This window comes from Arachis ipaensis, chromosome B3 (genome assembly GCF_059453495.1).
Source record: "Arachis ipaensis isolate K30076 ecotype BB chromosome B3, ASM5945349v1, whole genome shotgun sequence".
NCBI lineage: Eukaryota > Viridiplantae > Streptophyta > Magnoliopsida > Fabales > Fabaceae > Arachis > Arachis ipaensis.
The window spans coordinates 23,201,077-23,345,255 of NC_142438.1; the positions used below are offsets into that span (position 1 = coordinate 23,201,077).

The following is a 144,179-nucleotide window of genomic DNA, read 5'->3' on the forward strand; positions in this document are numbered from 1 at the left end:
AATTTTTTCAATAACCTCCTAAGCCATCCTCCTAGAAGCTATGGCATGGATGATGTTAATTCCCAAGTATTTACCTAAATCATTGCAGAACCGAATGTTAGAGACCCTTATGAGAACCTCTTTCCTCCTCTCCGACACCCTCTTGGAACACTGGGCCTTCGACTTATGAAGATTTACCTTTAGACTTGATTCTCTAGAAAATAAGTCCAGGCAATGCATAACCTCTATTACTTAAGCTTTCGATGCCTTACAGAAAAGTAAGAGGTCATCTACAAATATCACATGAGAGAGTCGAGGGCCGTTTAGAAACCGCTACTGGGTTCCACGAACCTTGGAAAACTCTATGAGAGATAAAGCAGGCAAGCATTTTCATACAGAGTACAAATAGATATGAAGACATGGCATCTCCTTGCCTCAACTCTCTCTTTGGATTGAAATTTTGGAGCCTGTTCCCATTCCACAAAACTGTCAACAAAGAGGAAGTCACACAATTCAATATAGGATTAATGGTAGCCTTTGGAAACCCAAATCGGACCAAAGTAGCTTTTAAAAAATGCCAGTCTACCATGTCATAAGCTTCTTCCAAGTCAATCTTGAACGTCATGGTTCCTTTTCAAGACTTGGTATTCCTCATGAAGTACATAATCTCTTGAGCAATGATAATATTCTTTGTGGTTCCTCTCCCTGAAATGAACCCGCCTTGCGAAGGACCAATGATCTCCGACAGAAAAGGTCTGAACTTATTAACTAGAACCTTAATAACAATTTTGTAAATTACATTACATAATCTAATAGGCCAAAACTCCCGTAAGGAAGAGGAAACTTCCACTTTAGGAATTAGAACAATGAGAGTATCAAAAATAGTCGCATTCATTGGCTTACCCTAAAAGGTTTGCTTGACCAGCCCACACACATCATTGCTAAGAGAGTCCCAAAACTCTTTGTAGAAAATTTCTTGAAATCCATATGGCCCTGGGGCTTTAAACAAACTCATGGTCATCACAACTCTTTTAACCTCTTTAGATGTCATTGGTTCCACTAGCTTTTGACAAGCCTCAGTACTAAGAGACGGGCAGGGAAAAGGACTCTTGGCGTCCAAGTCAATATCCTCCCTTGTAGAAAAGAGTTTTTGAAAGAAGGAATTTACCGCTGTTTATAGAGTCGAAGTCTCTGTGGCCCAAGACCCGTCCTCCAAAAACAGCCCATGAATTTTGTTCCTCTTTTGCCCGATAATCGTTTGCAGATGAAAAAATTTTGTATTTCTGTCTCCACATCTCACCCACTGTTCTTTAGATTTTGGGTACCACAACAGTTCTTATTGAAGAATGATAGAATTCAGTTCCTGATGCAAAACTTGCTCTTTGATCCTAAGCTGTTGATCTTCTCGACTCTCCAGGTAATTTGAACGTCATTCAAAAGCCTCTCCAACTCATTTTTCTTAACAAAAATGTTGCCAAAAATATTTTTATTGAAGCTAGTTGTATCTTTATGAACCTCCAACAAACATTTGACCACATCCGGAGCTCCTTTATTTCAAGCTGTATGAAAAACATTCCTAAAAATATTTATCTTTTTTAGTCAATATAGTTTTTGGTAAAGTTTTTTGTAAGTCAATAATGTCAAATACTGATTTAGAACGTTAACTTGCACAGATGTATAATGACTTGGACAAATTAGCCCTTGTAGCCAATGGACAGATCAATCCCTGCAAGCATTGCAAAAACAACATCATTTTGTTTAGGTCTCACAAAACGCTGCGTTATAAATCTCTCTCCTTTGTAGTTTTGTTCCAAGTTCTTGTGTTAGAGCCTCCCCATGCTTGAAATCTCCACCATGAATTCCATCATGCCTTGCTTTGAGTCGTGGTTGAAAGATTTCAGTGGTAAAGCTTTTACTTTTTAAAAGTAACTTATAAAAGCTAATTTTTAAAATATAGTTTTTTTAAAAAAATATAGCATTTATGTTTAGTAAATCAAATTAAAAATGACTTTTAATCATAGTTATCAAACCCGGCTCGATCCGACTGGTTCGACTAGAAATCCGGTCACCTGGCCGGGCTGAGCCACTCGATGAACTGCCCATGCAGTGAACCCAGTGGAACCCGATTCGACCCGACGAGGTTTAGTAAAAACCGGTGACCCGGCCAGTTGATTTGACCCGGTCCGGGTGGTGAGTTTTTTTAAATGGTTGAAACGGCATCGTTACTCGCCCCCCCATTAGTTGAAAGTGAAACCCTAATGGCTAATCCCCCCTTTCCCCTATTGACCCTAATGGCATCTGAGATTCTGAAAGTCTGAGTTCCAGCGTAACCGCCAAAACCCCCCAGCCAACCTCGTCTCTCCATTGTTCGAGCTCTACAATCGGCAATCCCTCACGGTCTCACCCTCACCCTCACAGCCTCATCTTGTATCTCCCATCACCTCGTCAGTCCGTCGTCACCTCGTCGTCACTCTCAGTCTCCAACTCACCTCGTCGTCACTCTCAGTCTCGGCCTCACCTCGTCAGTGACAGAAAATGTTCATCAAGAAGCATCACTGCCTCTGCTCCCTCGGGTCAGTTGGGTGGTAGTGGTGGTCGTCAAAAATGATAGAAAGCGTTCATCAAGAAGCATCTCTGCCTCTGTTCTCTCGGGTTAGTTGGGTGGTAGTGGTGGTCGTCAAAAAGCTCAGAAAGCATTCATCAAGAAGCATCTCTATCTTAGTGCCTCTACTCCCTCGGGTCAGTTGCTGTTGTATTTGATTTTTAGAGTTATTGAACCTGAGTATATTTTAGTTGGTATTGTTATAGAATCTGATGGATATTACTATTGCATTTGTTTTTATGGAGTAGTTGTTGAATCTGGGCAAATTTTAGTTAGAATTGTTCTTGAATTTGGTGGTTGCTGCTGTTGTATTATTTAGTTTTTTAGGGTTGTTTGTTGCTGGTTGCTGTGTTGGTATAGAGTTGTTGCTGGTTACTGCTATTATATTTACTGTGTTTTTTAGAGCTGTTGTTGTTTGTCGCTAGTTTGTTTAGAGTTGCTATTTGTTGAATCAGTGAACTTTGGTAGAATGGTGGTGGTTGCTGTGTTGCTTAAAAATTTTTGTTGTTGAAAATATTTTTTGTTTTTTTTGCTAGAATTTTAAAAATGTCTTCATCTCAAACACCATCAGAAATGCCACCATCTCAAGAACAAACATCATCAGCAACTCCTACCCCTGATCTTACCACTAAAAGAGTTTATAATAATAGAGGAAAGATTGATCCTGCTTGGGGTCATTGTAAATAAATTATGAAAAAAACAGGAAAAATTACTATGATGTGCATATATTGTGACAAACATGTTAGGGGATGTAGGATTAATCGATTTAAGTATCACTTGGCTGGAAAAGGAGGAGATGTTGAGAAGTCCAAAAAGGTTCCACCTGTTGCTCATCAATTTGGGCAAAATATTGAAGAATTTATGAATAAGAAAAGGAAAGCTCAAGAAAATTATGCAGAAAGTTACAGAGCATGTGATGAGGTTGAAAGAGAATTTGATAGAATGGAAGAGCTTGAAGCACGACAGCAACAACAACAACAACAACAACAACAACATTCAAGGACAAGGTTTCCACCACCTGCAACTAGGAAAGAGAAAAAAAACTACTGGAATAGAGACTTTTTTTCCATCTTCAACAACACCTGGAGCTCAACCAACTATAAAAAGTGTATTGAAAAGTAAATAAATTGTGGAAAAGTGGGACATTGCCATTGCAAAGTAGACAGTTGATGCTTCTGTGCCATTTAATGCAGTTAATTCGGTATATTACCAACCAATGATTGATGCTATTGACAACATGGGTGCAGGATATAAAGATCCAAACTTTCGTAGAGTTCATGGGTATTTGTTGAGTAAGTTGGTGGAGGATGTGAAAAAGATAATTGAACAGTATCGTGAAATTTGGAAGCAAATTGGATGTACTATCATGGCTGATGGATGGACTGATCGTTGTAGGCGCAAAGTCTATTGATGCTTCTCATGCCTCCAAGACTGCTGATTTATTGTTTAAGCTTTTTAAGGATGTTGTCAACTTTGTCGGTCCTGAAAATGTTGTTCATATAATGACGGACAATGCTGCAAATTATGTTGTTGCTGGAAGGTTGTTGGAAGCTGAATTTCCTAAGTTGTATTAGTTTCCTTGTGCTGCGCATTGTATTAATTTGATGTTGCAAGATATTGGAAAGTTGGATGAAGTAAGTGAGACAGTTTCACATGCTTCAAAGATTACTAAAAACATATATAATCATTGTCATCCATTGTATCTGATGAGGAAGTTTACTGGTGGGCGAGAAACACTTCGTCAAGCTCCAACTCGCTTTGCTACAAATTTCATAGCTTTATAGAGTATTCTGGCTAAAAAAAATACATTAAAAGCTATGGTAACTTCTAAAGAATGGACAATCTCAACCTACTCCAAAGAAGCTAAAGCTAAAACAATTGTGGATCAAGTTTTAGACTCTAAGTTTTGGAATCAATGTACGGATATTGCAAGCTTACTGAGCCACTTGTTCGTGTGCTCCGTATTATGGATAGTGAAGATAAAGCTGCAATGGGTTTTCTTTATCAAGCTTTTTATAAGGCTAGAGAAGAGATGGTGAAAAGGTTTCAACGAAGAAAGAAGATTGTGGAGCTGATAAACCCCAACTTTGTGGTTTATCTTATGCTTAATTTAGGAGATTTTATCAACTTATCTCACATTTATTCAATGAAATAGCATGATTTTGTGAATTTCTCCTAATTTGTGCTTAAGAGTGAAAACATGCTTTTTAGGCCTTTAAATTGCTAATTTTAATTCACTTTAATTCATTCGATGCCTTGATATGTTTGTTGAGTGATTTTAGATTCCTAAGGCAAGTATTGGATGGAAGAAGTGAAGAGAAAAGCATGCAAAGTGGAGAATTCATGAAGAAATGAGCACTTGGAGAATTCAAGGCCACGCGCACACATCATCCACACGTACGTGTGAGAAGGACATTCATGGCCATTCGCACGCGTCACCCACGCGTACGCATGAGGAGGAAATTTGCCAGCGACGCGCACACGTGACGTTGATCACGTGACCTCATTAAAGTGAATATGCTGGGGGCGATTTCTGAGCCTTCCAAGCCCAAGTCCAACTCATTTCTGAGACTATTTAATGCAGAATTTAAGATTGGACAAAGGGGGGAGCAATTAGATTAGCTTAGGACCATGCTTTAGGTTAGTTCTAGAGAGAAGCTCCATCCTCTCTCTAGAAATTATGGTAGAATTAGGTTAGATCTCCTTTAGAATTAGGTGTAATTCTTGTTTTCATCTTATTTTCTTTACAATTTCTTGTTCTATTGTCTTGATTTTCCTATTTCCTCTTGTTAATTTCTCATTTTGGTTACTTTTATGCTCATGCACTCTTGTTAATTTTCATTCTCTTTAATGCAATTTTGAGGTATTTTATGTTTAATATGCTTTCCTTAGTTGTTATTGTTAATTTCTTGCATTGGGTAGTTGTAGATTTATTATTCTTGCACTTTTATGATGCTTTAAATTTATGTCTTCCAAGTGTTTGACAAAATTCTTGGTTGTTGGATGTTAGAGTAGTTTTTGAGCATTCTTGGCTTGGAAAGAGAAACTAGGCAATCTTGAGTCATTAATACCCAACTTAGGTTGGTGATCTAGAGTTGCTAGTTAATATCATTTTCATTGACTCTAATCTCTTGCTAATTCAATTAGTGAGTTGATTAGGACTTTTGGATTGAGATTAACTAGTCTTATTTGACTTTCTCTCATGTGAAGATAACATTGTACCTTCTTCCTATGTTAGAGATGACTTAATATGATTAGCTCTTGTTAACTATTCTATGATAATTGATGACTAGGATAGAAAGCTTAGATTCTCAATCCTTGCCATGAATGCCTCTTTTTATTAGTTGTTATATTTAGTTGTTTGATTTTACATTTCTTGCCTTTTTAATTTCTTGTTTTATCAACCCAACCCCCTTGAAACTCATAACCAATAATTGAATACTCGATTGTGATTCCTAGGGAGAACGACCCGGGACTAATACTCTCGGTTATTTTTATTGGGTTGGACTTGTGACAACCAAAATTAAACTTTGATTGAGGACTGTGTGTTGGTTGGGAATTATACTTCGATGAGATTATTTGTGTGAAATTCCTAACCGACGAAAAATCTTCCATCAAGTTTTTTGTGCCATAAGCTTACCTAATTGCATATTTTTTAGCTTTTCAAACTTTGTGGACCATTCTTGCTATGTGATTAATTTTAATTTCTACCTCTTTTCCTAAGTTCCATAGCACCAATATCTCCCACTTCTATGTCAATTAAGTATTGCAAACAAACTTCAATATGTGTCATTGTTTGACGTGTGAGTTCTATATTTGATTTGATTCAATAAGTTTACTTACACACCAATCAATGTCCATCCTTCATCCATGTCACAATTGCTTCATTATTTGCTTGAATACTTTTATGCTTCTTTATTGCTTGTTTGGTTGTCTTAACTTACAAGTTACTTTAAAGTATTTCAAGAACACTAGAATGAGTGAAGTGCATGCTTCTTTTTGTGTAGTTATGACAATGCTTTTCATGATAGTGTATGTGTTCTAAACCACATGCAACTTAGAACTCACACATTATTCTCCTTAATGTCACAAATTGAGTCACTCACTTCATTCTAGTGGTTCTTACCTCATTCCAATAATTTACGCTTCTTTTGTTTTTGCATTTTCTCATCTTAGTGTGCTATTTTCTATTTTTCATGGATGAGTCATCATAAGTAAAAAACGGAAGCGGAAAGAAAGAACACTGATGAGTGGATAATTTATACCCTTTTTGGCATTGTTTTTTACATAATTTTTAGTATGTTTTAATTACTTTTTATTATATTTTTATTTAGTTTTTATTCAAAAATCACATTTCTGGACTTTACTATGAGTTTGTGTATTTTTCTGTGATTTCAGGTATTTTCTGGCTGAAATTGAGGGACCTGAGCAAAAATCTGGTTCAGAGGCTGAAAAAGGACTGCAGATGCTGTTGGATTCTGACCTCCCTGAACTCGAACTGGATTTTTTGGAGCTACAGAAGCCCAATTGGTGCGCTCTCAATTGCTTTAGAAAATAAACATTCTGGGCTTTCCAACAATATATAATAGTCCATACTTTGCCTGAGATTTGATGGCCCAAACCAGCGTCCAAAGTCAGCCTAAAACTGTCTGGCGTAAAACGCCAGAACTGTCACCTTTTTCGGCGTTAAACGCCCATTCTGGCACCTGGGGTGGCGTTTAACGCCAACTTTGGGCATATGAATGTGAGAGCTTGAAAGCTCAGCCCAAGCACACAACAAGTGGGCCCCAGAAGTAGATTTCTGCACTATCTGCACTTAGTTACTCATTTTCTGTAACCTTAGGTTACTAGTCTAGTATAAAAACTACTTTTAGAGATTTATTTTATGTCTCTTTTGTTCGTCTTGGACCATATGATGTAACTTTTACACTTTGAGACCTCCATAGGAGGCTGGCCACACGGCCATACTTACCCTATTTTCACTTATGTATTTTCTACGGTGGAGTTTCTACACCCCATAGATTAAGGTATGGAGCTCTGCTGTTCTTCATGAATTAATGCAATTACTACTATTTTTCTATTCAATTCACGCCTACTTCTTTTCCAAGATATACTCTCGTTCTTAATTCAGTTAAGTTAGAATGAAGGGGTGACCCGTGATAATCACCCAATCTTCGTTACTCGCTTAGCCAAGGTCGCGTGCCTGACAACCGCAAAGCGATCTACATGATGTTCAACGTAGTCATTGGACGACAGCTGGAGTATACTCTCTTAGGTTTCTAATCTAAGATTAGAACCTTCGTGGTATAGGCTAGAATTATTAGCAGCCATTCTTGGGATCCGGAAAGTCTAAACCTTGTCTGTGGTATTCCGAGTAGGATCCGGGATCCGGATAGTCTAAACCTTGTCTGTGGTATTCTGAGTAGGATCTGGGAAGGGATGACTGTGACGAGCTTCAAACCTGCGAATGTGGGGCACAAGTGACAGTGTGCAAAAGGACAATGGTCCTATTCCGACGCTAGCGGGAACCGACAGATGATTAGCCGTGCGGTGACAGCGCATATGGATTTGTTTTCATCCGAGAGGATCATACAGCTTGTCATGGAAGGAGGTAACGCATGGTTGGAAGGAGGCAATAGGAAAGCAGAGGTTCTGAAGTAACAAAGCATCTCCAGACGCTTATCTGAAATTCTCACCAATGAATTACATAAGTATCTCTATCATATTTTATATTTTATTTATATTTTAATTATCAAAACCTCATAACTATTTGAATCTGCCTGACTGAGATTTACAAGGATGACCATAGCTTGCTTCAAGCCGACAATCTCCGTGGGATCGACCCTTACTCACGTAAGGTATTACTTGGATGACCCAGTGCACTTGCTGGTTAGTTGTGAAAAAGAGTTGAGATTACGATCGTGCGTACCAAGTTGTTGGCGCAGTTGAGATCACAATTTCGTGCACCAAGTTTTTGGCGCCGTTGCCGGGGATTGTTCGAGTTTGGACAACTGACGGTTCATCTTGTTGCTCAGATTAGGTAATTTTATTTTAATTTTAAGCTTTTTGTTTTTATTCTTTTTATTTTTGAAAAAAAAATTCAAAAAAAAATTCAAAAAAATGATATATAATTTATATTTGTTCTTCAGAATTTTTAAGAATGAATTCTAGAGTTTCAGATGATGCTTTTATCATCACAGGAGCTAATTGATTCCCATCAATTTGGCTGTTGTATGTAATGTCCTGCTGAAGCTTTAGACTAACATTGCATGATTCCTGGAATTCGTATTAAAAATTTTGAATTTATTTATTTTCTTTTTCAAAATAATTTTCAAAAAATACAAAAAAAATTCATAAAAACAAAAAATTTTGTGTTTCTTGTTTGAGTCTAGTGTCAAATTTTAAGTTTGGTGTCAATTGCATTTTTCTTATTTTCGAAAATTCATGCATGGTGTTCTTCATTGATCTTCAAGTTGTTCTTGATGATTCTCTTTGTTTGATCTTTGATTTTTCGTATTTTGTGTCTTTTCTTATTTTTCATATGCATTTTTGAATTATTAGTGTCTATAGAATAAAAATTTTTAAGTTTGGTGTCTTGCATATTTTTCTTTTCTTAAAAAATTTCAAAAAACATGTTCTTGATGTTCATCATGATCTTCAAAGTGTTCTTGGTGTTCATCTTGACATTCAAAGTGTTCTTGCATGTTTTCCTTGTTTTGATTCATAATTTTTATTTTATGTGTCACTTAGATGTTTTTCTCTTTCCTCATTAAAATTCAAAAATAAAAAACTCTATCTTTCTCAAAACTTTTTCAAAAATCAAATCTTTTTGAATTTTCTTCTCAAAATTTTCGAAAATTTCAAATTTAATTTTCAAAATCTTTCTCTTATTTTTATCTCATGTTTTCGAATTCAATGCCAACATTTAATATTTTGATTTAAAAATTTTTTCAAGTTGTTACTTGCCTATTAAGAAAGGATCAATCTTTAAATTCTAGAATCATATATTTTAGCTTCTTGTTAGTCAAGTAATCAGCTTCAATTTCAAAAATCAAATCTTTTTAATTTCCTTTTTCAAATCTTTTTCAAAATAAATTTCAATCATATCTTTTTCAAAATTTAATTTCGAAATCTTTTTCTAACTTCTTATCTTTTTAAAAATGATTTTCAAATCTTTTTCAATTAACTACTTGACTTTTTGTTTGATTTTAAAAGTTTTCTATTTCAATCATATCTTTTTCAAAACCACCTAACTACTTTTCTCTCTCCAATTTTCGAAAATCACTAACACTTTTTTCAAAAATCTTTTTAATTAATTAATTTAATTAGTTTTCAATTTTTATTTTATTTCTTCTCTTAAATTTTGAATAATAACCAATAATTAAAATAAAAACAAAAATATTTCCTTTTTATTTTAATTTAAAATTCGAATTTTCTCTCTCTCTTATCTCTTTCTATTTAATTATTTATTTACTAACACTTCTCTTCTTCTTAAAAATTCGAACCCTCTCTCCTTCTGTGTTCGAATTCTTCATCTTCTTTCTTCTTCATTCTACTCTTCTATTCTTCTACTCACATAAAGGAATCTCTATACTGTGACATAGAGGATTTCTATTCTTTTTTGTTCTCTTCTTTTTCATATGAGCAGGAGCAAGGATAAGAACATACTTGTTGAAACTGATCCGGAACCTGAAAGGACTCTAAAGAGGAAGCTAAGAGAAGCTAAGGCACAACACTCTGAAGAGGACCTAACAGAATTTTTCGAAAAAGAAGAAGACATGGCCGAACCCAATAACAATGGTGGAGATGCAAGGAAGATGCTTGGTGACTTTATTGCACCCTCTTCTTACTTCTGCGGAAGGAGCATCTCAATTTCTGCAATTGGAGCAAACAACTTTGAGCTTAAGCCTCAATTAGTTTCTCTAATGCAGCAGAATTGCAAGTTTCATGGACTTCCATTGGAAGATCCTTATCAGTTTTTAGCTGAATTCTTGCAAATCTGTGACACTGTTAAAACCAATGGAGTTAATCCTGAGGTCTACAAACTTATGCTTTTCCCTTTGCTGTAAGAGACAGAGCTTGGATATGGTTGGACTCACAACCTAATGATAGCCTGAACTCTTGGGAAAAGTTAGTCAATGCTTTCTTGGCCAAATTTTTTCCACCTCAATTGAGCAAGCTTAGAGTGGAAATCCAAACCTTCAGACAGAAGGAATGTGAATCCCTCTATGAAGCTTGGGAAAGATACAAGCAATTGATCAGAAGGTGTCCTTCTGACATGTTTTCAGAATGGAGCATCATATGTATATTCTATGATGGTCTATCTGAATTGTCCAAGATGTCATTGGACCACTCTGCTAGAGGATCTCTTCATCTGAAGAAGATGCCTGCAGAAGCCCAAGAACTCATTGAAATAGTTGTAAATAACCAATTCATGTATACTTCTGAAAGAAATCCTGTGAATAATGGGACAACTCAGAAGAAAGGAGTTCTTGAGATTGATACTCTGAATGCCATACTGGCTCAGAGCAAAATATTGACTCAGCAAGTCAATATGATTTTTCAGAGTCTATCTGGACTGCAAGCTGCATCCGGCAGTACTAAGGAAGCTTCCTCTGAAGAAGAAGCTTATGACCCTGAGAATCCTGCAATGGAAAAGGTGAATTACACAGGAGAATCCTATGGAAACACCTATAATCCTTCATGGAGGAATCATCCTAATCTCTCATGGAAGGATCAACAGAAGCCTAATCAAGGCTTCAATAATAATAATGGTGGAAGAAATAGGTTTGGCAATAGCAAATCTTTTCCATCATCTTCTCAGCAACAGACAGAGAATTCTAAGCAGAGCCACTCTGACTTAGCAACTGTAGTCTCTGATCTATCTAAGACCACTCTCAGCTTCATGACTGAAGCAAGGTCCTCCATTAGAAATTTGGAGGCACAAGTGGGTCAGCTGAGTAAGAAAGTTACTGAAATCCCTCCTAGTACTCTCCCAAGTAATACAGAAGAGAATCCAAAAAGAGAGTGCAAGGCCATAAATATAACCAACATAGCCGAACCTAGTGAGGAAGAAAAGGTAGTGATTTCCATTGAGGTCTCCACTAGCCTCCAAGGAGTTTCCTAATGAGGAACCAAAGGAATCTGAGACTCATATAGAGACCATAGAGATTCCATTGAACTTAATATTGCCATTCATGAGCTCTGATGAGTATTCTTTCTCTGAAGAGGATGAAGATATTATTGAAGAGTAACTTGCTCAATATCTAGGAGCAATCATGAAGCTGAATGCCAAGCTATTTGGTAATGAGACTTGGGAGAATGAACCCCCATTGCTCATCAATGAACTGAGTGATCTGGTTCAACTGAAATTACCTCAGAAGAAACAGGATCCTGGAAAGTTCTTAATACCTTGTACCATAGGTACCATGACCTTTGAGAAGGCTCTGTGTGACCTGGGATCAAGTATAAACCTCATGCCCTTCTCTGTAATGGAGAAACTAGGGATCTTTGAGGTACAAGCTGCTAAAATCTCACTAGAGATGGCAGACAATTCAAGGAAACAGGCTTATGGACTTGTAGAGGATGTCTTAGTGAAGGTTAAAGGCCTGTACATCCCTGCTGATCTCATAATCCTAGACACTGGGAAGGAAAAGGATGAATCCATCATCCTTGGAAGACCCTTCCTAGCCACAGCAAGAGCTGTGATTGATGTGGACAGAGGAGAGCTAGTCCTTCAATTAAATAAGGACTACCTTGTGTTTAAGGCTCAAGGAGCTTCTTCTGTAACCATGGAGAGGAAGCATGAAAAGCTTCTCTCAATACAGAGTCAAACAGAGCCCCCACACTCAACTTCTAAGTTTGGTGTTGGGAGGCCATCATCAAGCTCTGAGTCTCTGTGAGGCTCTCTAAGAGCTCACTATCAAGCTATTGACATTAAAGAAGCGCTTGTTGGGAGGCAACCCAATGTTAATTAATTATATTTATTTATTTTTCATTGCTATTTTATGTTTTCTTTAGGTTGATGATCATGTGAAGTCACAAAAATAACTGAAAAATCAAAAACAGAATGAAAAACAACATTAAAAATAGCACACCCTGGAGGACAGGCTTACTGGCGTTTAAGGATAGCAGAATGGGCGTTTAATGCCCAGCCTGGCAGCATTCTGGGCGTTAAACGCCAGAATGGATAGCACTCTGGGCGTTTAACGCCAGAAAGGGCTGTCTGGCACTGGCTGGCGTTAAATGCCAGAAATGGGCATCTGGCTGGCGTTTAATGCCAGAAATGGGCATCTGGCTAGCGTTTAATGCCAGAAATGGGTAGCAGAGTGGCGTTTAATGCCAGGAAAGGTAGCAGAGTTGGCGTTAAATGCCAGATTTGGCACACAATGGGCGTTTAAACGCCAGAATGGTGCAGGGACTCAAATTCCTTGACACCTCAAGATCTATAGACCCTACAGGATCCCCACTTACCCCACATCTTCTTCTCTCCTCTTCACACCTTTCCATAACACTCTTCCCCAAACACCATTGACCAATCACCTCAATACCTCTTCTCCAAACATCCCTCACCTATCAAATCCTATCCTCTTCCCCACAACCTCTTCACCACTCACATCCATCTATCATAAAACCCCACCTACCTCACCATTCAAATTCAAATCATTTCCCTCCCAAACCCACCCACACATGGCCGAATACCCTCTCTCCCTTACCCTATAAATACCCCTCTTTACCACATTCATTTTCACACAACATACACAATACTACCCCCCTTGGCCGAACCTTCTCTTCACCTCCATCTCCTCCATTTCTTCTTCTTCTACTCCTTTCTTTCTTCTTTTGCTCGAGGACGAGCAAATCTTCTAAGTTTATTGTGGGAAAAGCTTAAGCTTTTTGTTTTTCCATAACCACTAATGGCACCTAAGGTCGGAGAAACCTCTAGAAAGAGGAAAGGAAAGGCAATTGCTTCCACCTCTGAGTCATGGGAGATGGAGAGATTCATCTCAAAAGTCCATCAAGACCACTTCTATGAAGTAGTGGCCAAGAAAAAGGTGATCCCCGAGGTCCCCTTTAAGCTCAAAAAGAGTGAATATCCAGAGATCCGACATGAAGTTTGAAGAAGAGGTTGGGAAATCCTCACCAACCCCATTCAACAAGTCGGGATCTTAATGGTTCAAGAGTTCTATGCCAATGCATGGATCACTAAGAACCATGACCAAAGTGTGAACCCGAACCCAAAGAATTGGCTCATAATGGTTCGGGGGAATTACTTAGATTTTAGTCCGAAAAATGTGAGGTTAGCATTCAACTTGCCAATGATGCAAGGAGACCCTCACCCTTTCACTAGAAGGGTCAACTTTGATCAAAGGTTGGACCAAGTCCTTATGGACATTTGTGTGGAAGGCGCTCAATGGAAGGGAGACACAAGAGGCAAGCCGGTTCAACTAAGAAGGCTTGACCTCAAACCCGTGGCTAGGGGATGATTGGAGTTTATCCAATGCTCAATCATTCATACTAGCAACCGGTCTAAAGTTACTATAGACCGGGCTATCATGATTCATAGCATCATGAATGGAGAGGAAGTAGAAGTTCATGAGATCATATCCCTAGAACTCTACAAGGTGGCGGACAAACCCTCTACTTTGGCAAGGTTAGCCTTCTCTCATCTCATTTGTCACCTATGCAATTCAACCGGAATTGTCATAGAGGAAGACACCCTCATTGAAGAGGACAAGCCCATCACTAAGAAAAGGATGGAGCAAACAAGAGAGCCCACTCATGGACCTCAACAAGAGCATGAGGAAGTTCCTCATCATGAAATCCCTGAGATACCTCAAGGGATGCATTTTCCTCCACAAAACTATTGGGAGCAAATCAACACCTCCCTAGGACAATTAAGTTCCAACATGGGACAACTAAGGGTGGAGCACCAAGAGCATTCCATCCTCCTCCATGAAATTAGAGAAGACCAAAGAGCCATGAGGGAGGAGCAACAAAGGAAAGGAAGAGACATAGAGGAGCTAAAGCACTCCATAAGATCTTCAAGAGGAAGAACTAGTCGCCATCACTAAGGTGGACCCGTTCTTTAATTTTCTTGTTCTTTATTTTCTTTTTTTTTTTTTTGTTTCCTATGCCTTATGTTTGTCTATGTTTATGTCTTTATTACATGATCATGAGTGTCTAATGTCTATGTCTTAAAGCTATGAATGTCCTATGAATCATTCACTTTTCTTAAATGAAAAATGTTTTAATTGCAAAAGAACAAGAAGTACATGATTTTGAATTCTATCTTGAAATTAGTTTAATTATTTTGATGTGGTGACAATACCTTTTGTTTTCTGAATGAATGCTTGAACAGTGCATATTTTTGAATTTGTTGTTTATGAATGTTAAAATTGTTAGCTCTTGAAAGAATAATGAAAAAGGAGAAATGTTATTGATAATCTGAAAAATCATAAAATTGATTCTTAAAGCAAGAAAAAGCAGTGAATATAAAGCTTGCCGAAAAAAATTAAAGAAAAGAAAGAGAAAGAAAAAGAAAAAGCAAGCAGAAAAAGCCAATAACCCTTTAAACCAAAAGGCAAGGGTAAAATAAAAAGGATCCAAGGCTTTGAGCATTAATGGATAGGAGGGCGCACAGGAATAAAATTCTGGCCTAAGCGGCTAAACCAAGCTGTCCCTAACCATGTGCTTGTGGCGTGAAGGTGTCAAGTGAAAAGCTTGAGACTGAGCAGTTAAAGTCGTGGTCCAAAGCAAAAAAAGAGTGTGCTTAAGAGCTCTGGACACCTCTAATTGGGGACTTTAGCAAAGCTGAGTCACAATCTGAAAAGGTTCACCCAGTTATGTGTCTGTGGCATTTATGTATCCGGTGGTAATACTGGAAAATAAAATGCTTAGGGTCACGGCCAAGACTCATAAAGTAGCTGTGTTCAAGAATCAACATACTAAACTAAGAGAATCAATAACACTATCTGAATTCTGAGTTTCTATGGATGCCAATCATTCTGAACATCAAAGGATAAAGTGAGATGCCAAAACTGTTCAGAAGCAAAAAGGCTACAAGTCCCACTCATCTAATTATAACTAAGTTCATTGATAAGTTTGGAATTCATTGTATATTCTCTTCTTTTTATCCTATTTTTTTTTTCAGTTGCTTGGGAACAAGCAACAATTTAAGTTTGGTGTTGTGATGAGCGGATAATTTATACCCTTTTTTGCATTGTTTTTTACATAATTTTTAGTATGTTTTAATTACTTTTTATTATATTTTTATTAGTTTTTATTCAAAAATCACATTTCTGGACTTTACTATGAGTTTTTGTGTTTTTCTGTGATTTCAGGTATTTTCTGGCTAAAATTGAGGGACCTGAGCAAAAATCTAATTCAGAGGCTGAAAAAGGACTGCAGATGCTGTTGGATTCTGACCTCCCTGCACTCGAACTGAATTTTTTGGAGCTAAAAAAGCCCAATTGGTGCGCTCTCAATTGCGTTGGAAAGTATACATCCTGAGCTTTCCAGCAATATATAATAGTTCATACTTTGCCTGAGATTTGATGGCCCAAACCAGCGTCCAAAGTCAGCCTAAAACTGTCTGGCGTAAAACGCCAGAACTGGCACCGATTTCGGCGTTAAACGCTCATTCTGGCACCTGGGGTGGCGTTTAACACCAACTTTGGGCATATGAACGTGAAAGCTTGAAAGCTCAGTCCAGGCACACACCAAGTGGACCCCGGAAGTGGATTTCTGCACTATCTGCACTTAGTTACTCATTTTCTGTAACCCTAGGTTACTAGTCTAGTATAAAAACTACTTTTAGAGATTTATTTTATGTCTCTTTTGTTCATCTTGGACCATATGATGTAACTTTTACACTTTGAGACCTCCATGGGAGGCTGGCCACACGGCCATGTGTACCTTATTTTCACTTATGTATTTTCTACGGTGGAGTTTCTACACGTCATAGATTAAGGTGTGGAGCTCTGCTGTTCTTCATGAATTAATGCAATTACTACTGTTTTTCTATTCAATTCACGCCTACTTCTTCTCCAAGATATACTCTCATTCTTAATTCAGTTAAGTCAGAATGAAGGGGTGACCCGTGACAATCACCCAATCTTCGTTACTCACTTAGCCAAGGTCACGTTCCTGACAACCACAAAGCAATCTACATGATGTTCAACGTAGTCATTGGACAACAGCTGGAGTATACTCTCTTGGGTTTCTAATCTAAGATTAGAACCTTCGTGGTATAGGCTAGAATTATTGGCAGCCATTCCTGGGATCCGGAAAGTCTAAACCTTGTCAGTGGTATTCCGAGTAGGATCCGGGATCCGTAAAGTCTAAACCTTGTCTGTGGTATTCTGAGTAAGATCTGGGAAGGGATGACTGTGACGAGCTTCAAACCTGCGAATGTGGGGCACAAGTGACAGTGTGCAAAAGGACAATGGTCCTATTCCGACGCTAGCGAGAACCGATAGATGATTAGCCGTGTGGTGACAGTGCATATGGATTTGTTTTCATCCGAGAGGATCATACAGCTTGCCATGGAAGGAGGTAACGAATGGTTGGAAGGAGGCAATAGGAAAGCAGAGGTTCTGAAGTAACAAAGCATCTCCAGACGCTTATCTGAAATTCCCACCAATGAATTACATAAGTATCTCTATCCTATTTTATATTTTATTTATATTATAATTATCAAAATCTCATAACCATTTGAATCTTCCTGACTGAGATTTACAAGGATGACCATAGCTTGCTTCAAGCCGACAATCTCCGTGGGATCGACCCTTACTCACGTAAGGTATTACTTGGATGACCCAGTGCACTTGCTGGTTAGTTGTGCAGAGTTGTGAAAAAGAGTTGAGATTACGATCATGCGTACCAAGTTGTTGGCACAGTTGAGATCATAATTTCGTGCACCAAACATGCAGCAGCCGGTTGATCCACCAGCTGAAGGTGGCAACCCGTGTAGTCGCCGTACCCCCTTGCTCATTTCTGAATGCACCGAGGACGGTGCAAACTTTTAAGTGTGGGGAGGTCGTTCGACCAAACGGCATTTTTTGGGTGGCAAATTTCTAATTCCAACACTTTCGCATTTCATTTTTAGGTCTTTTAGGATTTTTAGTTGCATTTTGTTGGTCTGCATATATATATATATATATATATATATATATATATATATATATATATATATATATATATATATATATATAATAAGCTTAGTCAAAATAATAAAATTTTTCAAAGATTTTATCTATAGGGCACCCAATCGATTTGAGCAAAAAAAAATTTAGAACTTGCTTGAATTATATATTGTGGAACATGTTTTTTGAGCTAAGAACACATAAGCATGTGAGTTTTGAGCCTCATTGTGTGGTTACATCATATAACCACTATTTTTATTCTTGTGTGTATTATTCTCTTTCTCTTATTGTAATCTTTGATTTGTTTGATTCTTTATGTCCATTATTTTGTGTATGAATGCACTTATATGATTGAGGCTATCGTTTCAAATAGCTCACTAACCCAAATAGCCTACCTTTTATCTTCCATTGTTAGCCAATTTTGAGCCTATGCTAAACCCCTTTTGTTCTTAATTTTAGTACATCACTACCCCTAAGTGAAAAACAATAAATGTTCTAAATTTAGATCTTTGATTAGCTTAGGCTAGTGAGAGTGTTTATCATTCAAGTTTAGAAAGTTTGGAAACATTGGATAGAGATAAAAGTGTGTTTTGAGAGTTCATTGAAAATATTGGGAATTGGGTACATACTCATGCATTAAATGTTTAAACCATATGCATTGGTACCTTTGTATATAATTCATCAAAAATAAAAAGAGAAAAATAAAAGAAAAAAATTTGGAAAAAAAAAAGAAAAAAATGAAAGAAATAGAAAAGCAATAAAAAGGGGACAAAAATGCGCCAAAGTAAAGTTCAATAATAATCAATGCATATGGGTTGTGATCAAAAAGAGAATGCATGAGTGTATGAAAAATGTGAAGAATGGGTAGTTAGGTTTGCTTTAAATAGTATAGGTTGTCATAGGTTAGGTGGGAAGCTTAGGTTAATCAAAGATTCAAATTCTAGTCCACTTGACCAAATATAATCTTACTTGACCCTAGCCCCATTACAACCTTGTAGAAAGTCCTCATGATATTTGTATGCGTGCATGAAATAATTGTTGATTGTTAGATGAAAACAAATCTTGGAAAGCATGATTAGAGGAGAATTGAGTGAATCAACCCTATACACTTGAGCGACTAGAGTGGATACACATCCGGTGAGGGTTCGATTGCCCAATTACATGTTTTCACCAATAATCATCTCCTTTCTTGCAAGTTTGTAAATTTCATTTTAATAACTCAATTCAATTGCGGATTTGACTTGGTTGTTAATACCTTTTGCCCTTATGTTCATATATGTATTCTTGAAAATTGATTTATTTTGACCAAGTAATTGCATGCATATAGATCGATTGCATGTAGATAGGTTGCATATAGATAGTTTGCATTGAATAAATGTTGATACCATTTGTCTCTTTCTTGAGTTTAGCATGAGGACATGCTTAGTTTAAGTGTGGGGAGGTTTGATAAACCCTAATTTTGTTGTTTATCTTGTGCTTAATTTAGGGGATTTTATCAACTTATCTCACATTTATTCAATGAAATAGCATGGTTTTTGGATTTCTCCTAATTTGTGCTTAAGAGTGAAAACATGCTTTTTAGACCTTTAAATTGCTAATTTTAATTCACTTTAATTCCATTCGATGCCTTGATATGTTTGTTGAGTGATTTCAGATTCATAAGGCAAGTATTGGATGGAGGAAGTGAAGAGAAAAGCATGCAAAGTGGAGAATTCATGAAGAAATGAGCACTTGGAGAATTCAAGGCCACGCACACACATCATCCACGCGTACGCATGAGGAGGAAATTTGCCATCGACGCGCACGCGTCGACCACGTGCACGCGTGATGTTGATCACGTGACCTCATTAAAGTGAATACGCTAGGGGCGATTTCTGAGCCTTCCAAGCCCAAGTCCAACTCATTTCTGAGACTATTTAATGCAGAATTCAAGATTGGACAAAGGGGGGAGCAATTAGATTAGCTTAGGACCATGCTTTAGGTTAGTTCTAGAGAGAGAAGCTCCATCTTCTCTCTAGAAATTAGGATAGAATTAGGTTAGATCTCCTTTAGATTTAGGTGTAATTCTTGTTTTCATCTTGTTTTCTTTACAATTTCTTATTCTATTGTCTTGATTTTCCTATTTTCTCTTGTTAATTTCTCATTTTGGTTACTTTTATGCTCATGCACTCTTGTTAATTTTCATTCTCTTTAATGCAATTTTGAGGTATTTTATGTTTAATGTGCTTTCCTTAGTTGTTATTGTTAATTTCTTGCATTGGATAGTTGTAGATTTATTATTCTTGCACATTTATGATGCTTTAAATTTATGTCTTCCAAGTGTTTGACAAAATTCTTGGTTGGATGTTAGAGTAGTTTTTGAGCATTCTTGGCTTGGAAAGAGAAATTAGGCAATCTTGAGTCATTAATACCCAACTTAGGTTGGTGATCTAGAGTTGTTAGTTAATATTATTTTCATTGACTCTAATCTCTTGCTAATTCAATTAGTGAGCTGATTAGGACATTTAGATTGAGATTAACTAGTCTTATTTGACTTTCTCTCATGTGAAGATAACATTGTACCTTCTTCCTATGTTGGAGATGACTTAATATGATTAGCTCTTGTTAACTATTGTATGATAATAGATGGCTAGGATAGAAAGCTTAAATTCTCAATCCTTGCCATAAATGCCTCTTTTTATTAGTTGTTATATTTAGTTGTTTGATTTTACATTTCTTGCCTTTTTAATTTCTTGTTTTATCAACCCAACCCTCTTGAAACTCATAACCAATAATTGAGCACTCGATTGTGATTTCTAGTGAGCACGACCCGGGACTAATACTCTTGGTTATTTTTATTGGGTTGGACTTGTGACAACCAAAATTAAACTTTGATTGAGGACTGTGTGTTGGTTGAAAACTATACTTCGACGAGATTATTTGTGTGAAATTCCTAACCAACGAAAAATCTTCCATCAAGTTTTTTGTGCCATAAGCTTCCCTAATTGCATATTTTTTCGCTTTTCAAGCTTTGTGGACCATTCTTGCTATGTGATTAATTTTAATTTCTACCTCTTTTCCTAAGTTCCATATTACCAATGTCTCCCACTTCTATGTCAATTAGGTATTGCAAACAAACTTCAATATGTGTCATTGTTTGACGTGTGAGTTCTATATTTGATTTGATTCACTAAGTTTACTTACACACCAATCAATATCCATCCTTCATCCATTTCACAATTGCTTGAATGCTTTTATGCTTCTTTATTGCTTGTTTGGTTATCTTAACTTACAAATTACTTTGAAGTATTTCAAGCACACTAGAATGACTGAAGTGCATGCTTCTTTTTGTGTAATTGTGACAATAATTTTCATGCTAGTGTATGTGTTCTAAACCACATGCAACTTAGAACTCACACATTATTCTCCTTAAAGTCACAAATTGAGTCACTCACTTCATTCTAGTGGTTCTTACCTCAATTCAACAATTTACACTTCTTTGTTTTTGTATTTTCTCATCTTAGTGTGCTATTTTCTATTTTTCATGGATGAGTTATCATAAGCAAAAAAACAGAAGCAGAAAGAAAGAACACGCAGCAGCCGGTTGATCCACCAGCTGAAGGTGGCAATCCGTGTAGTCGCCGTACCCCCTTGCTCATCTCTGAATGCACCGAGGACGATGCAAACTTTTAAGTGTGGGGAGGTTGTCCGACCAATCGGTATTTTTTGGGTGACAAATTTCTAATTCCAACACTTTCGCATTTCATTTTTAGGTCTTTTAGGATTTTTAGTTGCATTTTGTTGGTCTGCATATATATATATATATATATATATATATATATATATATATATATATATATATATATATATATAATAAACTTAGTCAAAATAATGAAATTTTTCAAGGATTTTATCTATAGGGCACCCAATCGATTTGAGCAAAAAAAAATTTGGAACTTGCTTGAATTATATATTTTGGAACATATGTTTTGAGCTAAGAACACATAAGCATGTGAGTTTTGAGCCTAATTGTGTGGTTACATCATATAACCACTATTTTCATTCTTGTGTGTATTATTCTCTTTCTATAATTGCAATCTTTGATTTGTTTGATTCTTTATGTCCATTATTTTGTGTATGAATGCACTTATATGATTGAGATCATCGTTTCAAATAAATCACTTACCCAAATAGCCTACCTTTTATCTTCCATTATTAGCCAATTTTGAGCCTATGCTAAACTCCTTTTGTTCTTAATTTTAGCACATCACTACCCCTAAGTGAAAAACAATAAATGTCCTTAATTTGAATCTTTGATTAGCTTAGGCTAGTGAGAGTGTTTATCATTCAAGTTTGGAAAGTTTGGGAACATTGGGTAGAGATAAAAGTGTGTTTTGAGAGTTTATTAAAAATATTGGGAATTGGGTACATACTCGTGCATTAAATGTTTAAACCATATGCATTGGTACTTTTGTATATAATTCATCAAAAAGAAAAAGAGAAAAATAAAAGAAAAAAAGTGTGAAAAAAAAAGAAAAAAATGAAAGAAATAGAAAAGCAATAAAAAGGGGACAAAAATGCCTCAAAGTAAAGTTCAATAATAATCAATGCATATGGATTGTGATAAAAAAAAAAAAAAGAGAATGCATGAGTGTGTGAAAAAGTGAAGAATGGGTAGTTAGGTTTGCTTTAAACAGTATAGGTTGTCATAGGTTAGGTGGGAAGCTTAGGTTAATCAAAGATTCAAATTCTAGTCCACTTGACCAAATACAATCTTACCTTGACACTAGCCCCATTACAACCTTGAAGAAAGTCCTCATGATATTTGTATGCATGCATGAAATAATTGTTGATTATTAGATGAAAAATAAATCTTGGAAAGCATGATTGGAGGAGAATTGAGTGAATCAACCCTATACACTTGAGCGACTAGAGTGGATACACATCCGGTGAGGCTTCGATTGCCCAATTACATGTTTTCACCTATGATCATCTCCTTTCTTGCAAGTTTGTAAACTTCATTTTAATAACTCAATTCAATTGCGAATTTGACTTGGTTGTTAATACCTTTAGCTCTTATTTTCATATATGTATTCTTGGAAATTGATTTATTTTGACCAAGTAATTGCATGCATATAGATCGATTGCACATAGATAGGTTGCATATAGATAGTTTGCATTGAATAAATGTTGATACCATTTGTCTCTTTCTTGAGTTTAGCATGAGGACATGCTTAGTTTAAGTGTGGGGAGGTTTGATAAACCCCAATTTTGTGGCTTATCTTGTGCTTAATTTAGGGGATTTTATCAACTTATCTCACATTTATTCAATGAAATAGTATAGTTTTGTGAATTTCTCCTAATTTGTGCTTAAGAGTGAAAACATACTTTTTAGACCTTTAAATTGCTAATTTTAAGTCACTTTAATTCCATTTGATGCCTTGATATGTTTGTTGAGTGATTTCAGATTCATAAGGCAAGTATTTGATGGAAGAAGTGAAGAGAAAAGCATGCAAAGTGGAGAATTCATGAAGAAATGAGCACTTGGAGAATTCAAGGCCACACGCACACATCATCCACGCGTACGCGTGAGAAGGACATTCATGGCCATGCGCACGCGTCACCCACGTGTATGCATGAGGAGAAAATTTACCAGCGACGCGCACGCGTCGACCACGCACACGCGTGACGTTGATCACGTGACCTCATTAAAGTGAATACGCTGGGGGCGATTTTTGAGCCTTCCAAGCCCAAGTCCAACTCATTTCTGAGGCTATTTGATGCAGAATTCAAGATTGGACAAAGGGAGGAGCAATTAGATTAGCTTAGAACCATGCTTTAGGTTAGTTCTAGAGAGAGAAGCTCCCTCTTCTCTTTAGAAATTAGGGTAGAATTAGGTTAGATCTCCTTTAGATTTAGGTGTAATTCTTGTTTTCATCTTGTTTTCTTTACAATTTCTTGTTCTATTGTCTTGATTTTCTTATTTCCTATTGTTAATTTCTCATTTTAGTTACTTTCATGTTCATCCACTCTTGTTAATTTTCATTCTCTTTAATACAATTTTGAGGTATTTTATGTTTATTGTGCTTTTCTTAGTTGTTATTGTTAATTTCTTGCATTAGGTAGTTATAGATTTATTATTCTTGCAAATTTATGATACTTTCCTTTTATGCCTTCCTTTTTTGCCTTTCAAGTATTTGACAAAATGCTTGGTTGGATGTTAGAGTAGTTTTGGAGCATTCTTGACTTGGAAAGAGAAATTAGACAATCTTGAGTCATTAATACCCAACTTAGGTTGGTGATCTAGAGTTGTTAGTTAATATTGTTTCTATTGACTCTAATCTCTTGCTAATTCAATTAGTGAGTTGATTAGGACTTTTGGATTGAGATTAACTAGTCTTATTTGATTTTCTCTCATGTGAAGATAACATTTTACCTTCTTCCTATGTTGGAGATGACTTAATAGGATTAGTTCTTGTTAACTATTGTATGATAATTGATGGCTAGGATAGAAAGCTTAGATTCTCAATCCTTGCCATAAATGCCTCTTTTTATTAGTTGTTATATTTAGTTGTTTGATTTTACATTTCTTGCCTTTTTAATTTCTTGTTTTATCAACCCAACCCCTTAAAACTCATAACCAATAATTGAGCACTCGATTGTGATTTTTAGGGAGAACGACCCGGGACTAATACTCTTGGTTATTTTTATTAGGTTGAACTTGTGACAACCAAAATTAAACTTTGATTGAGGACTGTGTGTTGGTTGAAAACTATATTTCGACGAGATTATTTGTGTGAAATTCCTAACTGACGAAAAATCTTCAATCAGGAGCCTTACTTAAAGATTCTGGATACTCGTTGGGATTCAGAACTTAAAAAAAAAATATTCATGTTGCTGGCTATTGGTTAAATCCTGCTTTTCAATTCAATGTTGATGAATTTGAAAAACATAAGCAAACTACTTCTGGCCTACTAGATGTAATTGAGAAATATGCCTTTGGTGATCCAGAATTGAATTCTAAGTTGACAAGTAAGATGAGAATATATAAGAATGCTGAAGATGATTTTGGAAAACAATCTGCACTGCGTGAACGAAGCACAGTGATGCCAGGTAAATATTTTATTTATTTTTATCTTTCTTTATTAGTTTATTTATTTAAAAAAGCTAATTGTAATACATTACCTCTTTTGATTTTAAGACCAATGGTGGGAATCTTATGGAATTGGAGCACCAAATTTACAAAAGTTAGCCATTCGTGTTTTAAGTCAAATTTGTAGTTCTTCGGGTTTTGAGCAAAATTGGAGTATTTTTTAACACATCCACACAAAGAAGAGGAATCGGTTAGAACATCAAAAGCTTAATGATCTTGTTTTCATTCATTATAACTTGAGGCTCCAACAAAGATATCTTCTATAATTATTTATCTAATTTTAAAAAGTATTGTTCATTAAAATTTAATCTTTAGTTTAGTAATTAATAACTTGATAACAGAGGAATCTAACGAGAAAGCAAAGCTATGATCCAATTTGTTTTGATGCATTTGATGACCATTCAAATTGGATATTGGAAGATTCACCGCTGTTTTTAACTCCTGAAGAAGTTGATGCTCTACGAAATGATTTGGCAAATATGTCCATTCAACCAACTTTAGATGATCTTGGTAAATTGTTCAATTGTTTGAATATTTTAATTGTCAGTTGCTATTACGAATTATTCTTGATATTAATTTGTAAAAAATACACAAATGTAGATCAATTAAATTTGGAAGATAGATCAAGATAATGATGGACCGAATAACAATGTTATGGAAGATATGGATGCAACTCAAAATAAGAAAAATGTTGATCAAGCTCCTAATTTGTCCAATGAATTGTGTTATCTTTCACTTGCTCTTGTTGATTTAAATTGAGAACATATTTTGTATTAGAGACTAGTTTATTATCGATTTTTTTAGATTATTAGTTATATTTAAGACTTGATATTAGATTATTAATGTTTGTAAAGACTTACATTTTAAGTTTTAAGACATTATTTTAATTTTATTTATATAATTTTATATTTTTTTTAATTATGACCAGGTTAACCGGGTGAATCAGTGACTCACCGATTGAACCAGTAACCCAGTAATCCTGTCATATGACCGGATTGATTACGAGTTCGGTTTTGATAACTATGCTTTTAATAACACAATTAACAATAATTACGTTTGGTAAAATAGCTTTTAAAATTTAAAAATACCATAAAAGATATAAATTTAAGCGTTAAATTTAAAAATTAGTTAATATATGAGATTATATTATACTTTTAAAATTTGAAAAGCACAGTCTAACTTTAAAAAGCTCCACCTTAATTACTTTCAAAAGTACAACAATCTTTTAAAATCCGAAAGTACAAACACATGATTTTTTTTTTATTTAACAAATACAAAATAAAAAATTTGTACTTTTTATATACAAGTACATCTCTAAAAAACTTTCCCAAACCTAGCCTTCATGACCACGTCTATTTTGTTCTGAATAGTTCATTTGTATACTCTTCTGAACCTGCCAGAGCCTAGAAGGTATTCTACTGTTGTGTGGCTGAGTTCATCGTAAGAGAATTTGTGGTGCCAGTGCTCCAATTTCCAATCTTCGATCTCTACTGCTTGCTCCTTCATCTTGTTTCGCAACCAAAGGTAACAAATTGAAACGAGATTGCCATGAAAGCAACACAGAAGAGAACGTTTTTGGCAACTACGCCGCTAAAGAGAGAGGAATAGGAGAATGCAAGCTGGTGGAATGGTAAATTAGTTGTGTTTATGTCTCTTGCAAAACCTGAATTGATGAAAACTCCATGTGATTACACTCTCTTCTTCGATCCAATTGGTTTTCGAAGCAAAGAACTCAACTAACATTTCAGAAGACACGTAGTTTGCGATCGCTGAATCTCTTTAGCCGACGACTATATGTAGGTAAACTTCACCCACTCAGAGATAGAGATAGAGAGGGAGGGAGAGAGAGAGAGGCTAGCTACACTGCTACAGGGACTAATCTGTCATTACCATAGGGATTGATATAGCCACTAGCTATAGAGACTAGGTATTGGCAAGAGTTTCTACGAGGACTGCAATGACATCCATTTCCGATCTATCCCTTTTTATTTCCCCTGTGGAGGAGGCGAATAGTTCAATAACCGGAAGTATTCATGAATATCAAGTATTTTAAAAATAGAATAAATTATTAGTATTCAAAAATTCGAATTTACATCCTTGAGTTTTTATTTTAGAGAATAAAATGTGATTTTTTATCTTTAAGTAGTTTCTCTCTCATATTTTTTTTATCTCACTTATAAAATAAATTATAAAAAATCACATTTTACCCTTTAAAATAAAATTTAAAATTTAGAGAATTCAATTCCAAAAGTTCGCATTCTTGACAAAAAATCAAAAATAAATTCTAAAAGACGTTAACAATAAATAAATCCTAAAAGATTTTAAAATACGATAAAAAAATTAAATATTAAATATATATCTAAAAAATGTTTTTCGATATCAAATTTTAATACAAATTCTTGCAATCATTATTAGAAAAATAAGATATTTTCATTCTTAAAATTTGTTAAATTTTTTATCAACTGAATTTTTTTAAAAAAATTATTATGAATGACCACATTTCTAAATATTTAAATATTGCCACAAAAATTTAGAACAGTTAAATATGAAAATTTGTTTTGTTACTTACAAAAATTATTGGTTCTTTTCGTGGTATTTTGAAATCATTCGAGAGTTGTTTTGTCGATAACATATTTTAAAGAGTTTTTTGTCAACGATTGAATCTTTTGAATACCGAATTGATAGTTAACCCTTACAAATATAACACAACTATAATAAAATTTAATACAATTCAATCAAATGTATCAATTCAACTATAGTAAAATCTAATATAATTTAACCAAATGTAACAATTCAAACTAAATTTAATCAATATATACCTTAATCTCCTCCCGGATCCCAATTTATTAGGGGCAGGTCCTTGTCTTTTATTTGGAGTTAAATTTTAAAGTAGTCTATGAACTTGCATTCGAGCCTTAAAGTGATCCCTAAAATTAATAATTATTTAAATTTGTCTCTGAAATTTTCCTCCGAGCCTCGTAGTAGTCTCCAAAATAATTTTCATCCATCCTTACCATTGGAGAGCTGAATTGGACTGAAACAACGTCGTTTTGTATTTATACAAAAAAAAAAGTTGCTATTATTGTGGAGCTGTTGGCGACGAAGGGGTGGAAAAGGTTGCCAGAGCGCTTGAAAACAGTGGGAAAGTGTGAAATTTGGACGGCGTGTTTGGAAAGCACCTCGATCTCGTAGTAGTGAGGGAAAAACTTGCCTCTGCCGTTGTAAGTGAGAGAGTAGTATTGAGTGTGAGAGAGTAAGGATGGGGAGAGAGGACTCAAAATGGTTTTTTTAAGTACAAAACATCGTTTCAATCCTCTCTAATGACAAAGATGGACGGAAATTATTTTAAGAATTACTGAGTTTTGGAAGACTGTTTTAGGGATGAATTTGAGTAATTATTAACTTCAGAAATTACTTTATAAAATTTAACTCTTTTTTGCTATCAAACACTTAATAGCTATATGTACAAGTTAACGTTCAACTTCAGTATTTGACGTTGTCTTATGGAGAAAATTAAAATTAACCCACAACTATATCGACTAACAAAAATAAACATTAGAAATAGAATTGTGTATTAAAATCCTTTGAAAACTAAGTGTGTGTTTTTATTGTGCTTTGTTTGTCAAACTGGAGTTTGAATAAAAGTGATTTTATAAAATTGATTTTGGATAGAAGTAAATTTGTGCCAACATGATTTATGTTTGGTAACTCTGTACTAAAATTAATTTTGATAAAATAAATATTGTTTGGATAATATTAGTTAAAATCACTTTTAGATAGATAATTACTAAAAAAGACATGACATTAAATTATAATGTTATTCTTTTATACATGTTTAATTTTTTTTATACTTTTTTCTTATATGTTTTTATATAGTATATTTTTAATACTCTTAATACTCTTTTAATACGCTATAATTTTTTACTATTATTATTATTTATGGTTAATTTTTTGTTTAATTTATTTTATCCCATGAGATCAATAAATTATATTATAAAAAAATAAAAATAAATATAATGTACAAAAATTACAATTATAAAAATATATAATGTGAAGTAAAAAATTAAGAAATATAAATAACAAATAATAGAAAAAAAGCATATATAAAAAAAATAAAAATTTTATAAAAAATATAATATGTATAAAAGATAAAGTTGGTAAAAATATAAATGAATGTCAATTGTTAAAAGCTCGTTAGTGCAACGCAAAAGTTAAAAATTGTTGCTTCTTGTAAACGTTTTGTGAAACTTCTGTATTTATAAAGAGAAAAATTAGCCAAATAAAAAATTGAAGCTTTAAAAAAGTTGTAACATACTTTTCCCCTTCTAACGTGTTTGCCAAACACACCCTAAAGTATCCACTTTTAAAAGAGATTAATTTGGGTAATTATTATGGGCAATTACTCAAAAAAAAGGAAAACCATAATGCCATAATTAACCCAGTCCCCCCATTAGGCATAATACCCCCCTAAACTGAGTAACCCAAATCGAACACTAGGATGGAAATTGTTTCACACTTTGATAATACGTTTGTCTTCGGAATTAATGGATGGGAAAATTCATATCTGATTATTCTTGATCAAGTAATCGTGTAAGAATATAATTATAAATTGACAAATGAACTGACAAAGCTAACAATACAAACTTAGATCACCTGAACAGTAGTTTCCATCCTTTCATCCAAACAAAGGAATATGACCAAATAATTTCTTCTACATTTTGAGAAAATGTTAAATCCGTACGTCAACTATATAAATGCTGTTCAGAGACTAGATAAATAAAGCAAACAAAAAGGTATCAGTGTGACCCTCATTCTTCCCTATAATCTGGATTCTCCTTCAATATAACAAAACCTTCGAGAATTGGCGACAAGGGAAGATATCTGCAAAAAAAGTGCAAGTGTTAGAAGACAACAAGAGCCTAGTTTTAAACATATAAGGCAGTCATATATTACTTTTCTGTTGCTAATTCTGCCCTATCCCCAGCAGCCAGAAGAACAGGCGTGGAGTGAGTCTGGAAACCGGTGATCGTTTTCGGGCGACCTGCTTGTCCGACCACATCTACTGCTTGACCGACCCTAACAGGGACTGACAGAGGCCTCAAGTCCTCATCCACTGTCAACAACATCCTCGGCTGTTGCAAGAGAAACGAAGCAACTCAGATAGGGCATAAAAAATCAGGAAGATTAGATAACCGGAAAGAGTTCAGATAATGAAACAAACCTGCATTGCCAAAACAAGGAAGTAGAGAACATAGTGATATTTTCCAAGCACAATAGCTTTCATATCAAGGCATGCATGCAACATGGTAATTAGTCCAGCAAGTGCTGTCCTGTAAAAATGGAATAGAACAACTTTGATTAAAAACATAAATCAGGGGAGAAGATAGCCACCGACATCAAAATTAATTGACGATTAAAATCTGATTAGCAAAAAAGGTTTTACTCACGGTGATAATAAGAAACGATCAGAATGATATGGATTAAGTGTCAGTAAGCCCTTTCCCAGATGCACAAGACCTTGTGCAATCCGCACCTGAAGATGTAGTGAATGAAATTTAGTGACCATAACAACATTGAGAATTGAAAAAAATAAGGTAACTTGGATGAAGCATACACAAAATAGAAGGCTGGTATCCTTGTAGTAGTAGCTTGAAAGATTGCGAAGCATGCCAGCAATTCGGGCATTGTTTGTTCCAGCACCAATCAGACCCAAGGAGATAACTGCCGCCTGTAACAGAGTAAATATAATTTTAGCTACAAATAGTGAGTTATATAGAACATACTGAGAACTAGGTTCTAATATCTTTACCATTGCCACTTCTAGATCAGTATCATGGCTAAGTCTGCTCAAGGTATCCATAACATTGACCTGGCACAATCCAGTAAAGGGTCATCTCAAGAAAATCAGATGCGACATCTTGGCCCAATAATTATGATTACAGACATTCAATTCGATAATCTTTTCTGAGAAGAGAATGCATCTATAAAGACTACAAGTCTGCAGCCATGAGAAGCAAGGCCCATTTTTACCTTTGGATTCGATATACACAGTAGACCAAGTGCCAGAGGAACGGCTCGGCGGATATTTTGCTCCCCATACTGTAGAAGATGCTCTAATGATCGAATAGCCATCTCTAGTCCTAATTCTTCAGCCATTGCTACCATAGCTATTCCAAGCACCGCAGGACCCTGATGCGTTTCACCTTTATCAAGATGTTGTGAACAATGACCCAAGAGATTTTGAACCTATATGGTAGGAAGAAGTGTAAGAAAACTGTGCACACACAGCTGCAGCATAGATTTATTTCTAGAAAATCTGTGATTGAATTATCGTGAGCATTGTACCTTGAGAACATTCCCAGTTCCAGCGTAGGCACATGATAGGAGTGTCATGTCACAATACTTTCTAATTTTTTCATTAAAAGTCTTTGACACTTCAGCAGTCGCCTCCACACTTTCCTGTTGTCACAAAACACAATTAGAAGCAAAGAACAACAATCATTGGTGACCATGACCGCATTTCATAATAGAACTTCTCCTAACTATATAATATTAAATAAGTAAAAAAACAGAACAATTGAAGAACCAAAAGGCATATAAACAAAAGATAACTAGACACACAATAACTACCTGCTTTCCAAGATATAGAAGACCAAGGCCAAGAGGTAAAAGTCTTGTAAGAGGCTCTCCTAACTCAGACTCGCTCCGATCCATCAGTGCAAATATAATTGCTTGAGCGACTTCCTCATTGCAAGAACCCACATAGATCAAGCCCAATGAAATAGCAGTGAAAGCAATCACATCAAGTGAAGCTTTAGCATCATTCAATATAGGTGCCAATTTGCAACGTAACTGAAAAATGCAAAGCATAAATCAAAACTTTTTGCATTTGAAAATAAAAACAGGCATACCTCTCTTCAGCTTTACTAAAACAAAATTCCAAGAAAAAATTAGAGTAACAGCTGACCTGCTCATTCTGGGAGCCTGCATAAGCAATTCCTAATCCCATAATTGCACCAATTCTAATTGATGAGTCTTCTTTATCTGTGTAGTCACCTAGAAGTGCCATAGCCTGAAAGTAGTAAAGTAAGAATCAACATGGAAACAAAAATATGCAACATATGGAAGCAAGGAGAAGAATTTGAACCCACAGGATCACAGTCATTCTTGATACCGCAATTGACAATTCCAACTCCCAATAATGCACCAGCAATGACGTGGTTATCATTGCTATGGAAGTACTTGTCAATTTGTGCAAGTCCAGAGTCAACATCCCAGAGTAAAATCATACCCTGTAATAATACAATGTTAGAAATAATGGAAGTGGCATTCCTCATTTATCAATAATAAAAATGAAGGTTCAATTAATAAATTTATACCAAACTAGCTGCGGCACTAGTCTTCCCGTGTTCCTTATTTTTAAAAAGCCAATTTCCAGAAGAACCACTACTTGAAGAGTCAGATGGGACAGTCATTAGCTTATCCTGCAATAATGACAGAAAGAAAGGGAGAAATTAGGAAAATAGAAAACATCAATAATGTAAAAGCACAATAAATACGAAGATACAAAATCCTGAATTACAAGGTACATTGTACCTGACCAAAACCAGCATTTACAAATGCATTTACAAAAGTAGCAGCAAGGTTCTGTCTAGCAGAATCAACACTTGCACCAGCACTAGCCCGGCCATCAAGCAAGTGTGCCTACAAAAGACCAAACAACTTCAAACATTAGATTCCGAGCAAATTAAAAAAATTAAAAAGAAAAAGCTTCTAATATATATAGGCCATGAACACATCAAAACTCAGAAGACAAATTCTTTTAATAAAAGAAACTCTAGAAAGCTCAGCAGAGACTCCTTGCAGCAGTATGCATGTGTATAAAAATTCTCTGTTAATCCAGGCTATTGTGCTGTAAGGCACCAATGCCTGTATCATATCTAAATATCTAATACTAAACCTGCAATAAAATTCAGTTTTATAAAATACTGTCTTATCCCAACATCTAAAGGCACTGGAAGTAACTAGATACAGCATTAGTTAAGAATAAGGTCCCAGCAATTATCAAGTAAGCCACACCTTGTATATATCCTCAGGGGACTTCGGCTCCATGACTTCAATATCACGAGCAAGAGTCAGATATCCCTCACTTAACTTAGTATTGTTTATTATCTCCTGCAATATTTCTTTCTCATCCTCCTCCGGAACTAACTCGTCATCAAGCTCAAAAGTAATTCCCTACAAGTAAACAAACACGACAGATAGTTAACAAAAAAGAAAAACCAGCTAAATGAAAAATCTCAAACAAAATGTGAAATATTTGTCTCTCTCTGCCTCTAGCTTATTTGTCAACATCTAGCAGTATCCACAAACTCTCAAATGAATACTATTTACTGATCCAGGTTAGCTCTTGACATGGGTAAATTACCATCATTTCTGCTAAGCAAAAATTCCAGGACTTACATGACGTGCAAGTATGTAACAAAATTGCTTCCTTCGCTGCGGATCCTTGCAAGAGGTAAACACCTGTCTCACATACTGTCAAAATAGTGTTAGTTATAAACAGCAATAATAATTTAAGGAACACATAAATTATTTCTTCACAAGTATTGGGAATACAAGTACAAAATTTAGCAGATGATCTTGTGAATTCTCTATACAAAAACACACGAGAAAAAAATGTTCATAAATCACAATCAGAAAAGAATTGAGACCCAGAAATCCAGGGTCACACCTGCAGGTTATCCAGGAACAATGCAATTTGGAGTGCATTCGGATATTCCTCAAATTTTTGATAGGTCATATATGCAATGTCCAACACTAGCATGTCATCTGGTCCAGGAAGGTATCTGAAGAAGTAAAATATAATAAGTAAATAATAATATTGTTAATGCATCTATGACAGTGTCCAAAGTCGAATACCCCTAAAGAACAGTTGATCCAAGAAAAATAGCATATAAATATCGATGAAAAATGATAATAATTATGAACACAATAACTATCTCATGATCAACCCTTCAAACTGTTCCCTCACAGTGAAAGTCAAACTCCTAAAACACCAGTACATTGTAAAATACCATTCTTAAAATTTCCAAAATCAAATCAACAAGCTAAATCCATAATTATGACAGTATAACATAACAATTCAATCTATCATCACAAGTAAACAAATAACACCCATACCACACCATTGTCTTCCACAACCCCAACAACAGTACAAGCTAACCACAGTTCAAATCAGAACATCACATCACTTTACTTCACAGAAGTATAAGGATAACTCTTATTGTTAAATAACATAATGGATCAGAAATAAATACTAGAGATACCAAACATGTAGGAAACCAACAAAAAGAGTAACAGATTGCCAGACAAACAATAAATTCATTAAAAACAGGAGATATGAAGTTCATGTACAATTATCTAATGATAAACTTCTGTTTTTCAACCTTTCTTCGTATCTGTCCTGAATTTAATTGAATTCTCTTGGACAATAAATAAAAGAATCCTCATTTTCACTTACTTGGCTGAACTTGTGAGATATAAGCAGGTCCTCTTAAAACTCGTCTTGTCAACATGATCAACCAACATATCCAGGTCTTCCACCTATATATTAAAAAAGTAACAGATGTAACTCGCAATATATGGTAGCTAAGACACATCATAAAATGCGATCTAGCATATTACCTCCATCAAAAGATCAACAGCCTCAGGTTCTGCATTATGCTGCAGCACGATTGAAATTAGTCAAATTGTTGAAAATATACTCTAACATTTTGTAGTGCCCTGATCATTTTTCGAAAGCAAAGACAATGGGAATATATCATACCTTCATGTGAAAAGCAACTATTTGTTGTACGAGTTCCATAAGATCATCTATAGGAGCCTCTTCACTCTGTGGAGAGAGAATTAACGCATGAAAACTTAGATTGTAAAGGAACTTGACAATCTGATATGGGTAAACTACACTACATAGTAAAGCACAACTCAAATCAAATCCTTAGCACAAAGACCTTCTGATATTTAAGAGACAATATTATATTAGACACTTATCACTACAATACATATTAAACTTATGGTTATTAAGATCTATAAGTAGAGGTAACAGGCCTGGTGAATGGGTGGGCACATAGGTATTGCCATATTGAATTCCTAACTAAACACTAACTACACCCTAGCACAAGGACTACGAATGTACCTGAAGCTAAAATAATGGGACACCAAATGATGCACACTGTACGGTGTTGGAAAATAAGTTTAATGCAATTAAGTCCTACTTTTCTTCTGCTGCAATTAAGTCCTACTTTTCTTCTGCTTTTGTTTTTTTTTTTGTTGGTGGGGGGGGGGGGGGGGGGATACTATGTCTGATGCTATAGTATTGATATCAACGAATGTGGCAATACATGCATACTAAAGCACATTTAAGCTAAAGCTATAAAATAGTAATCATCTGAGAAAGCTAGAAACCCAACCTGTCGTTTTGCATACTCTTGGGCGATCTCTCCAGCCAGATTCCTAACAAAGGATACTAGCAATCAGCAGAAGTATGATACTCCATTTCATTCAGACTTCATCGACCAGAATTTTAGTTTCAAATCTTTTAAGTTGTTCGCTTACAAAACAGCAATCCATCTTCCAAAAATGAAAACAGACCTGAACAAGAAAAGAAATTCTCACCTAACATACTCGTGGCCCCAAGAACCAATATCACCTTCTGAACCCAGTAACCTGTACTTGAGGCTTTCCTGATAGAGTTATAAACCACACAGTAGTCAAATAATGGAAAGTTCATTTCACCAAAGTAACCATATGATTTCAATTTATTTTTAAATATCAATTAATACTTACTCTCTCCCCTTCAGCAGACATAGTAAGGGCCAGAACTGATAATATGTCAGCTAAGTACTTCTGCATTGGCAAAAGACAATTCAGTTAATCACCAAAATACTACCATCATTGTCTCATAAAGCCAGCACCAAAACCACAAAAATAACCTTACCTTCAAATCAGACTCTGCCATTGTCTCATAATACGCCTTCAAGGTTCCATAATGTGGACGAAGAAACTTCAACGGCTTGGGAACCGAAGTCATGGAGCTTGTTGAAGTACGAATTTCTTGTCTGTAACACAACCAAACGTTCCAGATTCAATCCGCTTTCAACAAAATGCTAAGCTAATCATTCAAATCATAGAGTTAACTTTCATCACTGAATTCTCAAGTACAAACTAGGTTTACCTCATGCTCTCAAGAGCAACCTTTTGCAAAGCTGGGTCGGAATCCTGAACCCTCTCCACGTACAATTCTAGCTGCTGCTTCAACGCCAAATCCTCATCGGACTGCACAAATTTCCCCAGAAAAATCAAATTTTTCTCTCCATAAGTTAAATAGAAAATCCTGAACCCTAGAATTCGAGTAACAACATAAACTAAAACTAGAGGCCAGGGTTTTAGACTCACCAGATCTTCGTTCTCGACTTTCTTCTTGTTCACGACCTCGTCGTTGGCGGTGCTGGTGCCGCTGCCACTGCCACCTCCTGCGGCGGTGCGATTAGGATCGGGCGCCATTAGAGGAGGAGCTGATAAAATGAAAAAAAAAAACCCCGAACTGGGAGTTACTGAGAAGGGAATAGAAGGATTATGCTGCAACGGAAAAAGTGGGAAGGAAAATTTTGGAAGTGCTGTTGATAGAAAAAGAAAGAACAAAAGAAAGTGCACACGGCACAAGACAAGTCGATCTTCTGAAGCTTTGGAACTTTGGAGTGAAGAGTGAAAGCATATAGCAGAAGCATTATGGTTTTCTTGCTCAGGAGGATTTCTTTAGTGGTCCATAGGCCCGTTATCTTAGAACACCTAGGCCCATTTTCATGGCCCATCAAGAACCTGGACTTCGTCATCAGTAAGACCCAAAAGGAATCAGAAAAGATAAAAGAAATAGAAAGGTATGAGGTAATGACCCAAGAAAATGATAAAATGGTTGAAATGTTTGCCACTATTAACAGTGCAGTTTGGATCAATTTTGTGTAAAAAATTTATACCATTCAAATATTAATTTTACTTACAATATGAGTTGGATTAGATAATTTTTTTTAGACAATACAATCCCATCTAATCTAATTTCAAGCGATTTGGATTGGATTGAATTTGTAGTTTTATAAATTAAAAAATAATATATAATCAATTTTAACACTAAATCTTAAATAATTAATAATGACATAACAAGTCTTAATAGTATTTTAAAAAACCAATGATAACATAATAATTAAAATAAAATTATAAGTTGGTTAATATAAATAAATAAATGTCATTTTTTAATTCATAAAATATTCATTAAATAATAATAATACATGAATAAAATAAAAATGTATAACAAAATAAACATATTATAAATATAATTTCAAATATAATAATATTGTATTACATGTACGGTTTGTTTTGGATTGGATCGATTTTGAAAAACAAATCTGAAATCCAATCTAATCCACATTTATCCACATGTGGTTTGCCAAAAAAAATTCCATCAAATTCAAATTAATGCAGTTTTAATCGGTTTAGATTGAATTGGATGAACAATTTAATTTGGATCCGTTTGAATTCGAATACTCCTAACTAAAGTGTACAAGAGTTCAAATGTTAGTTATGTCCTCGGAAGTAGATACAGACTAAGGTAGCGTTTGGAAGAGAGACCAAGACTCAGAGACAGAAATTGAAAGACAGACTGAAACAAATTTTAGTATTATGTTTAGTGTAAAGTAAGAGACAGATACTGAAATAAGAATGAAACACTAAATTAATTTGCACAAAGAATAAGGTTAGAATTAATTAATTGAAATGGGGTGTATAAAATGTTGTTAAAATTTCAGTCTCCATTCTCAAAAATTTCAGTCTCCTGTGTCCTCATTTTTTGAAAGTACTAAAATTTTCAAAATAATTTAGTACCAGTTTTTAGAATAACATAATACTAAGTCCCAATTTCTAATTTACATCTCAATACCTCAAAACAAACGTTACCTAAAAATATCGAGGATTGATTTTAAAAGGAAAATTAATCCAATCCAAATTATAATTTGTTGTGATTTTGATTGCATCAGTTTGATTTTTTTTTTTAAATCTAATCCAATCCAATCCAAACTATTGCTGTTTGGATTAGTTCTTTTTATTCGATTTTTAAAAAATTAAAATTTTAATATTTATTAAAAATAAAAATAATTTTAAATTGGTAAAATAAATATATAAATAAATATTATTTTATATTTATAAAATTCTTACTAAATAATAATAATACGTAAATAAGATAAAAATATGTAACAAAATTAACATATTATATATTTAATAATAAAATAATAATATTATATCACATTTTACAATTTGGATTTGATTTATTCGATTTTAAGAAGTAGATTCAAAATTTAATCTTATCCATACATTTTGCTGAAAATAGAATCCGATTTAAGTCAAATTATTACGATTTTGATCTGTTTTTATTTAAATTGAATTGGATAAGCAGTTTTGTTTGGATTAATTTAAATTTAAATATTCTTGATATAGACTATATTAGTTTTTTAGAATAGAATAAGAAAGGATACTTAGAATATAATATATAAGTTAGAAATACAGTCACCAAAAAAAAAATAAGTTAGAAATACAAAAATTAATATTTTTGTATTTTATTTGATAATAAATTAAATATAATCTAAAATAAATTATTAAAAATTTAATTTATTATTATTTTCTTTTTCAGATAATTTTTATGTTTAATTTATTATTATTTTCTTTCTCAGATAAAATTTAATAAAAAAATATCATAATAAAAAATATAATTATAAAATTAATAAAATAATAAAAAATTAAAAATTAAATTATATCTCTTACTAATATTTTTATGTTATTTTTATATTTCAATACATAATATTTATATTTATATTTTATCTGTTAAAGATAATTTTATATTTTTTTATCTTTAATGATGTAAGTGTCATATGCATCTAAATAACTAAACATATACAACTAGCTATATGAAACACATGGGTGTGTTTGTGTATGTGTAGGTTAAATTGGGAAAAAAATATTCAATGAAATCCAAGCCCAAAAATTTTAATATACATATATAACCGCCTGTCAGTTTTTTTATGGTTTCTTACAACTTTTTTTCCCAATATATTGCCACATTTGTTTATCTTAAAATATAATTAGGATCAATTAAAATTAATTAGTATATTTTAATATTTATTATTACAATTTTTTTAATATTTATAAACAGGGACGGACATATGGGAGGCGAGTGGAGGCCTCGACTCCCCCCCAACTTTTAAAAAAAAGATTAATAGTAATAAATTATTAAGTATGATTTAAATTTTTGTAATTTATTTAGTATTTAGTCTAATATAAATAAAAGTCCAGCCTAATCTAAATATTAATGATTTATAGTAATAAATTATTAAGTATGATTTAATTTTTTTTAATTTATTTAGTATTTAGTCTAATATAAATAAAAGTCCAGCCTAACCTAAATATTAATGATTTCTAATATCTAAAAAAATAAGTAACAATATTAAAAAAATTGAAAAGATATTATTATTATTATTAATATTTTTTAATTAAATAAAATTTTTTAAATCCCATAAAGTGGATTTTTTTCTTCTTGTGAGCGTCCTTCTTGATTCATTTGGTATTAATTCTCTCTGTTTCAACTATTACAACTGAGAGATCTTTTTCAGCGATGAATATTCTGAAGAATAACTCATAAACAAAATGAAAGGTTAATTTCTTGCTAATTGTCTTTTAATTATATTGAAAAGAAAATTGCTGAAAATTTTAACACAAATTCTATTATCGATAAATTTTATGATACGAAGAATCAACTACTTCGTTAATAAAAAGTACATACATATTTTTTGTACTTTAAAATATATTCTCTATTGATATATTTTTGTAATACATTTTACATCATATAATTTTGTATAATTTTTTAAAATTATATATGTTATTGCCCCTCCAGAATAATATTTCTGAATCCGTCCCTGCCTATAAATACATTTTTATATTGTATCATTCCAGACAACTTGATTACACTCAATAATACACAAATTTTTCCTCCAATTTAGTCTTTTGTTTCTAACATGGTATCAGAGACATGGTATCCTCCTTGAAGAGGATATGTTATTTTTCTTGTGGTGAAATCACCGTAGTTTTTGCATTTTTTTCTATGCCATTTTTCTTTACCTTTTGTCACTCCTTTGATACTTTTTCATCTCACCGACTAGCCTATTCTCTCCGTCTTGTGTCTTTTCGAGTCGAATGATCAAACATCAATGTCATCCCTTGTTTTCCTATTCTCATGAAGAAATCATATAGTTTTTGCTCTCTTTCGACAGTTCCGTCTGCGTTCTCTCGTGGCAGTTCCGTCTGCGTTCTCTCATGGCAGTTCTGTCTGTGTTTTCTCGTGGCAGTTCCATCTGCGTTTCGTCTGTGTTTTCTTGTGGCAGTTCCGTCTGCATTTTTTCTGGCAGTTCCGTCTGCACTTCCTTTAGACAAGCGGCAGTTCCGTCTGCGCTTCCTTCAGACTAGCGGCAGTTCCGTCTGCACCCATTTTAGAGAGTTTATGCATTTTTTTTCTTTTTTCTTTTTTCTCTTTATTTTGTTATTTTTAATAAGTTTCAAACTCAAGTTGTCACTTGAGTTTAAGGGGGGATGTTAGAATATAATTAGGATAAATTAGAATTATTTAGTATATCTGAATATTTATTATAGAATATTACATCTTTATTATTACGATTCTCTTAGTCCCTATAAATACCCTTCTATATTGTATCATTCTAGACAATACGAATAGACAATTTGATTACACTCAATAATACACAAATCATTTCTCCAGTTTAGTCTCTTGTTTCTAACATGGTATCAGAGTCATGGTATCCTCCTTGAGGAGGATACGTTGTTTTTCTTCTAGTGAAATCACCATATTTTTCTTCTGTACCATTTTTTTCCTTCTCTTTTGTCAATGCTTTTTTCCGGCAGTTCGATATCTTTTCAGCAGTTTTTCGGCCACTCTTGCGGTAGTTCTGTTTGCGTTTCCATCTGGCAGTTCCGTCTGCTTTCCCGTCCGGCAGTTCCATCTGCTTTCCCCTCTTGCAGTTCCGTCTGCTTTCCCATTCGGCACTTTCGTTTGCGTTTCCTTCTGACAGTTTCATCTGCGCTTCTTTTCGGCAGTTCCATATACACTTCCTTCAGACGACGTCAGTTCCATATGCACTTCCTTCAGACAGCGACAGTTCCATATGCGCTTCCTTCAGACAGAGGCAGTTCCATCTGCGATTCCTTCAGACAGCGGCAGTTCCATCTGCGTTTCCTTCCGGCAGTTCTATTTGCACCCGCGATAGTTCCATCTGCGCTTCCTTCCGATAGCAGCAGTTCTGTCTACGCTTTCTTCCAACAGTTCCGTCTGCATCCGTTCTATTAGTTTATGCATTTCTTATTTCGTTGTTTTAAATATGTTTCAAACTCAAATTGTCACTTGAGTTTGAGGGAGGATGTTAGAATATAATTAAGATCAATTAAAATTAATTAGTATATCTTAATATTTATTATAAATTATTACGTCTTTATTATTACGATTCTCTTAGCACCTAAAATATCCTTTTATATTGTATCATTTCAGACAACTTGATTACACTCAATAATACACAAATCTTTCCTCCAATTTAGTCTCTTGTTTCTAACAGTTTATATCTTCCATCTTTGTAATATAATTATTGTGGGAGCCTGTAAAACATTTAGATCTACGTAAGAATTACTCAATTGTCCGTCAAAAAAAATTTACTAAATTGTGAAATGATAGTTCTGTTTATGCTTGGCAATTGTAACATTGAGTGTAATTATACTTGATATTTGTAATTGTTGATCATTCATAAATTGTTTTAATGGTTGTGCTTCTACTTGGGCATTAGTAATTTGTACATAAGATTTCTGTTTGTGCATTATGTTTGTGATTTTTAACCAATTTTTTGTTTGTACATCTTATGTCATAGAACTACATTCTCCTTTCCCTATTGATTATGTGGTTGTATTTCCACTTGTCATCATTATATGCAGAGTCTGGCACGAAATTTAAGTTCTAATGTCTAATGAGGTAAATTTTATATCAATATAAAACGTTGGCTTATCTTTTTATAATTTAATTTCAACATATTTCTTGTATCATATTGATATTTATAGATTAGATCTAATATGCATATATGTGATATTTATGATTTTTTTTTATTTACACCAATAACAATAAAATTTTGTCCCACTAATAATGACATTAAACTCTATGTATTATATCTATAGAGAGGCTGTTTATATGTAGATCGCGTTTGACTACCTTATGGATAATCTTTTTAGATCTCCCTCGCTCTATCTTTCACCACTTGTCCATCTTCCATCTCATCTATCTTCCTGACTGGGTGTTCTGTCGGTCTTCTTCTCATATGTCCAAACCACCTGAGACGCGATTTTACCATCTTTTCCACAATAGGTGCTACTTCAATTCTCTTTCTCTTATATCTTCATTCCTTATTCTATCCAATCACATATGACCACTTATCAATCTCAACATCTTCATCTCTACTACACTTAGTTTATGTTCGTACTCCCCTTTGACCGCTCAACACTCTGTACCATAAAAGTATAGCCGGTCTGATAGCTGTGCGATAGAATTTACTTTTAAGTTTTAAAGACACTTTTTTGTCACATATAAAACTAGACGCACTCCGACATTTTGACCAACATGCTTGGATCTTTTGATTTACATCCTGTTCAATCTCTGCATTATCCTATATAATGCACCCAAGATACTTAAAACTCTTAACTTTTCATAGGATATTTTCTCCAATCTTCACCTCTATATTCGGGTTTTTCCTTCGCAAACCGAACTTACATTCCATATTCCGTTTTCTACGGCTTATGCGCAGAGACTATATACTTCTAGAACTTCTCTCTATAAATCCAACTTTTTATTTAAATCTTTCCTTGACTGTCACATATTTTTTTATTTAAATTAAATAAATACAAAATTTACGAAAATACATAAATACAGCTTAATTACATAAATACACAATTAGTTAGATCTCGATTGGTGAAGAGTTTCAAAAATTAAACACATCTCGGGTACTGAAATCCTGTGTCAGAAGAATTAAATGGGTACTGAGTACCCGAGATACATGCAAAAATAAGACCATCTCCAGTAGGGAACTCATTCCAGTTCCTGTTTATGGCCCACCTGTCATAAAAAGTAACTCCACATCAGCTTTTGCATCATAAACAGTAAATAGGAATTCAAAGTATCTCTATCTTCTCCATTATGAGGAACCAACTTTAGTCCCTGTTGTGGTCCACTTAATTAATTAATTAAAATACTTGAAATTAATGTAATTAATTTTTTTTAATAATGTAATTTAAAAATTTAAATTTAAAAATAATTCACTATTAAAAGATATTAATATTAAATAAATTTATATATAACAATAATACACAATATATAATTCGGAACTACACTAATTTGTAAAATTACTTAATACAAAAAAAAAAAACATAATTAAACTCTATAGTTGACGACAAGCATTGTGAAATTGCTATATGTGTTCAATCAAGTCCTCTTTCAATTGTCTATACTACTGCCTATTTCGAAGTTGGGCATTTATTTGGAGAAATTGATGGTATGGTGCAAAATCTTCTTCTCCTTGTGATAAGCCATTTTCAACGGTAACATAGTAACGGCTATTTTTACAACGACTAGTTTTGCAACGGCTAAATTAATATAACAATATAAATATAAATAATATTTAATATTAATTATGATATAAATAATTAATATAAATTATTAATTAAATAAAAATATCAATATTTAATATAATTAGTCATTATAATTATTATTAAATTAATTATTATTTAATTATATAATATAATTATTTAATTAATTAATCAATATTTTATATAATTATTTATTTTTTATTTTACTTCCCATTTGACAATTGTATATTGGTTAATGGGAGTCCCCATTCAGAGAGACTCCCTCATTTTGAATTGCGTAAAGGAACTCAAGTGAGTTCCTCTCCAACGCTCCATCTCTCTTTTTTCTCTGACAACAGAGTAGAAGGGCTCTAAATATTTACCCCTTGGAGATGCTCTAAACACGATATACTAACCTTACGTGTCACTCACTCAGGATTGAAGGCAATTTTTTTAAAATAAAAAAAATTAAAGAAATATATTCTAAATAAGTCAATGAGACATACATCATATCAATCTTTAAAATTTTCAATCCTCTTGAAATTGATGCATCTATGGCACCATTATAGAATAAAAAATGGGATAAATTATTAGTTATATTTGAGTAAGACTAAAATTAAAACAATTTCACTCATAAAAATATACATTAATTTAATATTTATTAAAAATTTTAACTATTTTTTTAATTTTATAATTTTATTAAATTTATAATTAATTATTATAATTTTTTAATTAAATTTTTATATTATTTTAATTTTGTAATTAATTTTTTTTAATATAAAAATATTAGAATTAACAAAATGTCTTTTTACAAGTTAAAAACATCCACAGTTAAAAACCTAATTAGATCTTTAAACACATATTTTTTTTAAAAAAAATATTATATTAATTTTTATATTTTTGACACAAAAAAATTATAAAAAAATAATTAATATTACATAAATTAATAAATCTCTCCTAAATAATATATTTTAATAAATAAAATATTTAATTTACTTATTTAAAAAAGTGTTCCCAGAATTTGTATTATTACAACACACTATTATTTTAATTAAAAAATAAAATTTATTAAAAATTATATTAATATGATAAAATTATTAAAATAATGTGATAAATAATTATTTTTTTATTGAAAAATTCCTGCATATAGACGTGATAGTTCATTTCTTTTTGAGACATATTTAATATTTTAGAATTTGAGATTTTCTTGTTATAATTTAATATTTTTTCGTTTTGGTCTTAGATTAAAAATTTTACAAATTGACATGATGTATGTTTTACTGGTTTATTTAAAATATTTTTCTTTAATTTAATTTTTTATTATTCTTTATTTAAAAAAATTGCCTTTAATCTTCAGTAACTAACACGTAAGATCAGTATATCATATTTGTTTTTACGGTAAACACAATAGAACTTCTCTAATGATTATCGTGTAACATATTATGGATTTTATATCATTTTGTTTTTTAAAAACAAAACGTAGTTACGCCAATTAAAAATATCTTTAATTATAAAAAAGTATGTTTTTTGTATAAAAGAACCTGTTATTTTTTAAAATTTAATTTTTATTATTAAAACTAAGGTAATAATTTTATATGCGAGTAAGTTCACTAATTTTATCATGTGAAAACTGCGTGGTTTACTAACTTAAACCAAATTTTCAGGTAGCCAAACAATATATTTGGTTTATGGCTTAGTATATGGTGAATTCAGAGGTTGGAGTTCACAACATTGTTGAAGCAGGAGTAGCAGGTAAGGGAAATTTTAGGATGGATGCTAATCGGGGGAGATCGTTGGCCAAAGCAGAGAGGAAAAACAGCGGCAGCCATGCAAACAAGCAGCCTTTTTCGGCGCCTCTCTTCCGATAGGATGATCAGGTGGGCTGGGACTTTTGGTTCGGGTAGATTTATTTGGGCCTAGCCCAAGACCCATAAAATGAAGAAAGTGGGTCACGAAAGTTGCAGCCACTAAAGAAAAGAATAAAAACTCTAACCCTACTTCAACACAATCAGATTTAGAATTGTCGACCCCTTCATCTTCATCAAATGTTCAGGTGTGCATGGTAAGCCCTCGGCCATACCCAATCGAATTCAGATGCTGCGTCTTTGTGCATTATCGAGCCGAAACTCATCGTGTCTTGTTGAGATTTATTGTTGGATTGATTCTGAACTCAGGTTGACGGTGGCTGCGAGATATGGCCTCCGACGAACCTAACACATCATTCGTATATGGTAGAAGAAATCGTGACCGTTGATGACGACGCATAACATTCGGGTGTGGAATGTAGAGAGACTATTTGCGCTGGCATACATTCATACTGGAGAAAAAGTAAGTTTAATCACCAAAATTTGTACCGAATGTTATTTTAATTCGGGTTATGAAAATTGTTACTGTTTTTTCGAATTCATGCTTTAATTATGTTTTACCTTCTTTTTTCCATAATATCCATCCATATTTAACTATAGGTATTATCCTCTTGGATCCGTTTGCCTCTTAATCAACCATATCTGAATAACAATTAATGACCAGTAGAAGAACACACAATAAAAATCAAAGGCTCAAGCTCGATTATATATACGATTGTGACGACTTAGATGATGATGATAGGAAACTCAAGTAGCCAAGTAACTTATCAAGGATAGACTTAGGTGATGAAATGGAATAAGAAAATAAGCTTTTGTGTTGGGGAAATTTTTCTATTGAAGAGGTAAGTATGAATGATGAATCAATGTGTTGTTGGTTTTTGTCTTTATGTTTGTCGGGTATTGTCTTATTGGTTGTCTTTTATAATTGGCTGTTGTGTTGTTGATTGTCTTTCCGGTCCATCCACATTGCTGAGGAATGTCTCTGCCGTTGGGGAATCACGCAAGGAGCAAGTTAACAGAGAGGGCCATCTCCAAATTTGTTGAGGTAGCTCCTTCTTCCCTCCTCCCACTCTTCCTTGTGAATCGGTTCGTTTTAATATAATAACTGTATTGTATACAGTTATTGTCAACATTATTAATTTTTCCGTATGAAATTTCATTTAAAAGTTTGTTGACAAAAAACATAATAATCACTCAAAATCTAGTTAAATGTGATTCATTCTTGTTAAAAATAAAACGTGAAAATTAAGTCGAGAGATCACAAAATAATAGTGTATGTTTTTTTTTTGTGCTTTTGCTGTAGTTTGTTAGTAGTTAACTGAGTTCGTGTTGCCAGATACAATAGGTAGCTACAAGTACTTTTATTCAAAAATTTTGGAAAGGAATTTCGAAACTGATATCGGTGGAGGTACCATCCGGGGATGGATTTAACGTAAAATGGAGCAAGAAAGAAGGTGGTAGTGTTTGATTGAATGAAGGTTGGTACAGAGTTGTAACGGTATTGGGGTTAAAACTTGAGTATTTTGTTGTTTTTGAGTATAATGGTGAATCTAAATTTTCATGACCGTCACCACCATGTGGGAAATAAGTTTCCGAGTCATATGGGACTGACCATTATAGAAACTTCTCAAACTTGAATAATCAATCTATGAAGCACTCGATGCAAATCACCATGAATTTAAATTTAGATTCACCATTATACTTAAAAATCACAAAATACTCATGCTTTAATCCCAAGAGCTCCACAACTGTGTACCAAACTGCATTCAACCAAACACTATCATCTTCTTCTTTGCTCCGTCTTACTTTTTTATTCCATCCTTGACTGGAACCTCCGCCGATATTAGCTTTGATAGTCATTTCCAGTATTTGTTTAAAAAATTGGTGGAAAAGATTGAAGTCGACAACAAGCACTAAATTAAATATTAACAAGCGACAGAGAAGAACGATCTCAACAAGTATTAGTTAATAATTTCTCAACATAAGATTTGTCGGGTTAAGGACGAGTAGGAATGAGAAACATTTAAATGGATTTGAGTGATTACATTGTTCTTTTCAAAGAATTATTTAATACAATTTTACACAGAAAGAAAAAGAAAAGTATGTTTATAGTTTGTTAACCCAATTCATGAGGAGGAGGATGAGGAGAAGGGGAAGAAAGCAAGAATCTGCAAAATTGTTAAATGTAAATTTTGTTGTGATAGTTGAAACTATTGGATTGGTTATGGTTGCACTCCCGTAGGGTTTATGCAAGTAACTAAATCGATCATCACTTGTTGCTTCACTTGTCCTTATTGTATCCCTTCCCGACAATCATGGTCTGCACTTCATGTGGTTTTTGTTCGAGTTTTATGGGCTAGTGAAATTGCATTTATTCAGTATTTTCTGTTTGATAGAATGTAACTGATCCTGATCCGATTTTACAGTTGTGGCTATTTCGGTAGACTGTTTAAATTGTTATGTCAAGGTTGCCGGTTTCCTAGTTCCCCTCTTTGCTTCTCGTGTTAGTTAGCAGGTGTGAGTGTTAATTTCTAACATTCTTTCTGATTTCGCCATCTTGTTTATTCACTCAAACTAGTTATGTTTCCTTCTTTTACCACGGGTTCTGGCAGTTGCGAAAAAACAAAACGTGATAATGCACTTATGGGTGTAGACATAGTTTATTTTCTGGCTCCCAAATTCAAAATTCAAAAACGAATACAAAATCGTCAGCCTCAGTTGAATATCACGCTGAAAAGAAATACATGGGCGTTATCGATTCAAGTCTTGTTTCCTATGGTTGATGAGCACTTAGTGGAGCTTAACTTGTTGAACTCAGCCGCAGCAACACGACAGCGTCGATATCCATCTCCCTGCAAGCTAACTAAATTCGTTGTTGGGGACTTCATCTTCATCAATTCTTCACCCTCCATGGATGCAGCCGGGATGCGTTTATCATTTTTTTTGTTCTTCTCTTTCACAAAGGAAAAAAGTTGACTACCTACTTAGGATACCCAATTTTTTGTTATGCCAAAGCCCCACCTCTAGAGCTCCAGCATAGATGAACCCTATTTCATTGGTTAACCATAACTATGTTAAATATGACTCATGTCATGTAAGCCCACTTCTTTTCCCTATTCAACATGCAGATGGACCCAGTTTATAACGCGAGCTCGGGCTCACTCCATATGACATCAATGTGTTGGGCTGGGCTGAATGTTGCTTTTATATTGCAGTTTAACTTAGGGCAGATAAAATCAAACAAAATAAAATAAAATAATTATGGGCATATCATATTGGTACCAAATCTATCTCGACCTGTGAAATAATCAGAGACAATACTTAGATAATTAGGCACGACACTTATGTTGAGGTGCAAGTCACTCAATAACTACAATTAATATTCACTGAGTAGACGCAGCGAAGAAATAAGTCAAACATTCTAGAGAAAGTAATTGTTTATTTAACAATCGAACCAATAATACCTCATAGAAAGGGCAGGGTACACATTAAGAGCAACGCACATTAATTTCTCCATTCATAATGCTTTTGCGAGAGAGACCACCATCTCCATCAGCTGTGGCATGTATCACAAAAGGAAGAAAAATCAGAAAAGAACCACAAAGTTTTACACAACTATCATTTGCGGTGTCAGAAATAGAACAAATAAGGCATACCTTGCTTGTCTTGGCCTCCTCTATTTCAAGTCCGCCGAAAGTGCCCTCCCTTAAAGCATTACCGTCTGAACCGGGAGCAACGTTGTCCAATCTAGACATATTCATTGTCCCTAAGTTGAAATCGTGCACCTCATGAAGATGACTTATAGGACTTGGATGTCCCTTCTCATCGTTTGACCTAGTAACATCAAATTCAGTAATCTGCATTAAATAACAACATTCCTTTTCAGAACAACCCATCGATCTCTAGAAATCTATTAACTACCCTAAACCTTCCACACATACAATAAGCATTGTGTAAGTAGTAACCATAACAAACACAAATCTCATTAATCTTAGTTTAACCTTTGTGGTCAGCCCATCGGTACTTGTGGCACCAATGTGAGCATCGCCAGCATCCATCCCCATGGTTCGGGCCCTTTTTGCCTTATTTCTCATGTTGCGGATAAGACATGTTCATTTGGTATGACCCGGCACCTTACATGCCACACACTTCCTCCATAACGCTTTTTGTCTTGGCACCCTAGGTGCACCCTTAGTTCGCACAACATTAGGATCACGCAGTTTTGTAGCTGTTACATCAACCTTGCCACTTGCCTTTTTGGAAAACATATATTCCAGTTTGGCACGTAGCTCCTGTATCTCCTTCATCGCCTCCGTAAATAGATCGAATTGTTGTGCCCCAAGAAAGAATAACCAATGAGACGCGGAATGCAGTGCCCCGTGGCAAACCAAAAATTCTCGATCACCATCGTCATATTTTTTCTCCACATACTCCCCATCATGTTTTGCATCTTTCGTCCATCGCTTCAACACCAACCACTTCGGGACCTCCATCACATGCTCATGCTTCATGACAAAGAACATATGCTTATATGGGTACCTGCGCATGTCCTAGAAGTAACAGTCACACTGCAACCTTCCCATATTCTTGTCACATAAGATCACAATATGCCGGCCTGGGTGCCCGTATTCTTCTACTGTGTACACTTTGGTGGTAAGTAACCGCCGAACCCCCCCCCCAATAAAGTTAACAGATGCAACGGCTTCGATTTCCTTCTTCACATCGTTGAAAATAGTTTGGGTATATACTCTAGCAGCAAACCCTTCGAGGGAGTCCAACGTTGTCATCGAGACCGGGTCACCATAGATGGACCTGAACTGAGATAGTAGCTCGTTATTTCTAAACTCCCGAAGAAGAAGCTCAAGGTTTTGGACAAGTTCAAGCATTGTGTGTTTAGATTGAAGAAACTTCTTCACAACGCTGTTAATGTCCTCACACCGCAATGTTGTCCGGAACCCAGCACAAAACTTATCACCCAAGTATGTGTTGGCTCACATATCCCTATTCCCATACACCTGGTTCCCCTACAAGGTACCATTCAATCCATACTCAGCCGCTGCTTCGGCCCACACGGTCTCAAAGTCATCGACCACCATGTCTGCATACAGTCACCTGTTGAATAGATGGCGTAAAGCCACATCCTTGACGTTAGATGTAACATTCTTCTCAATGTGCCATGCACAAAATCGATGGTTGCTTTTGTAAAAACTTTTCGAACAGCCTCTCGGATTGAATCATCTCCATTAGTAACAACAACCGATGGCACCTTATTGCACATGACCTCCAAAAAATTTTCCAGCAGCCATGTATATGATGTGATGCTCTCATCTAACACCAACCCAAAGCCAAATATACAAGTTTGCTTGTGATTGTTGCAGCCTGTTATATTTATTCTTCTTATATATTGAGTCGAATGCAAGGACATCGCCAAAGTACTAATAGTCAAGCCTACTTGCACCGTCTGCCCAGAATAAATTAGCAAGCATGTCATCCACAGTAAAATTATAGCGAGCCATAGACATTGGATCGGCATCAACTTTTTCCTCCATGTACACTATAGCCGAGTTCGCATCCCCGTCGACTATTCTAGCATGCCTCTTACTGTCAACGTAGTTATAAGCATTCTTCTTCAGGAAACCAACTAGAGAAAACCCTCCGGCCATGCCAGCCAGGTACTGTATCGTCTTCGACGTTAAAATTTCACACCCTTGCATCCCATTTATTTGGGCTTTTGCTGCTTCTGTCGTGGACCAAAAATATGAAATTAGGTGGACCGTGCCATGATTTGTCAGCGCATGGTTGTGCTTCGTGATAACCTTCTTCACCCTCCAGATGTTATTGCTCCGGTCAAGGTATATGCACATCCTCGCCTCACAGTTTGTCCTTGTCTCCAGCTTCTGAGGCCTCCTCCTATCCACTCGATTGTAATGTTTCCTATGTCTGAGCCCTTCTCTATTGCAAAAAAAATCTTTGCCTAATTAGGTTCCCTCCTCCATCCTTAAACATATCCCCCTTCCGACTTCTAAAACCATGAAATCTACCCAACTTTTGATAAAAATCATATGCATATTCTTTCGTTGGAAATATCTTTCTTAATATGTCGTCATTGGTCAGAGAAGCAACATCTCCGTAATCAACACCGTCGTCACTCCGTGTGTACAACACATCTTTCAAGTTGACTGTTTCTATCTACAAAGTCACCTGCATAACTCGTGACACAACCAATCATAACACACCAAAAGCAAGTCGTATAGATATTCTCTTATGTATATTATTCATAGGTATCGTTAAACTCTTGCATAGCTGAATATGTAACCTAACACACTTCAGTTTCCATCCACTGGGCGTAGCACTATATTCAATGAAACTACATTTCCTAAGTTAAAACCCACACAATTTTAACACTGACCTAATCTATATCTGCACAAGCACATACTAACATACCCACTGCCGGCGAGAACCGGACTAACATTTCTAGATATTTAATATTCATCAAAATCCATAACTCAGAACATACAGACCACAATTCAAAACCCACTTTAAGACGAATAAGGGATTTATAAACATCAGCGAGAAACCACTAAGAATGGAATAATAATCACTAGCCGCTAAATTCTACCCTACAACTTCCTATAGATAGAGGTACCAGAACATACCAATCGTGCTAGACTCCAATCGTATATGAGATGCCCTCTGGTACTGGCCAGCTGAAAAAAACCCCCAGTATCCTATATCCTTCAAGGACGAGGATATCCACATTCAGCTATTGCACCATCCGAGTATCACGACCAGTGTTCCCACGTTTCCTTCCCTTTAAGTCTTTAACTGTGCTTGATGAATATGTTGTCTTTTATTCATTTTCTTAATTTACAACGATAATCTAAATTTAAGATCCTACTGTCTTTGACCCGATTTGCTATTTTCACTTATGTTTACTTCTTCTTCGTTATTGGGTCGGCGTGAATAAAGTTCACTTTGATTACAGTCTCATTTAAAAAAATGTCAATACAAAACAATTCTTCAATAAAAAATAACGCCCAACACTACCGAAAAATCCAACTAGCCCACCAAGTGTGTTCTCCAAAAATTATTTAACCACATCCTTCCATTAACAATTACACATTAACAATTAATCCTCTACAATATTAGTGGCCTACATCTAAAAAGCACTTTTCTTTTCTACTTGTCTCAAGAAAATTCTGTATCCATGTGATACGATGGAGACATACACATAGCATCTATACGTCTAGATGTTTTTTGATGTCCATACCATAGTCTTTACCTAAAACAAAAACATCATCTATCAATGATCCAGAACAATGTTTCCAATTTTCAAATTATTATATAATTTTTTGGTGGAACTATTAAAGAAAGTTTAAGCTTTAGAAGTACTAGCTTAGCTAGCTAGCTACAAGGTTATTATCAGTTAACTTTTTTGAATGATGAACCATTAGGCAATGTAATTATTTGCTAGGTATGGCCAATGTAATTTTCTCCCACATATATATGAAAGAAATGTTAGGTGAATAACTTAATTTATAATTAAGTTCAATTATTTTTTTAATTAATTTTTATTGTGCTAATAAGATATTGAACTAATTTAGTTAAACTTAATTATAACATTATTGTATAGTTAAATTATTTCATTAAATATAAATTAAACTAATCAAACAATATATTACATTAATTTTGATAAATACTCACATAAAAATATTTTTATATAAAAATAATAGTTAATAATCGTCAATTAATTTAATATATTTAATTAAACTGTTTAATTATATATTAATATCTTCGTATTATTATTTTTACATAAAAATATCTTTAGAATAGATACCTTAATATTTAAATCATGCATGGTTTTAAATTATGGTTCACAGTGGCGGAGTTTATTAATTGAGACAATGGGCATGATCCTCCAAATTTTTTTATAAAAAAATTAGTAGTAATTTTTTAAAAAATAAAGAATAGTTTAGTTGACTCAAATACTTTATTATAACTCACTACAAAAAAAACAGAACTATTTTAACATGAGTTTTTTTAACAGCCATAATTAAACGTAAAAATTAATATATATTTTTGACAAATATCACAAATGTCAAATTCTCTATGTTTTCTTGATGAATAATTTGACCGTAGAAAATTACTCCTCAATTTTGACACTCATTTGTTTTCAATTTATTCCACTATTCCTCTTTTTCACTGGGCTCCGTCGATTTTGGCATCACACTGCTCTCAGTCTGAGATCATACTACTCATCCTTTATCTTCAAAATCTCAGTTTATTCTTCAGTTTCAAGATCTCATCTCATTCTTTGTTAAAAATTTTTGTTGAAAATTTTTTATGGTCAATAAGTGTCAAAATAAATAGTATTTTTGACGGTTAATAAGTATCATAGAAAATATATTCTCAAATTTTTCTAACAAATTATTTTTGATAGCCAATATTTATCAAAATAAGATTCAAGCTTTTTTCACAATTACTTATATGTTAAAAATACTATTTTTGACAAAACTTTTATTAACATATTTTCATAGTTACAATAGTGTCAAAATTTATTTTTTTGACGAATTTTAATTCTTTTTTTACACATATAACCTTCAAAAATAATCTATATTGTTGTAGTGACTTAAAGCACCTTCTTTAAAAAAATATGTTATTTTACTTCTCTATTCGCAACTCTCTATTCAAGTCACTAAAGACTCGAAAAATATCATTATAAACTATTTTATATTTTTATCTATAGAATTATTTATTTATTATCTTATTAATAACAAATTTAAAGAATAATTATATTTATAAATTTTATTTTGATATAATATTATTATTAAATTTTTATGTTAAATATGGCCCTCCCAAAATTTTGTTTCAAATTCCACCACTGGTTTGCCCTGTAATAAAAATGCATTCCACAATTTTTTTTCAAAGATATATTTTTTATTGCATAAAAGAACTTTATACCTGTAGTACATTATGTCAAGACAAAAGAATTTTCCAATCGAGATGTTAAATAAAAATTATCTAATGGGTAAAGGAGAGAAAGAAAACAATTAAGAAAGAAAGAAGTTCCAAAGTGCTAATTACTACTGTTCATAGAGAAGGTGGTATGAGAAAATGATGTCGCCGGTATTCCTCCTCCAACAATATCGCCTGAGACAGAATTTTCCCAGTTCCTGGCGTTGGTCCTCGAAGATTAAAGCGTTCCGCGCTAACTAAATCTGCCATAGAAGGTAAGCCACCTGAGCACTTTTGATTCTGAAATTGGGTTTGGATTTCTCAGCTTCCATGAATTGACTCCACCAATCCCAAGCTTTTAGGTTAGGGTCGCGGGGAACAGTGCTAGCTACTGGGAAGCTGTTCAAAATTTGAAGAACTTCTGGGCAGAAGACAATGACATGCATCGGTGTCTCCGGCGCTGCCGATTGACAGCGGGGACAAAGGTTGCTAACATATGGTAATTTCTCATTCAATTTTGTTTTAACTGCAATGCTTTCATGGGCTAATCTCCAAGCAAATAATTTGACCTTTGGTGTTACTCTCATTTTCCATAAGGTCTTCCATATTTCTGAGTCTGCATATCGGGGATGGAGTGAATTCACTGGAGAGTGAAAAAATTGGTATGCTATACTATACCCATATTTTACCGAGTACTCTCCTGAGTTGTTATTGCACCATATAATCGAGTCTTCCTCTTCTGTGATAGGAATTTGTTGAATTTGCTGAGCTATGTCTAGTGGGAAGGCTTCCATAAGGAGTTGTTGATTCCATTCTCCCTCGGCTGTGATTAGCTGTCTAACCCAGGTAAGCGATTCATCTCTGCATTCATTAACTACAATGCAAAATGGTGGTTGGTCCCCAAACCATGGGTCTTATCTGATTCTAACAGGTCCCTGATTTGAAACTTTGCACTTAACTCCTTTCTCCAAAATTTTCCTTCCTTCCAAAAGACTCTGCCAAGCCCAGGATGGTCGATTTCCTGGTTTGGCTTCTGGATAGGATCTGTATCTGAAGTACTTATTCTTGAAGATTTTGTAGAAAAGAGAATGTGGTTTAGTCATCAGCCTCCATCCTTGTTTAGCTAACATGGCTAAATTGAATACCTTTAGGTCCTTAAACTCCATACCCCCGAAATTCTTTTCTCTGGTCATAGTGTTCCAACTGATCCATTGCATCTTCTTTTCATTCTGTTTCTTTCCCCACCAAAATTGCATCATTATTTGGTGCAGTTCATCCAAGAGGGTATCTGGGAGTTTGAAACAGCCCAGAGTATAAATTGGTATAGCTGAAACCACTGCTTTGATCAACACCTCCCTTCCACTAGCAGATATAAATGATTTCTTCCAATGCGGGAGCTTCTTCGCCACCTTCTCTTTTATAAAAGCAAATGTTTCTTTTTTGGATCTGTGTACTATGGAGGGTAGCCCCAAATATTTATCCTGCGTCCTAATATTTGGGACATCCAAAGATGCCGCTAGTTCAGTTCTGATGGGTAAAGGGGTGTTTTTGCTGAAAAACACAGCAGACTTGGAGAAATTAATTTGTTGTCCACTTAGTCTGCCATATAGTTGGAGAATTTGGGATAGATTAGAGCAGTTGTATTGGGTAGCTTTACAAAATAAGAGTGAATCATCGGCAAATAGGAGATGATGAATAGTCAGACATCTACTGTTCAATCGCAGTCCTTGAAAGAGGTTATTCTGTTCTCCTTTGTGGAGCAGATAGGATAGACCCTCTGCGCAGAAAAGAAATAGATATGGTGAGAGGGGGTCTCCTTGTCTGAGATCCCTACTTGGTTTGAAAAAACCAGTTGGTGTACCATCCATAATAACAGAATAGGATATAGTAGAGACACAAGCCTTCATCCATTCAATCCACTTTGAGCAAAAACCCAACTTCTTCATAATAAACCACACAAAACTCCATTCCACCCTATCATATGCCTTACTCATATCAACCTTTATCGCCATGTTGTTTTTCCATGGGTTTTATTCTTTAGAAAATGCATGCATTCATGAGCCACACGAATGTTGTCGCTAATGAGTCTTCCCCGAATAAAAGCACTCTAATTGTCGCTTATTAATATACTCATAAAAGGTTGAAGTCGATGAACTAGAACTTTCGAGATAATTTTGTAGAAGACTGTGCAGAGACTGATTGGTCGAATTTGATTCATAGAAGTAGCTTGAGTCACTTTAGGTATCAAACAAATTTGGGTGTGGTTAAATCCCTTTAGAATACTGCTGCCACTAAAAAAACTTCTCACAGCCTTGCATACATCCCCTCTAATCCTGCCCCAATAGAACTGATAAAATTTTGCGGTGAATCCGTCGTCTCCTGGGGCGGCTTCTGCATTAATGGAAAATGCAGCCCTTTTAATTTCATCATCTGAGTCTGGTTTAGTTAGACTCCTATTCATTTCAGAAGAAACTTTGACTCTAAGTTCGGTGAAAATTTGAGAGGGATCTTCTGGATTATTGCTTTCAAATAGATCAACAAAAAACCTCTGTGCCCTGTCGCCAATTGCCTCGGGTGGGTGCACCAATTCCCCTCTTCATCCTCTAATTTCCATATCTTCTTTCTTCTGTTTCTGGACTGGTTTTTTGCATAAAAAAACTTGGTATTTTGATCTCCCCATTTTAGCCAGCTCACTCTTGATTTTTCTTTCCAGTAGCGTTCCTCACTAATGTGGGCGGCAGCTAGTTCATCTTCTAATAATAGAATCTGTTCTTTGTCTGCTGTTGTTGGGTCTACCTTGGCCATTGATAATAGTGCTTTCAGCTCATCTATCTTCTTTTTAGAGTTACTTGTTCCAGCTGATTGCCATTTAACCAGTTCATGTCTGCACTTCTTTAATTTCTGAAACAGTTGGTACATTGATGAACCTGAAAAAGAAGTCAGTCATGCCTCAGATACAATTTTATCAACCTCTGCCATTTCACACCATCTCTCTTGAAATCTGAAGTGCCTCTTGCCCTTATGTGTTGTCTGGTTAGTGCACATCAAGAGCGGTCTGTGGTCTGATCCTGTGTCTTCTAAGTGAGTAACATTGGCCCAAGGATACTCCTCTCTTAGTTTAGGAGATATGAATCCTCGGTCTAGTCTTTCTCGAATATCACTATCTTGGCAACTTCGGTTCTACCAGGTAAACTTATCACCATTAAAACACATATCTATCAATTATCCTCTGTTGATAAAGTCTTGGAAAGATTGGATTGATTGAGTTGATTTTTCCCTTCCTCCCTATTTTTCTTGATTAGACAAAATTGCATTGAAATCACCAATTATTAAGTGTCGTTCTCCCCTATTCTCCATAAGATTTAGCATCACCTCATATTGGTTATTGCGAATGTGATCAGAGCTATGTAAATGTACTGCAAAGACTTCCCAAATCAGCTGTCTTTCTTGATCCTCTATGGAAAAAAGGATGAAAAACTCCTCAGCTTTTATCACTTCCACCTTTACACTCTCTTTCTATGCAAGCGCTAGTCCACCAGCCGTTCCATTAGGATTCACAGTGAAGATTTCCTGATAACCACAATTTCTCAACTGCCTTTCAACATAAGAGGGTTGTTGTTTAGTTTTACACAAAAACAACACCTCTGGAGAATGAAAATTCTTAATCCCTTTGATGTTGTGAACTGTCAGGGGTTTTTCCAAACCCCGATAATTCCACATGAGCATTTTCATGGCCCTTGGGGTGCCGCTTTTGGGATGGCACCCTGTAGCCCTTCAGAAACCTCAATTGCATAACCAGTTCCTTCATGGTCTGTCTCCTTTTCTCTTTGCTCAGAGCTCCTTTTTACTCCAATGATTGGTTCAATAGAATTTCTCACCTCCGTCCTTCTTGCTAGCTATTTGATTTTCTGTTTCTTCTTGCACCTTTCTGAACTTTCATCACTGGTTCCCAGTTGAAAGCCTCCTATTCCTCCTATATTCAGCTCTCCCCCAATTCTTCCTAGGCTCTGGTTAGCTTCAGTACCAGATAGCAGTGGTAGGTTTTCCATGTTATGATTTTGCTTTGTGGTATTATAGGAATTGTGTATAGGTGGTGGATTTGTGTGTTCTTTTGGGGCTATGTTATTGTGAGAGAAAGGAGTATATTTTGGGTTGGATAGTGATAGTTGAGAAAAACTCTTCAATAGGCTCACTGGTGTAGGCTTACTATCTGGGTGAATTGACCTGACTTCCATTCTTCTATGATTAGGGTAGGCATTCTCCTTAGTTTCATCAATTCTCCAGCCAAGTTGATCTGCCCTTAACTCCTTATTCCATCTTTCTTCCACTTCCTAGTTTATTTCTGAGATCTCCAAATAATTAGCACAGTTTCTAGTTTCATGTCCAATGTGTCCACAGAAGCCACGGTAAATCCCAATTTTCTCGTACTTCAGCATGATTTCAAACATAATTTTGTCAGGGCTTGATACCTTAATTGACTATCGAAGAGTTCTGGTTGCATCTAAGTTGACTCTCACTTTCATAATCCTATCCTCCTTCCCTCTCATCAAGAAGGAATCCACCTCCACTACCTCCCCCAATCTCTGTCCTATCCTCATCGCTGCTGTTCTGGTTTTGCAAAATTCTGGCATTCCCCACATTTGAATCCATACTGGAATTCTTGTATAGTCCTCTTCTTCCACCTTCATATTAGGACTCCACCGTTTTAAATGTATCATAAATTGTCTGAACAACCATGGAGACCCCCTTTCCACCCGGATAACATCAGCTTCTTTATTAAAGAAAAATTGAAAAATATTCTCTCCGTGTGATTTAACTTGAAATCCCTCTGGATAATTCCAAATTACAGTAAAAGCACCCTCCATTGTACCACTACTAAATTCCTTATCCGCCATTAATCTCCCTATCAAATTTTTTGCACAAGTTTCAATCCCTTCCCTCACATCTTCCACTTCAAGGTTCACGATCTCTTCCACTTCTTCTCTTGGAGAATTAGGATTTTGAGTTCCACGTACCTCTCTTGCTGCCATGTAGAATTTGTGTAGAAGAAGATAGAAGAGTCAAAGGAAAGAAGATCCTCACAATGATTTGTACTTATGACTTATTGATTGAAGAAAAATTTAAGAATCACAAAAAACTCTACCAGAATCACAGAACCCTACCAAAGCACAAAAAACCCTAGCAGAACATTTTTAAAGAGTACGTACTCTCACTCCATATCAAATGGGTCTTAATGCATTCCACATTCGCATTGCAAAAATTTCAATACTCACTATTATATGTTTTTGGACAAATTACGTAAATAAATTAAATGAAATCAAATATTATTTATTTTATACTTTTTTATGAAATATTATATTTTGCTCCTATTTTATTTTTATATAATTCGTTAGAAGTTTTAGCGAATTACAAAAATAATACATAAATTGTTAGAGCGTGAAGCAACTTACATACAGAAAAAAAAAGACATAAATTGTGGGACCATGAAACGATTTACATGCAAAAAGAAAAAAAAATGAAAAGATGATGAAGTTTCAATAACCCATGAATGCATTTCCATAATAGGGATTCAAAAATCTTTTATTCATAATAATTAAAACTTTAATTTTTAAAACTTTAATTTTTATTCTTTATTATTATAAAGAATTTAACATGAAAAATATAGATTAACTGTTTTAATATTATATATATTTATTTAAAGTAAATTAGTAAATAAAATATGTAAAATATTCATACTAATATATAATTTCTTTAATATGTTATTATTATGAAAAAATAAATAAATGTTTAAATAATTTAATTTTTATATATTTTTTATTATTTAATTAAAATTTGTTATAAAAATTAAAATATTTTTTATATGATAATAAATTTAAAAATTAAAAAAATTAAAAAGATATAAAATAATAAAAAAAAGAATTCACCAAAATAGATAGTTAATAAAAAAATTAAAATAAAAAATAGAAGGAACAATTAATAAAAATTTATTGATCAAAATGGTTGGCCTAAAAAATATAATATATTTTAATGTTTATAATATAACAATTAAACTTTAAACTCAGGTCATAGAATAAAAAATATTTTAATTTTTTTTTGTGACTTAAAAGAAAATAAACAAAAACTAAGAAAAAAAAAACAAGAAACTGCTTAAGAAAGGCAGTCCCGCTGAATACTACTCTCAAACTCCTTCCAAGGCAATGGAAGCTTCACTTGGGGAGAAATAGTCCTCATTACAGTCTTTGCCATGATGTCAGCTACTGTATTTGCATCTCTCAAGATCAACTGAAGATCAGCACGCCATTTCCAATACATGATATCTCGAATTTTTAACACCAAAGGATCAATAAACCCAGAGCAATCTTGTAAATTATTGATAATAGTAAAAGCCTCCACACAGTCTGTCTCACATATAATGTCTCTTTGTCCCGAGTCCCATGCTAAAAGAAAGCCTCTCCAAATAGCAAACAACTCTCCTTGTAAAATGCTACGACTCTCAATTGTTCCCAGATAGTCTCGTTGCCACCTTCCCTTCCAATCTCTGCTAACACAAGCAAAACTAACTCGAGCACCACTGCCAGGATAGCTAGCATCACAATCAATCTTAAAGGTACCCACTGAGGGGGGAATCCAAGAGCCACTAATGGTTGAGGGGATAGATAGTCGTTGCAACTCAAAAATATTTCGGAGCTCCTTTTCTAAGGACAAAGCCATACCAATCACCTTGTCTGTGGTCCAATGCTCGTGAGGATGAAAGATCTCGTTATTTCTCGAACACCAAATCCACCAGAGACCAGAAAAGAATCTAAAGGGGCACTATTTGCTATTATGTAAGAACCAACTCATCAAATCCACTGGTTGATCGGAGATCCCTAAAGCTTGCCAAAAAAGTTGGGCTTTTGGACAATCCCGAATACAACGTAAAACCGATTCCTGACCTGAGAAACATCGTGGGCAGCTATCCATGTGCGAAATGTCCCTCCTAAAATGAAATGCAGCAGTAGGAAGAGCCTCCCGAAGACATAGCCAGGCCAAAAATTTGTGCTTTTTCAGAACATGTTGACGCCAAAGCCAAAGCCAATTACCCCTATCCTCCCAACTAAACATCTTCTTACTGAGCCATAAATAACCACTATGAGCATCATAAAACTTTGAGGCCGCACCAGTCCAACACCAACCGACCTCTGAACCAGCTTGAACATCTGGGTTGTAAGAGTTAATGTTGCTCTGCAGAGACTGATTCAGAGGAAAATAGATATTCTCAAGGTTCCACTGTCCAGATGACCAAAGGTCCAAGATCCTGAGATCCGAATCAGAAATGTGAACATAATCCATCTCCTGACACAGTCGCCCCTCTCTTCTCCATTTAGAAAACCAAAAGTTCTGTTCTAGATCCCCAATACACCAACTAAAACCTTCCTTCAGGATATCCCAAGCTCGACATATACTCTTCCAAACATAAGATCCCCTTCCTCGAGACTGACTAAAACAATCATCCTTAGAAGAATGGTATTTCTCCGTCAACAGTTGAACCCATAGCTTGTCGGGATGGTGAAAAAGTTGCCAAACTAGTTTTCCAAGAAGAGCAATATTGACACAAAAAGGATCTCTAATTCCCAGACCTCTAAACTTTTTAGGAGTGACCAACACTTTCCAATTAACTAGATTCAGGCCTCTACCATCAGCTTGACCCTTCCATAGAAAGTTTCGCATCATGGATTCTATCTTATTAGTTAGCCCTTTAGGGAAGATAGATACTTGCATGCGATAAGTAGGAATCGCAGTCACTACCGAGTTGAGCAAACAGAGTCTGCCTGTCTTATTAAGCAATCTCCCTTTCCAGCTGGCTAGCCTTCCCCGAATCTTGTCCAAAATATCGTTGAAAGTTGTGCGTGTCACCCGAGAGTGATTAAGGTTCACCCCTAAATACTTGCCCATGTTCTGGACGAATCTGATGGAGGAGACTCTAGTGAAAATCTCTTTTCTTGTCGCTGAAACATTCCTGGAGCATAGCGCTTTAGATTTTTCCATATTAACCTTCATCCCAGAGGCTCTGCAGAAATTTTCCAAAGCTACCATTACAGTTTGAACTTGCTGTTTTTCATCTTTACAGAAAAGAAGCAAATCATCGGCAAACATCAAATGAGAAATTCTTGGACCCCCTCTAGAAACCGCAACCGGCTTCCACAAGCCCTTATCAACTTGCTGATTAATAGAACAGGACAATCTCTCCATACACAACACAAACAGATACGGTGATATAGGATCTCCTTGCCTAAGACCCCTGCTTGGAGTAAAGCTATTTAATCTATCCCCATTCCAGAGGATAGACAGTGAGGAAGCAGTGACACAACGCATAATCAGATTAACTGTCGGAGGAGGAAAGCCAAAACTCACCAGGGTTTGTTTCAGAAATCCCCAATCCACTCTATCGTACGCTTTCTCTAAATCAATCTTAAAGGCCAGGGTACCTTTCTTTGAGTTTGTCTTCTTCATGAAATGGAGAACCTCTTGTGCTACAATGATGATGTCTGGGGTTCCTCTCCCCGGGATAAACCCTCCTTGAAGGGGCCCAATAATCTCTTTGAGATGGGGACGAAGTCTATTGACCAGGACTTTCGTTATAACTTTGTAAACCACATTACAGAGACTAATTGGTCGGAAATCCTTCATGGAAACGGGGTTTTCTACCTTCGGAATAAGAACCACAAGAGTTTCCATCATCCTTGGATCCATATCCAAACCAGAGAACGCATGACGAACCATAGTCCAAACATCAAAACCAACAATCTTCCAGTATTCTTTAAAGAAGAAAGCCTGAAACCCATCAGGGCCCGGTGCCTTAAAAGAATGCATACTGAAAACAGCCGACTTAACTTCTTCCAGAGTAACTGGCGCTGTGAGGCTACAACAGGCTTCATCATTTAGGGAAGGCAGCGGCACATCACCAAGACAACCTAAGTCTACATCCTCCGACTGGCATAATAGGCGTTTATAGAAGGATTCAGCTTCCCTTCTAAGGACATCCGGGTCCGTTCCCACACCCCATCTTAAAGAAAGAGACCATGAATCTTATTATGCTTTCTCCGCACAAGAGTATGGACATGAAAGAACTTGGTATTTCTATCTCCAAATTTTACCCACTGCTCTCTGGATTTTTGAAACCATAGAAGTTCCTCCTGCACAAGCGTGTTATTAAATTTATCAATCAGCTGTTTTTCTTTTTGCCGCATAGACAAATCTTCCATTACTTCAAGTCGCTTCTGAAGGAAATTAATCTGTCTCTCCAATTTGCATTTCCTAACGAAAATGTTGCCGAACACTTTAGAATTAAACTCCAAAGAGTTCTTCTGCACTTCTGAAAGCTTGCCATGCATCTCTCTGTAGCCAGCCTGCCATGACTGGTTCACAATATCTCTGTACCCCGGATAAGTTGCCCAAGCTGCAATAAACCGAAAAGGTCTATTCTTTTTCGGTTGGGGACGACCTGTACAGCGTACTAGGATAGGACAATGATCAGACTGAAGCCTATTTAAAATTTCTGCGTAAGCCTCTGGAAAGAGAGATAGCCAGCCACTATTGATACAAACCCGGTCAAGTTTTTTCGCCACCTCAACACCATTTTTAACCCTTCTGTACCAAGAAAAATGTCTTCCAATAGTCTTCAAGTCAAACAGATTACTATCCCCTAGAGAGGCAGCAAGCCGATCTGCATGACGACTCGAGAAGAGGCAACTCTTAGATTCATGAGAGAATAGTACTTCATTAAAATCACCAAGAACAATCCATAGCCCGCAGAAAGACGAAGACTGAGTAACAAGATAATCCCATAGCAGAACTCTGATATTAAATTGAGGACTACCATAGATACCACTGCACCTCCAAATCACATTATTTACCTGAACCTCAACTGTAACACACTGATCGAAAGCATCAACCCATTTGCAGTGAACACCCTGTATTGCAGAAAGGAACCAGATACCCCCTTATGTCCTGACGCCTCCACTATACTAATAGGGTGATAACCAAGTCTTTCCCAGAACAGTTTCAAGTATTGAAAAGGACAGTGAGTTTCAACCACAATAAAAATTACAGGTTTAAATTTCCTAACCAGCTCTTTACAATTCACCCGGGCTAACTTATTAGAAGCACCCCTAATATTCCAAGCTATTATATTTAAACTATCCATAATATAAAATATAAAAATATAAAACAAGGAAATCAAATTGCTTCACCAACCTCAAACCGAGGCTTGCCCAGCGGAAGTGACTCCCGTGACCTTCAGGTTTGCCGGATCTCCATGGAATATCTCCTTAATCCCGCCTACCGACGCAGTAATAGCCGGCAATGCGCCTTCCTTCTCCAATGGAACCGCCACGGTAACATCCTCCTTCACGGTTGCAGGAAGACATGATGATGCTTCCACCACCGTGCCTCCATTCTTCTCAACTGGCGAGCTCTGTAGGGACTCCGGCCTTGGTCGTTTCCGGAGAGAGGACCCGCAAAGTACTGGGGTGTGTCGGGTTGAGGAGATCGACGTCTCACCAACACGGGAAGCGTTGTGTCCGACCTTGACTCGTGACCTGACCCTAGCGCGATAGGAACTAGATCCATTCGTGTGAGAGAAGTGAATGGTGGGCCTGATTACTCTACCCGAATCGGTTCTGGATTGAATGCCTTTTTGGACCTTGTTAGATTGCTTCTGACCCAGCTTGGTTTTACCATTTCTCACAACTTGCTCCCAGCCTGGTTCATCATGCATGCAAGCCTCCTCAACATTATTTCCTTCCAAATTATTAGCCTCCAAATCCTCTTGCAAATTCGATGCAGGATTCTCGCCAGTAACGCCACCTACCACATTAGGTTCTACTTTATTTGAATTGTAAATTTTGGTCTCAGGATGTGGCACTGCCTTTGTACCGTCCCGTGGCTTTGTGGCATCGGAATCAGCACTCTTTCCTTCCCTAGAGTCTCTACCCAAGCACTGTGCCATATCGTGACCATAACGTGCACAAGAGTTACAAATTAAATTTAAACTTTTATACTCCACTACATGAGTTACGCCTTCCACAATGATATGCTTGATCACTGGCAGTCCTAAATTTATTTGAACACATACTCGGGCATATCGTCCTCTCTCAGCCAACTTAGTGGCTAAGTCCACTTTGATGGGAACTCCTATTGCAGAAGCAATACGCATCATGGCCTGTTCCTGATAGCACCAGATTGGGAGCCCCGAAATTCGAACCCATACAAGCATAGACCCGAAGGATTGCTCACATGGCCAAAAATCTATATCCCACGGTTTTACAGCAACATAGTGCCCATCAATCAACCACGGGCCACCAAGCATGACCTTCTCACGATCTTCACATGCATCGAATTTTACCATGAAGTACCCAAACCCCACATCAAGCATATCAAAGCCACCTTTGATGCGCCAAACCATCCGAAGCTTGTGTGAAAGAGCTGTGTAACTATAATTTTTATCAAGAACCTTGATCACTAAAGCTTCTCGATAAGGCTCTGCCAAACAAAGCTTGACTTCTTCAGTGAAGTTTACACATGGAGGTTGGGAATCGCCCTGCTTGCCCACCACCGTGGCTATACTATCCCCAGATAGAGATCCTGCAAGTGCAAATGCCTTCGATTTCTCTGGACCAATGACTTTATCTCTAAAGGAGATCTTTGTAGGATTTGAAAAATCCTCTCGTGAAAAACCCTCCTTGGCACCGGATGCACCCCACCCACACTCTCCCCCTTATCTCTTCCGACAGCATGACCGCCATCCTCACTGTGTTTCACCCTCAAACACTTGTTCCCACTCTCTCCTTCTCTCATTCTCTCTGAGTACGGAGTACGTAAAAAAAAATATTTTAATTAACTACTAGACTAACAACTCAATTTTAAAATTAAATACATCATCATATAATATATAAAAGTTTTAAAATTTTTTGAGAAGGGACTATGACCCTACCAATCCCCCTCTAAATTCGCCTCTGTCAAATCATAAGAGCATGTCCAATAATGATAAAATGAAAGGCTGGTTCATTATTTTTTTGACAAAAAGTAGAGACCTAACGTTAGAAGAAAACGAAGTCGAGTTCTTTCACATTTTTTTAGACAAATGAAATCCTGCTTGGAAAAACTAAGCTTTTTCAAAAAGAACCGCCTTCTCTCTCTCATGGAGAACGCCTCTCTCATATGGAGTGTTTTCTTGGATTAACAGCTTCATGCTTACCTGTTTGTTATTCACCTCTTTGCGCATACTTCTCACCTCTTTGTGCATATTTTTCTTTTTAGCTTCTTCTTCTTTTGCACAATAGTACATATGGCCTGCCAAGAGGAGCAATCTATCGAAGGCAAAGTTGTTTCCATTAACCCTGTTGAGGATGACAGTTTTGCTGCAGAAAATCTTAACTTGGTAGGAAAGATTCTATCAGACAGAGAAGTTAGTTTCAATACCTGTAGAGCAGCTCTTCTGGGTATCTGCGGCCATCCGGAAAGAGTTGCCATTTCTGATGTTGGTAGAAACAAATTACTTATCAGCTTTAAGGATGTGCGGAAAGGGATCCAAATAAGGAACGGAGGGCCCTGGAGCATCCGTGGACATCTTCTTAATCTGCAGATATGGAACGGACGTGAGTCACTCTATGATGTGGATCACATGTATATGGAATTATGGGTACAAATACATGGACTTCCACTCAACTATATAACAAGGAAAACAGCAGAGATTATTGGTAAGAAATTAGGAACTGTGATGGAAACAGAAAATCCCAGATTAAATGATACACTACAGAGAACGTTTTTGAGGGTGAGGGTAACTATGAACATCACCAGGCCTTTGCCAACGGGTTTTTGGCTAGCAACACAGAATCATCAAACTCTTTGGGTGGATTTCAAGTATGAGAGGATACAGGATAGTTATTGTCTGAATTGTGGAGTCCTAGGTCATACCAAGAAGAAATGTAGTAGCCCAATGGCAGTGGCTAGCTGGGACCATATGCAACCTAGGTATGGGCTGGGTTTGGGAGTTAATCGTGCCAGGGCCATCTCAGCCAAGGGGAAAGAGCAGGATGAGAAGGAGATGAACAGGGAATGGACTGAGGCTAAACAAGTCTGTAAGGGGGAGTGCGCCAAAATGGAGCATATGAAGGAGCATTTGACTGAAGAGAGTTGTACAGGCAGGGGATTACAAACAGAGCCTCTGCGAACTCTTGATGCAAATTCTGTTCATCAGACGACGTTGGGAAAGGAAAGCCACAGATTTAGGATGCATGGTGAAGCAGGGGAAGCTCTGAGAAATGGGAACAAGTTTGCAAACACTAGAACTGACATCAGGAAAGGTTATGACAAGCTCCAAGAGATAGGTGAAGGTAGTTGTGCATTTAGGCCCAATGTCATGTCTTCTATGGGGTGTCAGGAGCATCTTGAGGTTGGGGGGAATGAGGAGCAACAACCTTTTGGTGATAGAACAAGGCTGAATGAGGGTCGTTTGGATGAGCCCAAGCAGATGGAGGATTGTGTCCAGCGCCTACAAGCAGAAGATGATGTCTGCGGGAACTCCAGAAAGCTAACAATTGGGGAAGAATTGGAGAAGCTTTTTGGTAAGAAACAGGCCCAAGCTAAGCATCATGGTAATGCGAATATTAACAAGCATTCTGGGTTGGAGGCACGAATAGTTAGGCATGATGCAAGACAGATGTGGAGCTACAGGGACAAACCAAAAATGAAGAGAATTGTTACTGCTGCTGGTAGAACCATGATACAGCGAATGGATAATGGAGAGGAGTATTATGTCGAACTAGCTGAGGAGCAGCATCTTAAGGAGGAGGAGATTGCTGCTGGGTCAGAGCAGAGAAATGAGGGTCAACGTGTGTTGGATCTGGCGTTTGATCTAAGGCTGAATTTGAAATCTAAAAGGTCTAGGGATACAAGCAGCCTCGCAGTCTTTGTTGACAAGTTCGAGGATGATGAACACCTAAGAATGGAAAACTCAGGTAAGAAGTTCAAATATGTTCCTGGATTAGTCATGGCTGAGGAGGCGGGCCTTATCACGCCCCACCAGCAGCCATGATTGTTGTTAGCTGGAACTGTCGTGGTATGGCGGCCCCATCGACAGTGTCTGAATTAAGAAGTATATGTAAATATCTTAGGCCATCCGTTTTGTTTTTTATGGAGACTAAAGCTAGTAATCTTAGTTGTGCTAGGACTAGGAGAAACTTAGGTTTTGATAATATATTTTGTGTTGAGTCCCGGGGGTTGTCCGGAGGGCTCTGTCTTTTTTGGAAAAGTAATATAAATATTGATGTTTATGCTTGGTGTGATAACTTTATTAAAGCCCAGATAAGCACTGTTAATGTTAATGTCTGGGAAGGAATTTTTGTTTATGGCCATCCTGATTTTAAGAGAAGGAAGGAGTTACGGAATGAGTTAACTTGTGTAGATAATAATTTGCATGTGCCGAGGACTTTTATTGGTGACTTTAATGATGTTATTGCACAGCATGAGAAAGTGGGGTTGCATCCAAAGTCGACTAGTCAGATTGACACTTTCAGGTGCTTTGTTGATAAGAATGCTCTCATGGACTTAGAGTTACAAGGTACTAAATACACATGGTTTAGTAACCCAAGGAATGGTTTTGTTACTAAGGAAAGGATAAATAGAGTACTTGCTAATTGGGAATGGAGAGAAGCTTTCCAACATGCTACCCTTTCAGCTTTACCAGCCATTAGCTCTGACCATATGCCTTTAGTTCTCAATGTTACATCCAGGGGAATAAGGACCAAATGCTTTAAATTTGAGGCTTTTTGGGCTGATCATGCTGACTGTGGTAATATCATCAGGAAAGGATGGAATAGTGTCTGTAATAGTTTGGTTGATCATTGGACCAATTTGTCTCGTAGGATGAATAGTTGTAAGCAAGAATTGGTCAAATGGAGCAAGGCTAACTTTAAGAGGGTTGATATTGAAATACAAAAGTAAATGCATAGCCTTAAGCTAGCAGAGGAAAGAGATTATTCGGACACTCAGCAGCAGGAAATTAGTAATTTGAAAATGGATATTATTAGGTTATGGAAACAGGAGGAAAAGTATTGGGGCCAGAGATCTAGAGTGAAATGGCTGAAGTTTGGCGATAAGAATATTGCTTTTTTCCATGCTTCTACCATCCAACGAAGGGATAGGAATAGGATTGTGAGGTTAAAGGATATTAGTGAAGAATGGGTGTGTGGTGAGGATCAGATACTAAAGTTGGTTGTTCTTCATTTTCAGAATCTGTTTAAAGCTTCCGGCAACCTTGTTATGTCTGAATGCATTAGCAAGATCCCTATTAGAGTTACTGAAGATATGAATCGAGAGCTATTGAAAGAGGTTTCTGATCAGGAAATTAAAGAAGCTACTTTCAGCCTTGGAAGTCTTAAGGCACCTGGTCCAGATGGATTAAATGGCCTTTATTTCCAGAAGCATTGGGCAATTCTTCAGAAGGAGGTTTGTGAAGTTGTTAAGGTCTTTTTTTGGGAAGGAATCCTACCAAGTAGCATCGGAGATACTATTATAGTTTTCGTTCCTAAGACCAATTATCCAGAATCTTTTAATCAGCTTCGACCGATCAGCTGTTGCAACTTTATATATAAAATTATTTCTAAGGTGTTGGTTGTTAGGCTTAGAAGAGTTATTGATGCGATTGTTTCACCTATCCCTAGTGCGTTTGGGGGGGACGCCTCATTTAGGATAACATGGTAATAGTGCAGGAAATGTATCATGCGATAAATAAAAAAGGGCAGTTTGCCTCCAGGAATTTAGCTATTAAGATTGATATGAATAAAGCCTATGACAGGGTTGAATGGTCGTTCCTAGAAGCAACTCTGAAAGCTTTTGGGTTTAATTCGCACTGGGTCAAGTTGATTATGATGTGTGTCTCGCAGGTTTCTTATAAGATTAAGATCAATGGTGTTTTGTCGAGGAGGTTTCTGCCGCAGAGGGGACTAAGGCAGGGAGACCCCCTTTCGCCATACCTGTTTATCATAGCAGCTGAAGTTTTTACTATTCTTATGGACAAGGCTAAAGATGAGGGTAGAATCTCTGGTGTCAAAATTGCGCCCACTGCTCCAGCCATTTCTCATCTCCTCTTTGCGAATGATTGCATTATCTTTTCGAAGGATAATGAGGAGGAAGTTTATTAGCTCATTACTATTTTAAATATATATACAGAAGCCTCGGGGCAGCGAATAAATTTTGACAAGTCTGGAATTACGTTTGGCAATCAGGTTCCGATCAGAAATAGAGTAGAAATAGAAGAGATCTTAGGGTTGCCGGCTTGGGATCAACCAGGCAAGTACCTGGGTCTTCCAGCTCAGTGGGGTAGATCTAAGAATAAAGCTCTGAGGTGGATTGAGGAGCGAGTGTCTGATAAGCTTTGCGGTTGGAAAGAAAAACTTCTTTCTCAGTCTGGGAGGGAGGTTCTCATCAAATCGGTTATTCAAGCGATACCTGCCTATGCTATGAATGTCGTCCTCTTTCCTAAAGGTTTTTGTCATCGCCTTTGTCAAAAAGTGGCTAAATTTTGGTGGGCCTCTACTGGTAAGGATAGGGGTATCCATTGGAGAAGTTGGGATAAAATTTGTGCTAGTAAAAGGAATGGAGGAATTGATTTTAAGGATTTTTATAGTCAAAATTTAGCACACCTGGCAAAACAAGCATGGAGAGTTTTCGAATGCCCTAATGCAGTATGGGTTCAGGTGCTTAAGGCTGTCTATTTCCTAAACGAGGATTTTAAAGTAACTAAGGTGGGAAGGGGAGCATCTTGGATCTGGAAAAGTATTGTGCATGGTAAGGATTTCCTTTTGAGAAATGGGAGATGGTTGGTTGGGAATGGAGAAAGAGTGCGAATTTTAGATGACAATTGGATATTGAACATGACGAACAGTCCTGTTGTTATGAATGATGATGTCACATTTGTAAAGGAGCTGATTAGTGAAGGACAGGAGTGGAATATAAGCGAGTTAAGGAAACACTTTGATGGAGATACTGTTGGGAAGATCATTAGAACTCCGGTGAGTGTTATTGGCAGAGAAGACAAGCTTAGTTGGCCTTTTAAACCAGATGGCAAGTATACTATCAAAATGGGTTACCATGCTGCCAGGAAAGAACAGCATCTCGATAATAGCAATAGCCCATCAATGAGTGATGACTTTAAGGATTTATGGAGAGACATTTGGAAATTAAAAGTGCCTCAAAAGATCAGAACCTTTCTATGGCGGGCCTCGCATAATATTTTTCCGGTATTCCAAAATCTTTATAATAAGAAAATCTCTAACACTCCTATCTATCCTATTTGTTTGCAGGAACCAGAGTCCACTGAGCATGCGCTTCTACTATGCCCTTGGACAAGGGCTGCGTGGTTCGGAGCCCAAATCCAGTGCTGTCCTACGGCCTATACTGTATCATCTTTTGGAAAATGGGTAATGGACCTCTTTAAAAGTATGAAGATCGGCGCAGGAACTGATTATGAGCTATGTAGCAGCAGAGTTGGTTTTTTGGTATGGGAGGTTTGGAAAGCAAGAAATCAGGCAGTGCATCACAAGTCTAAACCTAGTCCTTTACTAGTAATTAAAAATGCTAAACAAATGGAAATTGATTTTGCAGATGTTGCAGAAGAACCACCTATAAGTTCTATTCATGATAGAAGGTCAGATAAAAGGGTTACCTGGAGACCGCCTCCGCCACGATGGATTAAGTGCAATGTCGATGCAGCATTTCGCGAAGTGTACTCTGGAGGAGCAACAGCGGCAGTATTCAGAGACCATGGTGGAAGCCTCGTCACAGCTTCAAATTCTAAAATTGCAGCTTCCTCACCTCTAGCTGCCGAAGCATTTGCGGTTAGGGAAGCATTAATAATGGCTAAAAACTTTCAACTGGATAGAATTATTTTTGAATCTGACAGTTTGATACTCATACAAGCTTTAAAATCAAAAGCCTCAATTGCAGAAATTCAAGTTATTTTTTATGACATTTTGGAATTAGTGCGAAGTATCACAAATTGTGGGTTTACCTGGGTGCCTAGAGAAGGGAATGGCTTAGCACATGAAGTAGCCAGGCTTACTGCTGACGGTTCTCTTCAACAGAATTGCCTCAGTGCCTAGAGAAGGGAATGACTTAGCACATGAAGTAGCCAGGCTTACTGCTGACGGTTCTCTTCAACAGAATTGGCTCAGGTGCAAGCCGCAAATCATCAACAACATTTTGACACAAGAGCACTATATGTCTCTGCAACTGGCAAACAGATCATGAGTATGATCACTTTTTTGGTTTTTTGGCTGCGTATAAATCAAATCAGGCAGGGAATTAATTAGATTGCAGATTGAAAGTTTGGAGGCATTATGGATATGCATTTTGCTACCTTGTTTGTCGGGAGGGGGTGGAATGCCATGTCTGTTGTTTCTCTCCCCCTTGTTGTACTCTTTTTGGTGTTGTACTCTTTTTGTACTCTTTTTGGTAGGTTTGTGTCCTGTTCTTTGCCTCACCAGCTTAGCATGCCTTCTGCTAGTCCGGAGGGTGAGAAAGCCAGAGTTCTGCATTTTGGAGTGCACGGTTCTGCTTAGAATCCATCTGCTCTAAGCTATGCAGAATCTCAGTACTGAGTGACCAGTAGGTGTTTTGAGGAGATGTTGATGCGGCTGCTAAGGAATGTGCCAGGGAGGCTGGATGTGGAAACCACAGTCAGGGAACCAGCTAAGAGGGGAGAGTAGTCATGAACAACCAGATGCATGCATTCATTTTCATCGAACAAGATGATTGGCTTATGCTCCTTGGGGTTATGTTTCAGCTGACTCTTGGATCGGATAGAGTGAGATAGCCTGATCTTGCAAATCGGTCCTACTGCATCTGCTCAGAATCCTTCTGATTTGGTTTCTACATTGTTTGACTAGTGACTGAGGGTTAGGTGACTGGAGTAGTGCTCAGATCTGGTCTGTTGACGATTCTTCCGATTATCTCTTTCCCTCATTCCGGAAGAATTTGTCAATGGAAGCTTGCTGCAATGTCAGATCTCTGGGTAACATGCAGTGCCTGTGGCCATTGATATTGTCACGCATGATATTACAGTGGTAGGTAATGAGTTTGGTACCGATTAGAAGCTTCAGCTGCAGAGTGGGGAAGGTGACCTCTTCCAACGCCGGGTCGGGTATAGGTTTGAGGATCTGGTTTGGGAATCTGGTTTGTTTTGGTTTGGGCCTGTCTATAAGCCTGGACCTTGCCCAAAAAAAAAGAGAAGCCAATCAAAATTAAACACGTGTGACTAACAATTTATAAATAAGTATATTAAATAATTATATTTTTATTTAATAATTTGAATATCTATTTATAACGTAAAAATTGATGTGGAGTTACTTTTTATAACAGATGGATCATAAAATAGGGATTCGGATGAGTTCGCGACAGGAGATTGTCTAACATTTTGATGTGTGTGTTTGCATTTTTCATTTTTAAAAAATATTAAATGAATATTTTTATTTTTGGTTATATTAACACCAACTAATTTATTATGTTTTAATTTACACGGTAAATATATTGATTCTTGGCATTTTTTCCTTTGAAGATTTCCAAAAGCCAGTTTTTTTTTTAAATCTATTTATTATATTAATATCTAAAATATTTATTAATAAATTCAAAATTTAACTGATTTATTTAATTTTGTTAATATTATTTTATTATATCTTAATCATTTTTTAACTAACGCCCTTATGTGGTTTCAAAATTCATCATTATTTTATTTTTATTTTTTTCTTATCCTACTTTATTCGATTTTTTTCTTTCTTCTTGTTTTATATTCACATCTTCCATCACCTTTTTACCTTTCATGTATATATATTATTTCTGTCATTTTTAATCACTTTTCATATATTCATTATCATTCTTGTTCATTCATATTTTTCTCAACATTTCAACCGCTACAATCTCATCACTTATTTTTTATCGTAACGTACAAAAGAAGGAAAATAATAATTTTGACTTATTTCCTATTTTAGTTTCTTTCATTCGAGTATGGCACGCAGTCCCCCAGCCCACACAAAATAAAAGCATGGTGGGAGTGACACTATGGATGATATAATTTTCCCCAAAGGAAATTACCAAAAATAAATATAGAATCATACCATTACATGAAAGAAAACAAAAATGATAAGAATAAATAAGCCAATAGTTGAAATCACATGCATAATTCGTTATCCGCCAGCCAGTGTGAGTTGGAGTGTCTTGTCTCGCGTGTCTTTTTTTTTTTTTTTTTTCTTTCTTTTTTTTTCTTTTTTTTGCGATATAATCATTTGGATTCTGCTAGATTTTGAAGTATAATCAATTATAGCCAATTATATATATATATAAAATAATTTTCTACTATTCTTATTTTCTAAAATTTTAAAATTAAAAATAAAAAATAATTAATTTGGGTTGGCTCATGCTATAATAATTAGTCTTTTAGAGTTTTTTTAATTATTTATATTGTCTCCTTTTATATATCAATTTAAGTTTTTAAGATAAATAGTATTATGATATAATATAAAAGTTTTATATCCAAAAAATCTAGAGTTTAATCTTTGGTGAATCTAAAAAAAAACAAAAAAACATAAGCTAAGGCAAATAAAAAAAGTTATGCCAAAAAATAAGCAAATTTAAAAGAAATTTTTGTTTGAAGAGGAGTATTAGAGATATAATCGTTCATGTTATCTCTTTTTATCAACTTAAATTTTTAGAATGAATAATATCATAACACTTTTGGATATATAAACCATATTGTATTCGAATAAATAATGGCACAATTTATTTTATATTTTTTTATTTTTATTAAAAAAATATTGATTTAATTTCTCATATTTAGACTAAATTTTAATTTTGTTTTTAATATTTAAAATATTTTATTTTAATTTTATCTTAAATATTTTATTTTATCTTATTTCAAATTTTTAATCAAAATTATTTTTTTAAAAACATCTCTTTTTCCTTATTATTGTCTTTTTTTAATTATTATTCTGTCATTTTTATTTTCAAATTACTATAATAGTCACTAAAATTATAACTTTTACAGTTATTTAAAAAAATCATAATAAAAAAATGTTTCAAAAAAATTTAACCAAAAAAAAAAAAATATTTCAAACCTTCAAAACAAAATTAAAACTTATCCCACAAACTAAAACATAAATTTGCTCTTATTAAAATATTCACATGCATGACACGATGATGTGCATAAGAAACATGAGTGATGGTGAATTCTCCCTCCTTCAGGGAAGATTTAGAGACTTCAATATGCAAACGGTAAATTTTACACAAACGTTGTAATTATCCTTTTTTATATTATATTTTTTTATATAAAAATAATTTATACATGATATGTAGCTGATGTTGAATTATATTAATTTTTTAAAAACTTGATCAATAAATAACAAAATCTTAGAATTTTTTTCAATAATATTATTTTTATATAACAGCTATATATTAAAAAGACACAACAATATAAATATTAATAATCCTCTAAAAAATTATAAAATACTAATATTTTTGTAGTGTGTTTAGTTAAGAAATTATTAATATTTGAATGATTAAAATGAGTTTTTTTTTAATTTTAAAAACTTGAAAACAAATTATAAACTATTAATTATTTTAAAAATATTGATACTCATATAAAATAAAGATATAAATTCAAAATAAAATAATAGTCAAAATAAGATATAATAAAAAAAAGGTAAAAAAATTTTTTAACAATATAAGTTTAAAAAAAATTAATATTTTTTATAAGAAAAAACATCTAAAATATATAACATGATGAACAAAATAAAAAATTATTAAGTCAATATTATTTTTCTATATAATAATATAAATATTAAATACGTTAATATTTTAATATTATTAAAATATCAAACAAATTTTTAAAATATGAATATAGAGAAATAGATATATAAAAACTAATTTAAAAAAAATTTAAATATTTGATATTAAATTGATTAAATAAAAATATTATATATAAACTCATTATTACATATAAAACGAAATCACTATTATACCACATAAAATATTTTATTTCCTTAGACACATATTTTATATAATTGTTAGAAATTTTGAGGGTCGAAGTTATTACTCACTTTTTTTTGTATTTGTTGCCATGTATAAATAAGAGTGACAATGAGTAAAATAGGATAGAGGTTGAACTTAATTTTAATTTTATATGCAGGTTGATTTTTTTTTTTTTATATAAATTTAACTTTATTTTATTTATAAATTGAAAACATTCCAACTCTAATTTTACCCATTTTTATTTCATAGATATCTAATTCTACATGCGAGTTACTAAAAAGATATAATATTATACAACATGATGAATATGGTGATAATTTTCACTAAAATAAAATTAACTTTTATATAAAAAGAAATGTGCTAAGTCATTAATTGATGACTTTGATTTTGTGGTTAAAGATATTTTACACCAAACAAAAAATTCGTAGTTTAACATCTACTTAGTCGAATAGAATTAATACTCAACTCGCACTATATTCGAACCGTATCCAATACGATTTTATTTATTATGGATCAGGTTAGATATTTTATTCATTGTAAATTAGATTGACAATCCTATCCAATCGAATAGGATCAAATTAAATATCCATAAATAAAATGCAGACTACCATTTTAAAATAAAACTTTTTTTTATTAGCAAAAAATGCTGACACAAATTAAAAATAATTTGACTTTCATTTCTCTTAGCTTTAAAGAATTTGGAGACAAAAATCAAAGAAAAGTTTTTAACGAATTTTTTACTCTCTAACTCTCTGTATATGTATATGTTTATTAAAGAAATAGAAAACTACTGTTGAAATGGTTTTTTTTTTTTTTTTTCTTAGACGAAAATTTAATTTTTTAAGTTGTAATTTGGGCATAGCATGGTTTCGTATCTTAGAAGAAAGGATGAAGAGAGGCAGAGGATAAAGAAAAAGATCATATCGAGATATCAGAAGCGATGAGGGTTAAAATAATAATTTTAATAGAAGAAGGAAAAAATTGACTATTAAAAATTTATATATATTTTCTCTTTGTATACATATATCCTTTAATAATTATCATTTCACATGTTAATAATAACATAAAGGTGGATTCTATGATATAGAAGAAGACAATTTTCTATACTTATATATTTATATTGTTAATAAAAAAAGTTATCAAGTGTTTAGAGAAAAAAAATTTAAAGATAATATCTATCATTATTTTAATAAATTATAATTTTTTTTAATTTTTTATTCTTTTAATGTACGTGAAGAAATTTAATAGTTAAATATAATAAATATTTATTTAATTAGTAATTATAAAAATAATATTAAACTTTTATTTAAATTTTTTTTGTTTTTATAATATTTTATTTATTTTGGATCAGACCATATTTATAAATAAATATTGAAAATACAGACCTAAATTTTATAAATTACAAGACTTATAGAAAAAAGTCATTAACTTTTTATATGTATTAAAGCATGTATTAAATATAGTGCAATAGAAAAAAAAAAGTCTCCTTCTAAAATGTTCACAAGAAATACATTAACAAAATTCTATAGTAATTAGATACATTTTTTGGAATAATAATTAAAAAATTTATTTTAAAATACTAATTAAATTAAATAATTATTTGAAATAACTGTAAAAATTTATTAAAAATATCAAAAGAGTAATAATTTGGTTAAAAAATTTGAGAAAGTAATATATATTTAGAAAAACAATATGGTTATGATTTAAAAGGTTAAAAAATGTTCATAAATAATAATTCTAGTAAATAATATAAAATTTGTGATATACGTAAATATAATTTTTAATTAATATATGTAATTTGAATATTAATTTAAATTTAAATTTATCTATTTTATAATATTAAGCAGTATTTTATATTATATTTTAATTTTTAAGTTGATAGATGAATAATTAATTATTTTTAATTTATTATGTGTTAATTTTTAATTGTGAGATGAATTTGATTATTTCACATGTCAAGTATTGAATCTTAATACGGACAACACCAAATCTCAAAGTATAAGATACTTTTTTTTCTCTTATTGCGTTAAAGAGTAGTGAACTCAATCGAGAGAAAACAACTTGCACCATCTATCTATTAGTAATATATTAAAAGAAAGCTAAAGGAAACTTTTATATTCATTTTTAGCCTCCTAAAAAGTTATGTTTAACTCTCTTTTAATATATTACTAATAGATAAATGATGCAAGGTTCACTACTAAAAAAAAAAAGGTGTGTTATGACTTTGAAATTTGGTATTATTGGTAGTAAAATCTGATCAGGTTTAACACTTGATATATAAAATAATTAAATTTATCTCACAATTAAAAATTAGTACATAATAAATTAAAAATAATTAATTATTCATCTATTAACTTAAAAATCAAAATATGATATGAAATACAGTTTAATATTATAAAGTAGATAAATTTAAATTTAAATTAGTATTCAAATTACACATATTAATTAAAAATTATATTTACGTATATTGCAAATTTTATATTATTTACTATAATTATTATTTATGAAAATATTTTAACCTTTTAAACCGTAATCATTATTATTTTTTTAAATATATATTACTTTCTCAATTTTTAACCAAATTATTACACTTTTGTATTTTTAATAAATTTTGACAGTTATTTTAAATAATTATCTAATTTAATTAGTATTTTAATATAAGTTTTGTTAATTATTATTCTAAAAAATGTGTCTAATTACCATGAAATTTTTTATGTATTTTTTGTGAACATCTTAAAAGTAGATTTTTTTTTCTGCTGTACCATATTTAATAAATGCTTTAATATATATAAATTTTTTTATAAAATTTAGGTCTATATTTTTAATTTTTATTTATAAATGTGGTCTTACCCAAAATAAATAAAATTCACAAAAAAAAAAAACAAATAAAAGCCTAACATGATTTTTATAATCACTAATTAAATAAATATTTACTACATTTAGTTACTAAATTCCTTCACGTGTCTCAAGGAGTAGTAAAAAAAATTAAAAAAAAATTCTACAACTTATCAAAACAATGACAGATATTGTCTTTTAAATATTGTCTTTCTAAACACTTGGTACACTATTAGAAAACTAGTTATTACAGACGGATATTTTCGGCGAATTTTATCCCACGAAAATATAGACGGAATTTTAGAGGGATTTTTTTGTCGGAAAATAAAAAAAATAAATTAGCATAAATTACAGACGGAAAACAAAATCCGTCGATAATTCTGTCGGTAAAATTAATTTTTTTCGTGGGAAATAGTTACAGACGGAAAATCCGTCTGTAATTCAATAGACAAAACGCTGCGCTTTATTAAATTATTACAGATGAAAAATCCGTCTGTAATTTAAAATTTTCCGTCGAAAATATTGAATTAACCCTAATTTTATCCCTACCCTCTCAATCCATTCACGGTTCACACTCCACACAAATCAAATGAGTCTCTCCGTCACCAAGTTGCTTCTTCTCTCCGTCGCACCAGCTTCTTCCGCCACTATCGCCGCCGCTCGCGTCACAGGATCTCTCTCTGTCATCCCTTGCGTCGCACGGGCTCCTTCCGCCGCTGCTCTCGTCGCGTCTGCAGCGATTCGTGAAACTCATCTCAACTCGGTGGAAACTCAGTGGTTATTGTTGAATGGTGAAGCTTGAAGCGAAGCTCGGAATGATAGTTGACTCTGTTGGTAACTTCTTCTCCGGCAAAGACCAGTTTCTCCACTAACCGAATCAAATAGAATCAAACACTTTATATATAGGGTTGCATAGATCTTCAATCTTTTGATCTATTCGCACTCCACTAACCAGGTAAGCCCTCCCTTGTTTCTCTCGCTAATTTTTCATTCCAAACGTGTTATTGTGCAGTGTCTTGTTCTGGTATCGAAATTCAGTTTGAAACAGTGCCAATTAGTGGTTAATTGCTATCAATTTTGTATAGTTGAACATATCTCGAGAAAAACCGTCTAATTTGTTAAATATGAGAAGTTAAAGAGGGCCAAATATAATTGGAATGTTTAGAAAAAGTAGTTCTTGTTTCTTTAAGACTCTTAGGGTTTTCTGAATTTAGCATTGTGAAATCGTGATCCTTTGATTCTGCCATTACTGTTATGCTGGGCGAGCTAGTTAATTCATATATAAATTCGATTCACAATATTTAAATATTTTGGTTAGCTTCTGGAAACGAAAGTCTATATAAGGAACCAGTTCCAGATTGCTATAGCATGTTTATATTCATTCTAGTTTAGCAGCAGTATAGTAGTAACGTGAACTTCTGCTAGTAAAACTGTAAACCATGAATGAAGAATGATCGGACTCTTCATATTGAATTTATTATATTTAGTTGCAATGAATTTGAATTATTATATTCTTTGGTTTATTTAGAAAGGTTTCCTAACAATTTAAAGAGCCCTAATCCTACTTTCTAGTTGTAATGATGCTTTCTTTCACACAGATTTGAAGAGCCCTAATCCCAACATGCTTTCTTTCATAAATTTGCTCTTATTATAATAATTGATTTTTACGCACATAGAACATTTTCAAATCTAATTTGGTATACGTATCATGATTAACTACATGAATGAATGCTAAATGTGATAGACTTTTATATATATATGGACATGTGATAAAATTAGAAAACAATTTTTTGGGTTATTATTGAACAGGAAAAAAAATTAAAAAGAAAAAATGTCAACTAATAATATTAATGATAGCAAAAAATGAAAAAATTAACACCTAACGTAAGCAATAGAAAAGAAAAAAAAAATATATTGAAAACCTGAAAAGGGAGATTTTTCAATCGTGGCAGTAGATAGAACGGTTATTGGTTCTTCCATTTGGCACCCTATAAATACCCCATTTCCTCCTCACATCAATTAACCACAACCATCACCTGAACTCTCATCTCAAACCTAACTTTTCTGTTGATAATAATCACAGGTACTATATATATCTATGTGTTTTCTTAATAAGCTTTGGGTTTTGAAATTAATATCACTAGTTAGGCTTTGTTGTTATTGTGAATTAATTAACTTTGATCATAACTTGTTGGATGCAGCTTACTAATTAAGATGATGGTGCCGGCAATGAAGAAGCAAGAAGAAGAAAATAATAGTAAGAAGTTTGTTGGAACATGCTGGAGTTCAATCTTGATGTCCAATATTAATAAGTCCATGGAAGAAGAAACATTGATGAATTCATTGAATTGCATTGTAAAACCTCCTCCTTATTATGTTGCAAAGACTAAAAAAGCCTCTCTCAATGATAAGAGTCTCTCCAGATATGCACTGAAAGCATTGGATCCGAAACCGGCTCTGATCATCTTCTCTTTTCTTCCGCTTTTTCTCAATTTCAGGTTCAAACTCAGACTCTGCCAGAACAGCATTTACTTTATAGCTGCTTATCATGGTTTGTTCATCAACATCTTGCCTTATCATGGTCTAATCTCTCTGGAGGCTGAGTTTTTTAATTGTCAGGTTGAGATGGCATATGCTTATTTAATCTTTTTGCAATCTTCTGTTATGTTTACAGGTGATTCTTGCATGGTTGAACTGTTTGCCAATAAAAGGTGATTTGATTGAGGCCAAAGTTGTTCATGATCAACTTTGTTCCATGGTTGAAAGGTAAGGAACTCAAATTTTCCTTTTTAGTTTCCTAATGTAGTCCCGCATTTACTCTTTTTGTTCTAATTCTTATTTTTGTTTACCTGTAGGTCTGACAGTGAGCTTTTGGGTCCAAACAATCAGTACCTTCCTAAAATAGTTTCAGTTTTTGCTGAGGTTAATTTTTATCAAGCATTTTCTGCTTTGATGTGCCACTGCATATTTGATTTAAATATTGATTTAATTTGATTTTCTATTTAATGTTGCCCATTTTATGCTATGTAGGTTTTGTGTGCTGGAAAGGACCTCGCAACGGAACAAACTGCTAGCCGCATGATTAATCTGCTCAGACAGCTTCAGCAAACTTTACCACCTGCAACTCTTGCTTCTAGCTAGTTTATGTTGCCCATTTTTTTGGTCATCTCTGCAGCCGCAACAACAGCTTGCATTGCAATCCATCCTTTCTTCATAGTTTCCATGGTTTTGCTTCCTTGAAGTCTATCCTTTCTTGATAGCGTCACATCTGAGTTCGCTATTAGTGTCTTGCACTGCTTGGGGACATGCTTTTTCCGGTTTGGTGGTCTCTCAATTTGTTACCCATTCTTTGCCATAAGATGGTTTCCATCATTCATTCTTGCATGGTGTTTTTATAGCAACATGGCTTCAGTTTTGAGAATACAGATTCAATCGTGATTGGAAAGGAAACTTTCTGTAGAATTGTATATTACGAGTGTTAATAGTGTCGTTTAGCCCAAAATAAGGGTAGGCAATTGTGGCGTGGGAGCTTCTATTTCTATTCCTCTTTTTGGTTTTTCTTACCATTTTGCGTAAGAATAGAGTTGTCTCGGAGAGACAGTGAGATATTGGATAATGGTGTTGAGACAGTGAGATATTGGATAATGGTAGGCATATTCCTTATTTTTTGGGGTATCTTTTTATTGAGACAGTGAGATATTGGATAATGGTGTTGAAAAATAACATCCAATTTTATAGGTATCTTGTAATGAATATTATGTTTATCTATGAATATTATGTTTATCTATGTGATTTTTTTATTTCTTTTTTTCAATTTACAGTGTGTTTGATAGAGTAAATTTAGAAAACAAATCTAAAGTATTTATTTTGCAATGGAAAAATTTAAAAAAATTCTATTTTATCTTACTGACAGATTTACAGACGGATTTTCTGTCTGTATTCAGAGTGTGGGATGATTTTCCAAGGTTCAAATTACAGACGAAAAATCTGTTGCCAATTACCGACGAAAAATCCGTCAAAAAATCTGTCTGTAATTACAGACGAAAAATCTGTCGAAAAATCCGTCTGTAATTACAGATAAAAATCCGTTGAAAAATTCGTCTGTAATTATAGACGAAAAATCTGTCTGTAATTACTGACGAAAAATCCTTCTGTAATTACAGACAGAAAATCCGTCAAAAAATCTATCTGTAATTATCGACGAAAAATCCGTTGGAAAGTTCGTCGTCTTCGGAAAATGGATGGAGAATTTACAGAGAGAACATCCGTCGATAAATGGTAAAAATCCGTCAGTAATTTTTTGACGGAAAAAATCTGTCGGTAAATAATTTCCGACGAAACTTTTATAGAGAGACAAAATCTGTCGGTAATTTCGTCGATAACCAAAAATCCGTCTGTAATAAAGACTAGATCTGTGTGTAAATCTCTCTGTATTAATCCATTTTTTAGTTATGGTAGCTTTTTCTATTGACAACAAATATATATAGGTGTAAAAAATTCTCTCTTTCTACACCGTAAAATTCACCTAACATAAATAAATAAAAAAAAAAGTAGATTAATAAGTATTTATCCACTAGTATAAAATAAAATAAAATAAATATGTAAATAATTCTTCTTCCAATCAAAATACTGCTAATTTTTTTTTATCGTTTCCAATACATTAAATGAATATAATGTGCTAAATGAAAAATAATAAAATATTCACCATGATTACCGAATCCGCATTTAAGAATTCATGGGGTAAAGTTAGTGCTAAATAATTAAATATTGTTTAATTATTTAATCAATTTTGATACGTATTTCAAATGTTTTTGATACGAAGAGTTTAAATGTTATTTAAAAGATAGTTTATATTTTTAGAATATTTTAATTTAATTTGATGTATTTTAATTTTAATTATTTAATTACTAAATTAGAACTTATGTTTGTAGGCTAAGAATTTTTTATATTTTAACCTAATAAAAGGTTATAAATACCTCACAAACTAGAATAATCGCAATATAGAATGATTTAGTGTGTGTTTGGATTACAGTTTGCAAATGAGAGTTTGTATAAAATTGATTTTGCAAACTTAATTTTGATGAAAAGTAAGTTTGTGTTAAAGTGATTTATGTTTGGCAATCTTTATATCAAAATGGATTATAGTAATATAAATGTTGTTTGGATTATACTACTCAAAATTACTTTTAGATAAAAAATTACTAAAATAGACACAAACTTAAATATTTTTTGTATATTATCTTATCATTTTAATTTAGATATTTGAATAGATCTTATTAATTAATTCTATAATAAAATTAATATTTATACACTAAAATAAAAATAATATATAAAAATTGGCAAAATATATTTTTAATTAAAACTAACAAAATATAAAGTTTAGAGAGTACTAAGAATAATAAAAAAAAATTAAATATTGATCTTGGCAGTAATTAAAATAAATTAAAAAAAAATTATAATATTTTTTATATAGTATATTTTTAGTACTCTTAATACTCTTTTTTAATATGCTATAATTTATTATTATTATTATTTATAATTAATTTTTTGTTTAATTTATTTTACCTAATAGAATCAATAAATCGTATTATAAAAAGATAATAAAAATAATACAAAAAATTGCAATTATAAAAATGTATAATATCGAATAAATAATTAATAAAAAAATAATAAATAATAGAAAAAAAAGTTCATGTAAACAAAAATAATAAAAATTTCATAAATAATATAATAACATGCATAAAGGATAAAGTTGGTAAAAGATAAATAAAGATGGAGTATTAATGGCTAAAAGCCCGTTGGTGCAGAAGCTCAAAATTGTAGCTTATTGTAAACGTGATTTTGAGAGTAGAATCACTTCTGCGTTCATGGATCAAAAGTTTGCCAAACAAAAAATTGAAGCTTTCAAGAAGGCTAAACGTGCTTCTTCTCTCGTAACGTGTTTGCCAAACACACCCTTAGAGGTTTGAAAACTCCATTTTAGTTTCGTGATAAAACCATTGTGTGGACATGAGATTGAGAAGTCCCTCTCTTGTTGCATCGGGATTCGGGAAATTGGATAAAAAGTTGAGGAATCTCTTCGATTCAATTCCAAAACTATGACGTTGATAAGTTAGGTTGAGAAGTCCCTTTTTTATTACGTCAATAAATTAGGTAAAAAGTAGAATGATTCCCTCTGTACTCAATTTCAATCTATTCTTTTTGTTTCTATTTTAATTTTAATATATCTTTTTATTCATTTTAAATCCTTATCTTCTTGTTTATTTTTTATTTCTTTATCAAATTTTAATTGCTTTACATAAACTTTTAAGCATTATATAATGAACGCAGAGAGTCCAAATAATCCTGCAAAGCAAATCAAAGATTTTCAGCATACAGAAGAAAAAAAAGAAAGAAAGAAACATTGAATCATGTCTACTAGTGGAGCTTTAACCCTTAATTATTATCTCCCCAAGCCAAATGCAAATTCTAGTTTGCATGATCATCGACGCACTTCAGCATATCACCCTAGCATTTGGAAGGACTATTTCCTTCAATATGCTTCAGAATTCAAGGTATATAAATACTCGCAATTGTAAATTACTTTAGTATTAATCATCTTCATAATTAGCAGTTGAACTCATAATAGTATTACTCTTTTATATATCTCATTAAACTACACTATGAGACTGGAGAGTAAATCTTTTTCAATATTTTTTTAAATTGTTTGGTCAAATATAATTTTTTATTATTAAATATCTTCAGTTATATACTTAAAAAATATAAGATAAGAGATCATATTTTATTAAATAATTAAAAAAAATTGAAATGATATATTTCCATGTCACTTTATTCAACTCACAACTCCAACATCTTCCAAATATCCTATAAAATAAATTGCTAACTTTCCTAAAACAGAAATCACATAATTACTATAGGTTTTCGTTAAAGATATAATGATATATACTCTTAAAAACTATTAACTTTAACTCTCAAAGAAGCTAAAAAATAGTTAATGCATGTAGATGCTACATCATTCTTTTCGGGTTTTTTTTTTTTTTTTTAATATCTCTCATCACTTCTTTTTAACAATATCTATCATTCTCATTTCTATAGAAAATTCAAAGTTAAATTATCAATTATACTTTAAGAATTTAACTAATATATATTCTAACTCTTAGAGCACATGTTAAATTTATTAATAAAAAAATATATTATAAAAAATTGTGCAAATTTTAATTTTTAATATAATTATTATACATTTATTAAAATAAAATATTTAAATTTTTTATTAATAATAATACTAATTTTTACTTTTAAAATATATATTAATTAAACCTATTTTTAATCTATTAAAATGTTTAACTACTATTTTTACCAAAAAATTGTTTAACTACTCTTCTCCCTCTTCATTAACAATTTTTTTTGGGAATATTACTTTTAGATTATATTAATTTTAAATTTGTTAATAATTATGCATTTAACTAAAGTGACAAATAAAAAATAAATAAATGAAATAAGATTCTAAGTTTTATATTACCTTAATTAGCAAAATTCATTAATTTGAGTTCATTTCGTGGACTTATATTCACTTATCATTTTAATTTCGAGATGGATCTGAGTCAGAATTTTGATGATAAAAAATATTGGATAAATAAATTATTTTTTAACTAAGTTTAATCAATTTTTTTGGTAAAATAACCATTTTTTTCTTCTTCTTATACATCTCCTCCTTCTTTAACTGATTTTTATTGTGCTAATAAATTATACTATAAAAAAATAATTTTCAGCGATATTTATTTTATTTTTAGTGACAATAAAAATAACAACTAATATATTTATTAATAATTAGACATTAAACATCATATGCTTTGTTGCTAAAAAATTTTAGCAGTAATTATATAATTATCAGTAAAAACTTTTTTAATCACTACAAAAAATATATAATTATCGCAAAAACATAAGTTTACTAAGATATATAATAGTCATTATGCTATTGTTAATAAAAATTTATCACTAAAACTGAATTTTATCGAAGTGCTATTAATTAGACGACCAACTTAAACTTAGTACCAAAATAACTTGGTCATATAGCACTATACCGATCTATGGTTGATAGCTCCTTAATTCATTGTTAAAATACGTATTATCTTAGTTGTTTGATGTAAGTGAGTACTTTGTTCTTCCACTAATAACATCACACATGCAGGAACTTGATTATAAAACTGAGCCACAAATTGATGAACTGAAGAAAGAAGTGTCCAAAATGCTTACCTCAACATCTGAGAAGCCCTTAGCAAAACTTGATTTGATTGATTCAATATGTCGTTTGGGTATCCATTATCATTTTGAATGTGAGATTGATGAAGTGATGCAACAGATTCACAAGAGTTATGTCAAAAATGGAGAGATAACTATTGAAGACAATCTTCGCTCCATTGCTTTACTCTTTAGGTTACTGCGGCAGCATGGATTTCGGGTTTCATCTAGTATACACTTCAACTTGCTTATTTATATTTCTCTTTATTAATATTCCATTTTACACTAAAATTATTATTAGAGGGAAACAGTCTTTCATTACTTGGTCACAATATATATTTCAAAAGATTTCCTTTATTTAGAATATGTAGTTTTTATTTAACTGTTAAATATATAATTTTTTGTATACTTTCTCTTATCAGTTTAAACTTTTTAAAAAAATAATATCATAATATAGTATTAGAACTTTTATGATCGAAAAATTTAAAAAACAAAAAAAAAATTAGTATAAGACAAAAAAAATTATCCAAAAAATCAAACAAACTCAAAATAAATTTTCACTTGAAAAGAAATTAGTAAATGCTAGAAATATAGCTATTTTTGTCTTCTATCAACTTAAACTTTTAAAAAATATAATATCATGGTATTAACTTTTTTTTTTTTAAATAGTTCATGGTAATGATTTTAATGTTCACTATTTTGGACTTGTTATGCAGATGTGTTCAACAAATTTAAGGATATAGATGGAAATTTTAATGAAAGCCTTACGAAAGATGTTGAAGGAATGCTAAGTTTATATGAAGCTTCATACCTAAGAATTCATAGAGAGAAGATATTAGAAGAAGCTCTTAAATTCACTTCCACTAAGCTTGAGTCCATTACTACTCATCATGAGTTGAGCCCTTTTCTTGCAGCGCAAGTTAAGCATAGTTTAAGGCAGCCTCTCCACCATGGCTTACCAAGGTGGGAGGCACGACATTATATTTCAATCTACCAACAACATCCCAATCAAAATGAAGTTTTACTCACTCTTGCTAAATTGGATTTCAATTATCTACAAAAGTTGCATAAAAAAGAAGTTGGCAACCTCACCAAGTAAGTTCTTTAACCACATATTCTTTCTAATTAACCAAAAAGGAATGTTATAGAACTAATTTTTTTTAGTTAATATTAATTAATATTTTTTAAATTATTTTATTTATCTTAAATTCTAAATCCTAAATCATAAATTTTTAATTTTAAAATTTAAATTATAAACGCTAAACTCTACATCTTTTAAGAAATGAGAACTTTTATATTTTTTTTAAAAAAATAGTTATTATTAGTTAACTAAAAGTTGGTTTTTTTTTTTTTTTTTTTTTTTTTTTTACGAAATTATGGAATATTTCCATGATTATTTAAATAATTGCTCTTTTTATTTTGGTTTTAAGTACCTTGCGTTCCTATAATTTTACTCAAAATTAAAATTATTATAATTTAAAAGTTTATAGTTATATTTTAAATCCATTTCCTGTACTTTCATCCATCCATTACAAAAATAAGAAAGAAAAAGAATAGTAGTGTATGTTGTTTTATTTTTTATCTCATAAAAAAAAAATCCTAAATATGCCCCTTTTTTGATATCTTACTATTAATCTCACTATGCCAATGTATATTATTTTAACATTAAATTAAAAAAATTTCCCTATAAGAATAATAGAAAACCAAAAAAAATACTGAATCAAACTTATAAAACCATATTTAATAATATATATTGATATATATTGTGACATTAACAGTAAAATATTAAAAAAATATTAAAGGAAACTTTAATAAAATCACAATTTAGTAACTAAAAAAAATATTAAAGAATATCTTAGTAAAAAAATATTTTAATTTTTGAAAAATATTTTGATAAAAATATAATTTAATCACTAAAAAAATAATTTGTTCAAGAATATTTTAATAAATAAAATTTAATCACAAAAATACATTTTTTGTTGAAATATATTTTTGTAAAAAATATTTTTTTTCTTAAAAGATAGGTAAACTTAATGTTAGTTAATACAAATTTTAAAATGGATTAAAGAAAAATTTTTAAATATTATAAAAAAAATATTTTTTACAAATGAAAAATAAAAAAATATTATTTTAACATATCTCAAAAAAAAAGTAAAATTTTCTCTAAAATTATATATAAACAATTTCCCCAATATATTAGGTACATTTTGTATAGGTGGGGCAAGGAATATTTATTCATGAAATGTTCTGTTGATGTTTTTGCAATGATCGATAAAATTAGGGGCTTGAGTGAAGTCTTCCAATATAAATAAATAAATATATATGAAAAGGCTTAATGGAGTTGATGATGTGTTGTCCCCAAAAAGAATCCGATAAGATTCTAATTTTAAATATATTATGAAAAGGATGAAACGCGAGGGTGTGTACTACTATACTGGCAAAAATGGAAAAAGCACCTTTAATTAAAAAGGACGTTTAATTGTTAAGGATATATTTATTTTTTTATAAAAAAATTTGGTTTTTTTAATAATTTTGATATTAATTTTTTTTCATAATTAAATCTTTTTAATGATCCTTTAGAATAATTTTCCTAAAAAAAATTTAGTTAATGAATCAGTTTACACATACAGTCAATTATATATTGTAATATAACAAAATTAATTTATTTTTATATACATTATTTAAAAATTATTTAAATATATATCTGATAAATTTGATTGAATAATTTGTGTATGTAAAATTTTTTTATATTATCAGTATTTAAAATTAAAGTTATTATAAAATTTGATTATAAACTTTTATACAATGACATAATTAAAAATTAAATGAGATTATATATACTTTATAGAATAATTAATCTTTTTAGTTTTTATTAGAGATAATTTTTAATTTGTTCTTTGAAATTTTTATCGATCATTAAAATAGTTCTTGACTTTTTTAAAAATATTCAAATTGATCTTTAAATTTATAAATTGTAAATTTCGTTCGTTCCTAATAATTTAACTATCATTAATATAGTATTGATATGAAGTATTACAGTACTAATATATTATTTTTAACAGTAAAATAATGCGACTAAGATTTTATTATGATTAGATAGGTGTCTCAAATTAATTAATTGGATATATTTTAGTTTTTGTGTACACTAATATAAAATCAATTAACTAAAATAGTCTAACTAATTAATTTAGGACACTTATTTGATTATACTGAAATTGTAGTAATATCGTCTAACTATTGAGGATATTATATTGGTATTTAAATGTTCTATATTAATATTGTATTTACGACAATTGAATTAGAGATGAATGAGATTTAAAATTTGTAAATTTAGGAATCACTGTTTTGATGCAAATTGAAAATTCAAAGACAAAATCGGATATTTTCTCGTTTTTATTATTATCATTAGTTCATTACTAATTATGTGATCTTGTTTTTGAACTTTTAGGTGGTGGGAGGAGTTAGATGTGAGTAGAAAACTACCATATGCACGGGATAGGATTGTGGAATGTTGCAGTTGGATTTTGTCTGTATATTTTGAGCCCAAATATTATCAAGCAAGAATATTACTAACACAAACAATCGCCTTGTTATCAATCATTGATGACACATATGATAATTATGGAACCATTGCTGAATTGGAGCTTTTTACTAAGGCAATTGACAGGTTGGTTGATATATATTGCTTTCTTTAATTTCCTTTCTTGAAATATCAAATTTTGAGTTATGTAACGTTTTTCAATGATTTTTAGGTGGGATGCTTGCTACTTGGATGATCTACCCGAATATATGAAAATAATTTACAGGGCTCTCTTAGGAGCTTTTGAAAAAGCCAAACAAGAAGTGGTGAAGGAAGGAAGAGGATATAGCATTGACTACGGCATAAATGAAGTAACTCTTATTTTGTCTATATTTTAAATAAATTTGAAAATAGTATATATATATAATTATTAATACAAAAATTATTTAAAATACTTTACATAGTTAAAAATTAGTATTTTTAATCGTAGCAATATTATGAGAATATAAATCTTTTAAAATTATGTTAGTTTGTTTTGACATTATAGATTATAACAAAAAATATTTATATAATCAAATTACTTTTATAAAATGTTATAAGAGACAAAAGTTTCTCTCGTTTAAAAAGATCAGAGTCTCCATAAATAAAAAAAAATAAATAATAATATTTTTAGTTATTATTTTCATATTAAAAAATTTAATTTTTTACTAATAATTAATTTTAGCATTCATTATCTAAAGTTTAAAAAAATACCTGCGTATATACTTTTATAATATTTTTAAATAGAAGAGAGATGGGTTGGATTTTAATAACAACCATGTTAGGTGTATATCAAAATAAGTTATTAGTGTAGAATATACAATAAAAATGAGTTAAACTATATAATATATAATAGCTAATTTTAGTGTTTTAATGTGTAAATCATATTTTTGTTTTAATAAATATAACCTTGTTGACATATGCATTTTATTGATGGCAGTTTAAGAAAACAGTGAAAGCTTACTTGACTGAAGCCAAATGGTTCAACAGTAACTATGTTGCAAAAACAGAGGAGTATCTCCAGACTTGTACTCGATCAACCACATACCCATTACTCACAACAACTTGTTTTATTGGCATGGGAGACATGGCTAGCGAGGACGTCTTCAAATGGGTCACTAATGAACCCAAAATTGTTACAGCTTCTGCAATTGTTTGCAGGCTCATGGATGATATCGTCTCCAATGAGGTACACAACACATGCATCATATAAATTTTTCAATGATCGAGTCCCCTTTTCAAAACTAATTCTAAATAGAATATTTTATTCTTAAAATAAACTCACAAAATTAGAGAAATAAACTCAAAACGTGAAACATAAATTGTAAAATTGTATTATACAAATGGTTAGAATTAATTAACTCATTTAAAATCTAATATTAAAAATTTTAGGAGTTAAAAGTTAAAGCAAAATTTTAACTAGCATATCTAAAATATCTAAATAAAAAAAGAAATAATATTTGTACTATTTTTTGTGTATCTTTCTTTTTTACATTTTTTATGGTATAAAAGACAATTTTATTTTTTATTTTCTCTCATTTCTTATCCAAAGGGAGTGTCACAAAGGTAGTAAATATAACATTAGTCAAATAAACAACTCTACTATAACCAAAAAAAAAATTTATTGCTTTTTATTATTTTTTTCACTTAGCCTAAATAGAAAAAATATAACCATACTACATAGTATATATATATATATATATATATATATATATATATATATATATATATATATATATATATATATATATATATATAAAAAATCAGTAGTTCGTATAGAATATCTCGTGATTGATTTAGTGGTTAGGGTATAAATAACTTTCTTTAAAAAAAATATAATATCTTTAAAAAAGTCAATTTATAGAAAAAATTTAAAGATAAATGGTACTTTTAATATTGTGTTTAATTTACTAAAAAAATTAAACAAATAATATTTAATAAATTTTAAATATTTTATTTTTTATTTTTAAAAATAAATTAGACAACTTAGACATCACAATAAAAATACAAATACAGTAGAATTCACCAAGTTTAAAAATGGGTCAGCCATGAAAAAAATAAATAAATAAATAAATAAAAGATAGAGAAATAGTTTGAGTATGACAGAGTAGCGTGTTTGTCATGCCGACCTATTTTGAGTATGAAATAGTAGATTAATAGTCATTTCACTAACGTTTTTCTTATTCTTTTGTCACGTATAAAAAATAAAAATGATGAAAAACTACAGAGAACAAACTTGTAATTAATTAATATTGGCTAAACTTTTTTTATTGCAACATTACTTTTTAGCTATTACATTTTAAAAAGTTTATTTAGAGCTTGGATTTAAACTTTAAAATTTAAGGTTTATAATTTATAATTTTAGATTTAGAGTTTAGAATAAAAAATAATTTAAAAAAAATTAATTAATATTGACTAAAAAATAATTAGTTTCCTAATTGAATTAAAAAATTATTTTTAAGAATAAGTATAACTAACTGACCCATTTTTAGAGTTTAAAATTTAAATTTTAATATTTATTATTTAAGATTTAAGATAAAAAATATATTTAAAATAGTTAGCTAATGTTAATTAAAAAGATTGATTTTTAAGCTGAATTGTTGTTTGAAATAAATGATATGTTGTTGAGCAGTTTGAACAGAAAAGAGGACATGTTGCCTCATTTCTAGAGTGCTATATGAAGGAATATGACGTGTCAAGAGAAGAAGCCATTAAAGAAGCAGAGAAGAGAGTTAGTGATGCTTGGAAGGATATACATGAAGAATGTCTTATGCCAACCAAAGTTCCAATGATATTTCTGATCCGTTCTCTCAACATGACACGATTTATAAGCGTCATGTACAAAAATCAAGATAATTACACTCATGCCGAAGGAATAATGAAGAAATACATTGAGGATTTGCTTATAGATCCTGTTCCAATATAAGAATAATTATCCTTGTTTTTTCTTGCATTGTATGTGGTTTGTTGTCTTTAAATAAAGAGAGCATGATATGGGACATGTTCATGTTGTTTGCTTAGTCATTCTGACAAGTTGGGTAACTAGCTAGTTTGATGTAACATATGTTCTTAATTAAATAAATACATTGTGTTTGAATCAATTCTGAAAGTAATTAACTTAGAAATAATAATTGCTAACTTAGACTTGTGATACTGAAAGGTTCGTGAAGCAGAGTGATTGAGAGAAACGAATTCCGATAGAATATAAGAATTTGGTATACTCTTATCTCCATCATCCTTCCTCAGAGTTAAGGACATTATATTCTAGGCGTGACTTTGAGTTTGTACTTAAACTTATTATAATCTACCACTTGATCAATTCTCAAGATATGAATAACATACATATTATATGCATGTTTGGGCGTCATTATTTTATTAAAAAAAAAAGATTTTTTTTAATGAAAAAAGATTTTTTTTATTTTTTAACGTGTTTGGCAAATTTCTAGTAGTAAAAGTAAAAGTACTAGTAAAATAAAAAAAAGATCTTTTTTGAAAAGCTGTAATTTACATCTTTTTTTAAAAGATCTTTTTTCTTAAAAAAAAAAGATGTTTTTCATGTAATAAATAAATAAAAAGTACTTTTATATTGTTATACCCAAACATAATTGATTGATAAAAAGACTTTTTTATATGAGATATCCAAACATAAAATTACTTTTACTTCTCTATAAGATCTTTTAAAAAAAAATAACTCAAAAAAAGATCTTTTCTTAAAAGCTCACCCAAATAAGCCCTATATTGAGGAACTTGTTTTTGGACAAAGTGTAAGTCCAAGTTAAAATGTTTAGTTCAACTACGAAGAATCAGGTTGGCAAAGAGCTGAACTGTATTTAATTTGTCACACTAGATAGTTACTGTACTAGAGTGCTGAAAATGAAGTTCAAATATAAGATAAAATAATATCAGTGGTGACAGCAACTAAATTTCATTACATGCGTTATTTTCTATCAAGTTCTTTAACATATGTTAAAATATGGTTTTTAGAGAAATATTATATTTTCGGTAATGTTAGAAAGACAAAAAAATAATCAAAATTTATCTTATTTAATATTTATTAATTATTATAACAATTAATACATATTAAATGTAATAATTAATAAATATTAAATAAAACAAATAATTTTAACTGTTTTTTACAAAATTTTTTTGTTACCAAATTTTTGGTATCTGAACAAAAATTAAAAAAAAAACTAAAAAAGCAAAAGAAAGATATATAAGAAATTTCTATATTTCAAGCAACATCTAGATCTTGAAAAAGAGCTTTAACAATGTTATTAGGAGGATCAAATCACTCAACGTACTTGTTCTGACTCTAAACTCCAAGCTTTGCTATCAGATCGGTCACATTATTCCCTTCTCGAAGAACTAAGCTAAAATGAATCTCCTACAAGCATTTCATGAATACGCAACACCAGATCCCCATCTTTCTGTCTTCTAAAGCAGGCTCATTTTGAGCAGCAATGAATGCTTCCCTTGAATCTGTTTTGCACACAATCTTTTTTAACCCACACTCTCACGCTAAAACTATCTCTCTCCATATTGCAAAGAGTTCGAATCTTTTGATACTCCAAATTAAAATTCTTCCCAAACAACCTTTTATCCAAACTCTTTCATTATATCTAATCATACACCCAAAATTTGGTTTTTGAGTTTCCAAAAAAAAATGCTAGCCTCACAGTTTACTTTTAAAAAATCAAGCTGAGGAAGTTCCCAATTCACATTTTTTAACAAAGATAGCTGACGAGGTTGGAATCGAGCCTGTTTTAACTCCATCTTCCATCTTCTAGTCAAGATTACCACTTTATGTTGCATCCAAACTTCATATTATTAAAAAGATTTCTTGATTACGATGCCTCTAGATCCACCAAATGCCAGAAAAAAATAGGTTTTTTGTTCCAAATAGCAGCTCGCATCAAAGAAAATATATTTCTACCGACTTGAAGAATTGATGGATTCATCCAAATGTCTTGTGCTTGTTGACAACGTAGCAAGCAATGCATCGCCGATTCTGTCTCTTCGCCACATCGAGGGCACATGTTCAACTCAGAGAGTCTATGGCGGTGTCGGAAAGCCTCCGTTGGTAGAGAATCATGAATGGCCGGGAGTTTTGCTTTCTCCAGGACGTTTTCCCGCCACATTCATTTTTCACTTCGCCCCTCATTCCACTGAATTCTCCTCTTCAGTAACCATGTATATCCCTCATTGGTTGAATAACCTTTACTAATATTTGCTGTCTAAATCCATCCAGGTTCAACTGTGCGTTGCCAAAATCAATTAGAAGACTGCATCATGTGGAGAACTAACTCTGATAAGGGTGTTGTACTTCACTCCAAACATCAACCATACTCACTCCAAACATCCCTAATAGTCAATTGAGTATCGGAGATATGGACAAAAGGGATATAATACAGATTTTGTCTCCTGGATGTCAAACATCAAACCATAATACTACACAAGCATAATTTACTTCTTAAAGATATTTTCACCGTAATGCATCGCTCTATGATACTGATCATTTTGCAATGATTAATTGAGATAGCGGATAAAAATCAAATACCACCTCTTTGACTTTGCGCTTCAGAGAAGGCTACTGCTGAATAACCCAAACTACTCCAAAAGTTTTTAGTTTATCAAAAATAATATATGTTTCCAACAAACAGATAAAAGATGGATGATATTTGCGGACAAGCTCTTTACAATAAATACGAACCATCTTATTAGAGGCTCCTCTAATATTCCAAGCCAAAATATTAAAATCACAACTATCCATAAAAAATAAATATGAATAATAAAGATGAGGATAAAGTATACCAACATCATGGTTTGAAATGGGCCACCTATTAAAATTATACCACTACCGCCACCTCCCCCTACCGTCGGGAGGCCTTTGTTCCAACTTCATTATATTCTCAATATCAGTAGGTGAATTTTGGAGGAAATTAGGCCTTATGCATTTTCCATTAGAAGTGAAATTCGGGATCTTTACATTAGCTCTCAACACCTCATGATGACCATATGCTCCATTTAAATATTGATGCCTCCCTTTCTCAAAAAAGTCAAAGCCTTATTCCTTTGATTCAAACTATACGTTGCCAACTCATTCCTTATTTTTGGCCCACCATGAATTGCAAACTCTTTTGTAACATTGGGATTGTATGCTTTTAACCGAGAACTCTCCCCTTTATCCCCTTGAACACCAATCTGATCTTTTTTTTTCTTTTTTTCTATTCATTTGGACTCACTCCTCTTTTGTATGATTGTCTTGCTTGATCTCATCACTCCCATGCAACGTCTCATGCAAGAAATCCTCATCTTTCTTATTGGGTTGATTAACAACTTGTTCCTTTCCAAATTCAAACAAGGTTTTTGAATTTTGAATTTGAACCGTGTCCTCTTTACCCTCTGAAACTTTCACCGTTTGCGTCGGCAGTGCTACCTCTTCACTTAGCATTTCATCATTGGTCGATTGCACCACAGTTTGTGCTACCTGTTCTTTTGTACAAGCTGCTCTCTCGTACCCAAAACACCTGCACTGTTCGCATACTAATTCTAAGTTCTCATGTTGTGCCTGGTATTTGTGTCCGTCAATGATTATGTCTATCACCACCGGGCATTGGCAGTCCCACGTTAATCTGCACGTAAACTCTGGCAAATTTTCTACATTCCACCTCCTTTATTGTCATATCTATCTTCATGGGTGTGTCAATGGCCGCATCAATTCTTTTCATTGTTCTTTCTTGATAGTACCATATATTCAACCCTGCAATGCACACTCACACAAGAGTTGATCCAAAAAATTCCTCAGAAGGACAAAAGTCAGATGTCCAAGGCTTGACCGCCAGATAGTGCCATCCTAACCTCCACGGACACCCAGGAGGATCCTATCTCTATTCTCCATGAGATCACATTTCACAAGAAAATATCCATAGCCAACATCCATACCCTCATAACCGCCGAGCACTCGCCAAATGCTTCTGAGACGATGAACCATGGTCATATAACTCACATGCTTTCCAAGCACTTTAATAACAATGGAACTCTCATACGGTGCAGATAAAACTCGCCTTGCCTCTTTCGAGAACGTTATGGTCGATGGGTTTGGATCCCCTTACTTACCCGTCACAATGACTAGACTACCACCATCCAGTGAATCACCAACTACAAAAGGTTTAGGATTAGATACGCCAACTACTCTATCCCTAAAGGAGATTCTCATCCCTTTGGAACCCACCATACCACCAGATACACCCCCTCTCACACTCTCCCCTTTGTTACTTCTGCCAGCGGAGCCGGTTGTCTCTTCATGTGTTTCCACTCTCATCACGGTCGCTCTCATCTCCGCTCACCCCTTTGTCACTCATAGCTCTCCTTTTCTCTTTTTGTTTACCAAATATTTCCGTTATACTTTTTATAATTACACGATATTTAGTTTTAAATGATGTTTTACTTGTGTACCAATAGATATATAATTATGGTGTCATTTTTTGGGGGCAACCGAATTTATTGCTTTGTTGACCGTGTTTATAATTCTATTAAGCTGCAGTAAATGCATTAATTCAACCGGGTAAATTTATTAATATACTATATTTTTTATTCCTTCCAAGAATCCTATACAATCCCTTTTTTTAATATGAAAAATATTAAAATTTTTGTTGAAAATGAGATTATTTGATGTAATTACAGGTGGGTGGATTTTGCAGTTAGAAAATTAACACGCAGGATGCATGTTGAATACGTGTCAATATTCTGGCCAAACGCAGGATACGTGTTGGACATATTTTCTGTATATCCACAATATTGTAATACACTTTAAATATCAATATTTAACTAAAATACTATCTTTATCTCCATATTAAAAATAATTGAAACTTTAATTGAGTGACTAAATATGATATTTTTTAAAATATTATATCCGAATTTAAATATTGACAATAATTAAATAATAAATAGAACTCTTAAATATAATAACTGTTTGTAACCGAAGAGAGATAAAAAATGAAATTACTATCTCACCTGGCCTTTATTTTATCATCAAATTTCCAAACCATGTACACAATTAAAATAAAGAAAAGTATAGAAAAATAACTCTTCTATAAATTAATATAGACCAATTCTATTATAATTTAAATTTTATAAATAAATAAAAATTTAAAAATTAAAATCCAAAATTTAAAAAAAAAATTCTGTCTACATTTATCTTAATCACATTTATAGTACATAATAAAAACAATCTATAAAAAATCTAATCCCTTTTCATTCACTTGAAAACAGTCAAATCTCTCCCTTTACAAACCCGCCGTCTCTACGCAGTTTTCAGCGCCGCCGCCTATCGACCACCCGCCGCATCTTTCGTCGCGCTACGCGACCTCTTCCTCACGTCCCGCCGCCATCCTTTTTCATTGGACATAGCCGCCTCCACCGCTGTGGGATCATAATCCCAACGCATATGCACCGTCAAATACCATCGCGGCCTCCATTTGTCGCGCCAGACAGTGCATAATCTGTACCCCACGCCTCTCCATCCGTCGCGATGCAGCCACCACCAGGTCCCCATTCGCGACGCGCGATCAACTACTCCGATTCATGACGACTCCTCCACTTGCGATGTGTGGCCTCCGTGGCTTCCTCCTCGCAACGCGCCACCGCGAGTCCCCCACCGTCTACGCAATGCCGTGAAAGACGTCATCGCCGGCCACCCTGCGACTCTTCTCCTTCTCTTCCTATTTGGTTTTGAATGATTCTTTTTAACTAGTTTCTTATGTTTCTTTTTCCTAAATTTTGGATGATTCTTTTTATTAGTTTTGGATATTCTTTTTTCTATGTTTTGTATGTTTTTCTTAGAATATGGATGATTCTTTTTATTAGTTTTGGATGATTTTTTTCCTATGTTTTACATATTTTTTTTTTCTTAGAATTTGGATAATTCTTTATCTTATTTTTTTTTTTAGAATTTCGAAATTTTTTTTAAAGAGATTAAAATTTACATAATAAATGATAAAAGGTGAATTAAAATAAAAATAGATAATTAATAATTATTAATTTGTATCTTTTAAAAAATAAAATTTAAATAATTATTAATTAATAACAATTAATTAGTATAAAATACAATTTAAAAATATTTATTGGCTTGTTGGCTAAATCCATGATTCTCTAGCGAGATTATTGTTAGCATAATATGATTACCAAGACGCAATGCTTAACCATTTTTATCTCTATTTAATCACACCAATAAGTAACGTACAACCACTAGAGACGTGGCCTCTAATTATTATTTATATTTATGCTTTATCTAATAATGCAAATTTTCGTAATACAATTTTATGACATATATCACGAATCTCAAAAAGCTTAAACTGAAAAAAGAAACTAATATTAATAGTTATATTATTAATATTTTTTCTTAAATAAAAATTTTATTTAGAATTTACTAAGTATAAAATTATTAATTTTTTGCTAATAAATTATAATTCAAATAGTATAGTCTTTTTTACAAAAAAAAATTATTGATTTTTCGGATATAAAATTATTCATCTAAAAAATTTAAATTAATAAAAAAAATAATATTAATAGTTATATCTCTAACCTAATGTATTTCAATAAAGCTTCTATGATGAGAAAAGTATTTTTAGGTAGGGCTGCGCATGGATCGAAAAATATCCCAAAAAATATCCGCAGTAATTATCTGTATTCAAGCCATCGGATCGGATCAGATCCAATTCGCACTATGATAGAATCGGATTGTATTCAAGCCATCGGATCGGATCAGATCCAATTCGCACTATGATAGAATCGGATTGCAGATTTGGCAGTGATATCTGCGGATCCGATCTGCAAATTCACAAATCCGCATATTTCTTATAAATAGCATAGTTTAAGAAAGTAAACCCTAATGTGATATGAATTTTAGTGTGCTATTTTATGAATTTTATGATATCTTATTTTTAATTTTTTATGTTGCACTTCAACCTAAAATAATTAAACTTAAATCTTGTGTTATTATTTTGTTTTTGTTATTCAAGAGAACTTTTATTGATAATATTTTAGAAGTAAATAGGCTTAAACAGATGAAAAATGAATTTTCTAAATTTTTTTTGTAAAAACAGCCTAACATAATTTAAAATAATTTTTTTGAATTATACGAATATACCCGATATCAGGTATCTAATCTGATTCGATCCGATATCCGATATTATGCGGATCGGATCAGATCTGACCTGAAAAAAAGCGGATATCATATCCGATCCGATGAGTATAATGTAAATTGAATAAAATTTTAGACTATATCCAATCTGATCAAATCCGAATCCAGCACTATTTTTAGGATCTCGAAGGAGCAGGTACTTTATAGAATTTTAAAAAATTTAGTGGCAATTTATCATAAACTTTCATGTAACGCTGACGACCTGACGTGGTCTGTTGATGACCCATTTAAGCTTTCAATATATTTGAAAAATTTTGTTTCTCTTTTTGGACAGAGCCCAACAAACAGACCCACCCTTAATACCCTATCCGTACCCATCTGATCACCCTCCCCACCCGCTACCTAATCGTGGCGACCTCGACTTTGTGCTGCTCCATGCCTCCATGGGTTCCTCTGAGAAGGAGAGACCTCTGACCGTCTTTGTCTACCGCTGCTGGGATCGTGATTTTCGTCGCCTCCATCGCGCCTGAGCCACTTTGTTGATCTCCACCGTGTGAACTATCTATTTGTTGCTGTTCAGAACCAGTTACTCGGTGTCGTGGTCTCACTCTTCTTTCCGGCGGATGGATCTCGACGGCTCCGCTCTCGGTGCTCACCGTTCTTCTTGGCAAGTGGCAACTGTGTCACGGTTCCTGTGTCAACCGGACTTCCCGGACAATTTGAGGCCGAAACCCAACCTTTTCTTATGATCCGTGGTGGCGCCAGTTCTTCCGATCGGCGCTTGGCTTCGTGCTGCTTCTCTCCACACCCAGCCGTGACTCTGGTTTCTCAATTCCTCTATGGTCCGGCGTAGCCGCGTAGTTGTCCGCTCCTCTCCCATTAATGTTGGCCTTTGCCATTCATATAAAACCAAATTCAGCCCAGCCCAATATCTTCGTGGAAGTCCAACAAAAACACCTGTTTCAGCCAACGTGATGTGCAACTAAGAGCCAAGTCATCAATACTTACTTACCAAAAAAAAAAAAAAGTCATCAATACTTTATTTAATAGGGTTATACACTTTGTGTGCCTCTGCAGTACCCGAGGGATTAGTCATTGGGTTTTCGGCTTGATGGATACCCTGGTGCAAACAAAAAAAATACACTTATACTAGGTAATCAATAATTTTTTTTAACAACATGAATAATCACCAATCAAATTAAAATATACTACATCTCCAAATTATTCACTTAAATCTTAATATTAGAATAACTATTTGCACATCTAGTAAAATAAATATTTAATATATTAATTGTTCATATTGTTTAGTATTTTTATTGTCTATCTATATTTTTTTTTGACAAAATCTCTTATACAAAGCTGTCAGGTACGAATTGCAGGAGAACCTAAGCGTATTCTCAAAGGGTCCTTACAGGACCAGAATTAAATTTTCCCACCATAGACGATTCCGTATTTTTCAAATATAATTCAGCATATTATTCTTTCCAAATAAAAAGAATATTTATATTTGGGATTGGATTGGAGGTAAATAAGACTAAAGACTATAAAGATACATATAGGGAAATACAATCTCACTTTTGGGTGCAAATAAATAGGAATGAAGTGCTACTTTACATATGGTTATATTCTTAGACTCCCGCATGCAAGCTAAAATTCTCAAAATAAAGTTGGGCCTTATTCGTTAAAGTGTCTTCTCAAAAAAGAAGTAATTAAGGCCCTCCAAGGATTAGTCTAATGGCGGCATCTATATTATTTTATGTTTGATTTTAAGAATAAGATAAAACAAGATATTACAAATAAGAGATAAAAACTAAAAATATAAAAATTAATATTTTTATATTTTATTTAATAATAAATTAAAATAAATGATAAAAGTTTAATTTAATTTTTTTTATTAAAAAAATATGATAATAAAAAATATAATTATAAAAAATTGATGTAAATAATAAAAAAAATAAATAATAAATTATATCTCTTTTATTAGTATTTCTGTATTTTTTCTGTTAAAATGAACACAAAATATATTAATTTAGTATTTTTGAACATAATATTTTTATTCATATCTCATTTATTAATACAATTTTGTGTCTCTATATTCTTATCTCAGTATTTTTCTATAAACAACCGCAGCCTATATGTCTTCTTTAGAAAGTGCATCGAATTCAAATTTTAGCTGTAACTAAAAAATGGTTATATAGAATCCATGTGAAATGGAAAGAGGTGTGTGTATGTGTTATAGGTGTAACTTGAAAAAAAAAAAAAAAAACAGAAATAAAATAAAAGAGAGAGAGAGAGAAAAAAAATCCTTAAAGTGCATGCTTTCTTGGGATTCCTCAACTTATTTATATTATTAGTCTCATATTAATACAAAAATCACTGCCATTACAATGGTACATACACAAAATGGCTAATGATCGAGTCTCCAAACTAATACCTCGTTTAAGATTACAGCACCTGAGGAAAAAGTTAAAAAGCAATGAAAGATATCTTCTTCTTTTTTTCCCCTTTTCTAATTCTTCTTTTCCTTTTGCTTTTAAAAGCAAAATATTACTATATATATATGATGCGGTGCATGCAACATATATATAATGAATGATAAGAGAAGTCGTCAAATTAGGGTTTGTTGTGGCCACCACATGAAAGTGCAATAAAGGGATAAAGAACCTTTTTATTCTCAAGCACAAGAGGGTGGAATATTTGAAATTCCCTGTCTTTGTAATTCAGTTAGAACACTGTCAAGTGCTGGAGCTTTAAGTCCAAGAGGTAGTGGCTGCCATGGCTTTGATAGAACATCTCCAATAGCTGCATCTATGCTCTCCTTTGACTGCCCATATATAAAAATAAAAAAATGAATTATAAATTAAACATGCAAAAAAAAAAGAAAAGAATTTAAGGTAATTTCCTAGTATCCACCACTATTCATAAAATCAGGTACATTGTTCTTCCATATATGAATTTAATTGGTCTCCCTTTTAATATTTCAATAGGCCTGAAAAGTAATTTTATTTTGATAAAAATTGGAAACCAACTTTTTTTTTTAACAAAATCAGTCAATGCCTATCTTGTTTTTTATATTTATCTTTTTCCTTTTAACATTTGTATATTCCCTACTGTTTTTGGTGATTGTTGGTTAAAATAAGATTGGTTTCCTAATAAAATGTTTTAATTTACTTTTAATAACATAATATATGATTGATGTGCTCTTTTAATAATAACAATGCAAATAAAGCAATTAAATCCATATATATTTTCATGTTGTTAATAGTTTGTCGTGTTTAGTTATTTGTTAAAGCAATGATGTAAAACAAAGCAATTTATGGATCCTCACATGAAGTAGAAAAATATTACTTCATAAATTAATATATTTTGACAATTGAGAGTGACATTTTGGTTAATATATATCTGAATAGAGTAATAATTAAGTTTGACTAATTTGAACACATAAATTTTCATGTCAATTTTATCGTTAATACTATTTCACAATGAAGTATAGAAATACTATTTCACAATGCCATTTGCAAAACACATTTTAGTATAGGATGATATTAGAAGACAAGTAAAATTTATTGTTTTTGTCCAGTAATTAATTAGTAATATTTAAAAATAAGGGTTAAAAATATGTTATTAGACTAATAAATTAAAAGTACTGTAATATTAGTTAAAAGCGCTAGAATCTCTTACTCAATACTATTCGTATAAATCTTTTTATCAATTAAGTCTAACTAAATTAATCTAACATCAATAGACATTATTTTTATTATTCTCAATTATCTATTTATTCAAGTTTTATTGTTTAATTTAATTGGAAACTTAGATATGTAGCATTTGGTGTAATTTTATTGCATTATTAGACATGTGTGAAAAATGTTTGCGTGTGTTGGAAGGAAGAAAAGGCAGAGTAATGAAATGAAGTTTACCGGATGGAAGTCAATGATGGGGTTTGGGTTGGCGCTGGAGAGGCCGTTAATGGGAGGATCTGCTGCTTTGTACATAACATGTGGATGTGGTGATGTTACTGGAATAATAGTGCCTGCCACACCTCCTGATCCATATTTCTGCATTTTTTTTTTTTGTTTCTTCTTTAGTTAGTTAGTTAGACTAACAAAATAATAGAAATATTTAAAGATTATCAAAATTTATTATTTTTTATTAATATTTGACTAATTTTAAATACTAAAATTAAATTCTAAATGTTAAATTTCAATAATATAAAAATAAAATATTAATAAGACCATTTCTTATGATAAGAATAAATTTGAAAAGCTTTCAAAATATAGATAACAATGGATCAAGATTTCAAATAATGTACAGTTTTAAAATGTTATAGATTTACAATTTTTTTGTTTGCTAATTTCAAATTAAACATGTCTCTTGTGTCACGAGACAATACCGAAGTGTAATAAGTTTTATGGCAAGAATTGTATACGATATATATAAATATATGTTATTGTTTTGGTAAGGGGGAATAATAATAATCTAAAGGACAAAGAGAGAAGACAACATGGGTGGTTCCAAAATAGTAAGGTAAACGAACAGTTACCCTTGTTGTCAGAGGCTGTGGAAAACACGGTGATCCTGGGGTTAGCATGTTTTGAGCCTGCATGAAAAAAAAAAAAGAATATACTTTTTTTCAGAAAAAGAAACTAAGAAAGCAACATGATGAGTTATTCTTGAGATTCAAATTTTCATTCTAACTTTAGTATAAAACAAACAAAACATTATTAATGATCGAGAACTACACATTTCCAAATTATTATATAATTTTTTACTGGAACTAAATTATTAAAGAAAGTTTAAGCTTTAGAAGTACTAGCTAGCTACAAGGTTATTAAATTAATCAAACAACGTATTAAATTAATATTTGATCATCACTCACATAAAAATATTTTTGTATAAAAATAATAATGAAAAATTTTAAATAATTAATATATTTAACTAATTTATTTAACAATACGTGTTAACATTCTAATAATATAATTTTCAGGTAAAAATATCTTCAAAAATAGCTACCTAATATCATGCATGGTTTTGAATTCTGGTTTGCATCTACAATGAAGATGCATTCCACATGTGCATTGCAATAATTTCAATAATCACATGCATATGCTTTCTACTAAATTGTTTTCATAACTTTTCACATCAAAGCACAACTATATATACATAATTCTTGTTACGCAACATGCAAGCACAATTTAAACCATGAAAACAATCAACAAATTATGAGTTGGAAGCTTAAAGGAGTTAGTTTAGAGCGTTAACTAGTTGGTGGTGAGGATGCCAGAACGGGAGAGCAACAGGTTGCACCCACGGCTGCGACTGCGAGAGTGAATGAGTGGGATTTTTAGGCCACGTGTGTATGAAAGATTGGTCCATGGAGGGATGTCCCCATACATGTAATGGTCTGAAATGGTGCACTGAAGTGATTGGAGGGAAACCCATGGTAGGTGCTAGCCATGGACTACTCACATCTCTCTTCCCTCCATACATTTGTCTCCTTTGATTCCAATTTGCTGCTTCAGCTTCACGCGCTAGTAAATGTTTCCTATGGGATCTATATTTCTGCATTAAAACAAATCATATTGTTCTTTATCACAAAATCCTACACTTTTTTTTTTTAAATTATTAAGTTACATAATCCATAAATTGAAGCAACCAGCGCGCTCGCACGTGTGTATATAATATATATATATACACACACGGCAAATACTCATGTATAGATGTTTTTACTTAGTTTATAATCGAAAACGGTTAGTTAATTCAATAGATTTAATTAAATTGTAATGTATCAATTTTTAATTATTAAGTTTAAATAAAAACAATTATACGTAACTTCCTACCAATATATATATTTTGGTGGAAGTTAGCAGTTAGCATAGACAATGGGGTGGCCATGCTTCACAATGAAAAAAATTTGAAACTAAGTTGTAAAGGTAAATAGTGATTTTCATTTAATAAAATATCTTTTATATCAAATTTAATATTAAAATAATTTAAATAGTTAATATTAAATTAAAAATAAATATTTAAACAGTATAAATAATTAATTTAATATTTTAAACTGTACATTTAAATAATTTAGAATGAAAGATTAAAAAATAATAAAATTTACTTGACATAATATTCTTTTAAACTCATTTGTAAGAGAAACATGTACCTAGTGTATACTTAATACGAGTACATTGACCAAAAAAAAAAAACGTACGGTGCAATTTGATCCTTTAAATTACATTTTGATTTAGTCTTTAAAATTTGGATGGTTTTAATTTAGTCCCTACACTTTTCAAATTTTAATCACATTAGTTTTTACAATAATTTTCGCCACAAGGTCAATTAAAAAGTTTAGGAACTAAATTAAAGTAATTAAAATAAATTTCAAGGATTAATTTGAAGTTCGAGTATAACTTTAAAAATCAAACGGAGTATTTTTTTCAAAAATGATAATTGATAGCTGATAATAGTATAGATTTACAATTTTAATAATTTAATTAAATTTATTAAATGAGCTTTTCAAATATAAATTTTCATAAGAATTTTCATAAAGAACATCTAGATTCTAACTTTGATATAATATATATACTAATATGAATAAAGATTAAAATGAAGAGTGAAATATAATTTTTTTCTTTTTTTGTTAATTATATATATATATATATCTTATATTTTTTATTTTTTAGTTTATATAAATTATTTTATACATTTACAAAAAATAATTTAATTTTCATAGAATAAATACATTTACATAAAAAAAATATATTAGGCAACTTGTTTTGTAGATTAAGATTTATATATACTTAGATACTGAAAAATCTTCTTTACTCACGTATAAACTCTATCATCAAAATTCATTTGTCATCTTTTAAAGTAATTTAACAAAATTCTATTATTATCTACTAAATCAAAGATTGGAGAGAGATATCGAGGAAAGTGAATTCATATAAAAACAAAGTGAATTCATATAAAAACAAAGTGAATAAATTTAACCCATTAAATTTTATATAAAAATGACAAAGTAATTTTTTTAGTACTAACAATTTATTATTATTACAAATAATTCTTCTCTAAATCTATTTTGTCTAAATTATCATCAATATCATCATAATATTATCAACAATATATGATTAATAGTAATCCAACTTTTTAATTCTATTAACACCAATTATGTTTTTTTCTTTTCAAAAAGAGAGTTTTAACTACTGAAGTAATACGTGTTTAATTTTTTTCAGACTAATATAAATTAAAAAAATATAAGAATAAAAAAATAAAACTAATTTTGTGGTTAAAAATTAATGTGATGTATACAATTTTTTTCCATAAAAATTGATAAAAATTTTCCTTTGAAAAATCTAAAAGTTTGAATACTAAAACTAAAAAGAGAAAAAATATCCTACCATTAAATTACGAAAATATTTTTTTTACGGAAGATTATATAGATATTAAATTGAAGGAAATAAAAAGAATATTATTATTAGTTACCTGAAGGTGGCTTGCAATGTTATGGCGAGTGAGGCAATCAATTCCCATAATCTCCAAAATCCTAGAAGGTACTGCCTTATCCACTCCAAGTTGTTCCACTGCTTGTACAAATCTCCTATGTAACTCTGGGGTCCAATCCACCTATACATTCACACACCCCAAGAGATAACACAACATCAACAATAATATTCCTTCTCCACCAAATACTTTTTCAAATCAAATTTTTAGGTCAATGATTTATTTTTATAAAACTCCTTTCTCTTTCTTTTCTCTATGCAACTTATAGAACCCGTGAGCTTTTTTCAACTTTGTGAATAACATAATTGAGATAGAGAGATAGACTCAGAAGAACATTATGGATATATAAACTTGCTTTGACATATTAACATGCATATAAACTTCAATGAAAATTTAAACTTCCTAATTAATGAAGTAAAAAAACACTACTAGTAAATTTAATAAATATTAAATAAAAAATCATTATTGTGAAAAAATAGAATTTAGAAAATAAACTAAGAATAATTTTTATTAGCAACTCTCATTATATTGGTAAAGTAATTTATAAATATAAATAATGGCATCTATGTTCTCTATAAGAATCATTTTCTTAGTTTTTGTAAGAAGATTAAATTTAAGTTTTGGTATTTTTAAGATAATAAATTTAGTTGGCATTTTACTTTGTTTAGAAAAACAAGTGATAATTAATTTGAAAATAAAGCAAGGAAGTAGGTAGGTTGTACCTTGACTTTTTTAATCTTGGCTTGAGGATTATTACTCTTGGATTTAGACGATGGTTTTCTTCCTTTTCCAGCATACTTTGTAGGAGGATTCACAACCATAGACTCCTCATTCTTGTTGGAAGCAAGTTTATTGTGAATTGAAGATTGGTCTGCCTTAGGGTTGTCGAAAAATTGGGCAAAGACATCAGCCTCCATCTCCAAATCTGGCAACACATCACTTTCCATGTTGATGCCGACGAAGAGGTCATCAAAATTGATGCTCTCCAACAAGCTTCCTTCGGACAGTTCGCCAAATTCATCGTCTTTTGATGACACCCCAATCGACTTGAAGCTCTCCATTCTTTCATCTCTTCTTGTACTCCCCACAGGAGGTGATGACACACCAAGCATTAATCAAAGATTTATTTTTCTATATACATAATACTGAATTCACAAAAATAAATATATGAAAATCTCATAAAAAATTAATTGCTTCATACCACGTGTCTTATGGTGCATGAAAATTTGATAATATAATCGGGAATCTAGAGAGTACTTAGATGTGAGTTTGGTTTTTACCCCAAAATGGTTACTTTGTTTATGGCATGTGAATATGAAGAGTTGATGTTCTCTTCAAATAATATGGGGCATTTTATGTTGCCTTCTGATGAAGTAGTGGCGAGAGAGTGTGTCTGAGAGAGAGAACCAAATTGTTTCTCAGCCACAACTTTAAATTGGTAGAATATTTTTCATTTTTCTTGGAAAATAGACATTTTGTTTTCATGTATTTCCTTTTGGGAGTATGTGCTACTTGCAAGTTACAATGTTAGTCTTGAGTCTATTTAATTTCATTTCAGTATTAGTGGATGACCCTTTTTTTCTAATTTGAATAGTCATGGTTTTGTTTTTCAAATGTATCAATTTTTTTTTGGAAAAGTCATGATTGTGATCAGAAATGCTCGTGACCTTTTTGTAATTATTATAGTATAAATTTGTAATGGATATGCCCAAGAGAGAGGAAGAGAATTAGCAGCGATCCAGTCATGAGCGAAAGGGGATACATTGCATCATGCCATTATGTATGTATTCATGCTGATGTTGGTCAGAGTGCAAAATTGACCTATATGGATTTTCCCCCATTGATAATAATTTACTAACTTCTATTTTTCATCATAATCATAATCACATAAGAGTGAAGCAAAAATGGGAGATATGGATATATACTCTCTCCATTCAAAAGAAAATCAAATAACGAATAAACCATACAAAATGACAAAGTAAGAATGTGGTCTCTAATCATCATCATTATTAAATTAAGATAATAGTTTTATACATAATTTAATTATAAAATCAACGATGCCTAAATTCTCAAAATCTTTTTTATTTGACCAATTTTCTTATGTTTTCAAAAAATTAGACAAAAAATTTTTTTTTGAAAAATCAAAATAACAAAAATGGCTATAAAAAATTTAAAAATATAGCAAAAAATATTGGATATATGTTTAAAAAAGAATTACAAAAATTGGATTTTTTATGATTTTTTGATGATTTTTTAAACAGGATTAAAAAAACAATTTTATTTTTAAATTTTTGTAATTTGACGAAAAAAATTTTTTTTTTACAATTTGTTTTTGGTGAATAGTCCAAATTTAAAAAAAATAAGGGAAAAAAAAACTAAAAATCGAATGTGCACGTTCTATATAATTATCTAAATATTCTCATTAAAATTAAGATAACATACAAAAGTTATTTGTCAAATATAAAAAATTATTTAAAACTTATAGAAAAAAAAGTTCTTTAGTTTAATCTTAGAGAAACGTTGGTGAGTCATCAGAATTTATTATTCTGTTATTAGTTGACCATTAATATTTAAAAATATGAAATAAAATATATTATTAGATTAATAAATTAAAAGATCTAAATTAAAAAATTGAATTAATAATTAAGTGATGCTAAAAAATAATAAATTTTGATAGTTTTTAATATTTCTGTAATCTTATTGGTTTTTAAATATTCTAAAGACATTTTAAGTTTAATATTTTATTAAGAGTCTTTTTGTCAATGCCTAAATTTTTTTTTTGGATATTTTGGATGATTTATGCTTCAATCATTATTATTAATACGTTAAGAAATTTAAGCATTGATGCGCAGCGTTTTAATCCCATCATATCTTTTACTTATATCATCATACTATCTGATAATTAGATTTAATATTTTCACCATAAATACCATGCAAATTTATAATTTTTTAAGGTTTGATATATAATTATTTATTTTTGTATAATAAATTAAATTTTTGAAATAAATAATTTAATTATACAATATTAAACTTTTTATAATTAAAAAATTTGGAGGTTAACTAAATATTATTTTATAATTAATAAAATTAAAAGAGTACATAATAAAATTAAAAGAGTATATGAAGAGAATTTGTATATTTCTTATTTAATTAAAAATAAAAAATGATGACTAATTATATATATATAAAAATACAAAATAAACTAACAGATCTTTGAATTTTAAACTACACTAACAAATTAATAGAATTTTAAATTTTAAATTTTTTCATGGACTTTAAAAAGTGATTAATTCAATATGTCCTGCAAGCTGAAAAATGATATATATGGAGAATTCAACTTAAAAAAATTAGCATGAAACAGTTGAATAGGCAAAAAATTTAGTAAAAATATCTGCCAATTGTCCTGAACAAGGAACGGAAAATAATTTCATGATCCGATTTGAGCGTTTTGTAATCAACTTCTAGATATTTGGTCCTCTAATGAAAAACGGGTTCACAGCTATATGTGATGTACTTTAGTTATCGCAAAACAGAACTAGAGGTCTTTTACAAGTAATGCAAAGAAAACAGTTGTATTAGACAAAGCACAATATTCAACTTTCATAGAAGAACGAGCAACAGTGGTTGGCTTCTTAGTTTTCCAAGATACTAAACAATCTCCCAAAGAAAACAGTAGCCAGTTAAGGACCACTAATATCGGGGTATTCGGCCTAATTGGAATCATAGTTATCAGAACCGAACCGGTGATCGAACCGATCAGGTTATTGGATCATTGGGTTATTAGTTTAACCGGTAGGTCACTGGTCGAACCGGTCAACCCGGTATAATTAAATAATTATATAAAATTTAATTATTTTTTATTATAACTTTATAAGTACTTTTATTTTGTTTTTAAATTTTAATATTTTATTAATTAGTTTATATTTATTTTATTATTATGTTATTATAGGTAAAAACTCACATACAATTATTTTCATGTGAAGTTGATATTTAAGAATCGTTAGATGATTTGACAAGTTTGACTAAATATCATCTAACGATTTTCAACTATCAACTTCATATGAAAACAACTGCATGTGAGTCTTTACCTATTATTATATAATTTATTAAATAAATAAATTGTGATTAATAAAAAAATTTTATTTATCTTCTTTTTAATTTGTATATATTTAATAAAATTTATAGTTAAATAAAATATAATTGATTTAAAAATAAGTGATTTTATAATGAAAATAAATTGAATATAAATAAAATAAAAAAATGCTATATGTATTATAATTTGTGTACAATTTAGTAAGAAGCACTGCAGTTGAGTGGTACAATCTTTCATGTTATATTCAAAACTGCAGGGGTTCGAACCCTGTGTGGAACGCAGCGTCATAGGTTTCCCTCAACTGTGACCCGAGCGGTTTGAGTTCGAACTGGACCGGTTTTCACTGGTTTATTTCGGATTTAACCGATTCGTTCCGGTTCTTTGTCTTAAACGGTCCTCAACCTGGACCAGACCGGTATTAAGTCCGGTTCATCGATTTTTCGGTCGAACCGGCCGGTCTGATCCGGTTTTTACAACTATGATTGGAATAACTAAATCCACAAATTTAAATAGTAGAGTCTTTAGGAAAATATAACCCTTTGACTGGACTATTTTTGAGATAGCAAAAAATTCCATATTACAGCTTTATAATGAGTTTGAGAAGGAGAGGCCATGAACTGGCTAAGCTGTTGGGTGGCATACATAATATCCGGTCTGAGTAGTGGACAAAGCAAGACGGCGGATAGCAGCATGTTTAAAACCAAGTAATCCATAATCATCTAATAAGGGGGAATGCTAGGGAGACAATGACTTTGTTGAATAATATGAACAACCACCAATCAAATAAAAACACACTATACCTCCAAATTAATCCTCTAAATTTTAATATTAAAATAACCATTCGTACACTAGTAAAATGAACATCTGATATATCTATTGTTTACATTGTTTAATATTTTCATTGTTTACCTATACTTTTCCTAAATTAAGTTAGTATTTATGCTGAGAAAGAGAAATATCCCTTGAAGAGTGAGCAACTTTAACACCTAAAAAATACTTTAGTGTACCAAGATCCTTAATATTAAAATTGCAGTCTAAAATCTTTTTAATAGAAGCAATTTTAGCAGCAAAACTCCCATTAACGATGATGTCATCGACATAAGCTAACAGAATACATATGTCATTGCCCAAAATTTTGACAAACAAACTATAATCAAAAGTTGTCTGCTGATAACCACAAGAAAGGAGAAGAGCTGAAAGTTTCTCATACCACATTTTGCTTGACTGTCGCAACCCATAAAGAAACTTAAGGATCTTGTAACACTGATTGGGACGGGATGGAATAATGCCAAGAGAAAGTGCCATTTAAACTGTTTCTGTCAAATCGCCATGGAAAAATGCCTTATTGATATCCAATTGCTGAATAGACCATCTCTTCATTAATTCTAAGGCAAGAAAAATTCTAATCATTGCAGGTTTCACCACCGGTGAGAGTCTCAAAAAAATTAACCCCCTTTGTTTGTGTGAAACCCTTTGCTACGGGTCATGCCTTGTATCTCTCAATAGAACCATCCAATCGGTGTTTAATCTTGTAAACCTATTTGTAGCTAATAGGTCGCCCTTTTGGAGGACAGTCTACTAGTTTTCAAGTCCTGTTCAACGCCAGGACAGCAATTTTCTCATTCATAGTATTTTGCTAGTGAGGGACCTTTTGTGCTTTCTGTCTGGGTTCATACTAAAAATGCAAAGATGATACATATTTATTATGTGAAAGAGAAAGAAAATCAAGAGAGAAAACTGATGAAATAGGATACCTAAAACTTGAGGAGCGAGAAGTTTGAACATTAAGAGAAGAATTGCAAATAAAATCAGAGAAGGTGGCCAGGACTGGCGTTGGCTCCGATAAAGATGAGGAACCAGAGTTGGTGGGGAGACACAAGTAGCTAGGGAGGTGGTTTGGTTAGAAAACGAGGGAGAGGAAGGGACATGAGATCAGGGTGGTGATGGGAGAGATGGTGGCGATGGAAAAGTGATCAGGGGGGAAAGGATGTTGTTTGGAGAAGATGAAGATGATGACATGTTAGATGAGAGAGAGGGAATAGGTGTTGGGTCATGGAATAGTGTATTAGGTCCAATTAGAAGTGAGGGAGTGTTTGGACCGTGGATAGTGGGCTAGGAAAGATTTTTTATCAAAGGAAAAATGTGCTCATGAAAAATAACATTTTTGCACACGACAATTTTTTTATGATCCAAAATGTAGATAATATAACCCTTAAAATCATTTTTAAAGCTTATAAATATAGCTTTGTGTGCTCTAGGATCAAATTTAGAATGTTAATTAGCGCTAGTGGAAACAAAATATAAACATCCAAAAATTCTTAAATCATTAAAGTTTGGCTGTTTATCAAATAAAATCTTAAAAGGAGTTTTAAACTTGAGAATAGTGGACGGAACTCTATTAATCAAATAAAAAACATGATGAATGGCATATCACCAAAAAATAAGAGGTAAATTTGATTGAAACATAAGAGCGCGTGTAATATTTAAAATATGTCGATGTTTACGTTCGACGCTCCTATTTTATTAGGGAGTTTCAATACAACTTCGTTGATGAATGATGCCTTGAGATGAATAAAAATTATGTAAAAGAAATTCATGTCCATTGTCAGAATGAATAATTTTAACCATTGAATTAAATTAGGTTTTTACTAAAGCTATAAAATTCTTAATGTATTGTGACACCTCACTTTTTGATTTTAGTAAAATGACCTAAGTAAATCAGCTAAAATTATCTACAATAGTTAAAAAATAGAGTAATACCCCAAATAGGTCCCCAAAGATTTGGCGGTCCGACAAATTTGTCCCTCAGAAAAATTAACTAGGTCCCAAACCCCCAAGATTATTAAATATATACCATATATGTCCCCAAGCCAGGTTGAACCGGTTAACACGACACTCTCTCTCCTACGTGGAGGTTGTAGGTGTGACGTGTCAGGTAAAGTAACATGCATGGCACTCAGGACACATTAGTCCCTGGACACTTGGCTAAAACGACGTCCTTTTGGGACAACACCAAACGACGCTATTTTGAGGGGACAGATATGTCCCCACTTTTGTTCTCTGATTCTCCAAACTTTGACGTTTTAAAGTCAAATAGGTCCCCTAAAATTTTTGTTACAAGTAAAAAAGGCCCCTAAATTTATAGTATATATGTCAAATTAGTCCCCTCGAATTAAGCAACTAGAACCAGAATTAGAATGAAATCATGATGAAATTATCCAAAGTACGTTAAAGTATGCAGTTCCAAGCACATGAAATGACAAATCTCAAGTACAATTACAATCAGACAATTAGAATTTGTCAGTATCTTCGTTTAGCATCTTGTTCTTTTGTAGAACTTTGATCTCTTTATCTGCATAAATTGGGTGAATACCAGGTTCTAAGTTAGCAAAAGTGGGATCATACTAATATATTGCCTTGTGGTCAACTGGTTATGGTAATCCAAGTCCAAAAAAAATTTCTATAGGTCAAAGAAATAAATCAAATCACCAAGCAACCAACACAATACAACATCACAACAGAATACAAATTTCAAATACTATTATTGTTTTTGTTATTATCAAATACGCATTCATAACCACTTCACAACTCTCACTTAAGCTACACCTATAACATATTATCTTTGATCTACCCTAACATCACATGCACGTTCATCATACTTCACTCTTTACTGCCAATTTAATGCAGCAAAAGCTAACCTAACTTACTTCAAACAATGGTGATATACATGACACACCACCACCAAACAGTCCCTGTACACACCATCAAAGCACCATTACGAATTTGGATAAATGTTAATAGGGTGAAGAATATGAAGGATTAGTTTGTAAAACCTAGGTGAGGGTTTGTGATACTTGTAATTTTATAAAGAGAAAGGGAGAGGAAGAGTTTTTTTTATGTAAGGTACTCACTTTAATTCAAGGACCTTTTTGACTTATATCAAAAAATTTTGGGGACCTATTTGACTTTAAAACGTCGAAGTTTGGAGAATTAAGGAATAAAATTGGGGATGTATCTGTCCCCTCAAAACGGCGTCTTTTGGTGTTGTCCCAAAACGACGTTGTTTTAGCCATGTGTCTAGGGACTAATGTGTCCGAGCACCACGCGTGTTGCTTTACCTGACACGTCACACCTACAACCTCCACGTAGGAGAGAGAGTGTCGTGTTAACCGGTTCAACCTGACTTGGGGACCTATATGGCATATATCTAGTAATCTTGGGGACCCGGGACCTAGTTAATTTTTCTGAGGGACAAATCTGTCGGACCATCAAATCTTTGGGGACCTATTTGGGGTATTACTCTAAAAAATATTTATGATTATGAATAGAGTTTTGGCGAAAGGGTCCCAAATATTTAAATGCAATAATTTAAAATTAGCAGTTGCTTTATTTATACTAAGATGAAAAGGAAGTTTTTTTTCTTTGGAAAAATGACATACATCACAAACTTCATCATGGTATGATGGAATAAAAAAAAATTGCCTATGTAATATATCAAGTCTGTGTTCAGAAATGTGTCCAAAATGAAAATACCATAATTTGGAAGGCGTGAGATGAGTGGTATAGGTGGAGACGATGGAATGTGATTGTAACGAATTATTGACATAAGATGTTTATGTAAGAACATATAATCCTTCTCGTAAAGCTACCCAAACCAATGATTCTCAAGCTGTTCAATTCCAGAAAGAGACAAGAAAAATTTTGAAAAAGTAATTTGATAGAGAAGTATAGAAGTAATTTTAGATACAAAAATTAGATTGAAATGAAATTGAGGCAAATAAAGAACGTTGGAGAGAGAGTTAAAGAATTTGAAAATTTAACTACACCAACATAAGAAGCAATAACGATGGATTCATTTGGCATGTGTACGATGATGGGTTTGATTTTAGAATAAGATAAAAAAAAATTGGACAAATTTAAAGTAATATGGTCAGTAGCACCTTATCCAAGTATCGTTAAATAATGATTGAGATGAAGAATGATTTAAAATAGAAAAAGTTGAAGAAGAGCATAAATGATGGATACCCAAAGTTAGACTTGAAAAAAGTCCAATTTGAGAGGAAGGAAGAATTGTCTTATCTTTGGTTGCTGATGCATGAGTCTCAGCTTTCTTCAGAAAAGTCATAAGAGTGTTATGATGGGCCAATGACAAGTCAGAAACAGTTTCTGATGGATAACCCTTAGCATCTTTCTCACGTTGATTCTGAGTACTGAAGGAATAGGAAAGTGCGGCAGCTACGCTATTAATAGAGGTAGTGGTGTGATCTGGGAGGCATGGTCGACTAGGAAAAAGGGGATGACCCGGAAGATAGCTGTGCTTCGCATAACAGATGTCAATGGTGTGACCGGTTCGTCCACAATGAGTGCAGATTTTTGATCGAGCATATCCGCGTCCTGCGCTAGCAAGGGAGGAACCATGTCGCAGCCTAAGGAATGGCGTCGGCCGTTAGCTATCGATGGCAGCGGTAAGAATTTTTCGTTCATCAAGAATGCCGGAAGAGGATCGAGCAAAAGTAATTGGGATCGAACAACTGCAAATCATTAGTCGAGTTCTTTCAAAAATCGAATAACAAAATCTTGGAGACGGTGAGTTTTGGCAGACACAAGCAAACAGGAAGGGGTCGAGAGTTTTCCATCTCTTTCCATGAAATTTTGAGCTCTGTGTAGAAGTCACTAACAGACAGACAGGGAACTTACTTCAACCCATATATTTCCTCTTGGAGTTTGGCAATGCGAAAAAGGTCAGTCTGTGAAAATTTTTCACGAAGGTCCTGTCAAACAGAAGAGATAGTAGAGAGGTAAATTACACTCTGAGTTATGAATGATGATAAAGAATGAAAGAGTTAGGAGAGAATAAAATTGTTGCATCTCTCCCCGACATAGAACAGAGGGTCATTAGGGAGGAGAAATTGTGTCAGTGAGAACTCCATATTTATTTTTGGAGATAACTGTCATGAAAAAAAGTGGCTTCGAAGAGTGATAATTATTTTCAATGAGTACAGGAAAAACAAGAACAGAATTAGGGTTCTCACTTAAATATATGTAAAAAGGCTAGTTGGATTTTGAGAAGAACTGATATCATCTATGGTGGGTGAAAGTGAACTACTAGAAAAAACTAATGATAAAAAAATTTGTTTGAATTAGTTATTTTAACCATGTATAGTCTTCATTAGAGCTACTAAAAACTCTGATACTTTAATAAAATTAAGAGAATACTAGTAAAATTGAGAATGATATCATTATTATATAACATTATAATTTTTTGCATATCAAATTACATGGTGAGTGCTAGAGGACAGAGTGATGCATGGGAATATTGTTTGGGTGCTGGTGAGAATAACGATGGCACTTATTTTTGCACATATTTTTTATATTCTTTCTATAATTAACAACTCCCAAAATTCAACAAGAAAAGTGAGTGTAGTTCAACATCATAAGAACTTAACAAACATTAACACCACTAAAAATGTAAACATAATTAACAATAAAAAGATATAAATACCAACAAAATAAAAAATTCCAAAAAAACTAATGTATACCACTCTAATTAAAGTTTTCTTGTTGTATCTCATGAATGTTATCTCTCTTTTTCTTTTCAATGCTTGGAGTTCTCCACGTCTTCCACCAATATATATAATTTGATTTTGCAACACTATGACGGAGACTTTTTTGATTTGTCGTGTTTTTGTATTGGACACATTTTAGATACGACACACATCGATATTTGTCCGACACGCGTATCTTTTATATCCAACTATGTCTTAAAAAAAAAATTCTTTTTCGAACACGCTTGGACACACCTAAAAAACACCACGTGTCAGTGTGTCCATTCTTATTCTTAACATATATTCTTAAAATGAGTTTAGAACTAGTATATATTATTAATGATTAAAATGAAATATATTTTAAATATTTTATAATTAAAAAAAGATGTTAAAAATACTAAAAAAATTAATTTATATTTTAATATCAATAAAATACTAAAATATCATTATAATTTATCTAAAAAATACTTTATATTATATATATATGCCGTGTCCTCGTGTCTTATAAAAATTTTAAATTTGCGTATTCGCATGTCCTGTGTTGCATCGTATTCCATGCCTGTGTCAGTATCCATCCATCGTAGCCCTTCCATTAGACTTCTTTCCTTTAAAAATAATACTATTTTTTAACCTCCAAATACACTAAATCATCCCAAAGAACATCATTTTTCAACGTTTCTTTCGATACTTTCTAGACAGCCAAAATTTAAAACATGTTCTTAATTTCCCATGCCACAACCACTTCACCTCCCAGATTTTAAGAACATATCCCCATAATTTCCAAGAGAAGAACAAATGATGTATCGATTCTAGTTTAATATAGTAGAATACATTGTTAAGAAATTATAATTTTTTAATTTATTTATGAGCAATATATATAATTGATCATAATTACATTAGTTATTTTATATTTATGATTTATATATATAGGTGATCTCATTTATTATGTTAATGAAATAAGTTATTATTATTTTTTATTTGAAATTAAATAAGAATAAAACTAGAAATACTATTTTATTTGGATTTTAGATTTTAATGGGTGTCACACTCAAATATAAATAGTGACTTTAGGGTTTTGGTCTCCAATATATCAAAACCACTTTCGTAACTCTTTTTTCATTAAAGAATTGTTATTCAACCCTATTAGAGATATAAAAGACTTTGGTTAAAGAAGATCAAAGAATCAAATTCTTCTAATCATGCGCCGTATGAATTCAAGTATACTTCTACTCTCAGTTATTTTTTTTTTAATGATTTAACATGTAGATAGTTTTGAGGTAAAAAAAATAAAAAATTTTCAACAAGTAATATTAGAGCTATCTATGATTAAATCAATAAATTTTATTTATTTATAATTGAATCTTAATTTGAGTCTATAAAATTAAACTCAAATCAAATCTTTTTGTATATATATTTATCCAAATTAACCTGTGTGAGAGTAGTATTTATATTGATTCGATAATAAAGAATTCAAAATTTTTGTTATTATTATATTTGAATTTAATGTTGGGAGTTTAGAACAAAAACCTTCGACGCTTTCTGTCTTATATATTCATAGATCAAGAATCAATTCATTGCTACATAGAGTAATTTGGATAATAATAATAATAATAATAATAATAATAATAATAATAATAATAATAATAATAATAAAAGGATATTATTATTGATCTGGATTGAAAAGCCTTCGTAAAGGGGTTTATTGAAGATAATAGCATGAATATTATTTTATAATTTATTATGTTATATAAAAATAATTATTATAACTTTTTTGTTATTTGAATTCTTTTATTGTAAATTTAATTTTTGTGTTAAACAAAAAGATTAATAATTAATTAATAAGAATTCACAATATTATAATATTGTATATATTGTCTCTGATTTTTTTTTGTGATATGTAAACATTTTGGATTAGTTACATTAGAAAATTAGTTACAATTCAAATCATGTTATATCCATATATTTTATAAGGTTTAGTTTTGAAATAAATTAGTTGAATATTATGCTACTATAGTAGCATTTTTTGTGAAAACTAATTTAGGAATATGGTGATATGTAATTCATATAAATATTGGTCGGCCAAAAAGAAGGTCTATATTTAGCAAAGTTACAATACATATCAATGATATTTATATATTTGGATAACTAGTTAAGAATAAATCAATGTTTATTATTTATGCGAATAATTAATAATCAGCACAAAGAAAGTTTATTGTTTGGCCAAATAATAAACATTGAACCTTGTGTTTAGTTTCTATTTAATTATACCGCCACTAATCGGCCCAAAGGAAGGTTGATGTTTGACCAATTAATAGAAAATATATTCAGTAATAAATAGGTATAGTTCTCAAGTTTTCATGTGAATAATGAGTCGATTCAGACATTTGAGAGAATTTTGTTGAAAATATTTAGTAAGCCACACTAAATAAATTTATGTGTACATAGTTTATGTAATAAGGATCGATCCAAAGGAAGTTCTATATTTGGCCAAATTACATGCGCATTTGTGGTAATAAACATGTGATACTTATTTGGTTTCATGTGAATAATAAGTTTGTCCAAAAATATTTATTATTTGGTAGGATTTATTATCAAAGTTTGATTACTGTATTAAAATATCACTTACAAATTAGTATTTTTATCCAAAAACTAAATATTAATGTTGTGCTAGATATTTGTGATAGAGTCCATCATTATTATATGAATTTTATTAATATAATATGTGTCTTATTTGGACATATTATTTTACTTTAAAGTCATATGTGTCAATATTAGTCTATTTTTAAATAGATTTTTTTTTGAAACTGAAAAAAAAAGAGAGATTTTTTGTCATTAATAACTTAGGTTCATCAAATTATTATCTCATATGGCATTTTGAGATAAATATCGTTGATGATTTATATCAGTTTAATAAGAGTAAGTATATTTTTATTATTCTTGTATATCAGCGGCATGCAGAATTGTAAATAAGTTTATATACTCAACTCTAAGGGAGACCAGTATAGCCTCATTATGTGTGTCAAGAAAGTTATAAAACTCAAAAGTGTTTAAGGTTTATTATACTTCAACAATAGTCTGATAAATAACGAATTTGTACACATACAATTGTTGTATACTTTATTAGTATCTTTGACAGATATTTGATTTAGTTAAGAATAGATGACTAAATAAAAGATAAACAAATTTTGTTATAGCAAAATGTTAAATATTCATACATATGAAGTAAAAAATTAAAGTTAGAGATCATTTAGTATTTAAATTCTAATTTTGTTAGATGTCTAAGTAATTTTGATCCACTGCAGGTGTATTCATATGTTCATTGAAAGAGTTCTTTGGAAAGGTGTTAAGAAGAAACTTATTACTCTTTCTAGTAAAGTAATTAAATATAAAACACTTTTTGAAGGCATCTATTTTAGTGACAATGAATACTTGTCACAAATTATGAAAAAATAAATTTAAAAGATTATTTAAGTTATTTTGTGACAATGTGTTAGTAGTCTAATATTTTAAATTGTTATTAAATAAGGGAGTTCAGAGTGTTTAAATGTCTAACGAGCAAATTAGCACAAACTCCATGAATGCATGCATATTTGGTTCATAAGAAACAAACACCCAAGATCTTTTGTATAGATACTATTCATATAGGTGTCATATTATTTTATTATTCATATAGGTGTTATATTATTTTATAATATATATATATTTGTAGAAATAAAGTATTTAGTTTTATTTTCACTTTGACTGAAAATAATTTCTAAATTTTCTATCCAAGTTTAATTTATGTCGTTGAGTATATTAGTATGGTGATCATCGTGATTTTATTGTGACACTAATGTAATAAAACATGTAGTCATAACTGATATATGAGACGGATAAATTGTTAAAGTAATTAAGGAAATAACACTCAGCTGCACACATAAAGTTTATAAGATTTGATTAATTAACTCAAAAATATATATATGTATAGTCCAAGTGGGAGATTGTTAGAAAATTATAACTTCCTAATCTATTTATGAGTAATACATATAATTGATTATAATCACATTAGCTATTTTATATTATATCACTTATATAGGTGATCTCATTTATTATTATAAAATTAAATTATATAGTTAATTCCTATATTTTTACTGAAATTACAAATTGGTCCTTACATTTTAAAAATTTGTAATTGAATCCCTAAACAAAATTAAATTTTATAATTTATTAGATCCCACCATTCAAACCACGTTTGATTTAATAGAATATTCGTCGCCATATTCACTATTTTAATAAAAATATAAAGACCAACTATATTTGGACCTCCCAACTTTGATATAGAGATCAAAGAAGACTACATTCAACTTCATTAAAGACAAGGTTTGCCACAAACTAAGTCATTAGAAAAGAGCCCTCCTATCTTCAAGTGGTAGGGAACTGCTAACTAAGGATGTAGCCATACGTGATTCCTGTTTATATTTTAATTTGTTTCAAGCTTTTAGAGACATTGATATAAGCAATTCAGTGGGCAATCCTTAATTTTAGTGTGGTAAAAAAGGAGCTGAGTGAAAATGCAGTGAATTGGGTAAAAGATTACTTGTATACCAAAAGCTCAAGGTGGCCTTAATTTTAAAGATTTTAAAACCTTCCACCTTGAGATGCTAGCAAAATAAGATTGGAGACTCCTTTTTAGACCACAGTTCCTAATTAGTAAATTTTATGAGAGTAAGTACTATAGGTATTTTGTTTTTTCCAAGGCTAAAGTTAGTATTAAATTATTAAGAGAATAACTAGGGAATCAAAAATATATCAGCCAAAAACCAGCCAAAATGTGTTTGGTTCCATGAAAAATTGGATTTTGGTTTATGCTCCATAATTCCAGGAGTAGTTTTCAAACATATTATTCAAAAAGTGATTCTAATTAAACGGTTTTATTTATTTTTTGGCTGATCACCTTTTAGTTCCATATACTTTTCCAATTATTAATCCTTCATAAAGGTGACGGAAACATAATATATAAAAGATAGAACGATTTTAAAAAGATATTTTTTAGGAAGTAGGAAAGAATTTTTTCAATCAAAATTAATGATTCTTGGGTCAGAAATTATTTAATCATAATGCTTAATCCTATTCCTAACTCAGGTTACACCACGATGTGAGTGAGTTAATTTTTACAAATAGAACTTGAAACACGACAATCATATATTGAATATTCAGCCCAAAAATGGCATCAACCATCCTTAACACAAAAGTTTATGAATCAAAAGATAGAGTTACTTGAATGAAGGAGAAGGAAAAAAGTTTTACAATGGCATCAACATACAAAATTGCATCCCAGTTTTCCACCCTCTATTGGAGTTCTTGCCAGAACAACAAAAATGTCGGCCTAAATAAATTTGAAAATAGAATAACTAATTTTAAATAAATTCAGTTTAAATTTAACGCAGGTTTCTTTTATAAAGAATATAAGTATATATAAATATATAATGAAGTTGATGTATAATAATAATAATAATAGCATACTTTTGGTGAGGGTTCGAGGGTCCAGATAAGATATTTGCCAGCTCCGAATCCAACAACTCCACATTTTTGCCTCCTAAAAGTTTAAAGGAGCAATAATTTTGTCTTAAAACTACAGTGTAACGCAAAAATAATGATATTATTTATTACCTTACTTTAGCGAAAATGATTTGACATTTATATATGATCTCTTGATTCGCCAGAAAAAATCACAATGTGCGGTGAGAATAACTTTTCCACCTTCATGGTTGTGGTTTGTCTTTTGCCAAGAGTTTCATAATATGCGTTAATGATTAAATTAGTTTTTGAAATATAGGTTATCTTTTAAATTCACTTTTAAAAATTTTATAATTAAATTAATTTTTAAAAATTATAAATTATTTTTATCTTTCTGCTATTCAATTAATAATTTTTATCAATGATTAATTATATAAAACATTCACTTATAGCATATATGACATTTAATATATCTAATTAGATACTAAATAAATATGTTTATAAAAATCTATTAATTTAACCTATTTTTTCAATTATATAAATTTTAATTTTAATATAACTTAACATGACACTAAATTGATAATTTTTTATCAATATATATTTGTTTAGCGTCTAATTAGATATGCTAAGTATAATGTATATGTGAGTTAATGTTTCATATAATCAATTATTTATGAAAAATAATTAATTGAGTGATTGAATAACAAAAATAATTAATTTATAATATTTAAAAAATTAATTTAATTGATAATATCTTTCAAAGTCAAATTTAAAAAATAAACTATATTTTAAGGATTAACTTAATTATTAACCCTTTATAATATATATAACATACACGACATATGATTAATTAGTAGCAAAATTAAACGACAAGGCCAATAAACTATAACTCAAACGGTATAGTTTTTTTATACTCACTTAGAGATCGCGGGTTTGAGTCTCCATTAAACGACAAGATTATTATCTCCTCCCTTTTGTGTCTCTCATCACCGCTATAATAGAATAGAAGAGGATTTAGATATTTTAAATTTTATTTTTGAATAGTTTTTTTTTATATATTTTTTTTTGGTCCTATCTATAAAATAAATAGTAAGAAATCATACTTTATCCTCTAAAATAAAAATTTAAAATTTAGAGGATTTAAATTCAATATAAAGACACCACTTATATAAAGATGGTAAAAATATTTTTTAAAATTTTTTATTTAATTATAGTAAAAAACATATTCTAAAAAAATAAATTAATAATAAACATATAAATTAAAAATAAAATTAAATATTTAAAAGAATAAATAATTATATTAATTTAAACGATATTGAATTAAATTCAATATAAAATATATTTTTTTAAAATCTCAATTTCACAATAAATTTTATTTAAAGAATTCAAAAATAAATAAAAATGACTAGACTAAAAATAAAAAATTAAGAATAAGAATTGATAGACTAAAATATAAATCTTTAAAAATAAAAAATATACAAATTGTAAACAAAAACTCAACTTGTAAAAAAATATTAAATTATAAAAATGAAAAAATATCAAAATGATAATGAATTCAAAGCAGAAAAATAATATTATAAAATTTATAAAAAATAAAACAATCTTCTAATAAATTTTTTGTTAAAAAATTAAATTTTAAATTAATTAAAAATTTAGTGTTAGTCAAATTAATAATTTAAAAAATATAACAACACTTTTTAATAAAGATAATACTTTTAATTTATGTCACCTGTTAAAAATTTAATACATGACGATCTATTCATTATTCAATAGATGAGATTAAACGTCTTTATTTAAAGACGTTTTAAACATCCTTATCTAAATCTCCACCATAATATAAATGAATAAATAATATAGAAAATTAACTTTGATTAGTTACTATTAGTCAATTTTTTATTTTAAAATATTTTTTAACTTTTATATTTTGAAGATTTAGGTGTTTAATATATAAAATTTAAAATTTAAAATAAAAAATTCAAAAGTATTAGGAGATATTAAAATAAAATAATTCTCTAGTTGAACTTAATATATAATTACGTATTTTACTATGTTAGAAATATAATTATTTATGTTGTTTCTTTTTATCAACTTAAACATTTTAGATGAGTGATATCATGAGATGATATCAGAACTTTATATCCGAAAGGTTTAGAATTCAATTTTTGGTGAATTCTAAAAATAAAAAAATAGCATAAGAGAAATAAAATAAAATAAAAAATTATTTAAAATTAAACAAATCCAAAAATAACTCTTATTTAAAAAGAAATATTAAAAATATAACTATTTATATTATTTTTTCTATTATTTTAAGTTTTTTGAATGAACAATAACATACTAACTAGCTACATTCATCCACTATGAGGCATGCGCAGATTTTACATGTGTTTTAAGTTTTAACAATATTTTAATGTATTTTAATATCTTTATTAATTGCAGTGTTTTAGATCTGCAACTAAAAAAAGGAAATAAGCAAGTGGAGTTTCACTGTAGTACTTTGCCGAGTAATAAACATGCACTTGATGGATCTAATATAAAAGCGATCAGCAATTATACAGCTTCTTTTAGCAGTTTTTGAAAACGACATCTAGCATATAAAATACATTCATTATAGGCATTATAGACCTAAATGTTAAATCCATATGGAATTCTAAAAATAATGTTGGTTAAATTAAAATTTAAAACTAACAATAAATTAAGTAACATTTAACCATTGAGAGTTGACGACGGATAATGTCATGATACCATCATTTGTCTCAAAAATTTATACTGGTAGAAGAAAGGGGATTTTTTTAAAATAAATAATTTAAATATTTTATAATATATTTATTAATTTTTATTTTTTTATATATTTTATTTACAGTATAAATGAATTAATATTATTTATATCTCGTTTACACAATAACAAGAATATATAAAATTTAAAAAGTACATATATCTCATTTACATTGTAAACGAAAAATATATATATATATATATATATATATATATATATATATATAATAAAAAATATTAATAATTTAATTTAGACCAATTTAAAAATTAAAAATTGATATATTTTGTGGGCGGTTTTAACGAATTTGGATCCTCTAAATTTTGAATTTTCACTTTAAGGCTAAAGTGTGATCTCGATCTCTTATTCTTGAATGATTTCTCTCTCATATTTTCTCTTGGTCCCATTTATAAAATAAATGGTGAGAGATCACACTTTATCCTCTAAAATAAAATTTAAAATTCAGAGGATTCAAATCCAATTTTAATTCACTGAGTTATTGAGCGATTGGGTATCACGTAATTTGAAATTGTTCATTTAAAATCAGAAAATTATTTTCCTAAAAATCAACACATCTAAATTAATACTCAGAAAAAATAAAAAACATATAAAAATTTTAAAAATTTTGTTATATTAAAAATTTTAAATTTAAATTATATATCGTTAAATATGTTTTTTATTCCTTTTTAATACTAAATTAAATGGGTTGCTTTTTAGAAAAAATAATGTGTATAGGTAGTTTAAAATTACGTAATATGTCCATTCGCCTGCTAATAAGTGAGTTAAAACCGCCATTTTCTTTATTATTCTGACGCCGTTCATCTTTATTATTTAAAGCTGCTCATCTTTTTTATTATTTGAAATGTTTTATTTTCAAGAGTTGAATACAAACAAATAAATTTATGAATTTAAAATTTAAAATATAGATGAGATATAAATTAACTAAAGTTGATCTAAATAGTAAATAGTAATAAAATATATCAATTTTTATTTTTTAAATTGGTCCATATTAAATTATTAATATTTTTTATTATTTTCAAAAATTATATTTTTATATTTACAAAGATACATATCTTGTTTACACTTTTATAGTATAAACGAGATATGTGTATTTTTTAAATTCCATATATATCATTTACTGTCTAAACGAAATATAAATAATATTAATTTATTTACACAGTAAACAAAATATGTAAAAAAAAAAAAATTGATAAATATATTACAAATTATCTATATTTGTATACAAAATATTTAAATTATTTATTTAAAAAAATTTCGTAAAAGAAATTATATAAATAGTTAATTATATAATTAATATATTTTTTTATGCAAGAGTTCCTTTTTAGTTTTACGTAAATTTTTTTTATTTGTCTTATTTTTTTTAATAATAAAAATCGAACTCTACATCTAGACGATGGTTTGCCTCCAAAGATTTTGAAAAACTTTTACTACTATATCGTATTTTTTGAAATATTAAGTTGGTTGCTCACCTTTACAAAAGACACTTTATAAGTGTGTATCAATTAGTTTCATATATATATGAAAGTTACGAATCTAAGTGTATACATGTATACATTGAATTTGGAAAGAACAACAGGCAATATTTGAAGCCAAATGTATATAGGTCACAAAGCTGTATAGTTTTAAATTTTTAATCAAATTAAATTTTATTTAGTCTAATTATTTAATCAATTTTTTTCAAACACCAAGCAATTAGATATATTGGCCCCTTCTATTTGCTAGAACTACGTGCTCTCTTACCATTGAAATAAGTTCATTCTTGATCGAAATAGTGGGTTAAAAGATAAGAAGATCCATAACTTAAACAATCTATACTACAAAAAAATATATATTAAATACTATCAGATTTATTGTTAAATTTAGGGTCAGATATTTATGTCAAATTTATTGATAGTTTTATTGGTAGATTTGATAATAAATTTATTGAGTAAAAAAATTATCATCAGATTCCATTTTTCGACGACAAATTCTTCGGTAATATTTGGAAGGATAAAAAAATTAATTGGTGCGATCATTATTGGCGGATAAATCCACCGGCAAAGTTCAATTAATGGACGCGCAATGTATTACCGTCGAATTTTTCTGCCAGTAAATTCAACAGTGATTTTGTCCTAAATTGAAATCGTGCGCCCTCTCCGATTTTCTTATTTTGAAAGACCCACATACACACACACACTCTCTCTCTAAACCTCTTCTCTCTCCCTCTTTCTACATCTCTCTCTCCCAAATCACCTCCGGCAACCCCCTTTGCCAACGCCAACGCCACTAATAGCCTCCAAAAGATCTCCTCTTCAGTCTCACTCTTGATAGCGCCGAAACACCCCACTCTCTTAGTGTTAAATCTTCTCTCACACATTCAGTCTCTCACAAAGACGAAGCTCCTCCCTCTTCTCCGCTGTTAAAGCCGCCCGACAGCACCCCAACTCGCATCCCGTGGTGTGACCCTTTCCTCTCCCTTCGCCATCCTCGAAATGCTTCTCTCTCCGTGCTTCTCTACAATGCCACACTTCAGTAGTTGCCGTCGTCCTCCACGCATAGCAGTAGCACGCACCAGACGATATCCAATTTATGATTTTTTTTAATTTTGTTTAATTTGATTTAGGTTTTTTTAATATGTTTTGATTTAAGACTTTTTTAATTCTATTTTGATGATTCTGTTTTTGAAATTTTGTGTATGATTCTAAGTGTGAATTCTATTTTGATGATTTTGCGTTTTAAATTCTATGTTTATTATTCTGATTTTTAATTCTATTTTTATGATTTTTGTTTCAATAATTATGCTTTGATTTAGGGTTTTTAATTCTGTTTTGATTTAGGATTTTTTAATTCTGTTTTAATTTAGGATTTTTTTAATTCTATTTTGATGATTTTGTGTTAGGAATTTTGTTTATGATTCTAATTTTGAATTCTATTTTGATGATTTTGTGTTTCAAATTATGTGTTTATTATTCTGATTTGTAATTCTATTTTTATGATTTTGTTTCAATAATTCTGTTTTGATTTAAGGTTTTTAATTCTGTTTTGATTTAGAATTTTTTAAATTCTATTTTTTTAGAATTTATTTTAATTCTTTTTTGATGATTCTGTGTTTGAAATTTTGTTTATGATTCTGATTTTGAATTTTGTTTTGATGATTTTGTATTTTAAATTATATCTTTATTATTCTAATTTTTAATTATGTTTTTATGATTTTGTTCCAAATGCTATGATATAATTATGTAGTTTGGTATCAGTTCAGGTGAGAACATTAGCGACACAGAAGCTAAAGAGCAATATGACTTGATGTTGCTCATCTGAATGAATCTGCAAGTGTAAATCTCCAATTGCATTGTTATGATTTCTGTTTTGGTGTTGTTTGAGTTAATTATTTTTTGAGTTAATTAATTGATTGTTGTTAATTGTCTGAATTAATCTTAACTTGTTTATTTTTTGAGCTAATTATTATCTTATTATTTATTGTTGTTAATTTTTTAAGTTTATTATTATCTGATTTAATTATTTTATGAGTTAATTAGTAATGTATTTTCTGACTTATTAATTTAGAAATTATTGAAATCAAATATTTAAAATTATATATTAAATTTTTAAACAAAAATTTAAAAAATTTAAAATTTAAGTTTGCCTTCGGATTTACCGTCCATAAGTAGTTATTAATTTAATTATTAATTAATAATATATTATTGTCGGTTTTACCGAAAAAAAAATGCGACGGTAAAAATTACCAGAAAATTTTTTTATAGTAATTAGTGACGGACGAAAAAATTCGCCGGTAAATAATTACCTGCGAGGTTTATACCCTCAAATTTATTCCGACAGTAATTTCGTCGGTAAACATATTACCAACGAATTTTTTTGGTAAATCCGACGGTATCCGACGGATTTTTTATAGTTCTACTTGATAAAAGATTATAGTCTATGTCAAGAGGAAGTGAATCAGATAAGATAGAGAATCAGTATTTTTATCATTAAAAAAATTCGTCGGATACCCGACGAATTTATCAAAAATATCCATTGGTAATATGTTTACTGTTGAATTTAGCGTTGAAATAAATCTAATGGTATAAGCCAATTACCGGCAATTTTTTTCATCCACCAGTAATTAATGTTAAAAAATTTTTGCTGGTAATTTTTACCGTCAGATTTATTCCATGATAAATTTAACAGTAATATATTTTTTTATTAATAATTAAATTCATAACTATCGGCAAATTTAACTCATGATAAATTCGTCAATAAACTTTTAAATTTTTTTTAAAAATCCAATTCAATCTGATCCAATTTCAAGCGTTGCGATTTGGATTGGATTACGATTTTTAAATAATAATTTTAACAATAAAAAATAAGTCTTAATATAAACACAAATCTAACATATCAAATCTCAATAAAAATTGTGTAGTGACTTTATTATGGCATGCATCTATATCATGCGATTAATTGACCTAGGTCAATACATACATGTTACTTCCTTATCCTAATAAATATCATACAACACTGCATTTTAATGGATCCTCAATCCATTTTAGTAACAAATTGACATTTGAATAATGGACAAAAGCATTAATTACACTCACTGCACCAGTATAATGTAATTTAATATTATGAAGATTTATGCAAAAGATATTATATTCATTAGGAGGAAAAAAAAATACTTGATACACTTACAATGGAGATTAATGGAAAAAAAAAACAAAAAAATTGTAGCTCAAATTCTAAAAATCACGTCAAGAAAATCTTCAACTTAGCTTGAAGATTAATAAACTTGTACCACTTAGCACAGAACAAGTAAAGAAAAAAATCAAAAGCAGGTAAGTCACCAAAGAGAAAGAAGAACCTATCCATATGACCAGTGTTTAAATTTTAAGGAATCCACCTCTCAATTGGAGTCCTTGCCTGTGATCCCCATCACCATATTAACCAGCAAATAGACCATAACCAAATTTAAAACAAGAATTAGAACCAAATTTAATTAAATAGACCAAAAGAAATAAAAACAATAGATATAAAACAAGACATAAAAATTAAAGAAGATTTAACAAAAATCAGAGGCAACAAACCTATAAACTTAGCAACTATTATATATCCAAATCAAAATCATTATACACTCAAAAGAATTAGATACTTCATCATAATTTCAATATGTAAAATTGCACAAAATTGAAAAGAGCAGAATTAAATAATTACCTAGTAACGAAATGAGCTTCAGAGATTCAAACAACAGCTAAAAATAGCAAAGTTAAACAATCACATGAGGTATTGAATAAATTTGATTAGTTATTACAAGCTAAACGTGAATTAGGGTTTAGAGTTTTACTCTAAACTAATTAGTGAGTGATTTACTTGGAGACATTGGTGGCGCGGAAGACTTTTTTGGTGTAGCAGTAATACGGATGCACGCAGTAGCGCTAGCGGTGACCAATCGGCAGGCTGTATTAGGGTTTTTTTTTTTTTAAATAAATTGCAAAAAAATAATAGGGAGAGGGAGGAGGACAACCTACTTGGACCGAGGAATGAGGCAGCCACAGAGAGTAGCGGCAGCGACATCAGTGGTGAGAGCGACGAAACGGCAGCGATAGAGCGACCAATGCGACGCAAGGAGCACCAATCGAGTCTACGTAGTCTTTGGACGCTGTTAGTGGTGGCCAACGTTGGCGAAGGGGGGATGCTGGAGGTGGTTTTGGGGGGGGGGGGGAGGGGAGAGAGGCTGAGAGAGAGGAAAAGGTTAGAGAGAGAGAGAGTAATTTGAAAATGAAGGAGGAGAAGATTCGTGATTTGAATTTAGTGTGAGATCACCTCGAATTAATCTAACGGTAATACTTTTCGAGTAACCAAAACACAGCATTACACTGATTAAGGTTGGTAAATCCGACGGTAAAACGTAGGCGCCAATTTTTTTCCCTTTTTTTCCAATTATTATCGACAAATTTATCGTCAGAAAATCAAATTCGACAGTAACCTTTTTACCCGACTAATTTATTATTAAATCTGCCAGTAAATCTGCTGCTAATGTTCGATATTAAATCCGACGATATTCAATATTTTTTTGAAGTGCATTGAAAAATAGATTTATTGGACTCCCTCGATTTATCCGTACATTAAACTGAACTCCGGTAACTCTGTCACAAGGAGGGTAAGGCAACTTGTGGAGGCATTTTTAGAGACTATGATGACAAATTTCTTGCCTATTATAGTGCGAACTTGGACATGTGTACTATAACTATGGCAGAGTTCTAGAATATTCTATTCGGAATGAATTTGGATTTAGGGGTGGCAATATGTACCCTACCCGCGGGTATCCAATCCGACTCCACCCGGTCGGGTAGGGTTGCCAACCAGATCCGCAGCGGGTAAGATAGGGTGCGGGTAGGGTTCTCGTGCGGGTCGGGTAGGGTGCGGGTTGTGCCTCAACCCTACTCGACCAACCCGCACCATATATATGTATATGTTATATACTTATATAAAAATATATTTTAAGTGTATGTTGAACCAAAGACCTCTCACTAAATGCAAAAGATCCTTAGTCATTAAAAGAAGATCATTAATTGATAATTTAATATTTTTTTACATAAAAGTCAGTTCTATTTTAAATTATCATCAAATTATATAATAATGTTGCATCTTTTTTTGTAACCCGCGGATAGAGTCGGGTACCCGCGGATTAAGAGCGGGTAGGGTTAGGGTTGGCTCCAAACCCTACCCTGCCCTATCCATTGCCACCCCTATTTGAATTTAAGTCTAGATTACACTTATATCTGCAAGGAAGTGGAGTCCAAAGCATGCAGCAGTTATACTTTGTCATCAAAACTCCATAGACCTGTATTCCACAAGAGTTGTGGTTTTGGCTACCAAAAAAAGGAGTAAAAGATTCAGCAGCTGGAGCATACATCACTAGTATCGTGAAGTAAATGTCTGCATTAATGGATTAATTTAGTATGGTCATGGCCTTCAGTTGAGCTGTCATTTTTTATACTCTGTTTCTTCTTATATTGCTTTATATTTTCGTGTTGATTTTACAGGCATTAATTCTCCTACTTCCTAGAATAGTTCCTTGTTAGTCTTCTGCATTTTGGGTTACGCCCCGTTGTTTATATATATAGAAAAAGGATAATGCTAGGGAAACAATGAAATATGTGTACAATGGATCGTTTAAAAGGCCCAATTTAGTTTAACAAAGTAAATTAACACATTAATAACCCTAATCTTTTTTAGATGTTTAGTTAACCATACCACAAAATTTTAAGAAATTACATTTTTCCCCCAAATCCTAATACAGTAAATTGAAGCCCTTTTACTCCCTATTCCAAAACCCTTTCAATTGTTGATGATAACCAGGTAGACCCCTCAGCGCCGTTTGACCAGGAAGACCCCTCAGCTCCGGAAACGGCAACCACGATAGGCGAACAGGTAAGGAAACCGCACCCAACGTGGCCGTTGAGACCACCCAGCTGTGACCGCCCGAGACCGTCGCGTACACCACGCCGTGGTCGCCCGAGGAAGTCCGTGCTCCGCCTCTGATCAGATCCGAAGGGAGAGAGGCGGCTGAACATCCCGCCGTCGCCGACCCGGAGTCCGTCCGTGGTGTGCCTCCGATCAGAGCTGAAGGCAGAGGAGCGCTCACCCCCGAAAGAAGCATTCGAGCCGTTGCACTCGTGTGGGCACCGCCGTCGCCGGTCAACTGAACATCCGATCTGAGGAAACCAGCCGCGTGCTCTTCACAGGGGAAACATGTAACATCATCAGCTGAAGATGCTAACCATCTAATGTAAGTATCTGTAGTTGTTCTTCTTTCGAACGGTTATGGCTGTTGCATGTAGTGTTAGAGATAGATATTGTTGATTATATGAGTGATTAACCATGGTGAGAAAGCTATGGGTGCGATGGTAGCATCCCGGAGATTGTGGGGTAGGTAGTTCATTTACGTTGTTGTAATTCATGATGATTTAACTTTAGCGCGGGAAAGAACCGAAAAAGTTTGTTCGTTTTGATTTCATATTAGTTTAAATTAATTTTTTTTCCCTTTTTTTGACTGTATCTGTGTGGACCATGTGCATCTAATTTGACGTTTTCTTGCTTGACCATTGTTGACTCTTCGTTGATATTATCTCGGATGGTTAGTTTAGTATGACATTGGATAGTTAGTCTTGAAACTTTGCTATATAGTGGAATTTTTATTGATACCAAATATGTTTCTCTTGACACTGTAACTAAATAATTACCAGCTCTTTATGATATTGCTTTGTAATAACAATAAAATAATTTTATTCTCAAGCCTGGTTCCCCTGATTTTTAAACATGAGAGAAAAAATTGCATTTAGTACGCTCTAACAAGGTAATATCTGCTATATGGACAAAGGAATGTGTTGGTGGCTTTGCGATGCATCTTTGTATCATGCTGTTTTGTGCAAAACAAGCTTGACTTTTTTTCCTGGAATCTATTTATATCATGCTTCCGGGTACAGGAGCCGGATAAATACACAATATTAATTTTTTTCTTTTTGGTGCCTCAGGAACCGGAAAACAACCACACAGTCTCAACTTCAGGCTCTCAACAATTCAAGCGTGCTAACCTACTATTAGGTGAATCACCTTTGTTTAGTTTTCCTTATATAATAATTTTCACAACATGCATGTTGGTTTATACAACCTGATATCACGGTGTCCGTTCTCTATGTGTTTGTATTTGTTGCGTTGTTTGATGGCTTTTTTAGATTCCACCTGAAACATGTATCTATCATCTTTGTTGCATCCTATTGATCAACAGTTAAATGCTGTCGCTGAATCATGTGCTAGGAAGAGGACTGAAACCATAAATGTGTCCTTGGTGCATCTTATAATTTCTAAACGGTCTTGTTTATTATGTCAGTCAACAGTTTATAATGTACACGCTTATTTTGTCTTTTGGTTTTTGTATGATTATTGCTGGTTTAAAAAAAATTCCAATTCTATATGTTCATGTGGGAGTCGCCTGAAGTGAATAGCTTTTTTGTGAATCATTTATTGGCATGCCCTCTTGTGAAGGAATAAAACAATATCTGGAGCTATCTAGTTGATGAACTGTATGAAAGTAGTTTTCCTTGATGATTGGTATGCTTGTAGTTGACGGGTGTGCGGCTGGTCTTTGTTTGTTATTGATATTTCAAAGCTGTTTGGGTACCCCTTGTGATAGGGAATTCGATAGTTGGTGTGGTTGATAGACATGACCCATAGTTATTTTGATTGTTAGTTAAGTGTGTGGATGGTAAGTTATTTTGTGTTCATGAATTAGTTTTTCATCCTAATTATAGATGGTTACTAATGGGAAGTTTTGAGCTTTGATATTTGTTTATCTTCCATAACTTAGAAGATACACTGAAAGGTTTCAAGGGGACTATTGCGTGAGCAGATTACCACGCTACTCGAACGAATCAATCTGTATACCGGCTGACCTAAAACTCAGATAGGTAAAAAGGTATCGAACAAATTACATCACTAAATCAACATTTTTTTAAAACGTTATTCTGATCCTTTTTGGTTTTGCTCAACAGAAACTAGTAGAGACCCGGTGCTCACCTTGCTACATCAATAACTTATTTACCCACCTTGAACGACATCATGAGCGAGCTAAGTTGGACGAGATTGAGGCCATAGGATTCGGTTTCCTCCGTCGCGTACCACAATGGCATGTGAAACAGAGCATCATGCTCCAACTAGCCAGGGCTTATGACGTTGACACAAACACGCTCATGGTGGACGCAGGGAACATTCGCATTAGTGCCGAACTTATTGGCAGTGTATTCGGCATACCTTCTCATGGTTAGTGTTAGTTATGTAGGTTGTCAAAATTTCTCTGAGTGGTTTAATTTCTCTGTTTTTGACGCTTAGTGACTGTGGCAAACTGTTCCGTTCCTCGCAGGCGAACCAATCCCAGAATTGCAGAAGAAAAATCCATCGCATCTGGCAATTAAGGCGGAGTTTCAGAAGAAAACAACAAGCCAACTCCGTGAGTTTGTCTTTTCTTGTCCAATGGAGACTGAGCAACAGAGGATGAGGTTTAGAAGATACTTTATCATGGTTGTTTTGAAGATGTTTCTGAACCCTACAAGTCAGCAAACTATTTCTCCGTGGGACCTCCCTCCAATATTAGATGTGTCGAACCCTAGAAGGTTTCATTGGCCTTATCACATATTAAAGTGGCTGCGGGATGCGATAAGGAAATTCCAAGATGAGAACAGGGAAACATGCGGTGGGTGCATGTTCGTGTTGCTGGTAATGCAATAAATTAATTTAATTTGAAGCCAATGTACGACCGTATGTGTAATTCCTAAAATTTAAGTTATTTCTCTATAGGTTTTGTACTTTCAGCGCTTGAAACATGGTCCATTGCATGCATGTCGAGTTCCCGAACCCTGGATTGTTGAGTGGACCACTAATGAGCTTGACAAGAAGGCCGACTACGTCATCTCACAGGTTCAATCTCTACTAATGCATTTTATAAAATCTAGTTGAACAAAAAAATGCAATTGGCGGTCCATGTTGAGTGATTGGAATCTTGTTTTTGACCAAATGTTGGACACACAGGGTTGCATAGTAACAAATGTAAGGACCAAGAGAAAGCAGAAAAAACAATGTTCGAGTAAAGCTGTTAACGAGGGGGGGAGGTGTAAAAGGACCCGCAACGACACTGACGAATCACCGTCTACCAAAGGGAAGACTTCACCTCATCCAACCTATAGGAACGCAGAAAAGGTGATTTGCTTTCCTTATGCAAGATCGTTAGCTCAATTAATTGGATCCTTATTTATGTGTTGTGATGGTTGATCGTTATCATAGAATTTGCGATAACAAAATTGTAATTGAGGCTTCATTATGTGGCTGTATGGCTTGTTTTGATATATGAAGTTCATAAAAGAACGGTTACGAGGGCTAAATTCAATGACCGTGTATGATATTTACATGTTTCTATGTTGAAAGCTTGTTTGAATATAGTTGTGTCTTAATTTTATTAAGGTTTTACTTGAGTTGAGTTTGTTACTTAAACAGGAGGATTTAGGATGCTCAAATTAGGTTCTAACCTGAATTGGATAGATAAATTATGATTAATTTATTTGGATGGCTTTTTATGTATGAAAGAATTGCTTGATGGTGCTGCCTAGTTGATTCATTGTGTGAAAGTAGATTTCAGTGATGATTAGTGTGGTTGTAGTTAAGGATGTTCACTGTAGTTGGGTTTTGGATGTAAAATATAGTGTGGCCATAGATGGTTAGTTTTTATGAACGATTGTGAGGTTGTTATGTTTCCCAAACGCCTGAAAGTTCACATTAGATTTTTTCCATGTATTTGTTGTCCCATGTTGAACACAGGGTTGCCTAGTCAACAATTCAATGAAAGAGAAAAGACACAAGAAACAGCCTTCGAGTAAGGCAGTTAACAAGAAAGGAGGGTGTAAAAGGCCCTGCAAGGACACTGACCAATTTCCGTCTACCGAAGGCAAGACTACATCTCAACCAAGATATAAGGAGACGGATAAGGTGGTCTGCTTTCTGTATCATAGCTCATGTGATAATTTGAATTTGATGTTCACTTTGTTATATTTTTGGGTTTACACCTTAGTACGATTTGGTTGTTCACTTTAGTAGGGTTTTCTTTGTTTGTTAATTTAAATGATGATATGCATGAATTTACATCACAGCAATCCAAGACTGGTACGAGGAGAAAGGTGATTCCTAGTAGGAGCCGATCTAGACGCGGCACCAAAAAAGAAATTCCAAAAGAAAGTGTCTCAGGAAGCACTGCTGCGCCATTGGTAGTCCTGGAATCTGATGATGATGACCATGTCCCGCTTGCTAAAAGGATACGGTTATTCGGACAGCACCCTCCGCCACATGAATCAAGACAAGAAGATCCAGTGTTCAACGGCAATCATGAAAGTCATCAAGCTGGAAAAACTGACCTAAAAAATGGATCTCCACACACACTACCAGCAGCACCTGTACAGCTCATTGACTATGATTTTGACCGGTTAATGGGTTATTAATTACCTTGCTGCATGTTTTTCTTCTTTTTTTCACACCCATGTCATGTGATTAGCCGTCTAGCTAGGCATGACTTGTTTTCTTAGCTAACTTCTTGTTCCATTGGTTTGCAGTGAATTTGACATCTCTATCGTTCAGTGTCTTGAATTTGAGCAAGTTCTCAATAATGTTGAACATGGGCACCAAACCAAAGCCATAATCATGCAACCCCTGCAAAACGGTGTTTCCAAAAGGATCACCCTATCGTACACCGAGTCCAGGTAGACCGAGCTTTTCACTGGGTTTAACTCAGCTTGAAAAGACTCCAACCCTGTCCCCAATACATTCAATTCATCCAAGACTAAGAGAAATAAAGTTGGGGGAGATTAAGGGGGAACAAATCAGAACATGGATAGTTAACCCGTCATTGGATAAAAATCAAGATTTAGCTTCCTATGAAGGGCGGGGCTACATGGTACTACAAAGGAAGGACTTATGGACCTTGAAACCCGCAGTTGGGTAAACAACTATGTAAGTATATGAACTTAAGCATGGGTTTTAATTCTCTATACTTATATCGGTGTTTGAATTACACTTGCTGAATACTCTGTGTAGGTAATTCAATGGATGTGTTATTCTTTCAACGACACTCAATCATCTAGGTTCAAGCGAGAGTTCTATTGCGTGTGTCTAGGCATATTGGTAATTACATTCTTATTACAATGTGGAGAAAGCTTTTTCTTGGGATTCTTACTATGTGTGGGTCTGCAGGAATCAGTGATAAAAAATGATAGTCTGGAAGCATTTATGGACGGTGTGGCGCCAATTTATGATGGTCTTAGTCCAAGCTTTGGTGATGATACTAGGTTCTTAGACAAAGTAGAAGCTGCAAAGAGAAAATGGGTGAGTTCCTGTTTTATATTTAAATACCTGTTGGAAATAGCTTGTCACATGATTTGAGAATGTTAAGGTTCTTGAATGGTCGAATGAGATCAATAGTTTTTGTGTTGTTCTTTTTTTTTCCTCACATGAATAATTTCTTCATATGTATTGCTTGCTGCAGTGGTTAATTCCTTATTGTTGGAGGGGCCATTGGTGGGTATATGCATTTGATGTGGTTGCGAAGCGTTTACTTATTCTCGACAGTTTTCATTATGGACCAGAAGATGATAAACGAATAAAGCTCGATGCATATGTGGTAAGATACCATAATTCTTTTAATCAATATACATCCGCACAGTTCAAGTGGAAATAATTTTGCTCGCGTATGTTCGTTGCATGATTTTCAGGGGAGACTATGTGAGGATATGGCAAGCATTTCTATTCCTGCATTTGTTCGGACTACGCACGGCCCAGCTCGTTCGTACGCGAGGGTTCCAAAGCAACCGAACAAGTGAGATGAAATTATAACCCAAATTTGAGGCTTTGTTAGATTTTGTTTGAAAATGTGTCGTACCATGTAACTTGGTTTTTCTCAACTTAATTGCAATAGCGTTTTATTGTCCTGTAGCTTTGACTGTGGCATGTGTGTCATTAAGTTGATGGAGAGCTGGACCGAAGAACGTCAACTTTGTGAATGGGATGAGGTTTGTAAATTAAACATTTGTGCAAGTGTCATGATTGATCTTGTAAAAATATCACTGTAACGGTTCAAAATACTAAACCAACTGATAAATCTACCCACAGGATTCACTCCAATCAGACATGATGGAGTTGATGCTAGACATTATCTGTGGCCCGCATAATTCATTGGTCCACCAGCTTATTTCATTATTGGAACAAAAGGTTATACCTGTTCGCCGCAATGAACCACGGAACAAGAAGAAGGACGTTCGTTCACCATACACTGCACCTAGTACACGATCATTGATTGAACGTGCGGAGGGATTACCGAAGGGGGCAATGCGCAGAGGGAGGAAGAAGTTGCTTACTTAGTATTAGTTACAATGAATTGAACTACCAGATTATACTGAGTTTACTTACTGCTGACATGTTTAATGATTTGTTATTTTTCACATTAGAAAGACTTGATTCCGTGACATTTTTTTTCTAAAGTACAATGATATATTGGTTATGTTACCTAAAAATTATCCATGTCTTTTAGATTTTAGATTCCCAGATTTATCAAGGTTGTTTGGTAAAGCTGCCATATTTGTGCTTATCGAAACTGGTGACCACTAACCATCAACTTGACCCTTGTTTCTTCCAAAGCAACATGCAGCAATATAGCTAAACTAAACATCCTATATCTTACTATAATGAACATCCAGTCTAACAAGGTCAAAATCAAAACATAACCAAGTGGTCACGAATGCTAACGGATAACCATCTTTGTTTATAGTAAAAATGAACATCTGAACACTTATAGAAATGAATGCCAATATAACTAAACTGAACATCCTATACCTTACTATAATGAACATCCAGTCTAACAAGGTCAAAATCAAAACATAACCAAGTGGTCACGAATGCTAACGGATAACCATCTTTGTTTATAGTAAAAATGAACATCTGAACACCTATAAAAATGAACATCCACTTTAGTTCATTAAAAATACGTGAAAACAATGTCTATGAGGAATAGCTACGTACCGAAAAACTATATAGTCAAGCGTGTAGAAATCAGGAACAACTTTATTAAACTATATCCTAAGTTACAGAATAACCATCAAATATACATGTTATGCATTAAGTATACACGAAATAAAAATAGTAAAATGCTTCGTTTTAACAAATGGAAAAATGGTTCTTGCAATCAATAACATGTGGACCTTTGCAACAGCTACCTTAGAACCTTGAAACTAACATGAATCCTATAAATACAGAAATGAGAAAATATACACTATCACAACCTTGTACAACTAATCCCACTTTTTTGTTGAAGGAGCTTAACAAAGACATGAAACCACCGGCTTGTTCGGGAACATTCAGGCCAGAAATAGCACAATGGTTTATATCTTGAAATGTGTGCGGACGAACCACCTGCCAAAACAAAAAAAAAAAAACAAAAAGTCCAATAGTTATGTTCTAGGATAGTACTATACCAAATAAACATACAAAGTTGAGATTAAGCCAAACATATACCGGGGGTGAATTCTTTTGTTTTCTCCGTCTTGAATTCTTGACGGACTTCTCAAGGGCAGAGCCGAGCCTCTTACTCTTTGGCCTGCCCTTTGTGGTGACCTTCGATGGGCCTTGGATGTCATCAACACCGACATCGTTCGAACTCTGTGAGCCAATATTGGTCTGAGTCTCTGCCACGCTCTCGGACCTCTTTTTGGCACGGTGCACAGCCAACTTGGCCCTTGTTTCTTCCAAAGCAACATGCAGCAATGCTGTTTCTTCATCGTCACCGAGGAACTCTTGAGCAACATTATAGAAGTGTGCACACAGTCCCTTGAATGCAACATGACTCTCATCCGACCGACTGACATCATGGCTACTTTTGACATACGTATGCTTGCGCTTTATCTTCTTGCTCCATCGAGGAAGAATATAACAGGAAGGTACTTTGTACACTTTATACGAATGAAAAACTTCAAGGCAGTGACAACACAACACACCTGAACTCTCAAAAAGATTGCACTCACAACGAAGCTCCTGTGTGGAATGGTCAAAGTGAACATCGTACGGAACGGATAGAATAGTATCGTTGAGTAGTTTCTCCTCTTCCACCTTCACGCAAACCAATGGACCCTGTTCATCAACTGCAGAAACTCTGCAGTTAGCCTTCCTCACAAACTCAATTTGAACATCCCTAAAAATGCTCGTGGTATACTCTTGCTAAAACTATTTTTCTATAGGCGAGGTAGTTGCACAAGGGATAACCCCCCCTCGAGTCTGCAGTATCATCCTCCAGTTCCCTCTGCTCCTTGACTCCAAGCACATTGTCATATTCATGAACAAATTGGACCAAGCTAGTTTTACTGTGTAAGTATCCACCGTAGAATGCGTGCATGCTCTCACTCCTCTGCGTACTCCGCATTCCTGTCCAAAATTCACCCTTGAAGTATATTGGGACCCACATGCGTCGGTCATCATACAGATCTACAAGAAATAAATAATACCAAATTAAGCATATAAAGCTTACACCAAACATATTACTACACCTGAGAAATGAACATCCACAATCACTGATATATTAAACATCCAAATGTTCACTATAATGAATATCCAGCTAATTGTCATCCAAAATTACTGATAAACTAAACATTCAGATGCCGACCAAGTGTAATTAAAGCGTGAGAAGTAATCGTACAGTAACAAACCTGACAGCCATGTGTTGTTATGTAAGTTGTACTCATCTACAAAATCAGCCCAATCATCTTCAAATGACTCCTCCGTCCGAGAGTTCCACACAATGTCGTTTAGGTCACCATACAAAGCTCCGTACTGGCGGTAACCCCCAAGCTTCGAAGGTAGCTTATTCATAATATGCCAAATGCACCACCGGTGGCGTGTGTCGGGTAAAGTATTTTTGATCGCACGGTAAAGGG

The 144,179-nt window shown here is 32.4% G+C and overlaps 8 protein-coding genes, 2 long non-coding RNA genes, 1 other non-coding gene and 1 pseudogene across 12 annotated transcripts in view; 4 read left to right on the top strand and 8 right to left on the bottom strand.

The window, feature by feature from the left end:
• Positions 1 to 10,757: 10,757 nt before the first annotated feature.
• Positions 10,758 to 10,861, bottom strand: LOC148570057 (small nucleolar RNA R71). The gene has a single exon (XR_015908697.1). It is a non-coding gene; the product is annotated as a small nucleolar RNA R71 (small nucleolar RNA).
• Positions 10,862 to 29,481: 18,620 nt separating this feature from the next.
• Positions 29,482 to 36,666, bottom strand: LOC107629824 (26S proteasome non-ATPase regulatory subunit 2 homolog A). Its single transcript, XM_016332727.3, has 25 exons — positions 36,317 to 36,666; positions 36,096 to 36,196; positions 35,859 to 35,979; positions 35,708 to 35,767; positions 35,537 to 35,604; positions 35,332 to 35,374; positions 34,689 to 34,754; positions 34,547 to 34,585; positions 34,383 to 34,465; positions 33,594 to 33,708; positions 33,323 to 33,397; positions 32,939 to 33,097; positions 32,456 to 32,563; positions 32,239 to 32,343; positions 32,011 to 32,151; positions 31,827 to 31,931; positions 31,490 to 31,711; positions 31,205 to 31,318; positions 30,890 to 31,105; positions 30,669 to 30,728; positions 30,474 to 30,587; positions 30,307 to 30,392; positions 30,081 to 30,189; positions 29,813 to 29,991; positions 29,482 to 29,740 (listed from the first exon to the last, which is right to left on the bottom strand). The coding sequence occupies exons 1-25, from the start codon at positions 36,422 to 36,424 to the stop codon at positions 29,668 to 29,670; spliced, it is 2,670 nt and encodes an 889-aa protein (XP_016188213.1). The 5' UTR covers positions 36,425 to 36,666; the 3' UTR covers positions 29,482 to 29,667.
• An 8,883-nt stretch (positions 36,667 to 45,549) lies between these two features.
• On the top strand, positions 45,550 to 48,634 carry LOC107629822 (uncharacterized). Its single transcript, XR_001618051.3, has 5 exons — positions 45,550 to 45,686; positions 45,799 to 45,952; positions 46,090 to 46,534; positions 47,916 to 48,004; positions 48,102 to 48,634. It is a non-coding gene; the product is annotated as an uncharacterized LOC107629822 (long non-coding RNA).
• A 372-nt stretch (positions 48,635 to 49,006) lies between these two features.
• LOC148570058 (uncharacterized) lies at positions 49,007 to 49,583 on the bottom strand. Its single transcript, XM_088506816.1, has 3 exons — positions 49,491 to 49,583; positions 49,146 to 49,346; positions 49,007 to 49,045 (listed from the first exon to the last, which is right to left on the bottom strand). The coding sequence occupies exons 1-3, from the start codon at positions 49,581 to 49,583 to the stop codon at positions 49,007 to 49,009; spliced, it is 333 nt and encodes a 110-aa protein (XP_088362942.1).
• Positions 49,584 to 49,598: 15 nt separating this feature from the next.
• Positions 49,599 to 55,238, bottom strand: LOC148570059 (protein FAR1-RELATED SEQUENCE 5-like; annotated as a pseudogene).
• A 3,684-nt stretch (positions 55,239 to 58,922) lies between these two features.
• LOC148570060 (uncharacterized protein At4g02000-like) lies at positions 58,923 to 59,474 on the bottom strand. The gene has a single exon (XM_088506817.1). The coding sequence runs from the start codon at positions 59,472 to 59,474 to the stop codon at positions 58,923 to 58,925; it is 552 nt and encodes a 183-aa protein (XP_088362943.1).
• A 3,422-nt stretch (positions 59,475 to 62,896) lies between these two features.
• On the bottom strand, positions 62,897 to 66,709 carry LOC148570061 (uncharacterized). Its single transcript, XM_088506818.1, has 8 exons — positions 66,683 to 66,709; positions 64,688 to 66,127; positions 64,341 to 64,397; positions 64,032 to 64,250; positions 63,852 to 63,928; positions 63,586 to 63,741; positions 63,205 to 63,490; positions 62,897 to 63,043 (listed from the first exon to the last, which is right to left on the bottom strand). Exons 1-8 carry the CDS (start codon positions 66,707 to 66,709, stop codon positions 62,897 to 62,899), a joined length of 2,409 nt encoding a protein of 802 aa, XP_088362944.1.
• Positions 66,710 to 66,772: 63 nt separating this feature from the next.
• On the top strand, positions 66,773 to 69,429 carry LOC107632609 (uncharacterized). The gene is made up of 2 exons (XM_016336275.2): positions 66,773 to 68,444; positions 68,786 to 69,429. The coding sequence occupies exons 1-2, from the start codon at positions 66,773 to 66,775 to the stop codon at positions 69,427 to 69,429; spliced, it is 2,316 nt and encodes a 771-aa protein (XP_016191761.2).
• Positions 69,430 to 82,078: 12,649 nt separating this feature from the next.
• On the top strand, positions 82,079 to 82,460 carry LOC107634233 (uncharacterized). The gene is made up of 3 exons (XR_001618802.3): positions 82,079 to 82,107; positions 82,197 to 82,263; positions 82,372 to 82,460. It is a non-coding gene; the product is annotated as an uncharacterized LOC107634233 (long non-coding RNA).
• Positions 82,461 to 85,706: 3,246 nt separating this feature from the next.
• Positions 85,707 to 94,239, top strand: LOC107634232 ((-)-germacrene D synthase-like). Its single transcript, XM_088508931.1, has 7 exons — positions 85,707 to 85,895; positions 87,530 to 87,809; positions 88,296 to 88,674; positions 91,028 to 91,246; positions 91,332 to 91,470; positions 92,079 to 92,327; positions 93,771 to 94,239. Exons 1-7 carry the CDS (start codon positions 85,752 to 85,754, stop codon positions 94,062 to 94,064), a joined length of 1,704 nt encoding a protein of 567 aa, XP_088365057.1. The 5' UTR covers positions 85,707 to 85,751; the 3' UTR covers positions 94,065 to 94,239.
• Positions 94,240 to 103,582: 9,343 nt separating this feature from the next.
• LOC107629821 (transcription activator GLK1) lies at positions 103,583 to 110,242 on the bottom strand. Of its 2 annotated transcripts, XM_016332726.3 has the most exons (7): positions 109,972 to 110,242; positions 109,493 to 109,841; positions 108,753 to 108,893; positions 106,539 to 106,838; positions 105,820 to 105,876; positions 105,197 to 105,334; positions 103,583 to 104,103 (listed from the first exon to the last, which is right to left on the bottom strand). In XM_016332726.3, exons 2-7 carry the CDS (start codon positions 109,829 to 109,831, stop codon positions 103,954 to 103,956), a joined length of 1,125 nt encoding a protein of 374 aa, XP_016188212.1. In that variant the 5' UTR covers positions 109,832 to 109,841; positions 109,972 to 110,242; the 3' UTR covers positions 103,583 to 103,953. The 2 variants fall into 2 exon arrangements, with proteins under 2 accessions (XP_016188212.1, XP_016188211.1); XM_016332725.3 differs by having other exon boundaries at positions 109,493 to 110,242.
• A 32,223-nt stretch (positions 110,243 to 142,465) lies between these two features.
• The window catches only part of LOC107632608 (protein FAR1-RELATED SEQUENCE 5-like), an 8,657-nt gene continuing 6,943 nt past the window's right edge, over positions 142,466 to 144,179 (bottom strand). The window contains exons 7-11 of the mRNA XM_088506819.1: positions 143,952 to 144,179; positions 143,462 to 143,730; positions 142,768 to 143,358; positions 142,583 to 142,665; positions 142,466 to 142,496 (exon numbers count right to left, since the gene is read on the bottom strand). The exon at positions 143,952 to 144,179 is cut by the window's right edge and continues 173 nt beyond it. Coding sequence (XP_088362945.1) covers positions 142,466 to 142,496; positions 142,583 to 142,665; positions 142,768 to 143,358; positions 143,462 to 143,730; positions 143,952 to 144,179 — 1,202 coding nt within the window. The remainder of the gene's footprint in view (positions 142,497 to 142,582; positions 142,666 to 142,767; positions 143,359 to 143,461; positions 143,731 to 143,951) is intronic.

Coding starts and splice junctions, on each gene's coding strand:
- LOC148570058 (XM_088506816.1), bottom strand. CDS start 49,583: ATGAGAAATAAGGCAAAAAGGGCCCGAACCATGGGGATGGATGCTGGC. Junction 49,347..49,490: donor CCGATGGGCTGACCACAAAG/GTTAAACTAAGA, acceptor TATTTAATGCAG/ATTACTGAATTTGATGTTAC. Junction 49,046..49,145: donor AGGAGGCCAAGACAAGCAAG/GTATGCCTTATT, acceptor TACATGCCACAG/CTGATGGAGATGGTGGTCTC.
- LOC148570061 (XM_088506818.1), bottom strand. CDS start 66,709: ATGCGCAAAGAGGTGAATAACAAACAG. Junction 64,398..64,687: donor CTTCCGCTGGGCAAGCCTCG/GTTTGAGGTTGG, acceptor TCTGCAATACAG/GGTGTTCACTGCAAATGGGT. Junction 64,251..64,340: donor GTGTTACAGTTGAGGTTCAG/GTAAATAATGTG, acceptor CTTGTTACTCAG/TCTTCGTCTTTCTGCGGGCT.
- LOC107629824 (XM_016332727.3), bottom strand. CDS start 36,424: ATGGCGCCCGATCCTAATCGCACCGCCGCAGGAGGTGGCAGTGGCAGC. Junction 31,319..31,489: donor TTCTATATCTTGGAAAGCAG/GTAGTTATTGTG, acceptor TTGTGACAACAG/GAAAGTGTGGAGGCGACTGC. Junction 30,393..30,473: donor ATACCAGCCTTCTATTTTGT/GTATGCTTCATC, acceptor CTACATCTTCAG/GTGCGGATTGCACAAGGTCT.
- LOC107634232 (XM_088508931.1), top strand. CDS start 85,752: ATGTCTACTAGTGGAGCTTTAACCCTTAATTATTATCTCCCCAAGCCA. Junction 91,471..92,078: donor TTGACTACGGCATAAATGAA/GTAACTCTTATT, acceptor TATTGATGGCAG/TTTAAGAAAACAGTGAAAGC. Junction 92,328..93,770: donor ATGATATCGTCTCCAATGAG/GTACACAACACA, acceptor GTTGTTGAGCAG/TTTGAACAGAAAAGAGGACA.
- LOC148570060 (XM_088506817.1), bottom strand. CDS start 59,474: ATGGCAGCAAGAGAGGTACGTGGAACTCAAAATCCTAATTCTCCAAGA.
- LOC107632609 (XM_016336275.2), top strand. CDS start 66,773: ATGGCCTGCCAAGAGGAGCAATCTATCGAAGGCAAAGTTGTTTCCATT. Junction 68,445..68,785: donor CCTAAGAATGGAAAACTCAG/GTAAGAAGTTCA, acceptor ACTTTATTAAAG/CCCAGATAAGCACTGTTAAT.
- LOC107629821 (XM_016332725.3), bottom strand. CDS start 109,882: ATGCTTGGTGTGTCATCACCTCCTGTGGGGAGTACAAGAAGAGATGAA. Junction 105,335..105,819: donor CACAGCCTCTGACAACAAGG/GTAACTGTTCGT, acceptor AAAAAAATGCAG/AAATATGGATCAGGAGGTGT. Junction 104,104..105,196: donor CCATCATTGACTTCCATCCG/GTAAACTTCATT, acceptor ATATATGGGCAG/TCAAAGGAGAGCATAGATGC.